This window comes from Oncorhynchus mykiss, chromosome 12 (assembly GCF_057628025.1).
Source record: "Oncorhynchus mykiss isolate SJ-2025 chromosome 12, ASM5762802v1, whole genome shotgun sequence".
NCBI classification, from domain to species: domain Eukaryota; kingdom Metazoa; phylum Chordata; class Actinopteri; order Salmoniformes; family Salmonidae; genus Oncorhynchus; species Oncorhynchus mykiss.
This window is the reverse complement of record NC_143033.1, coordinates 45,620,168-45,746,319: the sequence shown is the minus strand read 5'-3', so window position 1 is coordinate 45,746,319 and position 126,152 is coordinate 45,620,168. Positions and strand designations below refer to the sequence as shown.

At 41.9% G+C, this 126,152-nt stretch overlaps 2 protein-coding genes across 3 annotated transcripts; one reads left to right on the top strand and one right to left on the bottom strand.

Moving 5' to 3' along the window:
- The first annotated feature begins 22,978 nt into the window (after nt 1–22,978).
- LOC110537668 (unconventional myosin-VIIa) lies at nt 22,979–83,614 on the top strand. Of its 2 annotated transcripts, XM_090192566.1 has the most exons (47): nt 22,979–23,131; nt 24,708–24,725; nt 25,310–25,494; nt 25,787–25,908; nt 26,815–26,957; nt 27,098–27,211; nt 28,827–28,980; nt 30,360–30,436; nt 30,560–30,679; nt 30,881–31,023; nt 31,484–31,694; nt 32,198–32,333; nt 32,704–32,810; nt 36,911–37,048; nt 37,227–37,385; nt 37,637–37,729; nt 37,867–37,961; nt 38,322–38,406; nt 38,660–38,878; nt 41,437–41,634; nt 44,400–44,519; nt 45,463–45,666; nt 48,089–48,274; nt 55,180–55,278; nt 55,595–55,722; nt 56,887–57,013; nt 57,215–57,334; nt 59,208–59,381; nt 59,590–59,817; nt 60,566–60,736; nt 61,104–61,221; nt 61,376–61,502; nt 63,584–63,753; nt 64,045–64,238; nt 64,619–64,743; nt 64,828–64,985; nt 68,250–68,403; nt 68,561–68,716; nt 69,120–69,225; nt 69,428–69,541; nt 70,426–70,513; nt 71,535–71,641; nt 74,241–74,426; nt 79,013–79,129; nt 79,585–79,668; nt 79,817–79,936; nt 80,876–83,614. In XM_090192566.1, the coding sequence occupies exons 1-47, from the start codon at nt 23,021–23,023 to the stop codon at nt 80,966–80,968; spliced, it is 6,402 nt and encodes a 2,133-aa protein (XP_090048692.1). In that variant the 5' UTR covers nt 22,979–23,020; the 3' UTR covers nt 80,969–83,614. The 2 variants fall into 2 exon arrangements, with proteins under 2 accessions (XP_090048692.1, XP_090048691.1); XM_090192565.1 differs by lacking the exon at nt 24,708–24,725.
- A 2,388-nt stretch (nt 83,615–86,002) lies between these two features.
- Nucleotides 86,003–106,909, bottom strand: LOC110537666 (glycerophosphodiester phosphodiesterase 2). Its single transcript, XM_021623879.3, has 16 exons — nt 106,741–106,909; nt 95,341–95,612; nt 94,440–94,543; nt 93,994–94,087; nt 93,528–93,587; nt 93,087–93,185; nt 92,899–92,992; nt 92,373–92,518; nt 91,349–91,431; nt 90,800–90,950; nt 90,194–90,418; nt 89,352–89,509; nt 89,118–89,265; nt 88,685–88,767; nt 88,390–88,469; nt 86,003–87,785 (listed from the first exon to the last, which is right to left on the bottom strand). Exons 2-16 carry the CDS (start codon nt 95,521–95,523, stop codon nt 87,706–87,708), a joined length of 1,788 nt encoding a protein of 595 aa, XP_021479554.2. The 5' UTR covers nt 95,524–95,612; nt 106,741–106,909; the 3' UTR covers nt 86,003–87,705.
- Nucleotides 106,910–126,152: the final 19,243 nt, after the last annotated feature.

The following is a 126,152-nucleotide window of genomic DNA, read 5'->3' as shown; positions in this document are numbered from 1 at the left end:
CTCTTTCTGTGCGTGTGTGTGTGGTGGTTGGGAGTGTGTATGTTGCCAGAATGTGTGTTCAAGTGGATTTGTACTTTTTTTATTAAATCATGTTGGTAAAATATGATTAAATGACCCTAGTAAAGAATAAACTGGTAGGATTGTGAGTGAGAATGAGAAAAGGTGTTTGACGTTGGTGCTTAGAGGTATCTAAATTCTAGAATTCCTTGTGCATGTTGTTTTTTAACCTCTACAGATCTGTGTCTCTAAACCGGGACAGTTGTTGCTAATGTGCACCAATGTGACTAGAATAACGTTGTAAACAACAGCCAACTTTCCGGGACATAGACATGTCTTATATGGGCAGAAAGCTTAAATGATTTTTTATCTAACTGCAGTGTCCAATTTACAGTAGCTATTACAGTGAAAACATACCATGCTATTGTTTGAGGAGAGTGCACAACAACAAAACACTTATCACAGATACTGGTTTGATACATTCACCTCTGAATGTCAATAATGTACTTGTATTCAGTAATCTTGCTCTTATTTGTCATCCTGAGGGTCCCAGAGATAAATTGTAGCATAGTTTTGTTTGATGAAATCAATTTTATATTCAAATGTAGGAACTTGGTTCTACAGTTTGAACCACTTTTTGTTTGTAATATATTTTACCAGATCTGTGTTAAATTCTTCTACATTAATTTCACATTTCCACAAACTTCAGTGTTTACTTTCAAATGGTATCAAAAATGGAAAAAATGGAAACATCCTTATTAAGGAGGACATCGGCCATTGATCAGGGAACTTTTTTTTTGTAACATCTTTGAAATGCAAGAGAAAGGCCATAATGTATTATTCCAGCCCAGGCGCAATTTAGATGTTGGCCAATAGATGGCAGCAGTGTATGTGCAAAGTTTTAGACTGATCCAATCAACCATTGCATATCTGTTCAAACAACAGCATGGTATTCTTTCACTGTAATAGCTACTGTAAATTGGACATTAGCCTACATTAGCTCAACCGTCCCGCGGGGGGGACACCGATCCCAGTGTTTAAAGAAGGATTCTTAACTTCTTGCGACTAACAAACCCGTATCCGAGAGCGTAATCATAGCCTCAAATGCATTAGCATAACGCAACTTTTCCTATTCATGAAAATCGCAAATGAAATGAAATAAATATATTCAAACACAAGCTTAGCCTTTTGTTAACAACACTGTCATCTCAGATTTTCAAAATATGCGTTACAGCCAACGCTAGACAAGCATTTGTGTAAGTTTAGCATTGCATAATGCTATGCTAGGCTCTGCTGGCAGCAGGCAACATTTTCACGAAAATAAGAAAAGCAACCAAATTAAATAATTTACCTTTGAAGAACTTCAGATGCTTTCACTCAGGAGACTCCCAGTTAAATAGCAAATGTTCCTTTTTTCCAAAAATATTATTTTTGTAGGCGAAATAGCTCCCGTTTGTTCATCAGTTTTGGCTGAGAAATCGACCGAAAAATACTTAAACTATAACGCCAAACTTTTTTCAAAATGTCCTCCATAATATCGACAGAAACACGGCAAACGTTGTTTAGGATCCATCCTCAAGGTGTTTTTAACATATATATTCAATAATATATCCGTCAAGGCAATTGTTTTCTCATAAGAAGTGAAAAATGGCTACCTCATTATTTTACGCAAGATTTTCTCCGGGAGACACCATGTGACCACTCGCCAAATATGGTCCCTTACAGCCATTCTCCAATGGAAATGCCTAAAAAGATGTCACAATGCTGTAGACAGCTTGGGGAATGCGTGGAAAACGTAAGCTCATTCATAGCTCATGCACAGCCATATAAGGAGTCATTGGCATGAGGCGGTTTCAAAAAATGCGTCACTTCCTGATTGGATTTTTATCTGGGTTTCGCCTGTAACATCAGTTCTGTGGCACAGACAATATCTTTGCAGTTTTGGAAACGTCAGAGTGTTTTCTTTCCAAAGCTGTCAATTATATGCATAGTCGAGCATCTTTTCGTGACAAAATATCTGTTGTTTAAAACGGGAACGTTTTTCATCCAAAAATTAAAATAGCGCCCCCTATATTCAACTGGTTAAGCCTTGAGACAATTGGATTGTGTTTGTGTACTATTCAGATGTTGAATGGGCAAGACAAAATATTTTAGTGCCATTGAATGGGGTATGGTAGTAGGTGCCAGGTGCACCGGTTTGAGTGTGTGAAGAACTGCAACGCTGCTGGGTTTTTCACGCTTGACAGTTTACCGTGTGTGTCAAGAATGGTCCGCCATCCAGTTTCAGACCCCACTGTACAGTGTCTTCAGAAAGTATTCATACCACTTGAATTATTCCATATTTTGTTGTGTTACAGCCTGAATTCAAAATGGATTAACTCGATTTTCTCTCTCACCCATCTTCACACAATACCCCACAATGACAAAGTGAAAACAAATTTCTAGAAATGTTGGCAAATGTATTACAAATGAAATACAGAAATATTTCATTTACACCCCCCTGTAGCCTAGTGGTTAGAGCGTTGGACTAGTAACCGGAAGGTTGCAAGTTCAAACCCCCGAGCTGACAAGGTACAAATCTGTCGATCTGCCCCTGAACAGGCAGTTAACAGGCAGAAAATAAGAATTTGTTCTTAACTGACTTGCCTAGTTAAATAAAGGTTTTAAAAAAAATACATGTTAGAATAACCTTTGGTAGAGATTACAGCTGTGCGTCTTACTGGGTAAGTCTCTAAGAGCTTTGCACACCTGGATTGTACAATATTTGCTTTAAAAATATTCAAGAGCTGTCAAGTTGATTGTTGATCATTGCTAAACAGCCATTTTCAAGTCTTTCCATATATTTTCAAGCCGATTTAAGTAAAAACTGTAACTAGGCCACTCAGGGACATACAATGTCATCTTGGTAAGCAACTCCAGTGTTTATGTCCTGCTGAAAGATTATTTTGTCTCCCAGTGTCTGGTGAAAAGCTGACTGAACCAGGTTTTCCTTAAGGGTTTTGCCTGTGCTAAGCCTTATTTCATTTATTTTTATCCTAAAAAGCTCCCCAGTCCGTGCCGATGACAAGCATACCCATAACATGATGCAGCTAACACTATGCTTGAAAATATGAAGAATGGTACTTAGTGATGTGTTGTATTTGTCCCAAACATAACACTTTGTATTTAGAACATAAAGTGAATTTCTTTGCCACATTTTAAAAAAGTTTTACTTTAGTGCCTTATTGCAGATGCATGTTTTGGAATATTTGTATTCTATACAGGCTTCCTTCTTTTCACTCTGTCATTTAGGTTAGTATTGCAGAGTAATGTTGTTGATCCATCTTTGTTTTTCTCCTATCACAGCCATTAAGCTCTATAACTGTTTTAAAGTCACCATTGGCCTCATGGTGAAATGCCTGAGCAGTTTCCTTCCTCTCCGGCAACTGAGTAAGGAAGGACGCCTGTATCTATGTAGTAACTGGGTGTATTGATACACAATCCAAAGTGTAATTAGTAACTTCACAATGCTAAAGGGATATTCAATGTGTGCTTTTATTAAACAAATCTACCAATAGGTGCCCTTATTTGCGAGGCATTGGAAAGTCTCCCTGGTCTTTGTGGTTGAATTCGTGTTTGACATTCACTGCTAGACTGAGGGACCTTACAGATAATTGTATGTGTGGAGTACAGAGACGAGGTAGTCATTCAAAAATCATGGTAAACACTATTATTGCACACAGAGTCCATGCAACTTATTATGTGACTTGTTAAGCAAATTTTTATTTAGACTTGCCATAACAAAGGAGTTGAATACTTATTGACTCAAGACATTTCATCTTTAAAATGTTATTTAATAAGCAATCATTTCTAAAAACATAATTCCACTTTGACATTATGAGGTATTGTGTGTAGGGCATTGATGCAAAATCTCAATTGAATCCATTTTAATTTCAGGCTGTAACATAACAACATTTTTGAAAAAGCCAAGAGGTGTGAATACTTGCTGGAGGCACTGTACAACAATGCTGGGCAGACCATTATTTTGGCCATTATTTTTGCTAACATGGCTATGCCCCCATAGGATGACAAGGCCCCCATCCATAGGGCACTAGTGGTTACTGAATGGTTTGATGAGCATGAAAAGATGTAAACCATACGACATGGCAGTCTCAGTCACCAGATCTCAACTCAATTCAATTCTTATGGAAGATTCTGGAGTGGCCCCCAAGAAACACCAAATGATGGAATTTCTCGTGGAAGAATGGTATCGCAACCCTCCAATAGAGTTCCAGACACTTGTAGAATCTATACCAAGGTGCATTGAAGCTTTTCTGGCTCATGGTGGCCCTACTCGCTATTAAGACCTGTTCGTGTTTCCTTTATTTTGGGATTATGTGCCTGAAAAATGTACTGAGATGTCTAATTTGACAGAACTTTGTTAGTGTGGGTGGGACAGGTTTTAAGGTCCTGCTCTCTGGTTCTTCCAATGATTTCATGTTCGATTAGGATCAATGCTCCCTCTATTTCAGGAATGCTGAGCGCAAACTTCAACATTGCTAAAAATCTGTGCAACTTCCAGCACGCATTAACTGAGGCGATACGTGAACTGAGGCGATAAGTAAAACATTAACTGAGGCGATAAGTAACATTTTTAACAGTGACCAAGTAAGCTACTGTGGCTATTCGATCATAATGTAAGCCTACCAGAGTGCCCTACCATCAAAAACAATGGAGAAAATGCATCCCATAACATTTTAACATGCTGTTCTATCATTCAGCCTACAGTAGCAACCAATGTGTGGTGTTCAGTGTAGGCCTGCATGACACTGGCCCCTGGATAAAGAACTAAGATGGCAATGTAAATCAGTCAACTACACCAGGGCTTTCCTCCTATTCATGGACTAGAGGGTTACTGAGGTTGGAACCAGGCCTCTTTGACTCACAACATTACAACATAAATCAAAACAAAACCAGAGTCTACTTTTAACATTTTGTGATCCTTCCTTCCTCGATAGATTCAGGACAGATCCAGTGAGTTTAAAACAGCTATTTTAAACAATTTGAAACAGCTAGCTTGGTCTTAGGTCCGTAAGATTCAGCAGTTTCACTGAACAATGTGGGCTAAATCAACAAAGCCACATTTGTTCCACTTAGTCATAATCATTTAGCTTTTTCAACGTGATCCCAGTTTGGTTAGTTTTCATGTACTCTGACATGGGAAGGACATTCTGCCCAACTACCGTCACTGAGTGTGTCCAAAATTAGTTTAAGAGCTAGGTTGGAACAAAAGCCTTCATAACCACATCCATAGTCCTCCAGAACCAGGGTTGGTGGCCACTGGGTTAATAAATATGGCAGAAAAAACATCCGTCCTCCAAGAAGAATAGATTGAGTTCCTATTGCTGATGGCTATTGAATTATTTAATATCGGCAAGGGTAGAGGTTAGGCTACTGCATTGACTAAGCGTTTTTTGTCTCACATAATTGGCACGACCAAAACAAAACAAGTTGTGAATACCGTAGATTTGTGCAAAAATATATTTGTAAGTAAATGCTGCTACAATTGTGGTTTTATTCAAAAAAGCATCTCAGAGTTCCAGTGACGCAACTTAGGAAATGGCTGCCAAGTTTTTCGTACTGCACATCGGTTGGGTATTTCCCCCCCTAAATTCAAGTATTTACTCTGAGCATTATAATAACTTACGCAAAATGGAAAAGGGTAAAATAGGGAAAGGTCACGGAGCAACAACAACAGCCTGTAACAAAACAGCAAAATAACCCTCATTTCGTGAGGTGATAAAGGAGGAATTGCGCGAGGCGCTCAAGGCTTACAAGAGGAACTTCGAGAAGATGTAAGAAAGGAACTAAATGAGTTCAAGAAGGACATTAACCATAAACTGAAAGAAAGCAAATTAGAACTTCACAGCATATCTACAAGAATGGGGGACGCAGAACACTGCATTGGGGAAACGGACACATGGAACTCCGCAGTCAATACTTGAACAGTCACTGAAAAGCCAACTCACACTACAGGCAAAAGTGACAGAACTTGAAGGTTTCTCACGTCGAAACAACATTAGACTTTATAACGTAGTAGAGGGCGCAGAAAAAACTCTATGCCCAACTTCGTGGAGGGTCTATTCAAGGGCATACTTGAAGACGACACTGACCTGGGAATCGAGAGAGCACACCGAGCTCTGGCCTCAACACCCCCCAGCGGCGCCCCACCAAGATCCATAGTAGTACGGTTCCTAAAATTCTCAGTCAAAGAGAAAGTCTTACATGCAACCTGGAAAAAGCCTGTTAACTTCCAAGGCCAACAAGTGTTCTTTGATCATGACTACGCGGGAGAGAGACTGAAAAGAAGGAAAGAATAGACCCCCATTAAGAAAGCACTTAAAGAGAAGGGTATTTGCTTCCAAACACCAGACCCGGCAAAAATGCGGGTATTTCTGGAAAATGGCCCGGTTACATACGAGCATGCAGACGACTGAGGACCTGAAGTCAAGGGGCTTCCCAGTGGAGTGTACCGCCAGGAGAAAGGCGACATCACCAGCGGAAATACTCGAGCAGGCTCTCCTCATGGATTATTGTTGACAAGCAGGGTCATGGAGAAAGAGGGAAACCATCTCGACGAGAGGACGTTCACATCCGAGAGAGACTCAGGCATTTCCAACGGGAAGATGTAAGACACTGAATCGGATTTAACAGAATTAATAGTTACCGCGAGCTGTTAAGACTAGGTTGTTACGGTTGACATTGCAATAGGTAAAATGTTTACCCTATTTTCCCCCTATGCTGAACAAGGGTGAGTTGCCAAAAGCATGTGTTCTTCATGTAACGGATGTGAAACAGCTAGCTTAGTTAGCGGTGGTGCGCGCTAAATAGCGTTTCAATCGGTTACGTCACTTGCTCTGAGACCTTGAAGTAGTAGTTCCCCTTGCTCTGCAAGGGCCATGGCTTTTGTGGAGCGTCGGGTAACGATGCTTCGTGGGTGTCAGTTGTTGATGTGTGCAGAGGGTCCCTAGTTCGCGCCCGGGTATAGGCGAGGGGACGGTCTAAAGTTATACTGTTACATTTACAAACACACTAAGTAGCGTCACGTTAATAACATATATATTAGCTAAGGATTAATGACACATTGACAACGGGGCGACAGAAGGGCATATCAAGGGGAGGAATCATGATATGCACGCATGACCGATATAGTTTTCACTTGTAATTAACCGATGTGTATAAGCGATGAAATAGGCGCCCTTATTATTTTCGGTTCCACCAGGTCTTGTTTGTGACTACGTCACGCATTTTCATATCTGAGCGAGGGGCCCATCCTGCGGACTGGCTCATCCCCTCAAACTCCAGAGGCAAGAGACAGTTCTCTGACATGGGAGTCCAAATACCGAAGTATTTTCCCACTTTGGTTTACTTTAATATCGCTCTTGATTTTTCGTTCATTTTTAGGTTCATGATAAGCAGGCAGATATGGTGCACAGGGTTTTTTATTTATATCAATGCATCATCGGGAATTTAAGGTCATTAGTCTCAATGTAAAAGGACTGGGGAGTGCCATCAAGAGAAGTAAGGTCATAGCAAAGATGAAATGGGAGAGAGTTGACATACTATTCTGTCAGGAAACTCACTTATCCACACCTGAACACGAGAAACTCAAGAAAATGGGATACAGGAACACTTTTTTTTTCTTCTTACAAAATGGGTAGAAGGGGAGTTGCAATCTTGATCCGAAATGCAGTTAATTTTGAGTTGATGTCAGAAATAAAAGACAAGGAGGGTAGATTTATACTTGTTAAATGTAAACTGGATAACAAGGAAGTTACATTATTTAATGTCTACGCACCCCCAGGGAGTGATATGGTCTTCTACGGGAAGGTGTTTCATTTAATTGCCACAGAAACCACTGGCACTTATCTGTGGAGGGGACTTTAACACTATTCTAAACTCAAAATTGGACAGCACAAACCAAAATAGAAAAATAGTTGCCAAAAAGATAAATAGGATACTGCAGGATCTATGACTGCTCGATGTATGGCGTGACACCCACAAGACCAATAAGGAATATACTTTTTACTCAGCCCGCCACACCGAATACTCCAGGTTAGACTACTTTTTTATGTACAGTGCAGATAGACACAGGCATAAGGATTGTAGGATCGGGCAGAGCGACTTATCAGATCATAATAGAGTTTACCTAACTCTACACCTTGATAGTAAACCAATAAATACTATATGGAGACTTAATACAAACATGCTGAATCATCCAGCATTTAAGGAATCAATAAAGACATAATTGAACATTATCTGGAGAATAATGATAATGGGGAAGTATCTCCTGCTATATTGTGGGATGCAGCTAAGGCGGTTATTAGAGGGAAGATCATAGCCACATCATCTCTCAAGAAAAAGATGAAAGCACAGAAACTGCTGAAATTACAGGAAACCCTAAGAAACTTAGAATGATCTCATAGTCAATACAAAGACCCTTCCTATATTACGAGAGATTCAAAAGGTAAAACAGGAAATTGACCAGATTTATAGAGAAGAAGTAGAGAAAAAGCTCAGGTTCCTGAAACAACGATATTATGAAGCAGGCTCAAAGGCAACCAAATTACTAGCATGGAGACTCAGGAAACAACAAGCACAGAATACCATTTTAAAAATAAAAGACCCCAAAACAATAAAGATCACATGCAAATTAGATGAAATACAGAATGCATTTGAATCATATCACACAAATCTGTACAAGCAACCAGAGAAGGCAGATGCACAGACAATAGATCACTTTTTCAACTCACTTGATCTCCCCTCAATTGTAACAGAGCAAAATGATAGACTAACTTTAGAAATATCCACAGAAGAAATTAATAAAGGAATATCTCAACAAAAAGTCAACAAGTCTCCGGGCACTGATGGCTTCCCTTCAGAATGGTTCAAGACCTTCAGAGAACAATTAGCACCCCTACTTATGGCCTGTTTTAACTGGACTCTGATGGAAGGGGGTCTCCCACCGTCATGGAGAGAGGCCTTCATATCAGTAATCCCAAAAGAGGGTATATATGAAAGAATGCAGTTCATATAGACCTATCACAATTCTTAACACAGATTATAAACTATATGCATCAATAATAGCCAAAAGAATGGAGAACATAATCCCAGAATTGATTGACGGAGATCAAACTGGTTTCATACAAAATTGGCAGACACAGGACAATATAAGGAGAACACTACATGTCATGGACCACATTACTCAGAATAAGACAAGTGCAATATTAATCAGCCTGGATGCAGAAAAAGCATTTGATTCAGTGGGATGGGATTACCTATTCCAAGTTATGGAAAGGTTTGGTTTCAACAAAGAAGTGATACAGTGCATCAAAACACCTGTATTCATGTCTGACCACTAGAATAAAGATAAATGGACATTTGACACGAACAATAAAATTAGAGCGAGGGGCAAGACCAGGCTGTCATCTTTTACCCACGCTCTTCTCCTTGTACCTCGAACCATTAGCACAGGCAATAAGACAGGACCCAACCTTAGAGGGAATAACAATAAGAGGCAGTGAACATAAGATATGCATGTATGCTGATGACATTCTGTTATTCCTTAAAGACCCAGGCTCAAGTGTACCTAGACTGATGGATGTTTTACAAACATTTGGAACATATTCAGGGTATGTGCTTAACGTACACAAGACCCAAACCCTAGTATATAATTACACCCCACAGGAAGAGCTGAAGAGGAGATATAACTTCACCTGGACCTCTTCATCCATTAAATATCTTGGAGTAAACCTACCAAAAGATATACCCAAACTTCATTGCATGAATTATGATCACATTAACAAGAACATATATGATGACCTAGAGAGGTGGAATTCACTTCCCTTAGATCTTAGTAGTAGATTTGAAACAATCAAAATGAACACCCTGCCAAGGTTACTTTATTTGTTCCAATCACTGCCCATAGAAATCCCTCCTAAACAGTTTAGGGAATGGGATAAACTGATATCAAGGTTAATCTGGAACAGTAAGAGACCAAGAATTAGATATACAACATTACAGTTACCAAAAAACTGTGGGGGTATGGTCTTACCAAACCTAAAATATTATTATGTGTCAGCCCAATTGAGACCTCTGGTGTGTTGGTGCAATTCAGAATACGAATCCAAATGGAAAGACATCGAGGCTACTCTGACAGAGATACCCATACAGTCAGTTTTGGGGAAATAAGGACATGGTAAAATAAATATACAATAGACAAAACACATCACATCATTCAGTACAATTATAAGGAATGGGAACCTAGATAACTTCCAGGACCTAAGTAAAAAAAACATGGCTTGGATAAACAAGATTTCTACAGATACCTACAAGTTCGACACTGTTTCTTAAGGGAGATAAAAGTGACTGACTCCCTAGCACCTCCAAAATTAATCCAAGTATTCACTAACGCATACAACTTGGGGAGTGACAAAAAAACTATTTAAAATCTCTACTTGGGTATTCAATCCTCAAAGAAACGTTCTACAAACTATATTAAAAAGAAATGTGGGAACTTAACATTGAAATAACTGATGAAACATGGTTGAACATATTAGAGACTCAACATAGCACCACCAACTCAAGGTCATGGGGAGAATTCTGTTGGAAGAATGTTATACGTTTCTTCATAACACCTAAACTGAAATCAAAACAGACGGGCTCACTACACCCTTGTTGGAGAGAATGCGGTCTATTGTGGGCGGACCACTCTCATATCTTTTGGACTTGCCCCACAATCGAAACTTACTGGGGAGAAATAAGATCTAACATCGGAAAAATAATGGCATTTGACATAGAACAAACATTCATTTCTTTGTACATGGGTGAAATGCCTGATAACTTACACAATAGAGAAAACTACCTCTTGAAGGTCCTACTGGCAGCCAGTAAAAAGTCTATCACTAGGAAATGGTTACAAAAAGACCCTCCCACAGTGACACAATGGATAGACTTTGTAGAAGAAATACACCACATGGAGCGTATGACCTTTGCTTTAAGAAATGGGTTTCGTACTTGGTAAAGGTCTAATTCAAAGATGTCAATGTAACTAATATGATGATATGATGATGAAGGTATGAAGTGCACTGTAACTGACAGATCTTTTTTGAATTTTATTTGACTTTATTTGTACTTTCTTTGTGTTCCTACAATAAAAACAAAGTATAAAAAAAAGCATCTCAGAGTAAGAGTGCTGATCTCTGATAAGAGAGGATTTGTTTTGCCATGTTGATAATAATGAATAAGATTATATGGACAGATCCTAGATCAGCATTCCTACTCTGAGATGCTTTGAGGAAACCAGCACTGATCCTAGATCAGCACTTCTACACTGTGACACTTCATGAATCTGGGCCCAGATGTTACATTGCAAATAGGAAAGGAAGAGTTTATTGACACCCAGCAGCTGTCTGTGCCTGACCCTGTTATTGGGATGGATGAAAGCTTCACATTTGGGCCACGTGCTGGAATGGGTTGCCAGATTGAGTTGTGGTGCTGGATAAGAGGCTCTGTCTTGGCATGAGTGTGGTGTGAGGAGCAGTACTTCGATCCAGACTATAAAGCTGGTGATACACAAATGGACTATATATACTACTGTTCAAAAGTTTGGGGTCACTTAGACATTTCCTTGTTTTGTCCATTAAAATATCAGCAAATTGATCAGAAATACAGTGTAGACATTGTTAATGTTGTAAATGACAATTGTAGCTGAAAACGGTAGATTTTTTATGGAATATCTACCTAGCCCCATTATTAGCAAACATCACTCCGGTGTTCCAATGGCATGTTGTGTTAGCTAATCCAAGTTTAGCATTTTAAAAGGCTACTTGATCATTAGAAAACCCTTTTGCAATTATGTTAGCACAGCTAAACACTGTTGTCCTGATTTAAAGAAGCAATAAAACTGTCCTTGTTTAGACTAGTTGAGTATCTGGAGCATCAAATGATTGCATCGCCTGGTTCACCAACTAATTCTCTGATAGAGTTTAGTGTGTCAAATCGGAGGGCCTGTTGTCCGGACCTCTGGCAGTCTCTATGGGGGTGCTACAGGGTTAAATTCTGAGTCCGACTGTCTTCTCTGTTTACATCAATGATGTCGCTCTTGCTGCTGGTGATTCTCTGATCCACCTCTACGCAGGCGACAACATTCTGTATACATCTGGCCCCTCTTTGGACACTGTGTTAATTTGAACTAACCTCCAGACGAGCTTCAATGCCATACAACTCTCCTTCCGTGGCCTCCAACTGCTCTTAAATGCAAGTAAAACTAAATGCATGCTATTCAATCGATCACTGCCCGCCCCTGCCCACCCTCCAGCATCACTACTCTGGACGGCTCCGACTTAGAATACGTGGACAACTACAAATACCTAGGTGTCTGGTCAGACTGTAAACTCTCATTCCAGACTCACATTAAGCATCTCCAATCCAAAATTAAATCTAGAATCAGCTTCCTATATCACAACAAAGCATCCTTAACTCATGCTGCCAAACATACCCTCGTAAAACTGACCATTCTACCGATCCTCGACTTCGGCGATGTCATCTATAAAATAGCCTCCAATACTCTACTCAACTAATTGGATGCAGTCTATCACAGTGCCATCCATTTTGTCACCAAAGACCCATACACTACCCAGCACTGCGACCTGTATGCTCTCGTTGGTTGGTCCTCGCTTCATACTCGTCGCCAAACCCACTGGTTACAGGTTATCTACAAGTCTCTGCTAGGTAAAGCCCCGCCTTATCTCAGCTCACTGGTCACCATAGCAGCACCCACTCGTAGCACGCGCTCCAGCAGGCATATCTCACTGGTCACCCCCAAAGCCAATTCCTCCTTTGTTCACCTTTCCTTCCAGTTCTCTGCTGCCAATGACTGGAACGAACTGCAAAAATCACTGAAGCTGGAGACTCATATCTCCCTCACTAGCTTTAAGCACCAGCTGTCAGAGCAGCTCAAAGATCACTGCACCTGTACATAGCCCATCTGTAAACAGCCCATCTATCTACCTCATCCCCATACTGTATTTATTTATTTTATCTTGCTCCTTTGCACCCCAGTGTCTCTACTTGCACATTCATCTTCTGCACATCTATCATTCCAGTGTTTAATTGCTATATTGTAATTACTTCGCCACCATGGCCTATTTATTGCCTTAACTCCCTTATCTTACCTCATTTGCAGTCACTGTATATAGACTTTGTCTTGTTTATTCCATGTGTAACTCGGTGTTGTTGTATGTGTCAAATTGCTATGCTTTATCTTGGCCAGGTTGCAGTTGTAAATGAGAACTTGTTCTCAACTAGCCTACCTGGTTAAATAAAGGTGAAATAAAAAAATATATATAAAAAAAAGTGGGTTCGGTTACAGGCTCAAAATGGCCAGAAACAAAGCCCTTTCTTCTGAAACTCGTCAGTCTATTCTTGTTCTGAGAAATGAAGGCTATTCCATGCGAAAAATTGCCAAGAAGCTGAAGATCTCATACAACTCTGTGTACTACTCCCTTCACAGAACAGCGCAAACTGGCTCTAACCAGAATAGAAAGAGGAGTGGGAGGCCCTGGTGCACAACTGAGCAAGAAGACAAGTACATTAGAGTGCCTAGTTTGAGAAACAGACAAGTCCTCAACTGGCAGCTTCATTAAATAGTACCCGCAAAATACCAGTCTCAACGTCAACAGTGAAGAGGCGACTCCGGGATGCTGGCCTTCTAGGCAGAGTTCCTCTGTCCAGTGTCTGTGTTCTTTTGCACGTCTTAATCTTTTATTTTTATTGGCCAGTCTGAGATATGCCAACACAACATGCCATTGGAACACAGGAGTGATGGTTACTGATAAATGGCCTCTGTATGCCTATGTAGATATTCCATTAAAAATCAGCCGTTTCCAGCTACAATAGTCATTTACAACATTAACAATGTCTACACTGTATTTCTGCTCAATTTTATGTTATTTTAATGAACAAAAAATGTGCTTTTCTTTCAAAAACAAGAACATTTCTAAGTGACCCCACACTTTTGAAAATTAGTGTTTATATATAGGTCGACCGATTAAGATTAAGATTTTTGGAGGACCAAAAAAAGCCAATACCGATTAATCGGCTGATTTATTATTATTTTTTTTTGTAATAATGACAATTACAACAATACTGAAAGAACACTTATTTGAACTTATATAATACATAAATAAAATCAATTTAGCCTCAAATAAATAATGAAACATGTTCAATTTGGTTGCCTCTTATCCAGCACCACAAGGGACCAATCTGGCAACCCATTCAGCATGTGCCCAAATGTGAAGCTTTCACCCACCCCAACAACAGGGTCAGCTTTCACCCACCCCAACAACAGCGTCTGGGTGTCACAAAGCACTTCCTCTCCTATTTGTAAAATAATATCTGAGCCCATATTCATTCAGATTATCTCTTTCACTTATCTCGTCCTTCACATTCCGTAGAAATCAAAAAGGGTATTGCCTAGGGAAAGGAGCAAGGTACTGAAATGGACCCAGGCCATGCCGCCTATGCCCACTGTAGGTGGCTATGGAGCCAAAATGGCTACCATAAATACAGACGTAAAACAAAGGCTTTGATCCCAAGGCAGCCTATGATTCAGCAGTCAATATTAAATGATTGTTTGTATAAGCGCTGAGATTAGCCCCAGGAATCTGATTAATCCCTTAAAGGCCTGACCCTACCCCAACCTCTAGACTTCTTACCTCCTCCTCGTTTCATAACCTCTTTTCCTCATGCCCTCGCTCCCCTGACTACGTTACCAGCTGAGCCACATGGCTAAGGCATGACACTGTGCTTAACCCAGATGCAACTGTGACACTAATAACAAGCATAAAGATGTCCAATGAAATTGTTCCCTGTATGAGGACAATTATTTGCACTGGTATTACACAAGAGCAAGATGTGACATTCTTGTATATAAGTACCTGTATAGACTTCCTTAGCATTTCCCATTTATTTGTATTATTTTTATTTTTTATTTCACCTTTATTTAACCAGGTAGGCTAGTTGAGAACAAGTTCTCATTTACAACTGCGACCTGGCCAAGATAAAGCAAAGCAGTGCGACACAAACAACAACAGAGTTGTTGGAATAAACAAACATACAGTCAATAATACAATAGGAAAAAAAGTCTACATACAGTGTGTGCAAATGAGGTAGGATAAGGGAGGTAAGGCAATAAATAGGCCATAGTGGCAAAATAATTACAATATAACAATTAAACACCTGTCCCATACCTGTACAGGTCATGGTAATTACACGTACAGTTGAAGTCTGATGTTTACATACACCTTAGCCAAACACATTTAAACTCAGTTTTTCACAATTTCTGACATTTAATCAGAGTAAAAAATCCCTGTCTTAGGTAAGTTAAGATCACCACTTTATTTTAAGAATGTGAAATGTCAGAATAATAGTAGAGAGAATGATTCATTTCAGCTTTTATTACTTTCATCACATTCCCAGTGGGTCAGAAGTTTACATACACTCAATTAGTATTTGGTAGCATTGTCTTTAAATGGTTTAACTTGTGTCAAACGTTTTGGGTAGCCTTCCACAAGCTTCCCACAATAAGTTGGGTGAACGTTGGCCCATTCCTCCTGACAGAGCTGATGTAACCGAATCATGTTTGTAGGCCTCCTTGCTCGCACACTCTTTTTCAGTTCTGCCCAATTTTTTTTATAGGATTGAGGTCAGGGCTTTGTGGTTGCCACTCCAATACCTTGACTTTGTTGTCCTTAAGCCATTTTGCCACAACTTTGGAAGTATGCTTGGGGTCATTGTCCATTTGGAAGACCCATTTGCGACCAAGCTTTTTTTTTTTTTTTTTTTTTTTTTTTTCTTACCCCTTTTTCTCCCCAATTTCGTGGTATCCAATTGTTGTAGTAGCTACTATCTTGTCTCATCGCTACAACTCCCGTACGGGCTCGGGAGAGACGAAGGTTGAAAGTCATGCGTCCTCCGATACACAACCAAGCCGCACTGCTTCTTAACACAGCACGCATCCGGTTGGGATGGTGTTCTTCGGCTTGCAAGCATCCCTCTTTTCCTCCAAATATAACGATGGTCATTATGGCCAAACGGTTCTATTTCTGTTTCATCAGACCAGAGGCCATTTCTCCAAAAAGTAAGATATTTGTCCTCATGTGCAGTTGCAAACCGTAGCCTGGCTTTTTTATGGCGGCTTCTTCTTTGCTGAGCTGCCTTTCAGGTTATGTTGATATAGGACTCGTTTTACTGTGAATATAGATACTTTTGTACCTGTTTTCTCCAGCATCTTCACAAGGTCTTTTGCTGTTGTTCTGGGAATGATTTGCACTTTTCGCACCAAAGTACGTTCACCTCTAGGAGACAGAACGCGTCTCCTTCCTGAGCGGTATGACGGCTGCGTGGTCCCATGGTGTTTATACTTGCATACTATTGTTTGTACAGATGAACGTGGTACCTTCAGGCATTTAAAAATTGCTCCCAAGGATGAACTAAACTTGTGGAGGTCTACCATTTCTTTTCTGAGGTCTTGGCTGATTTCTTTAGATTTTCCCATGATGTCAAGCAAAGAGACACTGAGTTTGAAGGTAGGCCTTGAAAAACATCCACAGGTACACCTCCAAATGACTCAAATTATGTCAATTAGCCTATCAGAAGCTTCTAAAGCCATGACATAATTTTCTGGAATTTTCCAAGCTGTTTAAAGGCACAGTCAACTTTGTGTATGCAAACTTCTTACCCACTGGAATTGTGATACAGTGAATTATAAGTGAAATAATCTGTCTGTAAACAATTGTTGGAAAAATGACTTGTGTCATGCACAAAGTAGATGTCCTAACCGACTTGCCAAAACTATAGTTTGTTAACAAGAAATTTGTGGAGTGGTTGAAAAACAAGTTTAAATGACTCCAACCTAAGTGCATGTAAACGTCCGACTTCAACTGCATGTGAATGGTGCCTGACGGCACAGTTGCTTCAATGCAATTTTAGACACACATACTTCATGTATCTTTAATGTAAATGTTTTAATGTATTTTAAAGGGGGTTTCATTATGAGCTATATAGATAGACACCAACCTGGTCTCCCGAACTGCAGCAACTGACACTTGAAATGACATGACCAGAATGCCCAGGGTCCAAAGTTGAAGCGTCTCAGAGTAGGTGTGATGATCTGGTACAGGGTCTGTATCTACAAAGCATCTTAGAGTAAAAGTGCTGATCTAAGATCAGTTTAGCATTTTATATCATCACAAATAATATTATATGTACAGATCCTAGATAGCCACTCCTACTCTGAGAACCTTTATGAATACAGGCCCAAAGCTACTGTGCTGTCTGACAGCCAAATACAGTCATCTCACTCTGTCTCTTTATTCATGAGCCTTTTGAGTGTCGATGTGTCTCTAGCCTGGTCCCAGATCTGTTTGTGCTTGCCATGCCAACACACATTAGGACTAAGGCTAATGTGTCTCTACATTGAATACTAAAGTAAACACTTGCATTCAGCTGCCTCCTATTTATTTATACCTATTTGCATTGACTATACAGTGAAGGACAGGTTTTAAATTGTGATTGTTTGAAATGTATCCCTTTTTGGACAATCCACTGCATGTAGATTGGCGCGTTTGTTAATTATTTCTTAGTGGGTGCGTCACTCCTTCTTTGTTAGAACCATAATAACCACAATTGGAGGAAGTCCGTACTACTACTAGGGTCTTTGAAAGGTTAACGTCAACGTCTTTGGTGTGTGTGTGTTAGTCAGGTGACAGGTCGGAGTTATGCTCACTGGGATCAGAGAGAGAGGGAGTCTTTTCATTCAGACAACTAACTGTAGTCATGGAGATCTGAAATAATAGCTGCCTGATTAAGCTTTCTCAGCCAGAGCCTAATTTCATTAGACGGTTTACTTGTGGATTACAATCATGGTGTGTGTTTGTTTGGCTGTGCGTGTGTGAGATCAGGGAACTGGTTTTCGTTCCGATTCTCTTGCCTTCTCCATGATGTGCACTTGTTCACTCGTCCACATGGACTTAAAGGTCACAGGTGTAAGATATATGGTGGAAACTCCCTTGTGCCCGTGGAAGCAACAGTGTAGAATTCTAGCAACCAGGAAACGGCAAAGTGATTTCCACTAGATAACATAGCCACAAAGTAAGAACAGCTTTCCCATTTTGAAAACAGATGCCGCTCTGGCAGGAGAAGTCAATAGGCAAATATCACAGCCAATCACAACACTGGTGGGTAAATACTACTGTGAAACACTGTCATTCCACTGTTACTGCATATATGTTATGGATATTTTCTGAAATGACATTGCAAAAAAATAAAACAATTCCTATGTGTTGCACATTTAAACAATACTAGTTATAGGCTATGTGTTATGACATTTTTTATCTTGGCTGTGACTTGGTCACAGCCACGATGCGAAGCCATGATAAAAATGTCATAACACATGGAGTGAGTGTATTACTTGAGTGTATTATTGCTTTTATACAATGGGTTACCAGCATTTAAAAGAAAGATTATTTCCTAAACCATACATAAAAAAAAAAAAATGTGATGCTACTTTCAAACACTGGTTGTCAAGTGCAATTTCAGATGTTCTATGGTCGTTAGTTCTATTCGTCTTGACTGCCATGTAAAGCAAAACTATCCAAGCGCTGTGGTTGATCGTTCCAGTGCTTTGCAGGTTGCTATGACAAACAAAATGGATGCTATGGAGGCTCTTCCCATCTTGCTTGCTAGCCAACTACACAGCTAACACAATCACTTCAGACGGATGCTGGAAAGACAGCAAACTAGCTGCATTTCATTTGACCTGTTTTTCCATTGACATTTCTTTGTATATATCCGTACAAATTATGCTGATTCATGATTTCGACTGGCTAAGAAAAGCTGCCTGTCTGTCTCGTCCTGACTTCCGACACGTTCATTATAATGGGACACAATGTTGCAAATGTCAGAGATAATGTCTAGATGCTTTTTACAGTGGAGATCAAGTTTACAAATTGGCAGATGAGACAGTGGATCTGTAAAAGTAGTAGCAGTAGTAGTGTGTTGCTAGGTAACGATGTAAACAATGCCACTTTTTATGTGGCCATGTGTATGTTGTGTAGTATATCATGGACAGGATAGACTAACAATTTAATTCCTAACCACCCGTTGTATGAAATGCTTTTAAATCCCTAATAAGGAGCGAACGAGTGCACATTTAAAAGAAGGGAAGTGAATTGGACCAGATCACAGGTCAGAAAGCCCCTGTGCAATGGATGATCAGTCCAGAAGAAAACTGCAGAAGTCATAGCCTGAAATGGCACCCTATTCCCTATTTAGTGCACTACCTCAATGGCTATGGCTATAAGTAATTCACTATATCGGGAATATGGTGCCATACAATTTCAGACAGCCACACCACCCGAGCCACGGCTTGTTCACCCTGTTACCATCCAGAAGGCTAGGTCAGCACAGATGCATCAAAGCTAGGACCGAGAGACTGAAAAACAGCTTCTATCTCAAGGCCATCAGACTGTTAAATAGCCATCACTAGCCGGCTACCACCCGGTTACTCATTCCTGCACCTTAGAGGCTACTGCTCTACAGTGTATACATAGACATGGAATCACTGGTCACTTTAATAATGGAACACTAGTCACTTTAGTAATGTTTACATACTGCTTTACTCATTTTCATATGTATGTACTGTATTCTATTCTACTGTATTTTAGTAAATGCCACTCCGACATTGCCGTCCTAATATTTATATATTTCTTAACTCCATTCTTTTACTTTAGATTTGTGTGTATTGTTGTGAATTGTTAGATACTACTGCACTGTTGGAGCTAGGAACACAAGCATTTCGCTACATGCGCAACAACATCTGATAAACATGGTTATGTGACCAATACGGGTTGATTTGATAGCCATACTACACATTACATCCAATAACAACTGCTTTGGGGACATTTTAATTTATGTAGAGTCATGTCTTTAATCTTGCAATGTAATGGAGGGTCTGACAACAAGCATATATGTGTACCCTCGCTCTCCGTGGGCAGAAAGGTTTATCGTTTTATACACATTAATTCCAATTGATTAAAGTGGTATTCCTCTAACCATAGACAATGTGGGGTCTGGTCCACCAATCACCACAGGACAATAGACTCTAGCCATCTATCCCGTGAGAACCACAGTATAGAGAGAACCTTGTGGTGAATCTTTACCATTAGTTAGACTGTGCCAGTGGTCAACACAACTGCGTATGGACTACATATGCCCCCCAGCAGTGGTAGTTCAAATCCCCTCTGGGACAGTTTCTACGTGTGCATATGTCCTGTAGGTCTGATATGCATGTCTATAATCTTTTCCCTTCTATTCCAGGAGCCTCACATGGTGACTTCTAATGTCCTGGAATAAACCGGAAGCTGAACCATGGTCATTCTGCAACAGGTACAGAGTAGAATTCCTTATTTCTCACTCGTTCTCTCTTTCAAACACACGCACACTCACACACACACACACACACCCACCCTGTGGACGACCTTTGCAGGTGAGACTTCATTTAAATGCTAAAAGGATAGGGGCTATGTTGTGTTATCAGCTGGCCCACCAGAGGACACAGTGATATCTGTTGTGACACGTTAAAATACCAAACATAGCATGAGCTAACAGGCACCCTCAGTCTCCCATCATTAGTCAGACAGGGTTTGTGGAACTTTAAACATCACTTTATCCAGGTTTTTTAAAGGGATAGTTCATTGATTACATTTTTTGTTTGACAAAAATAAAGTTGAACAAAAATAAAGTGTGGATTGCTGTCACTTGTTGTCCATAGACTGCTTTCAAGGTAAGGATACAAATATTAAAATATGTCAAATCTCTGAACTATCCCGAGTAGGCTACCTCAATGTCAAGAGCCTAGCCATGAATCATGCATCTCATGCCCTCAGTAAGACATCTGTGATGTCCAGACAGAGGGATGGTGACATGGGACGTTTCACCTCAATTTGCTTTTGCAATGCAATATTTTATGTTTTTTTTAGTGCTAACGGCATCTTTTTCTAGCAAAGCTGGTAACCAGGGTTTGGGGAGTCAAAGTAATTCTTAAACCAATGCACATTTGGTTTCATTTACTCCATGAAACTTTGTTTGCAATGATAGAAAAAAAACTTGACTCAATACGAGTATAGACATGTTTTGGTGTAGAGCAAAACCAATATTTTTGACAAAATGAATGGTGCTTTCTTGATTGATTTGGTACTAAATGTGTTGTTGTTTTCCGGTTCATTGGATCTACACGTGGTTGGGTGGTTTGTGAGAGATGGAATAACAGCACGGTCAGTGTGTGTCCAGCAAGTTAAAACAGAACAACAGTAAATAAAGTCGTCACCCACCCACAATGCCTCCTTGGCCCAATTGAGATATTGCGTGTGACTAACACATTTCTGTTAATTACTATAGCTCCCGCCTTGGGCCAATCAGGGTTATTTTGTAAATGTCAGATCTCTATGGTATCATTCGCCCAAGTTTTGTCAAAATCAGGCCGGTGCTGTCTGAGATACCATATGTCACTAACGTACTAACGGAGGGAGACAGATCCACAGTCCCCTCTTCGATTTCAATGTGGGGGACAATAAAAACAACATGGCAGCTTAACACTAAAATGTGACCAAACCCATTCTCTGACTGGGGCTGATTTCCTAATCTCACCTTGATCGACAGCAGGGATTTATAGTAGGCTGCTCAACCTAGCCCTCTTATATGGTTCTGTTTATCTGTTTACTGTGCCTCCCAAACATTGAAGTAATCACTGATTTGGCATGGGAGGTTTGTGGCATAGGCCTTGCTTTCACCAATCATAATTTAGAGTTGTGATAATAAGGACTGAAGGAGGGAAGGATGCATTTTCAAAATATTCAAACCTTCTCGAAACAGCCCCACCTCCTCCTAGCAACAAGTGATATGTTACATCACTTCCTATAAAGTCTGCATTTGGACGAGGCTAAGCCTACATCAACCTAATTTCCCTTATTGGAAATTGGCAGTCTTCAAATTAGCCAACGTATTTCATGCAGAACAATACGCAAGACTAAAACATACTTTATTTTATTTGGATTGAATGCCTTGGTTATTTTAGGAAGTGCACAGAAAATAGCTTTGATGTAATAAAAATAATATTGTGTCAGGAGGGATTATGAGGTGCATTGACTCTGTACCGGTACCCCCCCTGTATATAGTCTCACTATTGTTATTTTACTGCTGCTCTTTAATTACTTGTTACTACTATTTCTTATTCTTATCCATATTTTTTTTTAAGCTGCATTGTTGGTTAGGGGGCTCGTAAAACAAATCTCTGTATGGGACTGTGTGGGACTGCAGCTCTCGAAAAGATCTAGCAGATTCAATTGCTGAATGAGTTTTCTGAGAATTCCTTCCTGATCACTGGTTGTATTTGTGGTTGCGTTCCAGGGAGACTATGTCTGGTTGGACCTCAAGACAGGCCGGGAGTTCGTCGTTCCGGTGGGAGCTGTGGTCAAGCTCTGTGACTCGGGACAGATCCAGGTTCTGGACGACGAGGGGAGGGTGAGTCCACACAAAAGTTGACAATGACAAGACATGATGAGACATTGACAAGACGTTACAAGACGGTGACAATACTTTGACAAAACATTGACGCGACGTTGATGAAACAAGACTTTGGCCTTGTTCGAATACTCCTGAAATACATCTCATTCCTCCTTTCCTTGAAATTATCATACCACGACAAAATTGAAAGTAATGCCATGGAAAGCTTGCTTACACCTATCCAGTCATGTTATATCAGTGATTACTCCAATGAAGGAAGGATTCAACAGGGTCTTTACTTGATCTAACAAACTGATATAGACACACAGTAGCCTATGACACCATAGTTCCTCAATGGCTGTGACTGTTCCCCCATCAGGAGCACTGGATCTTGCCCCAGAATGCCACCAACATTAAGCCCATGCATCCCACTTCCATCCACGGGGTGGAGGACATGATCCGCCTGGGGGACCTCAACGAGGCCGGGATCCTGCGCAATCTGCTCATACGCTACAACGAGTGTGTCATCTATGTGAGTCACCCCTGCAACACTGTCTGCTCGCTTTTGGTACCACTACAGGACCACCATTTTATATTGTATGAGTCCTTCAAACAACAAGGAAGTGTGGTATAGAACGTATTCTATAAAACATAGTGACCTTGTTTAGTGACGTGTAGCTCATGTTGTTGATGTATGTTAAACTGTTATAGGATTTGTCTGCTTGGTTATTTGACTTACTTTCTTAAATGGTTATGCTAGCATATTGGTTATGTTCTTCCACTCTTCCCCTGGCCACAACCCCCCACTGGTTCCTTAGCTTACCTACCTGGTTGTGTCTCAACAGTTTGAAACAATTTCCTCTCCTCATGTTCTTTCCTCCAGTATCACTGCTCTGGCAGGACACATGATGAAAACGTGTCCAGTCCATTGTGGTACTGGGGGTTCTTGGAACTCCCTCTCCCGGATCCGGGAGAATTGTCATGAACTGACACTAATTAGCATAACGCAACGGACACAAAACATTACTAGAAAATATGAATATTCATGAAATCACAAGTGAAATATATTGAAACACAGCTTAGCCTTTTGTTAATCACCCTGAAATTATGCTTTACAGCCAAAGCAAGACAAGCATTTGTGTAAGTTTATCGATAGCCTAGCATAGCATTATGCCTAGCTAGCAGCAGGCAGCTTGGTCACGAAAATCAGAAAAGCAATCAAATTAAATCGTTTACCTTTGATGAGCTTTGGATGTTTTCACTCACGAGACTCCCGGTTAGACAGCAAATGTTCATTTTGTCCCATAAAGATTATTTTTATAGCCGAAATACCTCCGTTTGTACTTCACGTTTGGTTGAGAAATCCACCGGAAACTGCGGTCACGACAACGCCGAAAAAATATTCAAAATTAGATCCATAATATTCCCAGAAACATGGCAAACGTTTTTTATAATCAATCCTCAAGGTGTTTTTCAAATATCTATTCGCTAATATATCAACCGGTACAGGTGGCTTCTTAGTAGGAAAGAGAGAAACAATGGTCACATTTGTCTATTACGCACAAATCACTCTGAGAGCCTCCAGCTGACCACTGACGCAATGTTGTCGTTCACGCTCATTTTTCAAAATAAAAGCCTGAAACTATGTATTGTGACACTAGACACATTAGGGAAGCCATAAAGGAATCTGGTTGATATCCCATTCACTGCTCAATAGGGACGCATAGGAACGCAGAGCTTTCTAAATAAGAGTCCCTTCCTGATTGGATTTTTCTCAGGCTTTCGCTTGCAATATCAGTTCTGTTATACTCACAGACAATATTTTTACAGTTTTGGAAACTTTAGAGTGTTTTCTATCCTAAGCTGTCCTAAGCAATTATATGCATATTCTAGCATCTTGTCCTGACAAAATAGCCCGTTTACTTTGGGAACGTTATTTTTCCAAAAATGAAAATAGTGCCCCCTAGTTCCAAGAGGTTTTTAAGGAAGCTGTTATAGATTATTGAGACCCAGCCCCTGTGTGTGTGTCCCAGTCGGTCCCTCATCAACTATTATGGTTCTTTCCTCTCACTCTTCCTCTTCATCTCCCTCCCTATTTCTCTACATAGACAAATTGTGGGGGAAGGGTAAGTACAAACTACAGAAAACTTTTTTTTTTATTTAAGCAACATAGCACTTCTGCTAGCATCAATGAATGGCTATAATCTCTGCTGGGCTGAAGGCTGGCCTCTGCTTCAGGCTTAACCTTTGATCCAGCTTGTTAAGTGTGCTTTGACCACTGAAGCGTAAATGTCAAACACACATGAGCCTTTAGGGCCTTTAGAACGCAACAGAGCTTTGGCCTGGGCTTGGAGGTGCAACAAATCATGGGCTATTATGACTGATTATTATGTCTACATTATGCACATTAAGGTGATTTTCAGCCTAAATTCAGTTCAAGAACTTAACTTCCAATGATTTTGTAGCTCTAATTTAACGATCAGTTGTCATCAGGCTTACAACACACTATCTCAGTGATCAAAATCCTAGTGACTACCCTAATCACAATCACAGTGAAAGAAAGCGATAAATCATGGCATCGCTAGCAACAAATCGTACTATCACTAGCAACAAATCAAGCGATCACTAAAGCCTCACGGATGACATCGTTGCCCTGATCTTGGCATGACCCTTGACCATTTCACATTTTGACTTTGACCTTTGCCTGCAGACTTACACAGGGTCAATTCTGGTGGCAGTAAACCCTTACCAGCTGCTGCCCATCTACACACCGGACCATATCCGCCTGTACACCAATAAGAAGATTGGGGAGATGCCACCTCACATCTTTGCCATTGCAGACAACTGCTACTTCAACATGCAAAGGAACAACAAGGACCAGTGCTGTATCATCAGGTTAGTGTATTGTATTGATGTGTGTGTGTTGTGTTCCTCTATTTAAGTGTATGTGTGTTTGAGTTTCTGTGTGTGTGTGTGTGTGTGTGTGTGTGTGTGTGTGTGTGTGTGTGTGTGTGTGTGTGTGTGTGTGTGTGTGTGTGTGTGTGTGTGTGTGTGTGTGTGTGTGTGTGTGTGTGTGTGTGTGTGCGCGCGCGCGCGAGCACCTGCGTGCCTGCATGGGTGTTTGCCTGTCTGTCTGCTTGTCTGCCTCTGTACAGAAAAATATTGTATCTCCTCCTGTGTTCCTCAGTGGTGAGTCTGGGGCCGGTAAGACAGAGAGCACCAAGTTGATCCTGCAGTTCCTGGCAGCAATCAGTGGACAACACTCCTGGATAGAGCAACAGGTCCTGGAGGCCAACCCCATACTGGAAGGTCAGACTCAACATAGAGATGAGACACTAGAATGGGCTATTAATGGCAGCCATCTTGGTCAAATTACAAACCAGTCGAATTGAGAGAGAAAAAACAGACCAAGATTGCTGTCTTGTAGTTGTCTTTCTTGGATGACAATGTCCATTCTAGTGTTCTATTGAATTCCGTGAGACTCACTACATGCACTGACATTTAATAGCTAGGGTGCTTGCTGTCTGTCTCTGCCTAGGCCAACTTGTCCTAGTGCTACATGACAAGGTAAATGTTGTGTAGAATGTAGAGATACACTCGCTCCAAACTGCCCCAGAGGCAGTTTTAGGGTTTGTTTATAGTTTGTAACAAGGCTAGAATCACAGAAGCTGTGTAGGAAAAGCTGAACTTGGAATGCGTTCTTCAAAGACAGCTAGACAGAGGTAGGATGTGCGTGCCTTCCCCTGGAACTAGTACAGGGGTGAAGTAAACACCTTCCAGTCCATGAGTAGTGATCCTACAGTTTGGTGTACAGCTTAAGCCACGCAGGGCATTAATTCACCTTTCTATGACATCTAGTGTGACCCAGAATTAACACAACAACTGGGCCTCTTATCCAGGTCTAATGTCCCATTTGCACCTTCTAAAGTTTCTATCTGGGTACTCTACATGTGGACTGGGAAAAGGATGCATCGCCCTACAGTATACATCCAGTCTATATCTCTCTTAGCTAATGTGACTGACCAGGGTTCGAAACCCGGGTATACTGCATGCCACAATACTGTTAGCACTGTGTGCTAAAGCCCTAGGCATTCGCTTGGGGTCCCGCCAACACAAGTCTTCAGGGTCTCAGGCAAGGTTATTTATCACGCGAGCATGGTTCACTGAACTGCATCTGGTACGCTAACTCAAACCTTTATTCTTTCATCCATGCAGCATTCGGGAACGCTAAGACTATTCGGAACGACAACTCCAGTCGCTTTGGGAAATACATCGACATTCACTTTAACAAGAGAGGGGCCATCGAGGGGGCCAAGATAGAACAGTACCTTCTGGAGAAGTCCAGAGTCTGCAGACAGGTATGGGTCCAGGGGGAGGGGATATATAGGGGCCAGAATATAACAGTACATAATGGAGACGTCTCAAGTTTGCAGACAGATTTCCATTTTCTTCAACTTTGTACCCAATGAACATGACCCTGCTGTTACTTTTCCCACAGGCTGCGGATGAGAGGAACTACCATATTTTCTACTGTATGCTGCGGGGCATGTCCCCAGAGCTGAAGAAAAAGCTTGGCCTGGGACTCGCCACTGACTACCCCTACCTCACCATGGTGAGTAGTGGGTGTGTGAGCGTGTGTGTGAGCGCGTGTGTGAGCGTGCGTGTGCTACAGTATGTGCGTGCACACATCGTTGTGTGTGTGTGTGTGTGTGTGTGTCAAATCAAGTTTTAATTGTCACATTCTTTAAAAAAAACAGGTGTAGATGAACAATGAAATGCTTACATACGGGCCCTTCCAAACAATGCAGAATAGGGAAAATGATAATATAAAAAAAGATATAGAAAAAAAATTGTAATATGAGGAAAAAATACACAATGAGCAATGATAGCTTGGCTATATACATGGGGTAACAGTACTGGGTCTATGTGCAGGGGGAAGAGGAAATTGAGGTAGATATGTACATATAGGTAGGGGTCATGTGACTAGGCAACAGGATAGATAATCATCAGTAGCAGCAGCGTATGTGATGAGTGTGGAAGTGTGCCAGTATGTGTGTGGCGAATGTGTGCCTGCGTGTATGTGCTGTGTGTGTGTGTTGGAGTGTCAGTGTAACTATGTGTGAATGTGTGGTTAGAGTCCAGCGTGTGCATGGAGTCAAAAAGAGCAAAAAGGGTCAATGTAGATAGTCCGGGTACCTATTTGGTTAACTGTCTTATTGCTTGAGGGACTTAGCGCTCAGGTACAGCTTGCCATGCAGTAGTAGAGAGAACAATCTATGACTTGGGTGGCTGGAGCCTTTGACAATGTTTAGGGCCTTCCTCTGACACCTCCTGGTACTGTATCGAGGTCCTGTGTGCATGTCTATAACTCCCAGTGTACATGTGTATACACTCTGTGTGTACGCAAGTTTGTGTGCATCTAGGGCTGTGGTGGTCATGACATTTTGTCAGCCGGTTATTGTCATGCAAACGACTGCTGGTCTCAAGGTAATTTACCCTAATTAACATAATCCTGTTTAGCATCTCCAGGCCTCCACAAATACAAGCTGCTGATGCAGTCCTTTGAAACATCTACATTTAAACACATCTGATAAATCCATTTAATATACACCATCACAACCAATCCATTATTTAAGGTCTAAAGAAACATATATTTATGTTATTTATTTAATGTATTATTTAATGTATTATTTTTATACATGCGGTAGGTTTTGTATTGTATAACTACACAATCATTATATTAATTCAGTTTTTTTCAGGCTTGGGCTCATACAGTATATAGGCCTATGCATATGTATAAGCCCTAATATTCATATGTGTGTTTTGAATTAATTATCGTTACCTTAGAAAGCGCTGTCCATTTCATTGTGTTAGGCTTTGAAACGACATCCACAACGACCATGTTTTCCACGCAGTTTCAACCTGCTGTTGAACTTCTTTTTCAAATTGGTCAATTACAGTGAGGTGATGCTAAGTGTTGGATGTGATTTTCGATTGCATTTGCATTGATATCAGAGTGGTTAGTGACAATTGAGCCCCGAGTACCAGGCCTTTAGCGACCTGATGGTCGTTAAGCGAGTTGGGCACCACCAAGCATGTCCAGAGTGCATACGAGGAGATTACCTGACTCAACGGTCGTGTGGAATTTTACTGGAGTCGTGACTGCTATTGTGGCAGTAAAATGGTCACCGCAACAGCCCTATGCTTATGTGTCTGTCCCTATCCAGGGGAACTGTACGAAGTGTGACAGCCGTGACGACCTGAAGGAGTACTCAAGCATCCTGTCGGCCATGAAGGTGCTGATGTTCACAGAGACAGAGAACTGGGAGATATCCAAACTACTGGCGGCCATCCTGCACATGGGCAAATTGCGTTACGAGGGTGAGCTGAGGCGGCCATTTTGTAAAGAGAGTGTTGTTGCACAATACAATGACTTTTAATTTGGCACAGGAGCTAGACAGAGAAGACCAACTGTAGGGGAAAAAAGGATTATGTTCATGCACTGTTTGCTGCTCCCACAAGCAGGACCCTAAAGTGTGACTAATTTGGTCGCATATGCAACAAAATATTTTGCTTGTTAGGCCAGGAGTTTTATTTTGGGGGCGTTGTGCAATTATGAAAACAATCAGGAGATCAACGATCATAGCAATGAATGAATGACAGATCTCTTGTATATTGTCATCACAAACCTGACGTTTTTAAAGAGACAGTGTACAATTTTAAATGTAATGCATCTCAATAGGAAAATTGTGTTTTTACACAATGTAAAAACCTAATATTCCACAAATTACTTTGTAATTTCAATGACAGGTATTCGTATCAACATTTTTACTTTTATAATAAGCTAATGTATTTATAGTGTTACATATTAGGTTCTAGAGCACAGCATGTGCTTCAAAAGTAGCAATAATTAATTTAGGCCCAAAATATGCTGTATCTCAATGAATTCCAAAAATCTCATTTTCTTGTGCTCATATATTTGATATGGTGATCCTAGCTTTTTATACTTGGGAGCGCCAGTGCCACCAATTACAAATGTTAATTTGGAGCCCTGCCCACAAGTGATTTAAAAAATATATACCTAAAAGTGTTATTGATGATTACTTGTGGGAGAAGCAAACAGTGAGGCGATATTACCGCTGAGTAACCAACACTGGCATGAACACACACTACATAGATCAGGGAAGGGCCTTTGATGTGGGTGGGAGCCACAAAAAATGTGAACTCAGTTGATCTGCGTACCTACGTGTGTACACCTCAACTTTTAGAGTTAATTTCGTTCCATTCTACACATTTTGCCATGGGGCAGAGAGGAACGTTTTCTGTTTTACAGCTAATTTCCTGCAATTCTACAGATTTTGCCATGTTGTGTAGAGAAAATGTTGAAATTGCACCTAGTGTATTTTACTATTCTAACTTGAAACAGTAAGTTGAGACCCCGACTAATTCTTGTTTTTTTAATGGATCTGAAGGCGTCCGGGGGCCGCCAGTTGCCAATCCCTGACATTGATAGTACAGTGTCTAGCTAGAGAAGTGATGCCAAAGAGTCATTGAAATGTTTGTGTTAGTTGTTAAGCCCTGTCTTGTTCTCACCTAGTGAATTTTGCGAGAGGTTTATTGAGGGGTAGTCTTCCTAAACTGGCACCTGACTACACGTTAGCTATTGAGTTAGAAGTTATAAATGCACTTGGCAAAATTTCTTGGCTAATTGACTTGCTTTCCCCCTTTCATCCTCCTTTATAACACATACACTCCAACAGCCCGTTGCTATGACAACCTGGATGCCTGCGTGGTAGTGCGATCTCCAGACCTGTCCACTGCCGCATCTCTGATGGAGGTGGGTAGTAGATTCTTACCTGTACATGATCTCTATGTTGGGCTTGTACTGTAGACTGTATGGTGTTTGTGTATTGTGTTGTTGTTGTACTCTACTACAGTATGTTGTTGTGTTGTTGTTGAGGTGGACATTAAGGACGTGATGTCATGTCTAACCACTCGTACCCTGATCACCCGGGGCGAAAATGTGTCCACCCCCCTCAGCATGGAACAGGGCCTGGATGTCAGGGACGCCTTCGTCAAGGTCAGGACCCTCACATACATACATACATACATACATGCGTGTGAACACGGACACCTTTTATTATCAAAGTGAGGACACACACACACACTCCTAAATCGGATTCCTCACAGAAGGTCCCTTCTGTCTAATGAAAACTGTTCCTCCGAGAGCATCTACGACACCCACTCATGGTGTAAATGAACGTTGTCCCTCCTGTCCCAGGGTATCTATGGGAGGCTGTTTGTGTGGATTGTGGACAAGATCAACGCGGCCATCTTCAGACCTCCGTCCTGTGAGAGTAAGATCATAAGGAGGTCCATTGGCCTGCTCGACATCTTTGGCTTCGAGAACTTCATTGTCAACAGGTGAGTCCTCTGACTGACCCAAGCTTTGGGGATGTTGTAGCCATTTGGTTCAAATTCAAAGGTCTAAAAGCTTTGTTTTCTGTTTAGGGGACGTTGTATGTGGAACATGAAATTACATAATTGTTATGATTTCCATTCTCTATTGGAAAATTGGATGACAATGGTATGTGCCCGACTAAAGTCAGACAATAGAGACAGCCTCTTTCGTTGATTTGTGCGGTTGACATGCTCACTGAAGGGCTTTATACTCTAACGGCTGTCTAGGGACTGGCTCTCGCTGCATTTCTTCCCTGTTGATTTGAGCAGCTGTCCATACATTTTGCCAGCGAGAATCACAGACATACACACAAATAACCACACACACACACACCTGGACAAATTTGACCATCAAAGTAAGGATAGCCACACCCCTAAATTGATTGGCTGTTGAGTAACCGACTATGTTTCTTCTTCCCTGAAGCTTTGAGCAGCTGTGCATAAACTTTGCCAATGAGAACCTGCAGCAGTTCTTTGTGAGGCATGTGTTCAAGCTGGAGCAGGAGGAGTACAACCTAGAGGACATCAACTGGCAGCACATCGAGTTCACTGACAACCAGGATGCCCTGGACATGATCGGCAATAAACCCATGAACATCATATCTCTCATAGACGAGGAGAGCAAGTTCCCCAAGGTACAGTACCAATTTGGCAATTTAACATTTTATGTAAATCAATATGCATATTTGTGTTTTGTGAGAGGGGATGGACAGTTGGAGGAACTGAATGTTTGTTATTTAGAACTCTGTACCGAGGGACCGTTTTTTTGTGACAAATTATCTAAGAGACATGCAGAGAGGATCCCCGTATTGCACACCAATACCATGGCGCAACAACTATGCCTTTGCCCCTGAGTGGGTTAAAAAAGTGCCATAGAATTGTTTTTGGTCCAAATTAGCACCCTAATCCTATGCCCCTTTATTATAATACTGTATATGCCATTTAGCAGCTGCTTTTACCCAAAGTAACTTAGTCATGCATGCATACAATTTATGTACTGGTGGTCCCGGGAATTGAACCCACTATCTCACCGTTGCAAGCGCCATGCTCTACCAACTAAGCTACAGCGGACCATATAGTGAATAGGGTATAATTTCAGACACAGCCTAAATGTTTTTTCTCTGTTTGTGTCTCACAGGGAACAGAGTCCACCATGCTGTATAAACTCAACTCCCAGCACAAACTCAACACCAACTACCACCCCCCTAAGAACACCTACGAGACCCAGTTTGGCATCCAGCACTTTGCTGGGGTGGTCCACTATGAGACTAGAGGTAGGCCTATTGTAAGGCATTGGCTTCACACTCAACCCAATTCATTGCAATCACATAATAAAGTCCCTGATGCTCCATGTAGTAGGACTTGGTTGGATTCTATAGGTAGGTTCATGGTCAGAAGACCAGGTATCGAACTCCAGCAAGTCTATTAGTTGTTCATATGCTCCATATCAAATCAACTCCTAGCCCCTACACCCTAGGCACTTGTGAAGATCAGAGAGGATATGCCATGTGTAAGCAATGTGGTAATGGCTCCACCTTGCCCTCTGATGACTTACATCTATCATATCTCCACAAGTGCATAGTGAAGGGGCCGGGGCTAGGGGTTTGTTTGGGATTGGACGTGGCTGACTCCTGTGTGTTTCAGGCTTCCTGGAGAAGAATCGTGACAGCCTCCACACTGACATTATCCAGCTGGTCCACTCCTCCAAGAACAAGTTCATCAAGCAGATCTTCCAGGCTGACGTCACCATGGTGAGAGATGACGTGTCTGGTGGTCACATAGTGAGGATGTTACGATGACACCTTGAATGTATTTTCCCTACTCACTCCACCAGGCTGTGTCCACTAAGCATAAGGACGAAAGGCTTAGAGTAGGTCACGATGGTGGAGTTCCAGAGAGGGTTTAGACTATATAAATACAATAACTAGAACGTGCCTCCCCATTCAAGTCAACAGGTCTGTAATGGGTGAACCGATAGCCATTTTAAAAGTGTACCCACTTATTTTTCTATGGTTATGACATCTTTTGTGACCTATAGTCCGAAGTTTTCTGTCTCCCAGTGATGATGTCACCAAGCGATCACTCTCAATTCGTACTTTTCTTTACTATTCCTACTACTATTTTGTCCCTTAGCATTAGGGGAGCGGTGGTGTTAGCCATGCCTATCTTCATCTCTTTCTCTCATTTTGGTTGTGTTCTCTCTCTTGTTCTGTCTGACCCCAGTTTCTGTGTGGCTATCTGCCTCCCACCACTCCTTCTCCGAAGGTAAACAACAGCCATTCCTTCTGTGGTAAAACAATTCTGTATATAAACCCTGGATTGCTGATGCTATGCATTGGCCATTGATAGGCTTTGAAGCAACCGGTTGGCCATATTGGCACTCCCAAGAAATAGCAGTCCTCCATTGGAACGGATGGAATTATATTGCATTTCAATGAAATGTTTCAAGAACAAAATAACATGTATTTAAATCTTTTTTCTGTTGTAGTGGGGACAGTAACATTAGTAGTCATCCTCAAAAAAAATATATATATATATTTTTAGCTCGCATATAATTTAAAAATATGCATTAAAGTGTCTGTAACAGAATAAGTGCCAAAACCGAATGTAGACATTAATAAATGCATTTACAGTGGGGAGAACAAGTATTTGATACACTGCCGATTTGACAGGTTTTCCTACTTACAAAGCATGTAGAGGTCTGTAATTTGTATCATAGGTACACTTCCAAATATTAAGTTCTGCTTTTCTGATTAATTTGCAATACAATGCAAATTAATTACTTAAAAATCATACAATGTGATTTTCTGGATTTTTGTTTTAGATTCTGTCTCTCACAGTTGAAGTGTACCTATGATAAAACATTACAGACCTCTACATGCTTTGTAAGTAGGGAAACCTTTAAAATCGGCAGTGTATCAAATACTTGTTCTCCCCACTGTATATTGCTTCCAAAAACTTTTTTTTGCTATGGAAGAGGAGTACCAAGATGGCTACGCACCCTGTCAGTCATCCAGGGTTTATTCACATCCCTGGGTAAACCCAGATCTCACTGCTACCAACACACCTTGTGTATCTTGTGTTTCTCCCAAAACTCCTCTCTATCCATCCATCCATCCTCTGGAACTCAAACCTGTTTCTGTCCCTCTTTCTTTTCAGTCTTCACCCCAGTGGTACTAATATTAAAACAGTGATTCTCAAATATGTTTTTTTTAATCTGACCACGTCATTTGTCACTGCGACCTTGCAGGAACTGGCTACAACCCAGCAGGGGGTCCGAACCCACTATTTGAGAAATACTGTGATTTAGAGTTGTGTTTAGAGTTTACACCAGGGGTCTTCAACCTTTTCTTGCCCAGTGACCCCCGTCCCAGTTAAACCCGGCAACCCAGGGACCCCCATCATATGTTATCAAAAAACGAAATGTGCATGTCTTGTCTTATCAGATAATGGCAATGAGATCAAGCCGTCCTTCATGAACTGACCCCTGTAAAATGGTATAGAATCAGCTTGGACCTTCTTTTTAAAAATATTTTCAGTGGTATTGTTAACAAACACACCCCCATTAAGAAAATGAGAATTAAAAAACAGGTTCAGTCCCTGGTTCGACCGTGATCTGGCAGAGTTACTCCACCTCAAGAATCCCATTTTGCGAAAAGCTCGGCGCATGCATACTCAGACTGACTGGCTCTCGTTCAGGCAAAATGAGAAATGAGTGCACTCAAGCTATCCGGAAGTCGATGTCCGTCCAACATTTCCTCATCTCCCACCCCTTCTAATGCGACTAGTCCCGATGCTCCTCCCTCTTTTTCACTTCTCCCTTCAGGCAGTCACTGAGTCAGAGGTGCTAAAGGAGCTCCTTAAATTTGACCCCAAAAACATCTGGGTCAGATGGTTTAGATCATTTCTTCTTTAAGGTTGCAGCCCCTATCATTGTCAAGCCTATCTCTGACCTTTTCAACCTGTCTCTCCTATCTGGGGAGGTTCCTATTGCTTGGAGGGCAGCCACTGTGGATTCTTTATATAAAGGGGAAGATCAAGGTGATCTTAACTGTTATAGGCACATTTTTATTTTGCCCTGTTTATCAAAAGTGTTGGAAAAACAAATAAATGATCAACTGACTGGCTTTCTTGATGTCTATAGTATTCTCTCTCTCTGGTATGAAATCTGGTTTCCGCTCAGTTTATGGATGTGTCACTGCAACCTTAAAGGTCCTAAATGATGTCACCATTGCCCTTGATTCTAAGCAATGTTGTGCTGCTATTCTTATTGACTTGACCAAAGCTTTTGATACGGTAGACCATTCCATTCTTGTGGGCCGGCAAAGGAGTATTGGTGTCTCTGAGGGGTCTCTGGCCTGGTTTGCTAACTACCTATCTCAAAGAGTGCAGTGTATAAAGTCAGAACATCTGCTGTCTTAGCCACTGCCTGTAACCAAGGGATTACCCTAGGCCACACGCGCTTCTCAATTTACATCAACAACATAGCTCAGGCAGTAGAAATCTCTCTCATCCATTTATATACAGATGATAGTCTTATAGTCAAGTGGGCTCCTCCCTATATTTTCTGTTAAATGCTCTCTTAGTGTCCAACAAGCTTTCTCTGCCCTTAACCTTGTTCTGAACACCTCCAAAACAAAGGTCATGTGGTTTGGTAAGAAAAATGCCCTCTGAGGGTTTAGAGCTTGAGGTAGTCAGCTCATACAAGTACTTGGGAGTATGGCTAGAGGGTGTACTGTCCTTCTTTCAAAACATATCAAAGCTGCAGGCTAAGGTTAAATCTAGACTTGGTTTCCTATATCGTAATCACTCCTCTTTCACCCCAGCTGCCAAACTAACCCTGATTCAGATGACCATCCTACCCATGCTAGATTACGGAGACATCATTTATAGATTGGTAGGTAAGGGTGCTCTAGAGCGGCTAGATGTTCTTTACCATTCGGCCATCAGATTTGCCACCAATGCTCCTTATAGGACACATCACTGCACTCTATACTCGTCTGTAAACTGGTCATCTTTGTATACCCATCGCAATACCCACTGGTTGATTTATAAAACCCTCTTAGGTCTCATTCCCCCTATCTGAGATACCTACTGCAGCCCTTATCCTCCACATACAACACCCGTTCTGCCTGTCACATTCTGTTAAAGGTCCCCAAAGCACACACATCTCTTCAGTCAAAGACTCAATGATGGACACTCTTACTGACAGTTGTGGCAGCTTCGCGTGATGTATTGTTGTCTCTACCTTCTTGCCTTTTCTTTGCCCAATAATGTTTGTACCATGTTTTGTGCTGCTACCATGTTGTTGTCATGTGGTGTTGCTACCATGCCTTGTTGTCATGTGTTGCTGCTATTCTATGTTGTCATCTTAGGTGTCTCTTTATGCAGTGTTGTGGTGTCTCTCTTGTCGTGATGTGTGTTTTGTCCTATATTTTACATTTTTAAGTCCCTTTCCCCGCAGGAGTCCTTTTGCCTTTTGGTAGGCCGTCATTGTGAATGATAATTTGTTCTTAACTGACTTGCCTGGTTAAATAAAAGTTCAAAAATAAAATCAAAGGTTAGCATGTTTTGGAAAAAATGTATGTCCAAGTCAAAAAAGCTTACCAGCAGCCAGTGGCCCTTGCCGCACTGGTAGCCAATTTGCGTGTGCTGTTGTTCAATTGTCATTGTCATTCAATTTGTGGTATACATATTGATTCTTGAAGAATATGATACATGGCAATGTAATAATTTTAGAGTGGTTGAATTTTCCCAGCCCCATCCCTCAGATTAGCAAACAAAGTGTCAGGGTCAGGTTGTTAAAATTACAAATACATTGCTCTGTGTGTGTGTGTGTGTGTGTTGCCAGGGTATGGAGACCAGGAAGCGATCCCCTACTCTGAGTAGCCAGTTCAAGCTTTCTCTGGAGCTGCTGATGAGAACCCTCAATGTATGTCAGCCTTTCTTTGTCCGCTGCATCAAACCCAACGAGCTCAAGAAACCCATGGTGAGTTCAACCTGACAAACACACTAGTATAAAAGAGTGTGGGTGGGGGTGTATTTGCCTGTGTGTGCGTGCGATTGTGTGTGTGATTGCGTGCGTGCCTGTGTGTGTGTCACGATGTTCGTTTACCATTCCCTTACAGCTGTTCTCTTTAACTCTGTCTGTGTGTCTGTCCATCTAGCTGTTTGACAGGGAGCTGTGTGTGCGTCAGCTGAGGTACTCTGGGATGATGGAGACCATTCGTATCAGACGCGCCGGTTACCCCATCAGATACACCTTCGGAGAGTTCGTAGACCGCTACCGTGTCCTCATGCCCGGAGTCAAACCTGCCAACAGACAGGTTAGCAGAGCTGGGCCCTGTCCATTAGGCACCAAACAATAAAAAAAAACTGAATGAAACAAGGGCCTCCTGGACTTTTCCAATAAGAAACGCTTGTTTTCTGTTCCAAAACGTTTTAGAACATCTGTTTTCTGTCCTAATGAACACAACCCTGCTGTCACTTTCGATTATATTACTATGTTCTGTTACTCTACTTCAGGATGGCTATTAGTTCATTTAGGTGTCATTCATTCCCTGGTGTTTTCTCATAGGATGACCTGAGAGGGACGTGTCAGAAGATAGTGGAGGCTGTTCTTGGACGAGATGACGACTGGGAGATTGGGAAGACCAAGATCTTTCTTAAGGTGACTAGATTTCATTGATTGCAAATCGACATATCATATTTTCACCTACATTGTTACACATATTACGATAAAATAAACCGTGCACTCTCTCTCTCTCTTTTGCTCCCTCCTCCCACCGCTCTCCCTCTCCGTCTCAGGACCACCATGACATGCAGCTGGAGATAGACAGGGACAAGGCCATCACTGACAAGGCCATCCTCATCCAAAAGGCTGTACGAGGAATGAAGGCGAGGTGAGGAAGGAGGGAGTAGAGGGGAGGGTGAGGCTGGAAGGGACAGAGAAAGAGGGAGAGGAAAGAGGAGGGGCACGAGGGAGGGTGAGAAGGGAGGGAAAGGGGACATGTGGTGTTGGTGGGGTGGGGATTCCTTGAAGGATCCTCTTTAAGTTACGATCTTTATTTCGTTAATCCATATTGTACTTAGGGACAACGTTTAACTTGTTCCTCATAGATCGAATTCAGATACTACCGTTGAATTGTCTGGACATTTCAATTCACAAATGTTGTGGTTGAGAGCTTCAGTATTATATAATATGTTTCCATATGCACCTCTCCCCACCCCTCCCTCCCTCCCTCTCCCTGTGTATTTTCCAGGACTAACTTCCTGAGGGTGAGGAGGTCAGTGACACTCATTCAGAAGATGTGGCGCGGCTATCGGTGCAGGAAGGACTACAGTGTGGTGAGTTCTTCTATATCCATGATTACTGACATTTCACAACCGTCCATTTCCTGGATGGTTCACTTGGACATATCCCTGGGCAGGAATGACATTTAGTCCCTTAATGAACACACCTTAAAAGACCGTCCCACAGTTATTGAATTATGGGTTGTAGTTATGTTGCTATAACGTTATAGTTGTGTTATATTGGTGTAGTTCTTTTGTTAGAATGTTATATTGGTGTTTGAGAGTTTTGTTGGTGTCTCCTCTCCAGATGAGGGTCGGCTTCCTGCGCCTACAAGCCCTCTATAGATCAAGAAAACTCTTTGTTGCCTACCAATTGGCCAGGACTTGCATCACTCAAATACAGGCCCGTTGCCGTGGTTTCATGGTGAGGCAGTCTTTTTGGAGGCAGCTGCATGCGGTGATCACCATCCAGGCATACGCCCGGGGCATGATCGCAAGGAGGGTTACCCAGAGACTCAGGGCAGAGGTAAGATGCTACACTACTCATAGGCATATGCATACACACAGAGATAGACACTAAGCAAGGCAACAGGGCTAAAGTAAGGCAATTTAAATCTGATCAAATCAAACTTTATTTGTCACACGTGCTGAATACAACAAGTGTAGACCTTACTGTGAAATGCTTACTTACAAGCCCTTATCCAACAGTGCAGTTCAAGAAGAGTTAAGAAAATATTACCAAATAAACTAAAGTAAAAAATAATAAAAATTAACAAAATAACATAACTATAACGAGGCTATAAACAGGGGGTACCGGTACAGAGTCAGTGTGCGGGGATACAGGTTAGTTGAAGTCATTTGTACATGTAGGTAGGGGTGAGTGACTGCACAGATAAACAGTAAGTAGCAGCAGTGTACAAAACAAATGGGGGGGTGTCAATATAAATAGTCCGTTGGCCATTTTATTAATTGTTCAGCAGTCTTATGGCTTGGGGGTAGAAGCAGTTAAGGAGCCTTTTGGTCCTAGACTTGGCACCCCGGTGCCGCTTGCTGTGCGGTAGCAGAGAAAACAGTCTATGACTTGAGTGACTGGAGTCTCTGACAATTTTATGGGCTTTCCGCCTATAAAGGTACTATATATAGGTACTGGATGGCAGGAAGCTTGGCCCACGTGATGTACTGGGCCGTACACACTACCCTCTGCAGGACCTTACGGTCAGATGCTGAGCAGTTGCCATACCAGGCGGTGATGCAACAGGTCAGGATGCTCTCGATGGTGCAGCTGTATAACATTTTGAAGGTCTGGGGACCCATGCCAAATGTTTTCAGTCTCCTGAGGGGTTTTGTCGTGCCCTCTTCACGAGTGTCTTGGTTTGTTTGGACCATGATGGTTTGCTGGTGATGTAGACACCAAGGAACTTGAAACTCTCGACCCGCTGCTCTCGGCCCACTCTTTCCTGTAGTCCACGATCAGCTCCTTTGTCTTGCTCACATTGAGGGAGAGGTTGTTGTCCTGGCACCAGACTGCCAGTTCTCTGACATCCTCTCTTTAGGCTGTCTCATCGTTGTCGGTGATCAGACCAACCACTGTTGTGTCGTCAGCAAACTTAATGATGGTGTTGGAGTCGTGTTTGGCCACGCAGTCGTGGGTGAACAGGGAGTACAGGAAGGGACTAAGTACAAACCCATGAGGGGCCCCAGTGTTGAAGATCAGCGTGGCAGACGTGTTGTTGCCTACCCTTAACACCTGGGGGCGACCCGTCAGGAAGTTCAGGATCCAGTTGCGGAGGGAGGTGTTTAGTCCCAGGGTCCTTTGCTTAGTGATGCACTTCGTGGGCACTATGGTGTTGAACGCTGAGCTGTAGTCAATGAACAACATTCTCACATAGGTGTTCCTTTTTTCCAGATGGGAAAGGGCATTGTGGAGTGCGATTGAGATTGCGTCATCTGTGGATCTTTTGGGGCGGTATGCAATCCGTCTGGCCCTGCAGCTTTAAGAATGTTGACCTGTTTAAAGGTCTTGCTCACATCGGCTACCGAGAGCGTTACCACACAGTCACCCAGAACAGCTGGTGCTCTCGTGCATGCTTCGGTGTTGCTTGCCTCGAAGCGAGCGTAAAAGGCATTTCGCTCGTCTGGTAGGCTCACGTCACTGGGCAGCTCGCGTCTGGGTTTCCCTTTGTAGTCCGTAATAGTTTTCAAGCCCTGCCCCATCCGACGGGCGTCAGAGCCGGTGTAGTAGGATTCAATCTTAATCCTGTATTGATGCTTTGCTTGTTTGATGGTTCGTCTGAGGGCATAGCGGGATTTCTTCTAAGCATCCGGATTAGTGTCCCGCTCCTTGAAAGCGACAGTTCTAGCCTTTAGCTCGATGTGGATGTTGCATGTAATCCATGGCTTCTGGTTTGGATATGTACATACAGTCACTGGGGAGGCGACATCGTCGATGCCCTTATTGATGAAGCTGATGACTATTCTCCTCAATGCCATTGGATGAATCCCGGAACATATTCCAGTTTGTGCTAGCAAAACAGTTCTGTAGCGTAGCATCCGTGTCATCTGACCACTTCCGTATTGAGCGAGTCTCTGGTACTTCCTGCTTTAGTTTTTGATTGTAAGCAGGAATCAGGAGAATATAATTATGGTCAGATTTGCCAAATGGAGGTCGGAGGAGAGCTTTGTATACATCTCTGTGTGTGGAGTGAAGGTGGTCTAGAGTTTTTTTCCCCTCTGGTTGCACATGTGACATGCTGGTAAAAATTTGGTAAAACTTATTTAAGTTTGCCTGCATTAAAGTCCCCGGCCACTAGGAGCGCCACTTCTGGATAAGCCTTTTCTTGTTTGCTTATGGCCTTATATAGTTGGTTGAGTGTGGCGTTAGTGCCAGCATCGGTTTGTGGTGGTAAATAGACGGCTACGGATAATATAGATGATAATTCTCTAGGTAGATAGGGTGGTCTACAGCTTATCATAAGGTACTCTCCCTCAGGTGAGCAATACCTTGTCTTACCAGCTTCTAGTAACATTGAAGAACATTTATGAGAATTTGTAAGTGATTAAACAACTCTCTCCCCCATTTCTTAGAACCGGCGGCGCCAAAAGGCAGAAGGCCAGCGTCTGGTCGAGGAGGAGCGCCTGAGGAACCAGATGACGGTGCGACGGGCGAGGGCCGAGGCCGAGAGGAGTCACAAGGAGCGCCTGGCCGAGCTGACCCGTCAGGAGGAGGAGAGGGAGAAGGAGGCACGGGAGGAGACACGACGAAAGAAGGAGATGGTGGAACAGGTTCCTGAAGCACCTAATGGTTTACTTAGGGGCAAATCTTAACTTCCACTTTAGTCAAATTTTCACTTAGTCATGAATTGATGTTAAGTCACAAATTTGACTTAAATGTAAGTTATGATTTGTTCCATAAAGAGGTTATGTGGAGGTTTTGAAAGATTTCAACCAGAAGTAGAGCTCACAAGCTAAAATAGCCTATTAATTTATTTGGGACTGGGGTGCAGTATTGAGTAGTTTGGATAATTAGATGCCTAGAGTAAACTGCCTGCTACTCAGGCTCAAAAGCTAGAATATGCATTTAATTAGTATATTTGGATAGAGGATACTCTGAAGTTTCTAAAATTGTTTGAAGGATGTCTGTGAGTATAACAGAACTCATATGGCAGGCAAAAACCAGAGAAAAAATCCAACCAGGAAGTGGGAAATCTGAGGTTTGTAGTTTTCAAGTCATTGCATATGGGGTCTTATTGCACTTCCTAAGGCTTCCACTAAATGTCAACAGTCTTTAGAACCTTGTTTGAGGCTTCTACTGTGAAGGGGGGAAGAATGAGAGCTGTTTCAACCAGGTGTCTGGCAGAGTGCCATGAGCTCTGTCAGCTAACCTGTGAGAGTTAGCTGCGTTCCATTACATTTCTAAAGACAAAGGAATTGTCTGGTTGAAACATTGAAGATTTATGATAAAAACATCCTAAAGATTGATTATATACATCGTTTGAAATGTTTCTACGAACTGTAAAATAACTTTTTGGACTTTTCGTCTGAACTTCCGCCTGGATTTGCCCGCACCTCGTGAGTTTGGATTTGTGAACTAAATGCGCCAACAAAAAGGAGGTATTTGGACATAAATGATGGACTTTATCGAACAAAATAAACATTTATTGTGGAACTGGGATTCCTGGGAGTGCATTCTGATGAAGATCATCAAAGGTAAGTGAATATTTATAATACTATTTCTGACTTTTGTGACACCTCTCCTTCTTTGGAAAATGGCTGTCTGTTTTTCTGTGGCTAGGTGCTGACCTAACATAATCTCAATGTATGCTTTTGCCATAAAGCCTTTTTGAAATCTGACACAGCGGTTGCATTAAGGAGAAGTTTATCTACATTTCCATGCATAATTTGGACATAAATTATGGACTTTATCGAACAAAACAAACATTTATTGTGGAATTGGGATTCCTGTGAGTGCATTCTGATAAAGATCATCAAAGGTAAGTGAATATTTATAATGCTATTTCTGACTTCTGTTGACTCCACAACACTGCGGGTACCTGTATGGCTTGTTTTTGTTGCGGTTGCATTAAGGAGAAGTTTATCTAAATTTCCATGTAAAACACTTGTACCTTTTATCAATGTTTATTATGAGTATTTCTGTAATTTGATGTGGCTCTCTACACTTTCACCAGATGTTTGTTTGAGACAATGCATTTCTGAACATAAAACATCAATTTTAAGCAGGGATGTTTTGGAGCTGTTGCTGGGCAACACAGACTTTCAACTCCCTCCAAAGATTTTCTATGGGATTGAGATCTGGAGACTGGCTAGGCCACTCCAGGACCTTGAAATGCTTCTTACGAAGCCACTCCTTCGTTGCCCGGGCGGTGTGTTTGGGATCATTGTCATGCTGAAAGACCCAGCCACGTTTCATCTTCAATGCCCTTGCTGATGGAAGGAGGTTTTCACTCAAAATCTCACGATACATGGCCCCATTCATTCTTTCCTTTACACGGATCAGTCGTCCTGTTCCCTTTGCAGAAAAACAGCCCCAAAGCATGATGTTTCCTCCCCCTTGCTTCACAGTAGGTATGGTGTTCTTTGGATGCAACTCAGCATTCTTTGTCCTCCAAACACGATGAGATGAGTTTTTACCAAAAAGTTCTATTTTGGTTTCATCTGACCATATGACATTCTCCCAATCTTCTTCTGGATCATCCAAATGCTCTCTAGCAAACTTCAGACAGGCCTGGACATGTACTGGCTTAAGCAGGGGGACACGTCTGGCACTGCAGGATTTGAGTCCCTGGCGGCGTAGTGTGTTACTGATGGTAGGCTTTGTTACTTTGGTCGCAGCTCTCTGCAGGTCATTCACTAGGTCCCCCCGTGTGGTTCTGGGATTTTTGCTCACCGTTCTTGTGATCATTTTGACCCCACGGGGTGAGATCTTGCGTGGAGCCCCAGATCGAGGGAGATTATCAGTGGTCTTGTATGTCTTCCATTTCCTAATAATTGCTCCCACAGTTGATTTCTTCAAACCAAGCTGCTTACCTATTGCAGATTCAGTCTTCCCAGCCTGGTGCAGGTCTACAATTTTGTTTCTGGTGTCCTTTGACAGCTCTTTGGTCTTGGCCATAGTGGAGTTTGGAGTGTGAATGTTTGAGGTTGTGGACAGGTGTATTTTATACTGATAACAAGTTCAAACAGGTGCCATTAATACAGGTAACAAGTGGAGGACAGAGGAGCCTCTTAAAGAATAAGTTACAGGTCTGTGAGAGCCAGAAATCTTGCTTGCTTGTAGGTGACCAAATACTTATTTTACACCATAATTTGCAAATAAATTCATAAAAAATCCTACAATGTGATTTTCTGGATCTCATTTCGTCTGTCATAGTTGAAGTGTACCTATGATGAAAATTACAGGCCTCTCTCATCTTTTTAAGTGGGAGAACATGCACAATTGGTGGCTGACTAAATACTTTTTTGCCCCACTGTATATGTTTGATGTTGTCCTGTTTGTACTCTGTGCCTATAACTCAACCTCAACCCAACAGGTGGAGCGGGAGAGGGAGCAGCCGGTGGACCACTCAGACATGGTGGACCAGATGTTTGGCTTCCTGGGGAACACAGGGGCACTGCCCAACCTGGAGGGACAGGGGCCGGCCGGCTTCGAGGTGAGATGGGGCGTTAGGGGTGGTGGTGGGGAGTAGGGCAGTAGATACTGTCTGTGTAGCTACAGTGGAGTATGTGCAAGGGGTAGGGGTTTAGATGTAGGATGTGTGTGTCTGTGTGCCTTGATGTATATGTCTGTCTGTGTGCGTGGGTGGGTTGGGGGATGCACCTGCCTGTATCCCTGCCTCCATGTGTGCCTCACTGGCTCACTGGCACACACACCCGCAGCCTCCGCAAGGACCCCCCTCCCCCAAACAGCTCTCATCAGGGTCAACTACACCCTTATTCATGTCCTCATTACATGTAGTGCCACAAGACCTCTGTTCTGCTACATATGTTTAAACAATGGAAGTATTTCTAGAAAAAAATCTAGAAAAAAATGCTGGAGCTCTTAATAGTGCTATAAACCAAAACAAAAATAAGTTTTGAGATTTGTACTACAGATTGGTTCAAATTAAACAGCAAAGGCCTTTAAACACTTGTTGGAGAATAATTGTAAAAATGAAATGCATTATGGTGTCTGGCAGAGTTGACATAAATCCAGTTAGTTGCACTTTACGATTTAAAAAAAGTATAATTAGGAGGCTGATACTTTGGTCTATCAAAATATATATTTAAAATGTTGTCCATATTTTTGTGGAAAATGTTAAGATTGTCTCATCTTTCCAGAATTACTGAGCTCTAAAACAGCAACATTTTCTCTCCACCTCACGGCACAATATGTAAAATAACATTCCCTCCAGCTATAAAATGTACATTTCTCTCCCCCATGGCAAAACAAGATCCCTTTCTCAGACCTCAAAAAACGGTATCAGTGTAAAACTGCACTATGCCACTGGTGTGCCTGTGTGTGTGTGTGCGCACATGTGCCTCTTTGCATGCCTGCGACCCTCCTTCTGTGCATGTCTCTGTGTCTCTGGGTCTGTTTACATGGGTGTGTTGTAGGACCTGGAAGTGGCTCTGCGGGCCGAGGAGGAGGAGGACTTAGACGAAGCTCTCCCTCTGCCTGACGACGAGGAAGAGGACCTGTCGGAGTACAAGTTCTCCAAGTTCGCCACCATGTACTTCCAGGGCACCACCACACACAAATACGTGCGGCGACCGCTCAAGCAGCCTCTGCTCTTCCATGAGGATGAGGGTGACCAGCTGGTGAGTTGACCTCTGACTTTTGACCTTTTACCAATCGTGTGTGTGTTCGCCATTGTGGTCCTACAGCTTTGCAAATGAGCCCTGAGTCATGAGTGTCTAACTGAATATTACCTTAACCCCACTAAGGCTACCCCCCACACACACAATCAATTTCAGATCATTTGGGCACGAAATTAAGAACATGCTAATACCTAACTGAACTTTTGTGTGTGGAGGAGGGGGGGCAAACATACTAAAGTTAACATTTGGTGACTGCAGCCAGTTAAACCAAACCAAAGATGGCTGTCTGTCCAAATACTGCTTACTGGGTCAGGAAACCAATACAGACAGTGCCTTACAAAATTATTCAGACCTCTTGTTCCCCAATGCTGGAAGGAGGGCCCGAGTGGAAAAAGTTTGGGAACCCCTGTATTAAACTACCAATACACATCAAAGATGAATTGAGCTGCAGGACAGGAATGAAACTGCTCAGGGATGGCCATTGGTGATTTAAAAATGGCTACAGAGTTCAATGGCTGTAATGGGAGAAAACTGAGGACGGATCAACAACATTGTAGTGTCTCCACAATAATGACCTAACGGAGTGAAAACAAAAAAACAAATATACAGAATACAAATATTTGAAAACATGCATTTTGTATGCAACAAGGCACTAACTGCTTCCTTATTTTCAAGCATGGTGGTGTCTGCATCATGGTATGGGTATGCTTGACATCAGCAGATACTGGGTTGTCAGGATGAAAAGAAACGGGATGGAGCTAAGCACAGGCAAAAAATCCTAGAGGAAAATCTGCTTCAGTCGGCTTTACACCAGAGACTGGGAGAGGAATTCACCTTTCAGCATGACAATAACCTACAACACAAGGCCAAACTTACACTGGAGTTGCTTAACAAGAAGACAGTGAATGTTCCTGAGGGGCCAATTTACACCTTTTACTTAAATCTGCTTGAATATCTATGGCAAGTCTTGAAAATTGCTATCCATGATCAAAAATCTATCCATGATCACCAACATCTGACAGAGCTTGAAGAATTTTGAAAATAATAATGGGCAAATATTGCACAATGCAGGTGTGCAAAGTTCTTGTAGACTTACCCAAGAAGACTCAACAGCTGTAATCGATGCCAAAGTTGTTACTAGTATGTATTGACTCAGGGAGCAAAATACTGTACTTATGCAATGACTATATTTTAGTTATTTAATTTGTGCTAATCTTTTTATATATATGTGTGTATGTGTATAATATATATATGTATGTATGTGTGTAATATATTTGGTCACCTACAAACAAGCAAGATAGGTTTTTAGATTTTTTTGCAAATATATACAAAAATAAAAAATGAGTATAAGTATTCAGACCCTTTACTCAGTACTTTGTTAAAGCATCTTTGGCAGCGATTACAGCCTCAAGTCTTCTTGGGTATGAAGCTGCAAGCCTGGCACACTTGCTTTTGGAGAATTTCTCCCATTCTTCTCAACAGATCCTTTCTGTCAGGTTGGATGGGGAGCGTAGCTGCACAGTTATTTTCAGGTCTCTTTACAGATGTTCGATAAGGTTCAAGTCCGAGCTCTGGCTGGGCCACTCAAGGACAATAGGAGACTTGTCCAGATGCCACTCCTGCATTGTCTTGGGTTTGTGCTTAGGGTCATTGTTTTGTTGGAAGGTAATCCTTCCCTCCAGTCTGTGATCTTGAGCGCTTTGGGGCAGGTTTTCATCAAGGATCTCTCTGTACTTTGCTCCGTTCATCTTTCCCTCGATCCTGACTAGTCTCCCAGTCCCTGCAGCTGAAAAACATCCCCACAGCATAATGCTGCCACTACCATCGCTTCAAATATGGAGGCCACTGTGTTCTTGGGGACCTTCGAAGTTGCAGAAATGTTTTGGTACCCTTCCCAAGATCTGAGGCTAGACGCAATCCTGTCTCTGAGCTCTACGGACAATTCATTCGACCTCATGGCTTGTTTTTTTCTCTGACATACACTGTCAACTGTGGGACCTTGTATAGACAGATGTGTGCCTTTCCAAATCACGTCCAATCAATTGAATTTACCACAGGTGGACTCCAATCAATTTGTAGAAACATCTCAAGGATGATCAATGGAAACAGGATGCACCTGAACTAAAATGCTAGTTTCATAGCAAAGTGTCTGAATACTTATGTAAATAAATAAAAAATATTTCTGTTTAAAAAATATCAACATTTATCAAAAATGTCAGAAACTGTTTTCTCTTTGTTATTATAGGGTATTGTGTGTAGAGTGATGAGCAAAAACATTAATTTAATCAATTTTAGAATAAGGCAGTAACGTAACAAAATGTGTAAAAAGGGAAGGGGTCTAAATACTTTCCGAATGCACTATAATTGAGCAATTTGGCCAAACAATCTCTTGAAAACCAATCCCATTCCCCCTATCCCCCAGGCAGCCCTGGCGGTGTGGATCACAGTACTAAGGTTCATGGGGGACCTGCCTGAACCGAAGTACCACACCGCCATCAGTGACGGCTCAGAGAAGATCCCCGTCATGACCAAGATCTACGAGACGCTGAGCAAGAGGACATACAAGAGAGAGCTGCAGGAGCTCCAGACTGTGGAGGGAGAGTTGAGGGTGAGCTCCGAAGTGAAACCTCCCCTAGGTACAGATTCAGGATCAGCTTCCCCTCTCCTAAACATAGTTGAGACAGGGGATAGAATGTGGGTGGGAAGAGTGGGGGAGGGGTAAAGGGAAGATAAATGAGTGAGAAGAGGAGAGAGAGTGGGGTGGGGTGGGTAGAGAAGGGATGAAAGGGAGGACGTGAGAGAATGTGGGGTTGAGGAGTCGGGGGAGATGTGCAAAAAGGTGTTTGATTATTTTTTTGCCCAAATTTGAATGTTGTGAAAAGTCTGTGCAACTTCCAGCGCACGTTTACTGTGAACACTAAGGTTGTACTCACTTTAAGTTACAGTTTTAACAGTGGTCAAGTAGACTACTGTGGCTATTTGATCATACTGCAGGCCTACCAGAGTGGCCTTCCATCAGAAACAATGGAGAAAATGCAGCCCATTAAATTTGAACATGGAAATAGCTGTTCTATCATTCAGCCTACAGTAGCATCCAAAGTGTGATTTTCAATATAGGCCTACATTCCATGAGGCCTGTATTGAACACAGGGCGTGACATTAACCTGTTTATCCACTTGTCCTTCAGACAAGGAGGTAACTGAAAATGTTGTTCAAATCATATGTTATTTGTCACATGCGCCGAATACAGGTGTAGATCTCACCATGAAATGCTTACTTACAAGTCCTTAACCAACAATGCAGTTCAAGAAATAGAGTTGAGAAAATATTTCTTAAATAAACTAAAGTAAAAAATAAGATAAAAAGTAACACAATAAAATAACAATAACGAGGCTATATATGGGGGGTACCGGTACCGAGTCAATGTGCGGGGGTACAGGTTAGTCGAGATAATTTGTACATATAGGTAGGGGTAGAATGATTAGCAGTCTTAGAAGTGGTGGTAGAAGCTGTTAAGAAGCCTTTTGGGACCTAGACTTGGCACTCCGGTACCGCTTGCTGTGCAGTAGCAGAGAGAACAGTATATGACTTGGGTGACTGCAATCTTTTAACATGTTTTGAGCTTTCCTCTGATACCGCCTAGTATGTAGCTCCTGGATGGCAAGAAGCTTGGCCCAAGTGATGTACTGGGCCATACGCACTACCCTCTGTAGCGCCTTACGGTCGGATGCCGAGCAGTTGCCATACCAGGCGGTGATGCAACAGGTCAGGATGCTCTCAATGGTTCCATTGTAGAACTTTTTGAGGATATGGGGACCCATGTCAAATCTTTTCAATCTGCTGAGGGGGAAACGGTGTTGTCGTGCCCTCTTCACGACTGTGTTGGTGTGTTTGGACCATGATAGTTTGTTGGTGATGTGGACACCAAGGAACTTTAAACTCTCGACCCGCTCCGCTGTTGGGTTATTTGATCCAAGAAACCACTTTGCAAAATAAAATGCATTATTATTCCCATACCATTATTACAGAGAATCAGACAAATTATGCTACTCTCTGCCTATTGGCTACTTAGCTGATTCAAGTCTGTCTCAAAATACAACACTGCCACCTTTAAGAATAAATAAATATCTATACCTGACTTGCTTTTCAAAGATGTCTAGAAATGTACACGTTTTGTGCTCTTGTAGGAAGCAATCACTCCCCTATTTCTGACTACAAATGATCTATAACTGGGCTAATAACTCACTAACTAACAAAGTATATGAACAAAATGTGCATATTGGCCTACTGCAGCTCTGATTGTTTATGCCGCACTGGTCTGTATAGAGTACGTGCTGAGTAGTGCGTGTCAATACAATAGAATCCTACTCCGATGCTTTCTGCCTACAACAAATCTCTTGCCTACAGTAGTTTGTTTTGTTTCTGTATGTTGCATTGAAAGTGGTTAATATTGCGTTGATTCGATCACAATTGCCACAGTAGAGGGAAAAGTTGATAGTCTTAACAGGGAAAACTCTAGAACAGTGGTCACAAACCTTTTGAGTCAAAAAAACTTTGAGTCAAAGTGCAAGACGAGATCTACCACTCAGATTTTTTTTATAACATGACTTAAAAAACATACGCCAAATGCAGCATTAACCAATTAAAAACAGTACTGTAGCAATGATGTTTGTAAAGTAGGCTATAGGCCCAAATCATTATTACCGCATATTGGTTTTGCTTGAATTGCCCTGCCAATAAATTGTTGTTCAGGATAAAAAAAAATATATATTTCCAAATTTGAGGTAGGCTATATGATCACACAGGTAATAGATCAGTTGTTGTATTACTTGTGAACAGTGGCACCTGTCATATTTTTAAGTGGGAGAACTTGCACAATTGGTGGCTGACTAAATACTTTTTTTGCCCCACTGTATGTATCCACCACTTTTCAGTTTTTAGAAAGTTTTTCACTTCACCAATTTGGACTATTTTGTGTATGTCCACTACATAAAATCCAAATAAAAATCAATTTAAATTACAGGTTGCAATGCAATGAAATAGGAAAAATGCCAAGGGGGCACTGTATATGTCATATTTCAGTATTTTATTTTTATACATTTGCAAATATTTCTAAAAACCTGTTTTTGCTTTGTCATTATGGAGTATTGTGTGTAGATTGATGAGGGGGGTAAAAACAACTAAACCCATTTTTAGAATGAGGCTGTAACATAACAAAATGTGGAAAAAGTCAAGGGGTCTGATACTTTCCGAATGCACTGTAATAGCAGAACACTGCTTGTACAATATTATGTGATGGATGGTTTATTCTATATCACACTGTTACACTCTGTTTGGAATATCTACAGAAGTTCAGCAATTGCAATCTTCTTATATTACTCTGTATGCTACTCAGTTTGAGAAGAGGATCCTCCTGCATCTCACATCTGATTGTATTTATTGAACTCTGCCTGCTGGACCCATAAGGCAAAAACTCTGTCACATCCAGGATGGAGTGTCATGTACTCCACCCGTTTTGCCACCTGACTGCACATGTCCATAACATTCAGTGGTGATTTTAGCATGTAAATCTTGCAGGGGCTAACTAAACATATCTTTTTTTTATGCAATCCGCTACACAACATTAAACAATACATTCATTGCACTATAATGTGACAAATGGTGCCCACAAACTGAAGGGGCCTACATAAAGCTATCCCAACAGCAGGGATATTACATAATTTATGCAGCAGCATACATTACATTTTTGGACTCACCTTGTTGTGCTGTGTTCACCTGAATAGGAAAGTGGCGCGACGGTCCTTCTGGTGAGCTCTAGATAGAGGCCCAAATTCCAAGTTGGATGACAGTTCAAAATTATTTTCCGTATTTACCCAGTTCCCAGTTGTCTTGAACTCACTGAAGTCTTAGGTTTCCGAGTTCCGAGTTTTCAGTTGTTTTGAACGTGGCAGAAGTCATGCTGGATTGACAGCATGACCAATGTATTAAAACCTTTCTGGCTCATGGCGTTATCCACTTTTTGGTTGTTACGATCTTGTCTCATCGCTGCAACTCCCTCACGGACTCGGCGAAGGTCGAGAGCCAAGCCACACTGCTTTTTGACACACTGCTCGCTTATCCCGGAAGCCAGCCTCACCAATGTGTCGGAGGACACTGTCGAACTGACGACCGGAGTCAGCTTGCAGCCGCCCGGCCCACCACAAGGAGTCGCTAGAGCACGATGAAACAAGGACATCCAAACCCTCCCCTAGCCCGGAGGATGCTGGGCCAATTGTGCACCGCCTCATGGGTCACCCGGTCACAGCAGGCTGGGATCGAACCCGGGCTGCAGTGGCGCCTTTGTTGTGTAATGTTTATGTCCAAGTTTTAATAAGGATCCGCCCCTTTCCCCCCCCAATTTTCTCCTAAAATGACATACACAAATCTAACTGCCTGTAGCTTAGGCCCTGAAGCAAGGATATGCATATTATTGGTACCATTGGAAAGGAAACACTTTGAGGTTTGTGGAAATGTGAAAGGAATGTAGGAGAATATAACACATTAGATCTGGTAAAAGATAATACAAAGAAAAAAAATCAACCGTATTGTATTTTTTTGTACCATCATCTTTGAAATGCAAGAGAAAGGCCATAATGTACTATTCCACCCAGGTGCAATCTATATTTTGGCCATTAGATAGCAGCAGCATATGTGCAAAGTTATATATTAGTCCAATGAACCATTATATTTCTGTTCAAAATGTTGTATAAAGACTGCTCAAATGTGCCTAATTTGTTTATTAATAACTTTTCATGTTCAAAATTATGCACTCTCCTCAAACAGTAGCATGGTATTATTTCACTGTAATAACTACTGTAAATTGGACAGTGCAGTTAGATTAATTTAAGCTTTCTGCCAATATCAGATATGTCTATGTCCTTGGAAATGTTCTTGTTACTTACAAACTCATGCTAATTGCATTAGCCTACATTAGCTCAACCGTCCTGTGGAAGAGACAACAATCCCAAAGAAGTTTTTATGATTATATATTTTTTACATTGTTTGTAAACTGATATGTGACACATATTAATGCCAAAATAACATGCAAAACAGGTGGGGCTCTGCCCCTGAATGACGTTTCACCACTGAATACATGATATAGACAGAAGGGACATATTCACCCACTGAAGACAGAACCTCGCCCAGAGAGCTGTGCATGTAAATGTGTTAGACAGCCAAATCCTTAGATTAGGGCAAATAGAAATACAAATGCATTCCAGTTCTGGTTAGACAGCTGAAGTTGTACTCTACACAAAGCTGATTTTGATTTGTTTAGTAAAGTGGAGGCATACTGTCTTTATAAGCACATCAATATGACATCTACAGCAAAAAAAATATTTAGTCTTTGTAACCCAACTAAAAAAAATGGTTGATGTATCAACACTCAAGGTGGGAGACGTTTGTGCCATGTCCACATGCAGTTTACACCTGTAGGGATATTAGTTTGATCTATCAGCGGACTTGAGACGAGACACAACGAGCCAGCTATAGAATATTATGTTGTAGAACAGCTGAGCTGACTGAAGACCGAAGTCATTCAACTCACACTAGTTTATATCGTTTCCACGGTAACATACACTCACAGTGGCCAGTTTATTAGGTACACCATCCCGTTCACGAGAATAGATTGCTCCTACAGTCAGTGAGTCACGTGGCTGTGGCTTGCTATATAAAGCAGGTAGACATTCAGTTACTGTTCGATTTAACGTTAGAATGGGAAAAATGAGTGACCTAAGCAACTTTGAGCGTCGGGATCCATTATCTAAGAAACGGCCGGCCCTCCTGGGCTTTTAATGCATAATGATTTCTAGAGTTTACCGCGAATGGCGCGACAAACAAAAAACATCCAATCAGCGGCAGTCCTGAGGGGGCGAAAACAGCTTGTTGATGAGAGAGGTGGAAGGAGAATGGCAAGAATCGTGCACAACTCGTTGATCCTTGTCATGAATGGGTTATTGCAGCAGACGACCACACCAGGTTCCACTCCTATCAGCTAAAAATAACAAGAAGCTGCTGCTACAGTGGGCATGCGATCACAAACACTGGACCATTGAGGAGTGGAAAAACATTGCTTGGTCCGTCGAATCACAGTTCCTGTTGCTTCATGCTGATGGCAGAGTCAGGATTTGGTGTAAGCCCATGGTCCCGTCCTGCCTGGTGTCAACAGTACAGGCTGATGGCCGTGGTGTACTGGTGTGGGGAATGTTTTCCTGTCACACGTTAGATCCCTTAATACCAATTGAGCAAAGATTGAACGCCACAGTATATTTGAACATTGTTGCTGACCAAACCCAATAGAACATCTTTGGGATAAGATGGAACGAGCTGTTCACAGCATGAATGTACCTCTGTCCAATCTGCAGCAACTGTGTGATGCCATCGCGTCAGCATGGACCAACACCCCTGTGGAACGTTTCTGTCACCTTGTAGAATCCATGCTCACAAAAAATGCAGGCTTTTCTGGAGGCAAAGGGGGTCCAACCCGGTACTATACTGAACAAAAATATAAATGCAATAATTTAGAGTTCATATAAGGAAATCAGTCAATTGAAATGAATTAATTAGGCCTTAGTCAATGGGTTTCACATGACTGGGCAGGGTGCAGCCATGGGTGGGCGCCAATCAGACAGAAATACTCCTGTGTAATGATCATGCTGTTTAATCAGCTTCTTGATATACCACATCTCTCAGGTGGCTGGATTATCTTGGCAAAGGAGAAATGCTCACTAATAGGGATGTAAGCAAATTCATGCACAACATTTTGAGAGAAATACGCTTTTTGTGTGTATGGAACATTTCTGGGATCTTTTATTTCAGCTCAGGAAACATGGGATCAATACTTTACATGTTGTGCTTATATTTACATTACGTGTACATTTACAGTACGTGTATATTTACATGACGTGATGAAACGTTGAAACTAAGTTGCAAGCTACTTTCGTAGCAAGGTGCTGTAGAATGAGTTACTTATGAAACACATTCCAGGCTCTTGCTATCTTGCCATAACTGATTTGGCAGAGATATGATATGATATGATAGCCAGCTGCAGCTATCTACAAGCTATGCTAGCTAGCTGCTGTCAGTTTGGCTAAACACAAGGTCAGGCTTTAGCAAACACATAGAACTAAATTAGCTGACCATGTTGAGATGGTGTGTCAGTCAGGAGGGGAGAAGTCCTCAACTTCAAATCTTTGTTCTATCCATAGCAACGCTAGCATAGCTTACCTCGCTGTACTCATTACTGCACTTGTTTGTTGTAATTGAATGGCAAAGACCCACATCAAACCCCACCCCCAAGACGACTCTTGTTTGCCTTCAGTCATTGGCCGCTAGTATTTCATAATGAGTATTGAGGAGATGAGAAGGAGGACGTTGGTAGAATGGGTTGATTTGTTTTGTGTATGTCATCCAGGACACAGACAGTCTTACAGACAACATAAAGCTCAACTACGCCCCTCTCTCTCCCTCTTACAGAACAGCTCGAATGAAGGTGGTGGTGGGCAAAAGAAGAACAGTGTGAGACACAAGCTGGTCTCTCTCACACTGAAGAGGAAGTCCAAGATCACTGAGGAGGTTTGTGTCTCATTATAGCTTTCATAATAATAATAATAGTAAAAAACATAATAATGATAGTATATGCCAGTTAGCATTACCGTGCTCTTACCAACTGAGCCACACAATCCCAAAAATAGTGGGTTGGACCAACATTCTTGTTGCTGTTTATGGATATTCCCATGTTAATATTTGACAGATTATAAGGGTACTCTGATTTGTTATGGGGGTGTTCAGCATCTGTGGGTACCCCTGTAATCCAAACCCCCCGTTGCCAACTCAGCATTTACCAATACCAATGTTCCCTGTTGGCACCGCCTCCTCTTCTCCCCTATAGGTGACCCGGCGTTTGATGGACGGTGATTACAGCCTACAGGGAAACAGCATGTTGGAGGACCGGCCCACCTCCAACCTGGAGAAGCTGCACTTCATCATCGGCAACGGCATCCTAAGGCCCGTCCTCAGGTGACCTACGACCCTTTGACTTATTCTACCAATTACTCAGAAATACTTTTTCTCTGCATTCTTAATCTGTTCTTTCCATGCCTCCTCTCCTTCATTGATGATCTGAGCTTCCACCATAGTGTTTGGATGTTGGTCGCCACCTTAAGTGCAACCTCGACAAAATGGAGCTGCTCTTCTTCCCGGGGAACGCCTGCCCGCTCTGAGACCTTTCCATCACAGTTGATAACTCCACGGTGCCCCTTGGCGTGACCCTGGACAACACCCTGTCGTTCTCTTCAAATCAAATCAAATCAAATCAAATCAAATACATCAAAGCAGATACTCACTCCTGCAGGTTCATGCTCTACAACATCCGTAAAGTATGACCTTTCCTCACACAGGAAGCGGCCAGGTCCTAATCCATGCACTTGTCATCTCCCATCTAGACTAATGCAACTCTCTGTTGGCTCACCGCTTGTGCCATAAAACCGCTGCAACTTATCTAGAATGCCGCATCCCACCTGTTCAACCCATGTCACCTGGCTCCTCCCCACACTCCACTGGCTTCGATTCGAAGCTCGCATCATCTTCAAGACCCTGGTGCTTGCCAACGGCCCAACAAGAGAACTGCCCATCCCTACCTTCAGGCTATGCTCAAACCCTACACCCCAACCCGAACACTCCGTTCTGCCACCTCTGGTCACTTGGCCCTCCCACCGCTACAGGAAGGCAGCTCCCACTCAGCCCAGTCAAAGCTCTTCTCTGTTCTGGTACCCCAATGTTCAGGACAGCGTCAGGACAGCGTCAGGACAGCGGAGTCCCTGCCCATCTTCCAAAAATGTCTGAAACACTACCTCTTTAAAGAGTACACTATCTTAAATAACTCCCACCTAGTTTTTGGCTAGTATCACAGACTTAGCTGATAAATACTTTGTTGAGGGAAAATGTACAACAATTGTCATATGTTATTGTCTCACCTAGCTACAGTATTTTAAGATGAATGCACTAATTGTTAGTCGCACTGGATAAGAGCATCTGCTAAATTACGTAAATGTAATTGTTTGCACCTGTCACAAAGAAATGATTAAGTAATATATTGGACGTGTATTCTAAGTGGTATGCTAGTTTGAATATGGGGACCCCTAACCATCACTGTTATTGGCTGTCTGTTGTGTCTATTACCAGGGATGAGATCTACTGTCAGATCTGTAAGCAGCTGACCCAGAACCCATCTAAGAGTAGCCATGCACGTGGCTGGATCCTGCTCTCTCTCTGCGCTGGCTGCTTCGCTCCCTCTGAGAAGTTTGTCAAAGTAAGACCCTCGTGTTTTTGCTAACACACACACAGCGTATATACACACGTATGCATATATGGGTGCGAACACACACACACCAACACCTCTCGTTTGTCTTGGTCTACTCCGGATGAATTGAAAGTGGATCCACTGAATGTGCCCCAGGATGTCTCATTGGTCTTTAACCCCTGAGACCCCCCCCCCTTCTCCCTCCGTCAGTATTTGCGCACGTTCATGATCAGTGGTCCGCCAGGCTACGCTCCATACTGCGAGGAGAGGTTGAGGAGGACCTTTGTGAACTGCACCAGGACCCAGCCACCATCTTGGCTCGAGCTGCAGGTACGCACAGATCTAGGATCAGTGAATCATGGGGGAAGTTCTGAACCATATTAGGTGGAAAATGCTAAATTGAGATCAGTGTCCAATTGTCATACTAAAAGTAAAGATACCTTCATATAAAATTACTCAAGTAAAAGTGAACGTTAGCCAGTAAAATACTACTTGAGTAAAAAAGTATTTGTTTTTCAAAAGTAAATGTTATTGCTAAAATATACTTAAGTATCCAAAGTAGAAGTATAAATCATTTCAAATACCTTATATTAAGCAAACCAGACGGCACGATGTTCTTGTTTTTAAAATTTACGGATAGCCAGGAGCACACTCCAACACTCAGACATCATTTACAAACAAAGCATTTGTGTTTATTGAGTCCGCCAGACCAGATGCAGTAAGGATGACCAGGGATTTTCTCTTTAAGTGCTTGAATTAGACCATTTTCCTGTCCTGCTAAGGATTCAAAATGTAATGAGTACTTTTGGGTGTCAGGGAAAATGTATGGAGTAGAAAGTACATTGTTTGCTTTAGGAATGTAGTAGAGTAAAAGTAATCAAAAATATAAATAGTAAAGTACAGATACCCCCCCAAAATACTTAATTAGTACGTTCAAGTATTTTTACTTAAGTACTTTACACCACTGCAAATATATTGCCACCCTTGCACTTAAATGATTTCCTATTTCTTCAAAAATGTGTTGAAATTTAAATTAAACTTTTGGTCACCACACCTTGTTATGGAATTTTCTGCATTGCAGAACCAATACAATTTTTGTAACCTAAGTATAGCATTTTAATTGAGAAAATAAAGACAAATGGCATAGATTACATTATTTGCACCCCGGAGCTAGGACTTGGTTGCACAGCCTTTGGCCAAGTGTGCTGCTGACAAACACCGACTTTTCAGCAGCAGACTGCTCTAATTCTTCAATGTTGGAGGGGTGCCCTCCGCCAACTGCTGTGCTCAGATCTCTCCATAGGTTTTAGATATGATTCAGATCTGGACTCTACGCTGGCCATTCCAGAACAGTTCAGCATCGCTTCTTGAACCATTCCTGGGTGCTTTTTGATGTGCTGCTGGAAGACACACAACATTCAATGGAGACCCAGTTTTTGGATGCTGGGTTGAACATTTGACACCTGATAATCTTCTGATTTCATGATGCCTTGCACGTGTTCAAGGCCCCCAGTACCAGAGGCAGCAAATCAATCTCACAGCATTCTCAAACCTCCCACGTCTTTGATTGTAGGGAGGGTGTTATTATCATTCGGTTTGCTGCTGAAGAGTGGGAATTATTGTCAGTAGTAACGTGCAGTAAGCTTATTGATAGCTACAAGAAGCATTTGTTGGCAGTTATATTGGCCAAATGCGGTGCAACTAAGTACTAGCTCCGGGGTGAAAATCAATTTGTCTATGCCGTTTGTCTTTATTTTCTACATGAAAATGGTAAACTTAAGTTAACAAATATATAATTGGTTTTGCAATGTTGAAAAGTGACGCAGCGTTTTAAGGCACTGCGTCTCAGTGCTAGAGCCGTCACTACAGACACTACAGTTTGAATCCAGGCTGTATCACAACCGGTCGTGATTGGGAGTCCCATAGGGCGGCACATAATTGGCTCAGCGTCGTCTGGGTTTGACCGGTGTAGGCCGTCATTGTAAATAACAATTTGTTCTTAACTGACTTGCCTAGTTAAATAAAGGTTAAATTCAATAAAACATCATATCAATTTAAACCAAATTATGTAAAAATGTTGAATTATTTAAGAAAAGTGCAAGGGTGCCCATATTTTTACTGTCTGGTTTTAGACATTCAAGCGTAGCCTGGAGTTCTTTTTTTAATCAAAAATAATCACCCCCCCCCCCCCCCCCCCCCCCAGGCTACTAAGTCGAAGAAACCCATCATGTTGCCAGTGACCTTCATGGATGGCACCACTAAGACCCTGCTGACTGACTCAGCCACCACAGCCAACGAGCTGTGTAATTCCCTGGCCGACAAGATCAGCCTCCAAGACCGCTTCGGTTTCTCCCTCTTCATCGCCCTGTTTGACAAGGTACTGGACTGGACCTCACTCGCTTCATCTGAGCGAGAGACTTGTGTAGATGTGCACACACACACGCATGTATACAAGCAGGGACCCACTCACTCTTGCTTACTCAATAACTCACTCAAGCTTACGGTCTCACAAACTTGTTTGAGAAGCTATCGAGTCCAGGTTAATTAACAATGTTGAATGTCCATTCTTCCCCCTCTCCCCCCAGGTATCCTCATTGGGCAGCGGCAGCGACCATGTGATGGATGCCGTGTCGCAGTGCGAGCAATATGCCAAGGAGCAGGGTGCCCAGGAGAGGAATGCTCCCTGGCGCCTTTTCTTCAGGAAGGAGATCTTCACGCCCTGGCACAATCCTGGCGACGACAGTGTGGCCACCAACCTCATCTACCAGCAGACTGTCCGGGGAGTCAAGTTCGGCGAGTACCGCTGCGAGAGGGTGAGTGGGGAATGAGGGCAGAGGGATGAAGGCATGTATGAGGAGGGAGGTTAGAGGTGAGAGATTTGGGGAATTGCTCTTTGATTGTGTCTTTTCCACTCTTCTTCTTTGCTCTTTTACAGGTTAATGAATGATATGAGATGGCGTTTTTATGTTGAATTTAGTTCATGCTGATGTTCATTGAACAAAAATGTCTAAACGTCTAAAGTGTTGGTCCCATGTTTCATGAGCTGAAATAAAAGATCCCAGAGATGTTCCATATGCACAAAAAAACGTATATTTCCCTTAATTCTGTGTACAAATTTGTTTTCATCCCTGTTAGTGAGCATTTCTCATTTGCCAAGATAATCGATCCACCTGAGGTGTGGCATATCAAGAAGCTGATTTAAACAGCATGATCATTACACAGGTGCACCTTGTGCTGGGGACAATAAAAGGCCATACTAAAATGTGCAGTTTTGTAACACGACACACTACTTTTTTAAGGTGTCTGTGACCAACATATCAATTTCTGTATTCCCAGTCATGTGAAATCCACAGATTAGGGCCTAATGAATTTATTTCAATTGACTAATTTCCTTATATGAACTGCATCTTTGAAATTGTGCATGCTATCTTTTTATTTTTGTTCAGTGTATATGTGAATGCACATTCATGCCTAATGTTTTTTTTGTAAAATATGAAAGTGTTAAAGCTTCCCCTTATCTCTCACTCCATCTATCCACTCTCAATCCTCTCTCTTGCTCAGGACGAGGATCTGGCGGAGCTGGCGTCTCAGCAATACTACGTAGAATATGGCTCAGAGATCCTCCAAGAGCGCCTCCTCAACCTCATCCCCTCCTACATCCCTGACCGTGAAATCAGCTCAGCCAAGACCACTGACAAGTGGGCCCAGCTAGTTGTCTCTTCCCACAAAAAGGTAGATGTCCCCCAAGGATCAGTCTCAGTGCCCTTCACTTTCTGACCCCAAATCTGTTTCTTGTGCTCTTACAACAGGATTTGTCCTTTGAACTATTTGTCACTATAATCAGGGATGTCGTGGGTAAACACATGTAAGCACTTTTTCCACTGCTTATGCTTTAGTGAATAGCGTTTAAGCGTCTACTACGCCAAATTATTGTTTTCTGAATTAGCATTTGTTAATCGTTGCCGTCATATCAATCAGCGTTCAGTGTTTATCCACATTTGTTTTTACCGCTATAACTTGACTATATTGTCCTATGAACAGTATATACGTTCACACACCCAGTTTTCAAACAGTCTCTCTAACCCCTCCTCTGCCTCAGGGAGTTTACACCCAGAAGAGGTTGGACCCTCAGAAGGTGAAAGAGGACGTGGTTGACTTTGCTCGTTTCAAGTGGCCTTTACTCTTCTCACGCTTCTACGAGGCCTTCAAGTTTTCAGGTAAGTCTACTGTTGATATTTATGGGAGTTTTGGCCAATTTAATACAAGGAATGTTACACTAATGATATTTCTGAGAAAGACCTGTATCGTATCCATGATATCATGACTAAACGTAGGTTGAAATGACCTCTAAGTAAACTTTGAACCCCTCAGGACCCAGCCTGCCTAAGAATGATGTCATTGTAGCAGTGAACTGGACCGGGGTCTACTTTGTGGATGAGCAGGAGCAGGTCCTTTTGGAACTCTCTTTCCCAGAGATCACTGCTGTGTCCAGTAGCAGGTAATGCTGCTACTATTCCTGTCTTTCAATAGACTGTAGTCATTATTCGTCAATGATAATTAGATATGTTTTCATTCAGTTGGTTGGGGGGAGGTGTAATGCAAATAGTCTGGGTAGCCATTTGACTAGATGTTCAGGAGTCTTATGGCTTGGGGAAAGAAGCAGTTTAGAAGCTTCTTGGACCTAGACTTGGTGCTCCGGTACCGCTTGACGTGTGGTAGCAGAGAGAACAGGTTATGACTAGGGTGGCTTTTAGGGCTTTCCTCTGATACCACCTGGTATAGAAGTCCTGGATGGCAGGAAGCTTGGCCCCAGTGATGTACTGGGCTGTTCGCACTACCCTCTGAGGTGCCTTACGGTCGAAGGCTGAGCAGTTGCCATACCAGGCAGTGATGCAACCAGTCAGGATGCTCTCGATGGTGCAGCTGTAGAACCTTTTGAGGATCTGAGGACCCATGCCAAATCATTTCAGTCTCCTGAGGGGGAATAGGTTTTGTCGTGCCCGCTTCACGACTGTCATGGTGTGCTTGGACCATGTTAGATTGTTGGTGATGTAGACACCAAGGAACCTGAAGCTCTCAACCTGCTCCACTCAGCTCCGTCGATGAGAATGGGGGTGTGCACGGTCCTCTTTTTCCTGTAGTCCACAATCATCTCCTTTGTCTTGATCACGTTGAGGGAGAGGTTGTTATCCTGGCACCACACTGCCAGGTCTCTGACCTCCTCCCCGTAGGCTGTCTCGTTGTTGTCGGTGATCAGGCCTACCACTGTTGTGTCATTGGCAAATTTAATGAGGGTGTTGGAGTCGTGCCTGGACGTGCAGTCATGAGTGAACAGGGAGTACAGGAGAGGGCTGAGCACACAACCCTGAGGGACCCTGTGTTGAGGATCAGGGTGGCGGATGTGTTGTTACCTACCCTGCCCGTCAGGAATTCCAGGATCCAGTTGCAGAGGGAGGTGTTTAGTCCCAGGGTCCTTAGCTTATTGATGAGCTTTGAGGGCACTATGGTGTTGAACGCTGAGCTGTAGTCAATGAATAGCATTCTCACATACAGTGCCTTGCGAAAGTATTCGGCCCCCTTGAACTTTGCGACATATCCAGGCGACATATCCAGGTGTTAGAATGGCCAAGTCAAAGTCCAGACCTGAATCCAATTGAGAATCTGTGGAAAGAACTGAAAACTGCTGTTCACAAATGCTCTCCATCCAACCTCACTGAGCTCGAGCTGTTTTGCAAGGAGGAATGGGAAAAAATGTCAGTCTCTCGATGTGCAAAACTGATAGAGACATACCCCAAGCGACTTACAGCTGTAATCGCAGCAAAAGGTGGTGCTACAAAGTATTAACTTAAGGGGGCTGAATAATTTTGCATGCCCAATTTTTCAGTTTTTGATTTGTTAAAAAAGTTTGAAATATCCAATAAATGTCGTTCCACTTCATGATTGTGTCCCACTTGTTGTTGATTCTTCACAAAAAAATACAGTTTTATATCTTTATGTTTGAAGCCTGAAATGTGGCAAAAGGTCGCAAAGTTCAAGGGGGCCGAATACTTTCGCAAGGCACTGTAGGTGTTCCTTTTGTCCAGGTGGGAAAGTGCAGTGTGGACTGCATCATCTGTGGATCTGTTGGGGCGGTATGCAAATTGGAGTGGGTCTAGGGTTTCTGGGATGATGGTGTTGATGTGATCCATGACCAGCCATTCAAAGCGCTTCATGGCTACAGACGTGAGTGCTACGGGTCGGTAGTCATTTAGGCAGGTTACCTTAGGCAGAGGCACTATGGTCGTCTGCTTGAAACATGTTGATATTACAGACTCGTGCAGGGAGAGGTTGAAAATGTCAGTGAAGACACTTGCTAGTTGGTCAGCGCATGCTCGCAGTAATGATTGTAACGATAAGAAATATGTATTTTTTTCAGTTGTAATATACAAAGCTTGTGATTTTATACAACAAACTAAAATATGGAAAGATGAATGAAAAAAATAGTATTTTCACATGTTTAGACCCATATAAAATATAAGTACAACAGTATTATAATCTGTATCATTGTTTTGATATTGTAAGAATAATTTCCCTTGACAGAGGGGGTAAGCTCCAGGGCCAGAGCTTCTCGCTGGCCACCATCAAAGGAGACGAGTACACGTTCACCTCAAACAATGCAGAGGACATCTGTGAGCTTATTGTGACCTTTTTGGAAGGCCTCAGGAAGAGGTCAAAGTTTGTGGTGGCGCTGCTGGACTGCCCCAACCCCGGTAAGTAACCTACTATCAAAGGAGACGTTATTTGCCTGTACGTTATTTACTTATTAGGTTTATTACCCAGGGGCAATGCACATTGATCAACATTGGAAACACTTTTTAAGAACAAGTCATGATTGTCATCAAAGCAAACAAGGGAAAGTATGGTAAATGACTGTGGTTTTGTTGGTGTTTTCTTGTACAGAGGCATGTTTTTCAGCACCACCACACATGACTTTCCCTCACAGGGGACAATAAAGTTATTTGAATGGAATTTCCATTGTATTGAATGTTGTGTTCCCTTAGCGGGCGGCGAGGACTCCACCTTCCTCAGTTTTTCCAAGGGCGACCTGATCCTATTGGACGAGCACTGTGGCGAGCAGGTCATGACCTCGGGGTGGGCTCACGGGGTCAACGACAGGACCAAGCAGCGGGGGGACTTTCCGGCCGACTGCGTCTACGTCCTTCCCACCTTCACCCGGCCGCAGTATGACATCGTGGTGAGTGACCTTATGACTAGGGTTGCAAAATTTCCTGTCATTTTCCAAAGTTCCAGGAACTTCTAGAAACTGTACTCATGGGTCATTTTGGAAATCTATGGAAACTTGGGGGATTTATACCGCAATATGACGTTGTGGTGATTATGACCTCAGGAATTGCCAAGCTCCATACTGCCTTTACAGCTCCTATTCTGTAGTTTCTCTTTTACTGAAGTTTTTCTTTCTCTCTCTTTTCCTCTCTGCTCCCTTCCCTCTCCATCTCTCTCTTTCTTCTGCTCCCTCTCCTCTCCATTCTCGTCCCTTTTTTCTCCATCTCACTCTTCCTCTCTCTTTTGCTCCCTTCCCTCTGCATCTCTCTCCCCCCTCTCTCTCTTTGCTAGGCTCTGGTAACTATGACTCCAGACCAGAGAAGAGAGTCCATCAACCTGTCCCAGACGGCCCTGGCTGAGAGTGAGGACAAGGTCAAGCCTTACACCCTAGAGGAGTTCTCCTACGACTACTTCAGGTAGCCACACTCACATGCACACTCACACGCACATGCACACTCACTCACCTCTTACACACTCACTCTTCTCTTCCCCCCCTCTAGACCCCCTCCTAAGAGCACTCTGAGCAGGGTGATGATCACTAAGGGCCGGGGGAAGGAGCGTCTGTGGTGTTGCACCAGGGAGCCCCTCAAACAGCCTCTGCTAAAGAAGGTGCTGGCCCAGGAAGAGCTCTCCCAGGAGGCTCAACTGGCCTTCGTTGATATCCTTACTGCCTTGCAGCCATTGTGTATCGAATACTTTTTTATACTTCATACACAAATCATCTTAAAGTAACTTTATTGAGCTACACAAACAATTTTAAATACATGTTTATTTTATTTTTTATTTCACCTTTATTTAACCAGGTAGGCCAGTTGAGAACATGTTCTCATTTACAACTGTGACCTGGCCAAGATAAAGCAAAGATGTGCGACAAAAACAACAACACAGAGTTACACATAAACAAACATACAGTCAATAACACAGTAGAGATATCTATGTACTGTGTGTGCAAATGTAGAAGATTAGGGAGGTAAGGCAATAAATAGGCCATAGAGGCAAAATAATTACAATTTAGCATTAACACTGTAATGATAGATGTGCGGATTATGTGCAAGTAGAGATACTGGGGTCCAAAAGAGCAAGAGGATAAACAACAATATGGGGATGAGGTAGTTGGGTGTGCTATTTACAGATTGGCTGTGTACAGGTACAGTGATCAGTAAGCTGCTCTGACAGCTGATGCTTAAAGTTGGAGAGGGAGATATAAGACTCCAGCTCCAGTGATTTTTGCTTTTCGTTCCAGTCATTGGCAGCAGAGAACTGGAAGGAAAGGCGGCCAAAGGAGGTGTTGGATTTGGGGATGACCTGTGAAATATACCTGCAGGAGCCCGTGCTACGGGTGGGTGTTGCTATGGTGACCAGTGAGCTGAGATAAGGCGGCGCTTTATCGAGCAAAGACTTATAGATGACCTGAAGCCAGCGGGTTTGGCGACGAATATGTAGTGAGGGCCAGTCAACGAGAGCATACAGGTTGCAGTGGTGGGTAGTATATGGGGCTTTGGTGACAAAACGGATGGCACTATGATAGACTACAACCAGTTTGCTGAGTAGAGTGTTGAAGGCTATTTTGTAAATGACATCGCTGAAGTCAAGGATCAGTAGGATAGTCAGTTTTACGAGGGTATGTTTGGCAACATGAGTGAAGAAGGCTTTGTTGCGAAATAGGTAGCCAATTCGAGATTTAATTTTGGATTGGAGATGCTTAATGTTAGTCTGCAAGTAGAGTTTACAGTCTAACCAGACACTTAGGTATTTGTAGTTGTCCACATATTCTAGGTCAGAACCGTCAAGAGTAGTGATGCTAGTCGGGCGGGCGAGTGCGGGCAATAATTGGTTACACAGCATGCATTTAGTTTTACTAGCATTTAAAAGCAGTTAGAGGCCACGGAAGGAGAGTTGTATGGCATTGACGCTCGTTTGGAGGTTTGTTAACAGTGTCCAAAGAAGGGCCAGAAGTATACAGAATGGTGTCGTCTGTGTAGAGGTGGATCAGAGAATCACCAGCAGTAAGAGCGACATCATTGATATATACAGAGAAAAGAGTCAGCCCGAGAATTGAACCCTGTGGCACCCCCATAGAGGCTGCCAGAGGTCCGGACAACAGGCCCTCCAATTTGACACACTGAATTCTATCTGAGAAATAGTTGGTGAACCAGGCGAGGCAGTCATTTGAGTCTGTCGATAAGAATGCGGTGATTGACACAGTCGAAAGCTTTGGCCAAGTCGATGATGACGGCTGCACAGTACTGTCTTTTATCGATGGTGGTTATGATATAGTTTAGGACTTTGAGCCTGGCTGAGGTGCAGCCATGACCAGCTCGGAAACCAGATTGCATAGTGGAGAAGGTACGGTGGGATTCGAAATGGTCGGTGATCTGTTTGTTAACTTGGCTTTCGAAGATTTTAGAAAGGCAGGGCAGGATGGATATAGGTCTATAGCAGTTTGGGTCTAGAGTGTCTCACCCTTTGAAGAGGGGTTACATTACGTTTAACATATTGACGTGCATTGATTTTTGGATGCTAAACCGTTAGCATTTGGAGACAATGGCCAGCTATCTAACCTTGCCCATAGACTGCCTACTGGGTAATGAAACCAATCTGTAATTTGGGTGAACTATCCCTTTAAATGTGATGCAAACCTCAACAGGTCATGGTAGCAGGTAGCCTAGTGGTTAGAGCGTTGGACTAGTAACCGAAAGGTTGCAAGATCGAATCCCTGAGCTGATAAGGTAAAAATCTGTCGTTCTGCCCATGAACAAGGCAGTTAACCCACTGTTCCTAGGCCGTCATTGAAAATAAGAATTTGTTCTTAACAGACCTGCCTAGTTAAATAAAAGGTAAAATAAATTATGTACAGTGCCTTCGGAAAGTATTCTGACCCCTTAACTTTTTCCACATTTCTTTACGTTACAGCCTTATTCTAAAATGGATTAAATAAATAAAAATCCTCAGCAATCTATACAAAATACCCCATAATGACAAAGCAAAAACAAGTGTTTTGACATTTAAAACAGAGGTACCTTATTTACATAAGTATTCAGACACTTTGCCACGAGACTCGAAATTTAGCTCAGGTGCATCCTGTTTTCATTGATCATCCTTGAGATGTTTCTATACAGAGTCCTTCTGTGGTGAATTTAATTGATTGTATATTATTTGGAAAGGCACATACCTGTCTATACAAGGTCCCACAGTTGATAGTGCATGTCAGAGAAAAACCCAGCCTTGACATCGATGGAATTGTCTATAGAGCTCTGAGACAGGATTGTGTCGAGGCCATTCCTCAGTAAAAGGCATATGACAGCCTGCTTGGAGTTTGCCAAAAGTTACCTAAACAAGATTCTCTGGTATGATTAAACCAAGATTGAACTTTTCGTCCTGAATAGCCAAGCTTCACGTCTGGAGGAAGCTTGGCACCATCCCTGCAGTGAAACATGGTGGTGGCAGCACCATGCTAAGGGGATGTTTTTCAGTGGCAGGGACTGGGAGACTATTCAGGATGGAGGCACAGATGAACAGAGCAAAGTACAGAGAGATCCTTGATGAAAACCAGCTCCAGAGCACTCAGGACATCAGACTGGGGCGAAGGTTCACCTTCCAACAGGACAACGACCCAAAGCACACAGCCAAGACAGCGCAGGAGTGACATCGGGACAAGACTCTGAATGTCCTTGAGTCGCCCAGCCAGTTCCCAGACTTGAACCAGATCGAACAACTCTGGAGAGACCTTAAAATAGCTGTAAAGCATCACTCCCCATCCAACCTGACAGAGCTTGAGAGTATCTGCAGAGAAGAATGGGAGAAACTTCTCAAATACAGGTGTGCCAAGCTTGTAGTAATGCATCATGGTTTTATGTCTGTGTTTAGCGTGTGTGGCCTTGTGGTCAATGTTTTGTCATGGTCCTTGACCGCTCCCCTGCACCCCTGATGAAGTATATGGGTGACTACCCGTCCAAGCGAGCACGTTCGGTCAACGAGCTGACCGACCAGATCTTTGAGGGAGCGCTGAAGGCAGAGCCACTCAAAGACGAGATCTACTGTCAGATCCTCAAACAGATCACAGAGAACCACATCAAGTATGTCTGACTGTGCAGTCTACACACACATGTACTCTCTCAGGGATGTTGTGGTCATATGGGGATTGACCATGGTGCGTATGTGGCTGTGGCGTGTCTGCCTGCCTGCATGTGTTTGTCTGCCTGCCTGTGTGTGTGTGTGTGGGTGGGTGTGCAGGTACAGTGAGGAGAAGGGCTGGGAGCTGCTGTGGCTTTGTACAGGTCTGTTCCCCCCCAGTAACATTCTGCTACCCCACGTCCAGAAGTTCCTCCAGGCTAAGAAGCACCACCACCTCGCCCCCGACTGCATGCAGAGACTCCAGAAGGCCTTACGGTATATCTTACCCGCTTGTAAAGTATATTTGCTTTAAGTGTTTTGACATATACACACATTACAGGCTCAACCATTTTGGCAAAAGTATCATTTTATTTAATTGAGTTTCTCAGCTATGTAAACAGAGGAGAAAAAGACTGATGTATTTACGCAAGGGACAAATCCTAATTTGAGATCCATGCAAGATTTACAAAAACATTTGAGTTATGTGTGTGGATCTCAAGTAAGGATTCGGCTCTTAACTCGAGAGCCACTTAAGATCCATGCCATCTTACTCATATTCCTTCCTTTGTCTCTATTGTCTTCCTCTGGGTGAACTAACAGTCCAACAGTAATTGTATCATGATGTACTACAGTACCCATACTGCTCTGTACCCATAATGCTCTCTCTTTACTAATACAGTAATGGATCCAGGAAGTACCCGCCTCACCTGGTGGAGGTGGAGGCCATCCAGCACAAGACCACGCAGATCTTTCACAAAGTGTTCTTCCCCGATAACACAGATGAGGTGAGAGGTCAACCTCATCAATGTTGTTACAAAGTCGCAATGGCACAATGAAGCCCAAAACATGAAGTCAACATTGAGACAATGTTGTGTGTTTGCTGGGTAACAGAGACAAATACAGCACACATGCTGACTTATTCTAACCTGGAACGTATTGTGTGGTCAATTTTATTGCAAATAGTGTAAATGTAGCTTTTTTTTACAGGCTTTCAAGGTGGAGTCGAGCACCAAGGCCAAAGAGTTCTCTCTGAACATCTCAGGCAGACTGCTCCTCAAGTCTTCTGAGGGCTTCAGCCTGTTTGTCAAGATCACTGACAAGGTACACTACTAGTATACGACCGATATTACATCTGAAATCCACAGTGGTGAAACTGCCACGTCCATTTGTGATATTACAACAACACAGAAACTACTTCAAACAAAGAACACCGTTTTTTTTCTCCCTCGGACATCATTGCAGGTGTGATAAAACAGCAGAATATGTACTGGGACTTTTTTTTACAATGATGCTGGATGCGCCTCTCCTCCATTTCATCAACAAAACTAAAATAATAAAAAAAGGCGCTGGGGTGAACAGTGCGGCTGTTTCCCCTTTTACTGATAAAAACTGGTTGCAATGACGTCATTAGGACGTGTTTTTTAAAAACTTTGTGGTCAGGTTGTATACTGGTTGTAAAATGATGTTTTTTAAACATGACGTATTTAACTTGTTGTAATCTGTTTATATGACCAGATAACAACCAACATATTACATCTTTCCCTGACTTCTTGATGACTTCATGAAAAAAGACTTCTCCTGTTTGCAATCTGGTCATGTCTGGTTGTAATCCAATGTTTCCACAACTAGAGAACAACTTTACAACCAGAAAATTACGTCATTATGACCCATGCAAAAGTTTGCCCTCTGGATCAGTACAAGACTGAGTTCTTATAACATACAAAAATACACCCAAATAATATATATAATTTCATAATATTTATCCAAATTATATACAGTATATTACAGTATGAGTCACAGATCTTAATCATTCAAAACAGGGCTGTTTTGAAGGATTCTATACCTCTCTCTACCTCCACTAGGAGTTTACACCAATTTTATTTTTGTAAGATTTCACTACTGTCCGAATGTGAGGGTGATTCAAATTCTAGATAAACTGTATCAATATTTATGTTTGACCTTTGACCTTTGCTGGTTGTTTCCAGGTCATCAGTGTGCCTGAGGGGGATTTCTTCTTTGACTTTGTAAGGCATCTGACCGACTGGATCAAAAAAGCTAGACCCGCAAAGGACGGTAAAGACATGTCTTGACTGTAGAGGGCCCTAGATTCAGTAGAAAGGTAGCGTAGCCTAGTGGTTAGAGCGTAGCCTAGTGGTTAGAGCGTAGCCTAGTGGTTAGAGCGTAGCCTAGTGGTTAGAGCGTAGCCTAGTGGTTAGAGCGTAGCCTAGTGGTTAGAGCGTAGCCTAGTGGTTAGAGTGTTAGTGTTGAACTAGTAACCGAAAGGCAGCAAGTTCAAATCCCCTAGCTGACAAGGTACAAATCTGTTGTTCTGCCCCTGAACAAGGCAGTTAACCCACTGTTCCTTGAAAATAAGAATTTGTTCTTAACTGACTTGCCTAGTTAAGTAAAGGTAAAAAAATGTTTTATCCATGATTAGATCTGTTCTTTAATCATCTTTAAATCTCCAAGACAAAAATGTGCTTTATTCAATAACAACAAGATGTTTGGGGTATTTTCTTAGAGAAACAACCATATTTAATCTCAGATATGTGTCACTCTGATCAAAATATGAGTTCTCTAAAGCCTCAAAGAAGCTTCCTTTCAACCTTCCTGTAGGCATCTGACATTTGCTTGGTCCACAAGAAAGAAAGACAGAAAGTCAACCATCCTATTAATCCTAAGGATGAATTGATGATCCAACTTTCAGCACCCAGTGCGGCCTTCAGGGTTGGGCCACGTAAACATATCATCAAACATGGTGTGTCATGTCAACACGTTGTGGCAAGGGTTAATGCTAGGTGAAGGTTAAGCTTGGGTTTGGGAACTTTCTAGAAGAAAAAGAAACGCACACCTATTTAGGCGAGGTGCTGGCTAGCGGAGTAGAAAACTTGAAAATAAAGGAGAGCCGCACACTCTAGGAGCTCAGATGCAAAAATGTCATTTCCAACGTTTCGACAGTCAAGCTGTCTTCATCATACCCTACCCTCTAGCTCCTAGAGTGTGCGGCTCTCCTTTCTGGGTTTGGGAACTTGCCATCTATGTAGTATTAAAATGAGAAGTATGTCCTGAATCTCTCTCTCTCGTCCATCTGTAGGTATAGTGCCTTCACTGAGCTATCAGGTGTTCTTCATGAAGAAACTGTGGACCAATACCATGCCAGGGAAAGACTCCATGGCCGACTCCATCTTTCACTACTACCAGGTGTGTGTGTGTGTGTGTGTGTGTAGAGTCATTTAATTGGTCTAAATAAATAAATAATATTTTAATGTGGCATGAACACAACCAGTCAGGATATTTTCATCTGATTGTCAAACAAATCACTTCAAAAAAAGTTGTTTATCCACTCCAAAATAATTCCAGCATCCAAACTTCATGTATACTCGTGCCATTTGATGAATGTAAATATACATCTGTTACAAAACACCAGAAAGTGTGCCTAATGACATTCAGGGATTGCCAATGATTAGGCCTAGATTCATTGATGGTCTTGCTGACAAATTGACCTTTTTTGAAACATGGAAAGTCGGAACACTTGAAATGGGGCTGAAACTGTCCCAGGAAAAGTGGGATGGTCACCCTTCCACACACGGTCAACTTACTAGACTAGGCTATGTGTATTGCCATGAACTTCAAATAGTCCAGTGATGTAGGCCTAGTAGTAAAATAAAAAGGTGGGTAAACTCTGATTGGCGGTCACAGTAAAAAAAAGTAACGCTCCCATTTAATCTCAATGCATTTTTTCAAAAAAAGTGGGTAGTTCTGCCAATAGCATACCCTCTCAGCCAAGGTAGTTCTACACAATATGAACACATGAACACATGCAGAACAGGTAGCCTACATTCAATATAAAACATAACTTCAATCAAAACATGTTTTACTCCCTACAGTGGCTTGCGAAAGTATTCACCCCACTTGGCATTTTTTCTATTTTGTTGCCTTACAACCTGGAATTAAATAGATTTTTTTTGGGGGGGGGGGTTGTATAATTTGTTTTCCACAACATGCCACTTTGAAGATAAATACGACAAAAAAACTGAAAACTTGAGCGTGCATAACTATTCACCCCTCCCAAAGTCAATACTTTGTAGAGCCACCTTTTGCAGCAATTACAGCTGCAAGTCTCTTGGGGGTTGTCTCTATAAGCTTGGCACATCTAGCCACTGGGGTTTTGCCCATTCTTCAAGGCAAAACTGCTCCAGCTCCTTCAAGTTGGATGGGTTCTGCTGGTTCCACAGATTCTCAATTGGATTGAGGTCTGGGCTTTCCAAGATATTTAAATGGCCATTCCAAGACATTTAAATGTTTCCCCTTAAACCGCTCAAGTGTTGCTTTAGCAGTATGCTTAGGGCCGTTGTCCTGCTGGAAGGTGAACCTCCATCCCAGTCTCAAACCTCTGAGAGACTGAAACAGGTTTACCTCAAGAATGTCCCTGTATTTAGCGCCATCCATGATTCCTTCAATTCTGTCCAGTTTCCCAGTCCCTGCCGATGTAATAACATCCCCACAGCATTATGCTGCCACCACCATGCTTCACTGTGGGGATGGTGTTCTCAGGGTGATGAGAGGTTTTGGGTTTGCGCCAGACATAGCATTTTCCTTGATGTCCAAAATTCTCATTGTTAGTCTCATCTGACCAGAGTACCTTCTTCCATATGTTTGGGGAGTCTCCCACATGCCTTTTGGCGAACACCAAACGTGTTTGCTATTTTTTTTCTTTAAGCAATGGCTTTTTTTCTGGTCTCTCTTCCGTAAAGCCCAGCTCTGTGGAGTGTGTGGCTTAAAGTGGTCCTATGGACAGATACTCCAATCTCCGCTGTGGAGCTTTGCAGCTTCTTCAGGGTTATCTTTGGTCTCTTTGTTGCCTCTCTGGTTAATGCCCTCCTTGCCTGGTCTGTGAGTTTTGGTGGGTGGCCCTCTCTTGGCAGGTTTGTTGTGGTGCCATATTCTTTCCATTTTATAATAATGTATTTAATGGTGCTCTGTGGGATGTTTAAAGTTTGGGATATTTTTTTATAACCCAACCCTGGTCTATACTTCTCCACAACTTTGTACCTGACCTGTTTGGAGAGCTCCTTGGTCTTCATGGTGCCGCTTGCTTGGTGATGCCCCTTGCTTAGTGGTGTTGCAGACTCAGAACAGGTGTTTGTATATATATATATATACTGAGATCATGTGACAGATCATGTGACACTTAGATTGCACACAGGTGGACTTTATTTAACTAATGATGTGACTTCTGAAGGTAATTGGTTGCACCAGATCTTATTGAGGGGCTTCATACCTTTTTTGACACAAGTTATTTTTTAAATTTCACTTCACGAATTTGGACTATTTTGTGTATGTCCATTACATGAAATCCAAATAAAAATAATTTTAAATTACAGGTTGTAATGCAACAAAATAGGAAAAACGCCAAGGGGGATGAATACTTTTGCAAGGCACTGTAGTTCATGAGTTGTCCATAATTCATGAATTAATGCTTGAAGTCGTCACAGATCGTGTGACATAAAACACCTTTAAGTATCAAAAGTAAAATTCCTTCAACCAGACAGCATCATTTTTTAATTTATTTTTTATTTACGGATAGCCACGGGCACAGTCCAACACTCATTTGTGTTTAGTGAGTCTGCCAGATCAGAGTACAAATACCCCTAAAAAACGACTTAGTACTTTAAAATATGTTTACATAAGTACTTTACACCACAGTGCATGAGAGCATTCCTGTGTGTGTGCTCATATGTGCTTGACTGTCTGCATATTTGTTTAAGTGTATTGACCCTACTCACTGCTCTCTCTTCAGGAGCTTCCCAAATATCTCCGTGGTTACCACAAGTGTTCCCGAGAAGAGGTTTTCCAGCTGGGAGCTCTGATCTACAGGGTGAAGTTCGAGGAAGACAAATCCCAGTTTCCCAACGTTCCCAAGATGCTGAAGGAGCTGATCCCTCAGGACCAGATTAGACACCTCTCGCCTGAGGTCTGGAAACGGGTGAGTTGTAAAATCAGAATTCTTATAGGACTAGTTTATCTGGACTGCGTGACCTGACCGAGAAAAACTATACGAGTGCTGATCTAGGATCAGTTTTGCATTTTAGGTCATAAAGAATAAGAGGGGGACCCTGAATGTAGATCCCATTCTTTGTGAATACCTGTACCGCTTCTGGCAAACAGTTGTGGCAAATACAGTGCCTTGCGAAAGTATTCGGCCCCCTTGAACTTTGCGACCTTTTGCCACATTTCAGGCTTCAAACATAAACATATAAAACTGTATTTTTTTGTGAAGAATCAACAACAAGTGGGACACAATCATGAAGTGGAACGACATTTATTGGATATTTCAAACTTTTTTAACAAATCAAAATCTGAAAAATTGGGCGTGCAAAATTATTCAGCCCCCTTAAGTTAATACTTTGTAGCGCCACCTTTTGCTGCGATTACAGCTGTAAGTCGCTTGGGGTATGTCTCTATCAGTTTTGCACATCGAGAGACTGAAATGTTTTCCCATTCCTCCTTGCAAAACAGCTCGAGCTCAGTGAGGTTGGATGGAGAGCATTTGTGAACAGCAGTTTTCAGTTCTTTCCACATATTCTCGATTGGATTCAGGTCTGGACTTTGACTTGGCCATTCTAACACCTGGATATGTTTATTTTTGAACCATTCCATTGTAGATTTTGCTTTATGTTTTGGATCATTGTCTTGTTGGAAGACAAATCTCCGTCCCAGTCTCAGGTCTTTTGCAGACTCCATCAGGTTTTCTTCCAGAATGGTCCTGTATTTGGCTCCACCCATCTTCCCATCAATTTTAACCATCTTCCCTGTCCCTGTTGAAGAAAAGCAGGCCCAAACCATGATGCTGCCACCACCATGTTTGACAGTGGGGATGGTGTGGTCAGCTGTGTTGCTTTTACGCCAAACATAACGTTTTGCATTGTTGCCAAAAAGTTCAATTTTGGTTTCATCTGACCAGAGCACCTTCTTCCACATGTTTGGTGTGTCTCCCAGGTGGCTTGTGGCAAACTTTAAACAACACTTTTTATGGATATCTTTAAGAAATGGCTTTCTTCTTGCCACTCTTCCATAAAGGCCAGATTTGTGCAATATACGACTGATTGTTGTCCTATGGACAGAGTCTCCCACCTCAGCTGTAGATCTCTGCAGTTCATCCAGAGTGATCATGGGCCTCTTGGCTGCATCTCTGATCAGTCTTCTCCTTGTATGAGCTGAAAGTTTAGAGGGGTGGCCAGGTCTTGGTAGATTTGCAGTGGTCTGATACTCCTTCCATTTCAATATTATCGCTTGCACAGTGCTCCTTGGGATGTTTAAAGCTTGGGAAATCTTTTTGTATCCAAATCCGGCTTTAAACTTCTTCACAACAGTATCTCGGACCTGCCTGGTGTGTTCCTTGTTCTTCATGATGCTCTCTGCACTTTTGACGGACCTCTGAGACTATCACAGTGCAGGTGCATTTATACGGAGACTTGATTACACACAGGTGGATTGTATTTATCATCATTAGTCATTTAGGTCAACATTGGATCATTCAGAGATCCTCACTGAACTTCTGGAGAGAGTTTGCTGCACTGAAAGTAAAGGGGCTGAATAATTTTGCACACCCAATTTTTCAGTTTTTGATTTGTTAAAAAAGTTTGAAATATCCAATAAATGTCATTCCACTTCATGATTGTGTCCCACTTGTTGTTGATTCTTCACAAAAAAATACAGTTTTATATCTTTATGTTTGAAGCCTGAAATGTGGCAAAAGGTCGCAAAGTTCAAGGGGGCCGAATACTTTCGCAAGGCACTGTATTTGTCCAATTTGCCGCATATATGCAGCAAGCTCAAATTTCCACATGCAAATTGGTTTTGTGGCAAACTATTATGGCAAATATGCGGTGACTTGTGAACTTCTGGCAAACAATTCTAGGAAACATTCTACTGATTATGGAAATTAGATCAAGTTTTTGGTTACTTTATGTATTAAAAACGTTGAAATGTTTTATCTACATAAACCAAATCACATCATTTTAAATTAACTTGCTTCTCACAGAGAAAACAAAACTCAACATACAACATTTTGAAAATACACTAAACAACATGTATTCAATTTCTTAACAGATATAAATAAATCCAATACAACATGAAATCATCAGAATGCTAAATAAATATATTTAAAAAATATTTTTATGTAGTTACGACATTTACATGAGAGAAATGTGAACACTATAGGGATGTTGACTCATCTCCACGATTTGGACTTCTAACCCATTTTAAACATTGTGTGCCTGAGCTAGAGTGGTGTTTGTGAGGGTGGATCCCGAAGGGGTCCGGAGCCAGTTCTTCTCACAGAAACGTCTGTAAAGTCTGAACGGTTTGAGCTCATCTATGAAAAGCTGAGACTCTCACGAACATGTAATGCTGTTTTGCTCTGTGACGCTCATAAGCCACACATGAGTAGATAGAAGGTAAGGAGTTCTTCTACATAGAAGATCGCAGGAAATCCCAGGACATAGTGTCTATAATACTCTAATAAGCTCACATTGTTTCTGTCACAAACTACACGGTTGTCACTAACTAGTTGGATAATAATTTCCCGCTGAGCAAACAATTTCTGTACTTACTGAATTATTTTTTATCAGATTTTTGCTTGGTGAACATACTTTTTTTGTGTTCTGCTTTTAGCCCTGGTTGTCCTGAAAAGAAAATGGTAAAACACTTCATTATGAGGCAAAATATAAGGACTGGCCATGCAGATAAATGAAAGTAGTGAGAGAAAAAAATCAGATTTTTGCTGGAGTCTGGCGAACTGTTTGCCACTACTGGCAATAAGTATTATTATTGCGGCAGATTCACCACTGATGGCAAACATTTGCAAACTTCTGGCACTATTTATAGCTCCCAGACGAGCTTAATACATTCTATGCTCGTTTGGAGGCAGACAATACCGAGCCATTGGGGGAAGACTCTCGCTGCTCCGGACCAGGTGCTTTCACTCTCCGAGGCTGACGTGAGGAACTCTCAAAACAGTGAACAGTCATGAAGCTGCCAGCCCAGATAGCATTCCTGGCCTCGTCCTAAGAGGGTCTGCTGACCAGCTGGCGGGCGTCTTCTTGGACATCTTCAACCTGTCCCTGTCCCAGGCTGTAGTCCCCACCTGCTTCAAGGACACCACCATCGTCCCAGTGTCCAAGAAAAACAAAATTAATATCGCCCCGTCATCAAATAGTGCTTCGATAGGCTGGCCATGACCCACATCAAGGACAGCATGCTAGGCACACTCCAATTTGCTTACTGCTCTAACAGATCCACAGAAGATGCCATTACCATCGCTATTCACACGGCCAATTACACATCTGGACAAGAGGAACACTTATGTGAGAATGCTGTTCATTGACTACAGTTCAGCATTCAGCACTATTGTTCCCTCCAAGCTCGACACCTAGCTCAGAGCCCTGATCTGGACACCACTCTCTGCAACTGGATCCTGGACTTCCTGACGGGCAGCCCACTGGCTGTGAGGATTGGCAACAACACCTCCACACTGACTCTTAACACAGGGACCCCCCAGGGGTGTGTCCTCAGCCCTCTGCTGTACTCCCTGTTCCCCCACAACTGCATCAAATTTGCTGACAACACCATGGTTGTAGGCCTGATAACCAACAAGGCCCTCCAGCGGGTGGTGAAGACGGCCCAGTACATCACTGGGATCATGCTCCCACCCATCCAGAACATCTACTCAAAACTGTGCATGAGAAAAGCCTGCAACATCATCAAGAAGCCTACACACACCGGTATCGGAGCATGAGGTCTGATACCAACAGGCTCCGAGACAGTTTCTATCTACAATCATCAGACTGCTGAACACTGAACTGGACTGACCACCTGCTCTGATTCTCGTCACTTTAGCACACATGCGCACACACACACACACACACACACACACACACACACACACACACACACACACACACATCACAACTGCTGCTACCAGAATCGTATTATGATTGCTAAATATAGCACAATTTAAACACTTGCCCCCCAATACCCCTTCCCCAAAACACATGTAAATATTGGACTACAATTGTCCCTTTCTGTACTATAGATATGCTTAAAATGTTTATTTTATTCTACTGAGCCATTTACTTTATGTTCATATTCGTGTCTTGTATTATTTCTTATTGTTGTTGCATTGTCACGAAGGAACCTACAAGTAAGCATTTCGTTGGACGGTGTACATACGACTAATAAAACTTGAAACTTGATTTTGTTGCACACTATTTACTTGCGGGAAGTTTGCAGCAACAAATTAATTTTTGTATCGGGACCATGGTCCTAGTCATTGTGCCATCAAAAATATATAAACAACATGCTAATTAAATTGTCTGAGCAAGGATTTTGTGCTAATTTAGTAGTTTAGTGAACTATGCTTGCGTGAAGAGTAACCTTGCCCGAGACCTAAAGACTTGCTCTAGCTTCTCAAATAAATGCCTAAGCTTTAGGTCAGTGGGAGTGCATAAGAAACCAGGGTTTAAATCATATTTGGTCGCAAACTCTGCTGCTTGTTTTTCTGTCTCACAGTCTATACTGGCGTTGTTCAACAAGCAGTCGGGGAAAACTCGAGAGGAGGCCAAGCTGTCATTCCTCAAAGTCATCTTCAAGTGGCCTACATTTGGCTCCGCCTTCTTTGAAGTCAAGGTAAAGATGTGTAAAGGAATGCTGTGTAGATTTCTCTATGAATTCAGGTTATTGTGCAGAACCGGGGCAGAATGATCTTTGTTTGTGGGGTTATTCTTTAGTGCATTAGAGTTACCGTGTGCATTTGAGTGCTGTTTGGTACTTTAGGAGGTTTTTGTTCCAATGTTCAACTAACTTTTCTTGATCAATGGTCAGAAAACTCAACTCTATCTCAGGTCATGGACTATTGCTATTGACCTGCTCAGAGAGTTGCTGTGAATTCCTTGCTACTTTCTTTTGATGTATTGTTGTTTTCTTTATGTATTATCTTTGTCTGTGTATACAGTACATTTACCTATTGTCTGCCTCAATCACAGTATTTATTTATATGATTAATAAAAAAATTGTTCACAAACTCAAGTTGTTCGTTATAGATTTATAAGATACCACTTAACAGATGTTCTCCTATTCAACAGCAAACCACTGATCCAAACTTCCCAGAGACCCTCTTGATAGCAATAAACAAACATGGTGTCAGCCTGATCGACCCCAAGTCAAAGGTGTGTGTGTGTGTGTGTGTGTGTGTGTGTGTGTGTGTGTGTGTGTGTGTGTGTGTGTGTGTGTGTGTGTGTGTGTGTGTGTGTGTGTGATGGAAGTTATGTATGTGTGTGTTCTAAACGTGTATTTCTCCAATTCCCACCTGAACAGGACATCTTAACGACTCACCCGTTCACCAAGATCTCTAACTGGAGTAGTGGAAACACCTACTTCCACATCACCATAGGCAACATGGTCCGAGGCACCAAGCTGCTGTGTGAGACCTCACTGGTGAGCTACTGGACATTTCAACACTCACGATATGACATGACATGAGATGTCAATGGCTCTCAGGCAGTGTTGGTATACAGTATTTAGGGCTAGCCTATTTTAGATTCCTCACCCTCTACACAAACAGTGCCTTCGGAAAGTATTCAGACCCCTTGACTTTGTCCACAGTTTATGTTACAGCCTTATTCTAAAATGTATAACATTCTTTTTTAACCTCATCAATCTACACACAATAACCCATATTGACAAAGCGAAAAAATAAATAAAAAATAAATAAAAACAGAAATAGCTTATTTAGTAGCCCTTTGCTATGAGACTTGAACCTGAGCTCAGGTACATCCTGTTTCCATTGATTATCCTTGAGATGTTTCGACAACTTGTCCGCCTGTGGTAAATTCAATTGATTGGACATGATTTGGAAAGGCGCACACACCTGTCTATATCTGTTTGCCCCATAGTTGCACACGAATCGGCTTTGTTGCTAAACAACCAACCCGTCTATTAACCAAAGTCTTCTCAAGATGCTGAAGTGAAAAATAGGGTTTCATTTAAATCACACTTGACTAGACTGTAGGTGTCATGTGGCCAAAAATCATAGTAATTGTCTTAGCCTGAAATTGGCCTATATGCAGATAGAAAAGCCTTTTTATGGTATACATCTGAGGTTCTGTAGCTTTGTGGAACTTGAAATAATGAATGCATAGAAGACCTGGGTTTAAGTGCTGAGTGTTTGATAAGGCCGGCTTGGAGTGACAGTTGACCAGGTTTTCACTTTTGAGACTATTCTGTTGGCTCCATTGCGCCAGGCAAGCTCAATCAAGTGCATGCAATAGTATTTTACAGATACACCTATTTGAACACAGGTCTGATTCATAGGCAACCATGAAATATGGAAAAACATGAATGTACCTTTGACCTTGTTTGTCTGTGTGACCACAGGGCTACAAGATGGACGACCTCCTGACCTCTTACATCAGCCAGATGCTGACCACCATGACCAAACAGCGCGGTTCCCGTGGAAACATCAAGTGAGCTGTAAAGTGATTGATCCCGCTGTTGACCGTAGTAGGCTTCGGGGGCTCTCAGATCTATTACACATGTCTCATTAAAACAGAGAGGGATACATACAGTACAACCTTTCCGCCATAACATGTCAAATCAATGACATGCACACACACACATACACACATAGATTCACTTGACTGATTTTCTCCCAAATATTGTGGATGAAAGAGAGTGGGAAGTGCAAAAGCTTGGGAATCTCTGGTCTACGAGTCTGTTCTACTGATACTGCTCATCTCAGGACTACAGGCACAATGTTGCTACGTCGTCTGAATGCAATGTCTGAGACATTGAATGAATATACAGTGCCTTGCGAAAGTATTTGGCCCACTTGAACTTTGCGACCTTTTGCCACAGGCTTCAAACATAAAGATATAAAACTGTATTTTTTTGTGAAGAATCAACAACAAGTGGGACACAATCATGAAGTGGAACGACATTTATTGGATATTTCAAACTTTTTTAACAAATCAAAAACTGAAAAATTGGGCGTGCAAAATTATTCAGCCCCCTTAAGTTAATACTTTGTAGCGCCACCTTTTGCTGCGATTACAGCTGTAAGTCGCTTGGGGTATGTCTCTATCAGTTTTGCACATCGAGAGACTGAAATTTTTTCCCATTCCTCCTTGCAAAACAGCTCGAGCTCAGTGAGGTTGGATGGAGAGCATTTGTGAACAGCAGTTTTCAGTTCTTTCCACAGATTCTCGATTTGATTCAGGTCTGGACTTTGACTTGACCATTCTAACACCTGGATATGTTTATTTTTGAACCATTCCATTGTAGATTTTGCTTTATGTTTTGGATCATTGTCTTGTTGGAAGACAAATCTCCGTCCCAGTCTCAGGTCTTTTGCAGACTCCATCAGGTTTTCTTCCAGAATGGTCCTGTATTTGGCTCCATCCATCTTCCCATCAATTTTAACCATCTTCCCTGTCCCTGCTGAAGAAAAGCAGGCCCAAACCATGATGCTGCCACCACCATGTTTGACAGTGGGGATGGTGTGTTCAGGGTGATGAGCTGTGTTGCTTTTACGCCAAACATAACGTTTTGCATTGTTGCCAAAAAGTTCAATTTTGATTTCATCTGACCAGAGCACCTTCTTCCACATGTTTGGTGTGTCTCCCAGGTGGCTTGTGGCAAACTTTAAACAACACTTTTTATGGATATCTTTAAGAAATGGCTTTCTTCTTGCCACTCTTCCATAAAGGCCAGATTTGTGCAATATACGACTGATTGTTGTCCTATGGACAGAGTCTCCCACCTCAGCTGTAGATCTCTGCAGTTCATCCAGAGTGATCATGGGCCTCTTGGCTGCATCTCTGATCAGTCTTCTCCTTGTATGAGCTGAAAGTTTAGAAGGACGGCCAGGTCTTGGTAGATTTGCAGTGGTCTGATACTCCTTCCATTTCAATATTATCGCTTGCACAGTGCTCCTTGGGATGTTTAAAGCTTGGGAAATCTTTTTGTATCCAAATCCGGCTTTAAACTTCTTCACAACAGTATCTCGGACCTGCCTGGTGTGTTCCTTGTTCTTCATGATGCTCTCTGCGCTTTTAACGGACCTCTGAGACTATCACAGTGCAGGTGCATTGATACGGAGACTTGATTACACACAGGTGGATTGTATTTATCATCATTAGTCATTTAGGTCAACATTGGATCATTCAGAGATCCTCAATGAACTTCTGGAGAGAGTTTGCTGCACTGAAAGTAAAGGGGCTGAATAATTTTGCACGCCCAATTTTTCAGTTTTTGATTTGTTAAAAAAGTTTGAAATATCCAATAAATGTCGTTCCACTTCATGATTGTGTCCCACTTGTTGTTGATTCTTCACAAAAAAATACAGTTTTATATCTTTATGTTTGAAGCCTGAAATGTAGCAAAAGGTCGCAAAGTTCAAGGGGGCCGAATACTTTCGCAAGGCACTGTAATGCATCTCCACGCACTTGTGTTAAAGAAATGTACATGGATCGTTGGTTAAGGGGATGGAGGCAAGACAGCGGCGTTGTGACTAGAATTCTCTTTTTGTATTGTCAGTGGGAATTGTGACGATTGACGTTTTGGCCATGACAATGTTTTGGCTGATTGTCCGATGATGTTGTTTTATATCTTGGGTCCTGTCTTAATTAACAGTCACCAAATTGCCTTTAATTGACCTATACTCAAATGCACAACCAACAATTAAATTACAACTTGTAACATGGCAACTAATCAGGAGCTTTGTTTATAAAATGTCTAAGTCCAATTTTGAGATTACAACTAAGGCTTGTCCATACTATATATACTATAATCGCTATTCTATTTTGGTTTAGAGATTAATTCAAAATTTTCCCTTATTGTCATAGGCAGGCTAAATAGTTTCTTTCAATATCTATTCATACCTACAGTAATCAGTGTTATTAGTACACTTCATATACTGATGAAGTACATTTGATGAGTACAGTCAGATTGACCTCTGGACATTAGCTGTCTCTAGGACTTTGCATACACTGTGTATACCACATCACTGTAAAAACCTTATTTAATCGTGTGATATTTCTAACGAGCACAGATTTAGCTGTTTGCCTAATTAATTATTGAAGCAAATTTTTATTCTGTAAATAAATTCTGTATCATATGACTCTGCTTTTTATAATTGTGGAGCAGTCAATGATTTTTAAGTATTGAAGGTGAACGCCGGTAAATGACAAAATACAGTATCATATACATACAGATGTCAACAACAGAAATGTGTCAAGACTGCCAGTTTTGGCATATTAAAGTTATGTTAGTGTTGATGTCTGTAAGCAGGATGTCACCCCCACAGGCATCGCACACACTCCCGCGCATACGTCATAAGCCATAAAAATTTGTTTTTGAATTATACTGAACAAAAATATTAACGCAACATGCGTTAAAGCATTTCAAAGCTTTTCCTGAGTTACAGTTCATACAGAATTAGGAAATCCATCAATTGAAATGAATTATTAGTCCCTAATCAATGGATTTCACATGACTGGGCAGGGGTGCATCCATGGGTGGACCTGGGAGGGCATAGGCCCACCCATTTGGCAGTCAGGCCCAGCCAATCAGAATTAGTTTTTTCCACAAAAGGGCTTTATTACAGACAAAAATAAGCTTTTTGTGTGTGGTTAATATCTGGGATTTTTTTATTTCAGCTCATGAAACATGGGACCAACACACTACAAGTTGCATTTGTATTTTTGTTCAGTGTAGCTTTAAAATGGCTAAATTCTTTCTCAGCCTCATGGCAAAATGTGTAGAATATCAGGAAATTAGCTCAGGGATTGCTGACAGTCGGGACTATCCTTGCCCAGCAGGGAAACTTATTTTTTTTAATATTTGATTTTGTTGCATTATTTGAGCCAAAAAGATTTGTTTTAGAATTTTCGAAATACTTTCAATACAATGGCTCTATGCCCTTGTACGGAGCAAAGGATCCTAATTTCAAAACTCCCCAAAAAGATTTACAATTCTAAAAACAGGCAATAATGGATATTAACTGATACATTTTCTTATGTAGTTTCTTGCAATAGCCCTCTGTAACTTTAAAGAGTATTTCTCTCAAACCTGTGATTACCAGAAGATGTGTCCGGAGATTTGGTGAACTCAGGAGTCCAGGAGATTCAGGAATGAGCAGGGTCAACTACACCATAAGGTCCCCTTATTCATGTCCCCTTACTCATGTTCTCATTACATGTAGTGCAAAAAAAACATGGTCTTGTTGCACTACATGGTCTGCAAAGTTATGTTTTTGGGAAGGATTTTCAAATGAATTCTTTTTCATATTTTACAAATATTTGGATTGAACTTTTGGTTTTAGAGGCAAAAATATGTCTGTTTTGAGTATCTATTGTCAACTCCAACTCCAGTCTTTCAAGAATCCAAGAATCCCCTATATCAACAACAGCAACATTTTCTCTCAGCCTCATGGCAAAATGTGTAAAATAGCTTGAGATTAGCTATACAATTGCGAATTTATCTCTCTGCCCCATGGCAAAAATCCTAAGACAACATTCATTTTGGGTGATGGTCGGACCTTGCGGGTGAAAATGTGCTACGTCACTGGTCACCCCACTATGTATAGTGAAACATATTGCTTAGTCTACCTTTAAAAGTAATCTTAGACCTAGATTCAACCAGATCAAGTCTTAATGAGCGATAGCAGACTACCGCATAGCAGAGATTTTAGCGGTGTTGGAGGTGGAACTGCATTGGAGCCATCAAATCGGTGAGCAACTGCTCTTGCGACCTTTGTCACGGAGTCACACCCACCCCACTCGCATTAGAAGTTCAGAACGAGAAAGTAAAAGTGTAGGCTATATAGAAATTATTACGCTCAAATGTAAAAATCATTAAAAGAAAATTATGAGGATTTCTATCATCCTAATGGAGGTGTAGATTACATCTCACATTCCAGTGTTAGACCTTGTAAACAAGGCTGCATGGGATTTCTGTTAATGCGACTCCGTGCAGCCAATGGCAATGTCCACTTTAGGTATGATGCCACGAGCCGCTTGTGGATTTGACAGTTCTAATGCAGTTCCACCGGCAAAACAACTGCTATGCAGATGTGGGCTAAAGGAGATCTGATTGAATAGAGCCCACATTTACATTGTTGTGTGCCGTTCTGTATAGTGGATATTCAATTAGCTCAAACTGTTCTTGTTTTGTAAATGTTGGTCCATGTAATGTTGGTATCAATAAAGAAATTACAAATATTTCCTTTAATGCCTAATGTTCAGCACCCCAAAAGATTAATGAGCCTATTTCAGTATTATGCCATTTGATAAGAAAACAATCAAACCAACTTAAACGAAACAAAATGTTCAGTTCATTTCTGATCATGTTAACGCAAGAAGTCGCGTTCACCCCTCTCAATAACGCCATTGTTTAAAATGACTTCATAGTGAAATAGGCTCATACTAAATACAATGGCTCTCACTGCCAACTGAGAGTTTTCCTCTCAGCTTAATTTTGGACATTTGTTGCCGGTCTTCTAACTCTGGATTAGCAGGGCCTCTTTATTTTCTTACATGACAATTGTTAGGCACTTTGCAAATCTCACACTATGGAACACAAAAATGTCTATCACAGAATGGGAAATGAACAAAATGACAACAATGAAACGTTGAGACAATACAATTACAAATTGGCATGTTTGAAAATGGTCTTTTAACATGATATGTCATCCTGTTAAAATCCGAAGAGTAACTAAAACAACATACAGCTCTTAAATGTCTCTAAATCAGATAGAACGAAGACGATCTTACGACCAAGAGAACACTACAGGTGTCGTACGTAGATGACAAATCAGAATTGTACTGTAACTATACTGTGATTCTTTGGCAGAACATACTTTTCTTTTGTAGGTATTCCTAAGGCTTTGTACGGTGGCTTTTAGAAGCTACTTTGCCCTGTCGGACCACCGTAGCTTTGTGATGAGTTACTCATCAATATGTCGTCAGTCATAAAGGAATCTAACAGGTTCAATAGTAATTATTAGAAAAAACATTCTCTCAGCTACCAGAGCTGAAGTTGACATTATTCACATTGATTTGGCACAGCAAAGCTGAGGCAGAATCAACTATAGGGAGATGTAAGAGTTATACTATAATCTGGCCAAAAGGACTAAACATTGTATAACATTTATTTTTATCCTTGCCAGAAGGATTTTCATTTGTGTTGAAAAGACGAAACAAATGTGTTAAAAACAATGAACTCAATATGGACCATAGAAATACACATAGTCTAATTGTTCTCAGTAGGTCACTGTTATGTTGTTGCAGTGATTATACAGTATGTTGCAAGGTTCTCTGGGTGTCACCTCATTACGCCGCCTAATGCTCTAAAAGTGCTTATAAACGTAGACTACAATCAAACACATTAATTTATCTCCAGAAATAAACAGAATCATCGTGTCATATTCAAACCTGGGTTCTAATAGTATTCATTTTTCTTTGCAATACTTTGACCATTTGATTGGAGTGCCAGATTCCAGATGGGCAGAGTTTGCACTTTTGTGACTACTTCATTAGTTCCCTAAATGCCAGGAAAGCTCAATCAAGCACAGCATAAGTATTCGAAAGAAAACAAAACACGTACTAATTGAACTCCAGTCTGGTCATATACACACATCTTATCGACCACTACTCTCACACAGTAAGGAAATGGTAAAGTGTTTGTAATTCACGCAACTCAACACTGCAGTGGCTGCTGAAATGGAAAGGAACCCATGGAGGGCAAAATAAATTGAGAATATCTACAGCGGAAGGTCTCTTTTTTTCTGATATTAATGCAGTGAGTAATCCATTTCCATGGGCCTGGTTCAATAGTGGAGTCATCTCTTCCCAGCATCAGAGGGTGTCTGTCGTGTGAAGAGTTGGTTATGGTCCTTGAGGCTGTGTGAGCTTTAATCTGGGATTTACGGATTCATTTCAATGCAATGAAATCCTTTCTGCAAGTGACACAACATCAGCGCCACTTATAGCTCAGATAGGCCTCACATCATTGAACTATTTCTCATTCTCACTAAAAGTTACAGGGGTTGACAGGTTGAGCTCCGGGTTACCAGGTTGGGTCCTGGTGAGATGCCAGGTTGGGCCCAGGGGTGTTGTGAGAGTGAGGGGGAGGAATGGTTTGTTTGAACTGAGCCTCACAGAGGAGATTGGTTGGTTGGTTCTCAGTGCTCTGAAACGGTCGCCAGGTTAGGCTCCGTGGCTAGAGGGCTTCCATAAAGGCTCTCCCAGGATGTTGACACTGGAGACGGACCACACATCACTCATCTCTGTCAGGGGGATGAGGTTAGGGGTTGGCAATGGTCATTATCATTCATATGTATTAATGATTAAGTAATACATGTAATACATTGTCTTTTTCATTTCAACCCATCTCTGTTCTAAGCCTATATAGCAGGGTTCCCCAACTGGCGACCCGCAGGCGGGATTTGGCCCACGAGGGATTTTTATTTGTCCCCCTCCAAGTTTTCTGAGCAAAAATAATAATAGTATTTGATTTATTTTTATTGATGGACATAAAAGACTATAAAATCACCAGCAAATCAACCCCAAGTGATTTGAATTCCCACGGATAATAGAGCGATATAAGCTATGTGATCATATACAAATGTAAGCAAGGTTTAAAAGTATTATGTGTTATCATATATGTTTGCAAATTGACCGCAAGAAGCCCAGTCTACAAATGATTTGTAATTATGTTCCGGCCTCCTGACCATCCGCTCAAGACAAAAATCAGCCAGCGGCTGAATATAATTCATGTTCCCTGCTATATAGGGTTAGTGCCTGCGTGTGTGTGTACATGTATCTCATATGGTACCAAAGCTAGCCATGGAGCAAAGACTGGGTATCTCCTACCGACACCCTCTAACTCACCTGTCCTGAACTTGCTGTAGGTGCCGTGTTCTAGTGTGGGTTTGCTGCCCGAACAGAAAGCCAAGCCTCGTTCTCGCCACCTGTCAACCAACACAGTTACAGTCATCGCTATAAGCAGTGACACGACAGGAAGGAACACTACAGGAAGTGACATCACCGTTATATCCAAAACAGACCTACCTTCATCCGAAGCTTCAATTTCAATCACATAACCAATCTACGTTTTTTTATGTAGGCATATTAAAAGGCACCTTATGACCACCCTTGCTCTCTGTATTCTGGTGGGCTCACTCACCAGTGGAAGATGAAGATGATGAGGATGAGGATGAAGGACACCACATCGGTGAGGACCCACATCAGATTGTACTCATCTGGAGTCTGAGAGAGAAAGACAGACAACCATTGTCTCTAGGTGTATTACTTTCACCAATCCAAATCATTTTAGATCTGTGATACTTCAAGGAATGTAGGATATAGGCTGCATTTGGGCCCATTATCCCAATAATCAGTCCTTTCTCTCAAAGTGTGCACTTGTTCACTTCCCTTCATGGATATGAAAGAAAATTACCAGTATAAAATACCAGTATGATGGAAACTCCCTCTAGCTCATACCTACACCAAAATACAATGTTTTTACATTTGTGGAGAGTAGTGAACAAGTGCACACTTCTTGTGAAAAGATAGATTATTGGGATGCAGAAGTATTTGTCCCAGGTTGTTTTTCTCACCATGAGGAAAAGGGGTCTGGTGAGTTTGTAGAGGAGCTGTGGGGAATTGGTGGTGACAGACTGAGCCCCGGAGCACCAGGCCAGAGAGTAGAGCCACGGCTGGCTGATCACATACAGGTTGGTGCTGATGTTAGCTGCCGCATACTCACTGGGGGAGGCATCACACACAGACAGATAATGAACAAACACATAGCCAGTTAACGCACAGACATACACACACAAACACAGACACACCTGATCATCTCTGTTGACATGGAGCTGTAGTGCAGGTTGAGTTGGACGATGTGGTTCTGCTGCAGCTCCTCCACTGGACTCCAGGACCCAGAGGTCTGCTGGAGGTCAGGGTCCATCTTCTGGACCAGGCTCCGCAGGTCCGGGGGCAGCCACAGCACCTGACACACACACACACAGAGGTCTTTACGGATCCACCTGTACCCGAACACCTGAGACCCGATCCGAGACCCGAGCGGGATCAGATCTAGAATTAGAAAACATTTCACGGGTCTGGGTCAAATCTCCTGTGATTGTCCCAGGTCTCGAGTAGGTGTAGTTTTAACCGACTATCCCGGAAGGACCCATATAGATCAGAACGTGACTGCTGCAGTAGAGAGAGAGAAATTGTATAATTTATGCAACTGCTCTTTGCTTTTCACGAGAGTGCCGCTTGTAGCTTGTTGTTGGCCAATCATAAGTCATCAAAGAGGCAATAGGCTACAGTCATAGAGCCTCCGTGTGGGGCAAAAGTTATATAAAAGTCTATACGGAATGGTTCTAGTTGTCCTCGAGTTTGTTTGGACCGGGTCTCTATATTGTCAACATTTATTTATGCATATCGGGTCCAGATGGGAAAGCCCCAGGTCCATTTTGGAACGGGTCCAACTTTTTGGACCATGAAGGCCCCTAACACAGACACAAAGTGAATAAGTTTCCCCTAGGTGCAGATCTAGGATCAGCTTCCCATCCCCCAATCCTAACCTTAACCATTAGTGAGGAAAATGCAAAACTGACCCAAGATCAGCACCTAGGGGAAACTTCACCCTACTTCTCTTTATAACATCGTCCCACAGTGCCCTCACCTGGTGTGAGTGGATGGAGGACTCGTTCTGGATGACCTCGAGGGTGCGTGTGATCCAGGTGTCCCTGTAGGGGTGGCCCCGAGGGGGGCGGTAGAGGTCAAAGATCACCTGTTTGCCCCTCTGGGCTGCCAGTTCCAGGAAGTCCCTGAGGGTGCACACAGACTGGTTCTGTGCCTGCGCCCGGTCCTCGGGGCCCAGAGACCAGGCCGTGCCAAACGGGTCGCGCTGCAGAACCACCAGGGGGAGAGAGACAGTCTGTATACGGAATGCTTTGGCATCATGGCAAATCATATTTCATGGCGCAATGCAGGAGACAATGTAATATCACATTGTATTCCATAAAGTCTTTGGTTGTCCAATTGGAGTTGAGCAATCAATAACCTCCCGACCCCCATCAATAGTACTTTGGTGTAGTGACAAAATGTCTACCTTCACTATCCATCATCTTATTATATTGTCATAACTACTTCCATTGGTATCCCATCATACCATGTCCATGAAGCAAAATGATCATGATTTTTATTAAAAAGCAGTTCAAGACTAGGCTTATTTTACGTGACCCTGAGTCTTCCTGAGGTACTACCACAGCGGCGGTTGGTGACTCACATAGAGGAACCAGTCCCCGGCGTTGAGGGTCTCCAGCTCTCCCCAGGTGAACATGGCCGCAGGGGCATCCGTCCGGTTGGGGAACACATTCTGCACGTTGGTAGTCCTCCTCAGGGTGCGGTCGTGCATCAGGAAGGGCACCCCGTCGTAGCTATGACAACGAGAGGAGGACATGGCAGTTACTGAGTTGATGGTTATGGAGTTGACCATTGCAGAGTTGACAGTTACAGAGTTGACTGAAGTGCATCACGATAACTCCGTCAAAGACACCCAGGTACTTTATCAATCTATCTATAATTTATTCAGGTATGTCAGTCTCCTTCAATAAATGTTTTACTCCAATAAAAATGCCCAGGAAAAACATGGGAAAGAACCTGATGGCAATGGCTTGTTGATGATATGAGCTCACCAGCTACAAGTATGTTGAGTTAACCTTGCATAGCAAGCTTGTTTCATAATACCCACGACTGGTGAGATAGACGAATGTTGGGACATGCTTCGGTACACAAGATGGACAGGGTGTGAGGAGGGTTGACAACCACCACTGACCTGAGGGTGACGTCAGTCTCCAGACCTTCCCCACCAGCCTCCACTGCCTTCTCAAAGGACATGAGAGTGTTCTCTGGAGCAAGCTGAGATTTAATACACATAAACATGATTCTAACATAGTTATCCCAAACAGAGGCGCTACCAGCACAGATGATAAATAGCAGGCATAAACATCAGTTCAGCAAACTAGTGACCCGGTCACTCCCTGATATGGTCATAGCCACATTCAACATGGCCGCTTGTTAGCATGTTAGCCTTTGTAGTTTTAACGCTGATGCTAACTTGCCCTTACTGTCCATACTACTGTGTGTTATTATCTATAGCCTTAGGCCTACTAGCCCGTGGCCTGCTAACCTAGCATGCTAGCTCCCCCGTACATGTTGTATACTATGCTAGTCACAAATATCATCCTGTTGTATATTGCCTATGCTATTCTAGCCCTCACTACAGTATGCTACCATTTGTGCTATGTAGCCTGTTCGCCTGCATTACTGCTTTGTAGCATGTTAGCTTACTAACCCCTGTGTATTACTGTATATTTATTACCAGCCAATAATATTACCTTGCTACGCTACTACAACCATTACTATTGTGTGCTAACCCATTGCTATGCCATTGCTGATTTGTATATATTGCATCACTGCTATTACTATTGTATAGCCAACACTCTGTTGTAATGTATATTCGCTGTTCCTTCTGTCATACAGAAAACCACTATACACTATCATTACAGCTAGTCTCCTCTTCTTGCTTGCTGTGTGACTGTCCGTTCGGTGTGGCATTAAAGTGTGAGTTGTATCCCTGTCTCCGGCTAGGCATTATCAGTCCTCTTACCGGGACTCTGGGACAATTGCACCTATAATCGAAACCCGACACCTCTATTCAACTACTACTACCAATACAATGTCACTGCTATGTTGTTCGATGTTATGTAACTTGTATAAAAAGTCGTTTCCAGTCAGTTTTGAAAATAGTTGATAAGAATGGGTTGGCATTAATGTTATTGCTGACAAGGCCTACCCACCATGGGTGCCCCTCTGTGCCCGATGAGGGCTGGAGCGGGGCCCAGAGCACCCTCTTTTTTGAGGCAGGGTGAGTACATGCCCAGGGGCACTAAGTAGAGGGCACACAGAACCGCCAGGTACAGCCCCATGATGAGCGTCCGCCATACTGGAACACACACACACACACACACACACACACACACACACACACACACACACACACACACTATTATGGGATACAGATATCCATTTCTGGTTGATTCATTTCCTTAAGACCAAAGAAATTACACCAGACTACACATTTTGTAAAACAAATCATTCAAATCTGGAAGGAGCTATAGGTACCATTTCATTGATTCCATTCGAGCCATTACAATGAGCCTGTCCTCCTATAGCTCCTCCCAGCCTCCTCTGATTGAGATAGAAAACCTCCCTGAAGTTTCCGTCCTTGCCCTAGGTATGATGTCAGTATTTGCCTAATTCTACTCTGTAATTTGCATATTATTTATACAGCTGCTCAAACATGCCCCACCTACTCAGACTCACCTTTCTTATTGATGCGGAAGAAATGTAAGGCTATTGGCCAAGATAGCAGTGTCAGCAACAAGACTCCTCCCACATGCAAATATGGCGCCGTCACCTATTCAAAACATAAACAAATTGCAGAAGGTGGGGGAAAGACAGAGAATAAAGAGATAGTGATGACTATATAGATGAAAGAAGGGAGGCCCCACCTGGAAAGAGAGGAGGAGAGTGGTCCACTCTTTGCTCCATAGGTCAGACAGAACTGCTGTGGCCACAATGGAGAAGGCTAGAGTCACCAGGATGCCAATCTGGCAACACACCCAGAGTTAGAATAACATACAACCATTAGCACCATACCATACTCACACTACCGAACACTTCATTCACCTAACTTTGAACTGAGCTGAGCACAATTAATGTTCACTTCATTTTTCAGGATCTATCCATAAATGTGCAGCATTCAGCATTTATTTGAACTTTTCTTCTACAAGGCAGTCAGCAATTTCTTCTAGGTAAAATCATTAATTTAATCTTGTCACAGAAGAATGGATGGGATGATTATACAACTTATGGGCCATAAGGACAAAGTGATGGATAGGACACATGAGGTAGAGAAGTAGGCAGGAAGTTCAAAGGAGTGAGGACGTTACCTTGTGGCCCCAGTGTAGGTACAGCTTCTGTCCCTCTGACAGCAGACACACAGCCAACAGCTACAACTCAAACCACACACACCTCATATCAGATGCCAACCACCCCTCAAACATAAAACCACATAAATACACCCCTCAAACAAAAAAACACACAAATACACCCCTCAAACAAAAAAAACACACCCCTCAAACAAAAAAACACACCCCTCAAACAAAAAAACACACCCCTCAAACAAAAAAACACACAAATACACCCCTCAAATAAAAAAACACACCCCTCAAACAAAAAAAACACACAAACACACCCCTCAAACAAAAAAACACACCCCTCAAACAAAAAAACACACCCCTCAAACAAAAAAACACACCCCTCAAACAAAAAAACACACAAATACACCCCTCAAATAAAAAAAACCCCACACAAATATACCCCTCAAACATAAAAACACACAAATACACCCCTCACCAGCAGCAGAGTGACGTAGCTGAAAAAAGCGGCAGCAATGACCAGCAACACCACAGACCAGGGGAACCAGAATCCTAGGTTCCCAAAGTTAAACCTGGAAAGGTGAGAAAAGGGGAAGAAAGCAAGAGCGAGAGGGGGAGAAAGAGGATGACAAGAGTTGAGAGAGAAAATGTGTGTGTGTGTGTGTGTGTGTGTGTGTGTGTGTGTGTGTGACATGTGAGTGCGAGAGCAGGAGCCACACAGAAAGAAAGCAGAGAGTGCAGCAGTTAGAGAGCGAACAGTCAGCACCAGAGACACCAGTCGTGACTATACAGTATGGTAATGTTGTTAGTGTGTGTGTGTATAATGTCTGTGTGTGTGCCCTTGAGTATTTATATATTTGCGTGCTTGTTAATAAAGATACTTAGATGTGTGTACACATTACGAATACATTCTAGCACACCTACCAGTCAAAATCATTGTAGTCATTCTGAGCTTCACTCCAGAAGTAGAGGAAGACCAGCGTGAGACAGAAAGTCATGATGAGGAGAGCAAAGCTGACACACTCCAACTGCAGGATAGAGAAACACAATAAGTCCCACAGACTTCATATCAAATTCATAACCCATATATACTGTTGGCATGAAAATGTACAATACCAAGAAATTAACAGAGATTGGGATTGGACCGACAACATTTTGGTTGCAAGGCAGCGATTTAGGACAGAGCCAAAACCTCCTCCACACTGATCACTTCTCTTTGTATGTTTGACCCCAACACGAGGTAAACAACTCAAGTCTGGGCTACCATTATTCAATGATTAGAATGTCACACAGCAAGTTGTTGTTTTGCAGCATTGAATAATCTTACAAAATCTTGCCAGTCTTTCACGGGGCTGGGAAATTCAAAACGTGTGAATGTGCATTGGAAGGTATTCAGACCCCTTCAGATTTTTAAAAATGTAATCCATTTTAGAATAAGGATATAACGTAACAAAATGTGGAAGAAGGGAAGGGTTCTGAATACTTTCCGCACTCACTGCATGTATTTATACCCTAGAATGCTTTCCATACAGTTTACAGCGTGGTGTGCCCTTTGAACTCTGAGGAGAGGGAGGAATGTGAGGAAAAAGCTCCCCATTGGCTTAACAATGATTGTAAAACCATGACAGTACAAATGATGTAAGCAATGCTAGAGAGAGATATCGATAGGGAGATAAAGAAAGAGAGTGTGTGTTTGACTCACGTTGTGAGGCTGGGTGTGTGTGAGAGAGAGTACATTGTTATAATGTGTGTGTGTGAGTATAGTCTCTGCACTGTCAAGGTTATTTAACCATCCTGTAAAACCACAGTCCCTGACTTCTCTAACCTTGCTGCAGCAGCAGTCTCCCGGTGTGGCGCGGGTCCTCTGGTAGCGTCTCCATTGACAGCCGTAGAGGCCGGCCAGGCACGAGACATAGGGCTGGTGCTCGTAGCGCTGTAGCAGCCGCCGGCGCACCACACGCAGCTTCCCCAGCTTGAGCTTGGACAGGGTGGTCGGAGAGGGGCCCATGGCTCACACACACAGCGCCATCACACACCAGAGAGAGAGAGGAGGAGGAAGAGGTAGAAGAAGTGGATGGGTGAGAGGAGCGTAAGGAGCTTGGAATGGGAAGGGAGAGAGTAAATGGAGAAATAGTGTTAATATTGTAGTGGCCTTAACCCAAGCCCACATAGAGATTTTGTCGAAGGGTTAGGATTTCACAAGGTCCTGGGTTCAAGTCCCGGTTAGAACAATCGCATAACTTCATCACAAAGGTAAAGATAGTGGAGAAGGACAATAGGTAAAAGGAAGTCAAGTCTAACCTTAACCCTGGCCCCCAAACATTACACAACTGCTCTAGGCCTAGATAATGAATTATAAAAACTAACTAGATTTAGTAAATGTAAGGCTCCATTTCACTTCCATGTATTCAGAGTCTTTCTTATTATATCCATTAGTAATAGGGGCTAAGACACTACAGCGACAGTCTCTGAATATGGGATTTCTCTATTAGGGATTCCCTACTCGCTAACTTCTATCTTGATTGGTGGGCTAGTGGGCTTCTACAGGAAAGTATTCAGGCCCCTTGATTTTTCCACATTTTGTTACGTTACAGCCTTATTCTAAAAATGATTAAACTATTTTTTTTGCTCTCCTCATCAATCTACACACAATACCCCATAATGACAATGCAAAAACAGGTTTAGATTTTTTGCACATTTATTACAAATAAAAAAACAAATCACATTTACATAAGTATTCAGACCCCTTACTCAGTACTTTGTTGAAGCACCTTTGGCAGTGATTACAGCCTTGAGTCTTCTTGGGTATAACGCTACAAGCTTAGCACACCTGTATTTGGGGAGTTTCTCCCATTCTTCTCTGCAGATCCTCTCATGCTCTGTCAGGTTGGATGAGGAGCGTCGCTGCACAGCTATTTTCAGGTCTCTCCAGAGATATTCGATCGGGTTCAAGTCCGGGCTCTGGCTGGGCCACTCAAAGACATACAGAGACTTGTCCCGAAGCCCCACCTACATTGTCTTGGCTGTGTGCTTAGGGTTGTTGTCCTGTTGCAGTGTGAACCTTCACCCCAGTCTGAGGTCTTGAGCTCTTTTCATCAAGGACCTTTCTGTACTTTGCTCCGTTCATCTTTCCCTCAATCCTGAATAGTCTTCCAGTCCCTGCCGCTGAAAAACATCCTGACAGCATGATGCTGCCACCACCATACTTCACTGCAGGGATGGTGCCAGGTTTTCTCCAGACGTGGCGCTTGGCATTCAGGCCAAAGTGTTCAATCTTGGTTTCATCAGACCAGAGAATCTTGTTTCTCATGGTCTGAGAGTCTTTTAGGTGCCTTTTGGCAAACTCCAAGAATGCTGTCATGTGCCTTTTACTGAGGAGTGGCTTCCTTCTGGCCACTACCATAAAGGCCTGATTGGTGGAGTGCTGCAGAGATGGTGGTCCTTCTGGAAGGTTCTCCCATCTCCATAGAGGAACTCTGCAGCTCTACCAGAGTGACCATCAGGTCCTTGGTCACCTCCCTGAATGAGGCCCTTCTCTTCCGATTTTTCAGTTTGGCCAGGCAGCCAGCTCTAGGAAGAGTCTTGGTGGTTCCCAACTTCTTCCATTTAAGAATGATGAAGGCGACTGTATTGGGGACATTGGGGATATTCAATGCTGTAGAAACTTTTTGGAACCTTTCCCCAGATCTGTGCCTTGACACAATCATTCAACCTCATGGCTGGTTTTTGCTCTGACTGTGGGACCTTACATAGACAGGTGTGTGCTGTTTCAAATCATGTCCATTCAATTGAAGTTACCACAGGTGGACTCCAATCCATTTGTAGAAACATCGCAAGGATTATCAATGGAAACATGATGCACCTGAGCTCAATTTCGAGTCTCATACCAAACGGTCTGAATACTTGTGTAAATAAGGTATTTCTGTTTTTTATTTTTAGTACATTTTCAAAAATGTCTAAAAACCTGTTTTCACTTTGTCATTAATGGGGTATTGTGTGTCGATTCATGGGGAAAATTATATTATTTAATCCATTTTAGAATAAGGCTGTAATGTAACAAAATGTGGATAAAGTCAAGAGGTCTGAATACTTTCTCGAATGCACTGTATGCCTAGCCTACATAAGGTGATCATTATCTGACAACCAAAGACATTATACACTACGATGAAAATTACTGAACATTTTCTATGCTCTTTGCCTGTAGGCTGCAGCCGCCTTGATGTACAGTGCCTTCAGAAAGTATTCATACCCCTAGACTTATTCCACATTTTGTTGTGGTACAGCCTGAATGCAAAATGGATAAAATAGATTTTTTAAATGTTTAAATCTATTGAAAATTAAATACAGGAATATCTAATTCACATAACTACTCACACCCCTGAGCCAATACTTTGAAGAAGCACCATTGTCAGGGATTACAACAGTGAGTCTTTCCAGGCAAGTCTCCAAGAGCTCTCCACATCTGAATTTTGGAACATTTACCAACTATTCTATGAAAAATTATTCAAGCTCGGGGCTCCAAGTAGTGCACGGTCTTAGGCATTGCATTGCTTGAGGCATCACGACAGTTCGATCCCAGGCTGTGTCACAGCTGGCCGCGACCAGGAGATGCATGACGCGGGGCACAATTGGCCCAGCGTTGTCCGGGATAGGGGAGGGTTTGGCTAGCCGGGAGATCCTTGTCCCAGCTCTAGAGACTCTTAATGGCGGGCCGGGCGCATGCAATCTGACAACATTCGCCAACTATACAGTGTTTCCTCACACACATTGGTGCGGATGTCTTCCAGGTTAAGTAAGCAGTGCAGCTTGGCAGGGTCGTGTTTCGTAGGGGGCATGGTTCTCGACCTTCGCTTCTCCCAAGTCCATACAGGAGTTGCAGCGATGGGACAAGACTGTAACTACCAATTGGGGAGAAAATGGGGTAAAAAGTTCAATATTAAAAAAGATCTTCAAGCTCTGTCAAATTGGTTGTTGAACATTGCTAGTCAACCATTTCTGGGTCAGATTTTCAAGTAGATAAGGTAGTCATTCAAAAATAATGCTAAACACTATTATTGCACACAGTGTGACTTGTTAAGCACATTTTTACTCCTAAAGTTATTTAGGCATCCCATAACAAAGACGTTGAACAAAGACATTTCAGCTTTTCAATTTTTTATTAATTTGTAATCATTTCGAATGGGTTATTGTCTGTGGGCCAGTGACAAAAAAAATCTAAATTTAAGCTGTACGTAAGACAACATATTTTTAAAGTCAAGGGATGTGAATACTTTCTGAAGGCACCTATGTATAGCCAATGTATAGCCTGCCCTATAGCACAGATTTTACCTCAGGGAACAATAATGTTTACCTGATACAGTAAGATAGTCTACATGGACGGCTGTTCAAGTCCCTCAAAAAAGCACCTACAGTATAATACACCGAGGTAAAGTTGGTTTTATATTCACACATTTGGACATTCAACAGACATTCGCCAAACGACATTTAAAAATGTAAAAATCAATAACTAATTCACCGTTTGTCACAGAATCGTCAAACTAGATATGATTTATTCTATAAATGTCTAGAATACTTTTACAACCTTTGATTTGAGTAGAAATCCAAGTTTAACTTGATAGAAATACATCAAATCTATAAGATGCCATTTAAAGCGGAAAATCAATAACCAATTCACTGTTTGTCACAGAAATATCAAACTAGTTATGATTTATTCTATAAATGTCTAGCATAGTTTTAAAACCTTTGATTTGAGGAAAGATTCCAGTTAGAATTTTATCGAGGGCATGTAGTCCGTCCAGAGCACGGGTGGTCAAAGTTCTAACGAGTATGTTATACCTTGTTAGAAAGGGCCTGGCAGAAAATTCTGCATCTTCAGTCATATTAAATTAGATTACAGGAAAAAACTATGGGATGAAGGGGTCAGGCCTGACTAACATAGAAGACAGGTGGATGGATCAAGAGGACCAAGAGGATCAAGATAACCAAGAGGATCAATATTCCACAGTGAAGATTAGGAAAACTAAGAGTGAACCATAACACACAGTGTTGGCCAAATGTTTTGAGAATAACACAAATTAATTTACACAAAGTCTGCTGCCTCAGTTTGTATGATGGTAATTTTCATACACTCCAGAATGTTATGAAGAGTGATCAGGTGAATTGCAATTAATTGCAAAGTCCCTCTTTGCCATGCAAATGAACTGAATCCCCCCCAAACAATTCCACTGCATTTCAGCACTGCCACAAAAGGACCAGCTGACATCATGTCAGTGATTCTTTCGTTAACACAGGTGTGAGTGTTGACGAGGACAAGGCTGGAGATCACTCTGTCATGCTGATTGAGTCCGAATAACAGACTGGAAGCTTCAAAAGGAGGGAGGTGCTTGGAATCATTGTTCTTCTCTGTCAACCACGGTTACCTGTAAGGAAACACGTGCCGTCATCATTGCTTTGCACAAAAATGGCTTCACAGGAAAGGATATTGCTGCCAGTAAGATTGCACCTAAATCAACCATCAAGGAGAGCGGTTCAATTGTTGTGAAGAAGGCTTCAGGGCGCCCAAGAAAGTCCAGCAAGCGCCAGTACTGTCTCCTAAGGTTGATTCAGCTGCGGGATCGGGGCACCACCAGTACAGAGCTTGCTCAGGAATGGCAGCAGGCAGGTGTGAGTATAGCTGCACGCACAGTGAGGCAAAGACTTTTGGAGGATGGCCTGGTGTCAAGAAGGGCAGCAAAGAAGCCACTTCTCTCCAATAAAAACATCAGGGACAGACTGATATTCTGCAAAAAGGTACAGGGATTGGACTGCTGAGGACTGGGGTAAAGTCATTTTCTCTGATGAATCCCCTTTCCGATTGTTTGGGGCATCTGGAGAAAAGCTTGTCCAGAGAAGACAAGGTGAGCACTACCATCAGTCCTGTGTCATGCCAACAGTAAAGCATCCTGAGACCATTTATGTGTGGGGTTGCTTCTCAGCCAAGGGAGTTGGCTCACTCACAATTTTCCCTAAGAACACAGCCATGAATAAAGAACGGTACCAACACATCCTCCAAGAGCAACTTCTCCCAACCATCCAGGAAGAGTTTGGTGACGAACAATGCCTTTTCCAGCATGATGGAGCACCTTGTCAAAAGGCAAAAGTGATAACTAAGTAGATATATAAACATCGATATTTTGAGTCCATGGCCAGGAAACTCCCCAGACCTTAATCCCATTGAGAACTTGTGGTCAATCCTCAAGAGGTGGGTGGACAAACATAACCCCACAAATTCTGACAAACTCCAAGCATTGAATATGCAAGAATGGGCTGCCATCCGTCAGGATGTGGCCCAGAAGTTAATTGACAGCATGCCAGGGCGGATTGCAGAGGTCTTGAAAAAGAAGGGTCAACACTGCAAATATTGACTCTTTGCGTCAACTTAATATAATTGTCAATAAAAGCTTTTGACACTGATGAAATGCTTGTAATTATACTTCAGTATTCCATAGTAACATCTGACAAAAATATCTAAAGACACTGAAGCAGCAAACTTTGTGAAAATTAATATTTGTGTCATTCTCAACTTTTGGCCATGACTGTACACTACCGAAATCTCCTTGTTTTTGGAAGAAAAACACATTTTGTCCATTAAAATAACATCTAATTGATCAAAGATACAGTGTAGACATTGTTTATGTTGTAAATGACTATTGTAGCTGGAAACGGCATATTTTTTATGGAATATCTACATAGGCGTACAGAGGCCCATTATCAGAAACCATCACTCCTGTGTTCCAATTGCATGTTGTGTTAGCTAATCCAAGTTTATACTTTTTAAAGGCTAATTGATTCTTAGAAAACCCTTTTGCAATTATGTTAGCACAGCTGAAAACTGTTGTCCTGATTAAAGAAGCAATAAAAATGGCCTTCTTTAGACTAGTTGAGTATCTGGAACATCAGCATTTGTGGGTTCGATTACAGGCTCAAAATGGCCAAAAACAAAGAACTTTCTTCTGAAAATCGTCAGTCTATTCTTGTTCTGAGAAATGAAGGCTATTCCATTCGAAAAATTTCCAAGAAACTGAAGATCTCGTACAACGCTGTATAATACTCCCTTCATAGAACAACGCAAATTGGCTCTAACCAGAATAGAAAGAGGAGTGGGAGGCCCCGGTGCACAACTGAGCAAGAGGACAAGTACATTAGAGTGTCTAGTTTGGGAAACAGACGCCTCACAAGTCCTCAACTGGCAGCTTCATTAAATAGTACCGGCAAAACACCAGTCTCAAAGTCAACAGTGGAGACAACTCTGGGATGCTGGCCTTCTAGGCAGAGTTGCAAAGAAAACGCCAATGTCTGTGTTCTTTTGCTATCTTAATCTTTTATTTTTATTGGCCAGTCTGAGACATGGCTTTTCCTTTGCAACTCTGCTGAGAAGTCTAGTATTTATTCTCTAACATCTGCAAGCAGTGTCTGAACATTAGAAAGGATGGCATTGTCTCCCTCAATTCGTGCAATGGCACTGCTATAGGTTTCAGTAGTTTCAGGCTGCTTACCACTCTCTCCCAAAATACATCATCCAGGAGGATGCTCTTGATGGGGCTGTCCATATCAGCAGACTGTGATATGGCCATTTCTTGGAGAGATTCCTTCCCCTCCTGGAGACCCCAACGGGTGTTGCTGGGCAGCTTCAATATAGTGCTCTTATTCTTCTCACTTTGCTTGGTGAGGTAGATTGCTGGTACACTCAGTTTTTCACAATTCCTGACATTTAATCCTAGTAAAAATGTCAAGTCTTAGGTCAGTTAGGCTCACCACTTAATTTTCAGAATGTGACATTTCAGAGTCATAGTAGAGAATGATTTATTTCAGCTTTTATTTCTGTCATTCCATTCCCAGTTGGTCAGTAGTTTACATACACTCAATTAGTATTTGGTAGCATTGCCTTTAAATTGTTTAACTTGGGTCAAACGTTTTGGGTAGCCTTCCACAAGCTTCCCACAATAATTTGGGTGAATTTTGGCCCATTCGTACTGACAGAGCTGGTGTAACTGAGTCAGGTTTGTAGGCCTCCTTGCTCGCACACGCTTTTTCAGTTCTGCCCACACATTTTCTACAGGATTTAGGTTAAGGCTTTGTGATGGCCACTCCAATAACTTGACTTTTCTGTCCTTAAGCCATTTTTCCACAACTTTGGAAGTATGCTTGGGGTAACTGTCCATTTGGAAGACCCATTTGCGACCAAGCTTTAACTTCCTGACTGATGTCTTGAGATGTTGCTTCAATATATCCACATCATTTTCCTTCTCATGATGCCATCTATTTTGTGAAGTGCACCAGTCCCTGCTGCAGCAAAGCACCCCCACAACATGATGCTGCCACCCCCGGGCTTCATCGTTGGGATAGTGTTCTACGGCTTGCAAGCCTCCCACTTTTCCCTCCAAACATAACGATGGTCATTATGGCCAAACAGTTCTATTTTTGCTTCATCAGAGCAGAGGACATTTCTCCAAAAAGTACGATATTTGTCCCCATGTGTAGTTGCAAACCATAGCCTGGCTTTTTAATGGGGGTTTGGAGCACTGGATTCTTTGCTGAGCAAAGAAGCTTCTTTGTCGATATAGGACTTGTTTTACTGTGGATATAAATACTTTTGTACTTGTTTCCTCCAGCATCTTCACAAGGTCCTTTGCTGTTGTTCTGGGATTGATTTGCTCTTTTCGCATCAAAGTACATTCATCTCTAGGAGACAGAACACGTCTCCTTCCTGAGCGGTATGACGGCTGTGTGGTCCCATGGTGTTTATACTTGCGTACTATTGTTTGTACAGATGAACGTGGTACCTTCAGGTGTTTGGAAATTGCTCCCAAGGATGAACCAGACTTGTGGATGTCTACCATTTTTTTCTGAGGTCTTGGTTGATTTCTTTTTATTTTCCCATGATGCCAAGCAAAGAGGCACTGAGTTTGAAGGTAGGCCTTGAAATACATCCACAGGTACACCTCCAATTGACACAAATGATGTCAATTAGCCTATCAGAAGCTTCTAAAACCATGACATAATTGTCTGGAATTTTCCAAGCTGTTTAAAGACACAGTCAACTTAATGTATGTTAACTTCTGACCCACTGGAATTGTGATAGAAGTTAAATAATCTGTCTGTAAATAACTGTTGGAAAAATTACTTTTGACATGCACAAAGTAGATATCCTAACCGACTATAGTTTGTTAACAAGAATTTAGTGGAGTGGTTGAAAAACGAGTTTTAATGACTCCAACCTAAGTCTATGTAAACTTCTGACTTTAACTGTAGTTATTCGTGCCGCAAGGCAATCAAACAAGCAAAATACCGGTACAGGGACAAGGTGGAGTCGCAATTCAACGACTCAGACACGAGACGTATGTGGCAGGGTCTACAGAAAATCACGTACTAAGCCCCCCCTCTCCTTCTCAGTGGCTGACGTGAGTAAAACATTTAAACTTGTTAACCCTAGCAGGGCTGCTGTCCCAAACAGCATCCCTAGCCGTGCCCTCAGAGCTTGAGCAGACCAGCTGGCTGGTGTGTTTACAGACATATTTAATCGCTCCCTATCTCAGTCTGTTGTCCCCACATGCTTCAAGATGGCTACCATTGTTCCTGTACCCAAGAAGGCAAAGATAACTGAACTAAATGACTACCGCCCCATAGCACTCACTTCTGTCATCATGAAGTGCTTTGAGAGGCTAGTCAAAGGATCATATCACCACCACCTTACCGGCCACCCTAGAACCACTTCAGTTTGCATATCGCCCCAACAGGTCCACAAATTATGCAAATGCCATCACACTTCACACTGCCTTATCCCATCTGGACAAAAATAATACCTATGTAAGAATGCTGTTCATTGACTACAGCTCAGCATTCAACCCCATAGTACCCACCAGGCTCATCATCAAGCTGGAGTCCCTGGGTCTCAACCCTTTCCTGTGCAACTGGGTCCTGGACTTTCTGATGGGCCGTCCCCAGGTGGTGAAGGTAGGAAACAACATCTCCACTTCGCTGACCCTCAACACTGGGGCCCCACAAGGGTGTGTGCTCAGCCCTCTCGTGTACTCCCTGTTCACTCACGACTGCGTGGCCATGCACGCCTCTAACTCAATCATGAAGTTTGCAGATGACACAACAGTAGTGGGCTTGATCACCAACAACAACGAGACAGCCAACAGGGAGAAGGTGAGGGCACTCGGAGTGTGGTGTCAGGAAAACAACCTTTCACTCAACATCAATAAAACAAAGGAGGTGGACTTCAGGAAACAGCAGAGGGAGCACCTCCCTATTCACATCAAAGGGACAGTAGTGGAGAAGGTGGAAAGTTTTAAGTTCCTGGGCATACGCATCACAGACAAACTGAAGTGGTCCACCCACACAGACAGTGTGGCGAAGAAGGCGCAACAGCGCCTCTTCAACCTCAGGAGGCTGAAGGAATTTGGCCTGTCACCCAAAACCCTGACACACTTTTACAGATGCACAATGGAGAGCATCCTGTCGGGCTGTATCACAGCCTGGTATGGCAACTGCACCGCCCTCAACCGCAAGGCTCTTCAGGGGGTGGTGCTGTCTGCACAACTTATCACCGGGGGCAAACTACATGCCCTCCATGAAACCTATAGCACCCGATGTCACAGGAAGGCCAAAAAATATAATCAAGGACAACAACCACCCGAGCCACTGCCTGTTCACACTGCTACCATCCAGAAGGCGAGGTCAGTACAGGTGCATCAATGCTGGGACCGAGAGACTGAAAAACAGCTTCTATCTCAAGGCCATCAGAATGTTAAATAGCAATCACTAACTCAGTGAACCTGGTTCCTACACTGAGACCCAATCACTGGACACTTTAATAAATGGATCACTTTAATAATGTTACATATCTTACATTACTCATATCACATGTATATACTGCATTGAGACCCAATCACTGGACACTTTAATAAATTAATCCCTAGTCACGTTAAACAATGTCACTTTAAATAATGCTACTTTAATAATGTTTACATATCTTACATTACTCATATCACATGTATATACTGTAATTTATACCATCTACTGCACCCTGCCTATGCCGTTTGGCCATCGCTCATCAGAATACTTATATGTACATATTCTCATTCACCCCTTTAGATGTGTGTGTATTAGGTAGTTGTTGGGGAATTGTTAGATATTACTGCACTGTTGGAACTAGAAGCACATGCATTTCGCTACACTCGCATTAACATCTGCTAACCATGTGTTTGTGACCAATAAAATTTGATTTGATTTGTTGCACTAAAAATGCAAACATTGATTTAAAATACAATTTAAAATTGTAAACATTGTATAAATTTATGTAAACATTGTCTAACTTCATATAGAACAAATTGCACTTGAAAGTGACATTTCTTTAAAGATATTGCAAATAAATTAATATTTTCACTTTTTTTCTGAGACAATCACTGAATTAGATTTCTTCATCTTTAAAAGCAATATGAGATTTTATGTTTGTCTATCAAATCAAAACTGGAATTTCTACTCAAAGCAAAGGTTTTAAAAGTATACTAGACATTTATAGAATAAATCATACCTAGTTTGATGATTCTGTCATAATCAGTGAAAACGTTATTGATTTGTATAGCTTTAAATGGCATTTTATAATGTTATGCATTTCTATAAAATCAAAACTGGAATTTTTCCTCAAAACAAATGTTGTAAAAGTATGCTACCCATTTATAAAATAAATAATACCCTAGTTTGATATTTATGTGATAAACGGTTAATTATGTATTGATTTATACCGCTTTAAATGCATTTGATTGATATGTATGCATTTCAGAATACATGCAATGTATGCATTTCTATCAAGTCAGAGCTGGAACTTCTACTCAAAACAAACTGTGAATTAGTTATTGACTTTTACATTTTTTTATTGATTTTGGCGAATGTCTTGAATGTCTCCTGAATGTCCGAATGTGTGAATATAAAACCAATTTTACCTCGGTCTATAACACGCCAAGACTTGCAGAAAATCGGAAATCCTCTAACATATTGACGAATTGCACATTGTCTGTTCAAGGAACGAGCCAGAGATAACAGCGTGTATCCTATGTAACTGAAGTTCGTATGTTATGAAAGTCCATAGGTTATATTCAGTTCTCATAAAAGACACATGCATGCAGATATTATTCCCTATCTAAATCCTTTATCTGACACTGTATACGTTTAAATAGCCTACCCCAGCAAAGGGTTCCGTTTGATTTCCCCCAAATCCTTGGCTTGATTTTCACTCCCGGGGAAGCCGCAGTGCGCAGTTCCTCTTCGCGGTTAACGAACGCACACGACGAACACTTAGGATACCCTGTTTTGTCTAATAGTAATCGACTGCCAACTGTTGCCAATGGAGATATTATTTCGTGTACAGTCGAAGGCAATTCCTTTCTTCTGGACCTTCACGCTCACTGTCCTTCGATGTTGAATAATAATGGATACAATGACGGGTGTTGGATACAATATTGCAATTTCCCGACTCTGTACTCTTATCTCTTGACAGTGTGTCGAGTATTAGACTCTTAATTACGGACAATAATGCGAGTCTCAATATTAATTGACTATATTTCTTATGAAAAAAAACGTAGTGTGTGAGTGCGTTCAGGCTGTATTGGGGTGGCAGGGGTTATGGAATGAAATTGTAATCGAGCTTTTCAGTCTTGTCTTACATAAGGGTTACAGCTGCAAAGTTACAGCTTTACTCTATGGCATAATCAACTTTCAAAATAAGGGTCCCTAGGGAGTATTACAAACTCTGCAACATTAGGGAAAAGGTGGACACACACCACACCAAAAGCAGGTTTCAGTGCATCTTTTTGTTTATTGGCACTATCAATTCAGAACAATAGACTAGTTTACAAAATAAATTAAACCATGAAATTGTAGCCATTTCTGCTAATGACAGTATAGCCCGCATTGCAGGTCTCCACCATAGGCAGACTACACTGCTCAAACGGAGTGGATAATGTAACAAACCTTGCCTAACCTGTTACAATCCCCCCTAAAAAGGGTTAACCCAGGGTTTCCTCGGGACCCCAAGGGGTGCACGTTTTGGTTTTTGCCCTAGCACTACACAGCTCATTCAAGTAATCAACTAATCATCTAGCTTCGATAATTTGAATCAAAGCTGGCCTACCTAGGCAAGGTTCGTTACACTACAATAGGCCAAGCATGTCTACTGAAACATAATAACATTATTACACCTAATATTTAGGGCTGGATCTAATCTGTATTGCTGAAGTTTAGCGTTAAAGGGTGATTGAAATGTAAAGGCAATGTTGCAGTGTTAGTTGAGACTGCCTTCATGGGAAATGCTAAATATTTCAGCTCAGAAATCAGAAATTACCTTTACATTTCGATCTGTAGATGTGACGCTTGGAATTCGGGCCAAAGAGTTCAATCTTGGTTTCATCAGACCAGAGAATCTAGTTTATCATTGTCTGAGAGTACTTAGGTGCCTTTTGACAAACTCTAAGCGGGCTGTTGTGTGCCTTTTACTGAGGAGTGGCTTCTGTTTGGCCACTCTACTGTAAAAGCAGCATCAATGGTAGTGCTGCATCAATGGTAGTCCTTCTGGAAGGTTCTTCCATCTCTAAAGAGGAACTCTAGAGCTCTGTCAGAGTGACCATCGGGATCTTGGTCACCTCCCTGACCAAGGCCCTTCTCCCCAGATTGTTCAGTTTGGCCGGGCGGCCTGCTCTAGGAAAAGTCTTGGTGGTTCTTAACTTCTTCTATTTAAGAATGATGGAGGCCACTGTGTTCTTGGGGACCTTCAATGCTGCAGACATTTTGTGGCACCCTTCCCCAGATCTGTGCCTCGACACAATCCTTTCTCGAAGCTCTACGGACAATTCCTTCAACCTCATGGCTTGGTTTTCGCTCTGACATGCACTGTCAACTGTGGGACCTTGTATAGACAAGTGTGTGCCTTTCCAAATCCATGTCCAATCAATTGAATTTACCACCAATGGACTCATTTCAAGTTGTAGAAAAATCTCAAGGATTATCAATAGCAACAGGATGCACCTGAGCTCAATGTCGAGTCTCATAGCAAAGGGTCTGAATACTTAAGTAAATAAGGTATCTGTTTTTTATTTTCAATACATTTGCAAAAATGTCTAAAAAACTGATTTAATTTTGTAGTATTGTATGTAGATTGATGAGGAAAATGTTTTATTTAATCTATTTTAAAATAAGGTTGTAATGTAACAAAATGTGGATAAAGTCAAGGGGTCTGAATACTTTCCTAAGGCACTGTACATGAAAATATAAAGAGAGACGTGCTTTGAAAGATGCCATTTACTGGGCGGATTACCCAAATAATCCGAGATCATAGTCCATAATCTCATAACCGATTTCTCCATTGCAAAGCATATGCTGGGCATGTTTAATAGAGATTGGAAATAATGGTGATGGCAGCTATGCCAATAGTGAGATAAGAGTTGAAGATTCGACTCAGAGGTGTCATGTACCTAGTTCATTCAGTGGACACCAGGGTTGGGCTCAATTCAGAATTCAATTGAGAATGCCTCATGAATTCCAATTCAATTCTTAAATTTGAATTGAAGTAGTAAACATGATACGGAGTTACAATTCTAATTTGAATTAAAGGGAATAGAATGGAATTCAGTGAATTCAAATGCCTAGGGGTAGTCTATACAAATGTACAATACCAGTCAAAAGTTTGGACATACCTACTCATTCCAGGGGTTTTTCTTTATTGTTACCATTTTCTACATTGTAGAATAATAGTAAAGACATCAAAACTATGAAATAACACATATGGAATCATGTTGTAACCAAAAAAAATTTAAACAAATAAAAATGTGTTATATTTGAGATTCTTCAAAGTAGCCACCCTTTGCCTTGATGACAGCTTTGCACACTCTTGACATTCTCTCAACCAGCTTCATGAGGTAGTCACCTGGAATGCATTTCAATTAACAGGTTTACCTTGTTAAAAGTTCATTTGTGAAATGTCTGTCCTTCTTAATGCATTTGAGCCAATCAGTTGTGTTGTGACAAGGTAGAGGTAGTATACAGAAGATAGCCCTATTTGGTAAAAGACTAAGTCCATATTATGGCAAGAACAGCTCAAATAAGCAAAGAGAAACGACAGTCCATCATTACTTTAAGACATGAAGGTCAGTCAATACGGAACCTTTCAAGAACTTTGAGTTTCTTCAAGTGCAGTCGCAAAAACCATCAAGCACTATGATGAAACTGGCTCTCATGAGGACCGCCACAGGAAAGGAAAACCCAGAGTTACCTCTGCTGCAGAGGATAAGTTCATTAGAGTTACCAGCCTCAGAAATTGCAGCCCAAATAAATGCTTCACAGAGTTCAAGTAACAGACACATCTCAACATCAACTGCTCAGAGGAGACTGCGTGAATCAGGCCTTCATGGTCGAATTACTGCAAAGAAACCACTACTAAAGGACACCAATAATAATAATAATAAGAGACTTGCTTGGGCCAAGAAACACGAGCAATGGACATTAGACTGGTGGAAATCTGTCCTTTGGTCTGATGAGTCCAAATTTGAGATTTTGGAGGAGGAGGAGTGATGGTGCTTTTCTGGTGACACTGTCTATGATTTATTTAAATTTCAAGGCACACTTAGCCAGCATGGCTATTTTTGTTTCATCAGACCAGAGGGCATTTCTCCAAAAAGTACGATCTTTGTCCCCATGTGCAGTTGCAAACCGTAGTCTGGCTTTTTTATGGTAGTTTTGGAGCAGTGGCTTCTTCCTTGCTGAGCGGCCTTTCAGGTTATGTTGATATAGGACTTGTTTTACTGTGGATATAGATACTTTTGTACCGGTTTCCTCCAGCATCCTCACAAGGTCCTTTGCTGTTGTTCTGGGATTGATTTGCACTTTTCGCACCAAAGTATGTTCATCTCTAGGAGACAGAATGCGTCTCCTTCCTGAGTGGTATGACGGCTGCGTGGTACCATGGTGTTTATTCTTGCATACTATTGTTTGTACAGATGAACGTGGTACCTTCAGGTGTTTGGAAATTGCTCCCAAGGATGAATCAGATGTCTACAATTTTTTCTGAGGTCTTGGCTGATTTGTTTTGATTTTCCCATGATGTCAACAGGTACACCTCTAATTGGCTCGAATGATGTCAATAGGCCTATCAGAAGCTTCGAAAGTTATGACAACATTTTCTGGTATTTTCCAAGCTGTTTAAAGGCACAGTCAACTTAGTGTATGTAAACTTCTGACCCACTGGAATTGTGATACAGTGAATTGTAAGTGAAATAATCTGTCTGTAAACAATTGTTAGAGTACAGGGCCCATATTTTTCAAGTGTCTCAGAGTAGGAGTGCTGATCTAGGATCAGGCCCTCCCTGTCTGATCCTAGATCTGATTCATTATGATTCATTATGATGTATTAAGGAAAACTGATTAGAGATCAGCACTACTTTGAGACGCTTGATGAATATGAGCCCAGAACCATCCCCGGACACTACAGGGAGGAACGGAACCTCTCCCACTGTACTATATGTACCATGACAAAGGTCACAGACACTGGGAAGACTATTGAGAAACATTTTTGTCTCAACTCTCAATGGGTGTGGGCTGCACAGAGGCCAAGTCGGGACCACACTGAAATAGTAATGTGTTTGATCAACTCTTACAAGACAGTTTGTTCACTCAAAGAGTAGCCATCATCCCATGATTTTTTTTTTAGAGTTGATATGAACACATCAATAAGACCACTGCCAGGCTAGGAGCAATTACAATTACATTATGAGGAGAGCTCCATTCATGGGCATGAGGGACAGGCCTGAAGTAAGGACCCGACAAGGCAATTCATTAATTAACCGCTCGATCAAACAAAGATGTGTATGTGTGCGCACATGTAAAATCAACCACTTAAATGGATTTGGGCATGAATAAAGCATGCAAACACACGCTGACTTGCTGACAAACATGCACATTCTGTTTGAAGTTCAGCAAAATACATTTGCAAATTTAACATACACAGTGTACAAAACATTAGGAACACCTTCCCAATATTGAGTTGCACCCCCTTTTGCCCTCGGAACAGCCTCAATTCGTCAGGGCATGGACTCCAGGCACTTAAATCTTTTGTCTTGGCCATTTACCCTCTGAATGGCACACATACACAATCCATGTCACAGTTGAGTACTACAGTATGAGTCATAATACCCATAAAACCTAGTGGAGAAATGGTTCCAATCATTTTTCCACCATTCATTTTTCCCATGGGGGATTTTAGAAACATGCTGTGTTTAATGTAGGCTTACCCTGGCGTGACGTTTTGATAACTGTGTGAATCTCTCTAAGACAATGTGACTTTTCTCAATATGTTGACCTGTATTTACCCACAACAAATAAAATGCTAATTATCTACTAATGTGGCTATCATCAATAACTACAAATGCCATGATGATCTGGACGGGACTGACGAATCAAGGCAAAGGTAAGAATCAGTCAGTCACCTGTTCCATGTACATGGCCCATTTTATTCGCTTCGGGGTAAAACATTTCATATGTCCCATGTGGCTCAGTTGGTAGAGCGTAGCACTTGCAACACCAGGGTTGTGGGTTTGGTTACAATTTGGGGACCAGTGCAAAAATGCATGATTTCACTCCTGTAAATTGCTCTGGATAAGAGTGTCTGCGAAAATGTACATCTCTGGATTAATTATCTGAATCTAGTAAAGAATAAAATGTATTTAAATTGACAAGTTTGTGAACTGTCTTGTGCAAGTTTTTAATTGGCACAATACCTGTTAGCAAAGGTGTCAGCTAGAGATGATGTGCAGGAGCTTGCAGCGATTTGTAGTTTTGCATGATGTCTACTTTGATGCTTATAAGCATTTTCAAATCTAAGAGTAAATTAAGGTAAATATGTTGATAAAAGTCACCTTGTCCAAGAAAGATTTACATGGTTATAAAAATGTCACGCCAGTGTAAGTATACACAAAGCACAACCCTTATTTTAAGTGTTTCTAAAAATCTCCTATGGGAAAAATGTACTGTATGGTGGAAAAACAATTTGAACCATTTCCCTGTTTGACCTCTTTGTTTTATGGGTATTATGACACCTCCACTATTGTCTCAAGGCTTAAAAATCCTTCTTTAACCTGTCTCCCCTTCATCTACACTGATTGAAGTGGATTTAAGTGACATCAATAAACGATCAAAGCTTTCACCTGGTCAGTCTATTCAGGGAAAGAGCAGGTGTTCCTAATGTTTTGTACACTATGTATATGGTTTATTGTTGATTAGCCAATCATTGTTATTTACAGTGTCCTACCTAGCTGAAATGGATCCATTAGAAGGCTACATAATTATGTAGCCAACAGTGGTTAATTAAGACTAACAATGAAATATGTCCTTTTAGACAGTGACATAGGAGTCTACTGCCAAGTCTCACTGAAAACCCTGTTGGAAATCTGTCTGTTCTCTGCTAGTCTTTGAAGTATATGAGGTGCGTTTGAAGTTGTTTGAAGCTGCTCCAGAGGTAACCCAGTAAGACCTGTGTGACACCAGCAGGCACCTGTTCCATGTACATGGACCATTTGATTCTCAGCGGGGTGAAGTTTCCCCTCCCTCAATCCTAACCATTAGTGGGCAGAATGCTAATGATGTAAGAAATAACACACAAAAAAACAAAACGCTGCAACGTTGCTTAGTAGCTAGAAGCAGAGATGCCATGTCTGTCGGCGCCATCTTGACACTGGCCCAAGATCAGCATCTAGGGGCAACTTCTGCCTACTCCGTTTGATCCACAACAGCACACTACACCAACACCTGGATGCAGAGAAACATTAGAATTAAGAATAGTATACCTGATAGAAGTTTCATAACACAAGTCATAACCAACCTACAAATCACAGCAAATCAAAAGTGTGATTTAATACAGGTTATTGTGAAATGCTGCCTTTGTTCTAGGACATTGCACATTTGTTTCAAGTTTGTTTCAGTTTGTTGATTGTTTTGAGTTTGTTGCTCGTGTATGTGTCATGGGGGTCCATATGTGCAGTATACCGTAGGTTAAAGGTCACAGTACCTTTAGGATAATGAGCTATCTTTATTGTAACCACACACTCATAATACCCTTTTGACAAATGCTGCTTTGCAGAAACAGTTGAGCAACCAAATCTTTGTTACGTCCCAAATGTTACCCTACTCACTATATGGTGAACTACTATTCACCAGAGCCCTATGGGCCATAGTGCACTACTTTTGACCAGGGCTCATACCCAGAGCCCTATAGGGCCTAGTCAATAGCAATGCAGTATATAGGGCTTAGGGTGCCATTTGGAAAGCAACCTGTGTTTCCATTACAGCAATGTTAGCGACAAAAAAAATGAGGGGAGATATCGGTTAGTGTGTTTGTGTTAATGCAACATTTTTGTCACAAAACAGAGGACAGATACAGTGCATTTGGAAAGTATTCAGACCCCTTTACTTTTTCCACATTGTTATGTTACAGCCTTAATCAAAAATGGATTAAATAAAAAGAAATCCTCAGCAGTCTACACACAATACAAATGACAAAGTAAAAACAGGTTTTTAGAAATGTTAGCAAATGTATTAAAAAATAAACAGAAATACCTTATACCTTACATAAGTATTCAGACCCTTTGCTACGAGACTCGAAATTGAGCTCAGATGCATCCTGTTTCCATTGATCATCCTTGAGATGTTTCTACAACTTAATTGGAGTCCACCTGTAGTAAATTCAATTGATTGGACATTATATTATTTGATATAGAAGGTCCCGTAGTTGACAGTGCACGTCAGAGCAAAAACCAAGCCATGAGGTCGAAGGAATTATCTTTACTGTTCCGAGGCAGGATTGTGTCGAGGCACAGATCTGGGGAAGGGTGACAAAAAAATGTCTGCTGCATTGGAGGTCCCCAAGAATACAGTGGTCTCCATCATTCTTCAATGGAAGAAGTTTGGCACCACCAAGACTCTTCCTAGTGCAGGCCACCCGGCCAAATTGAGCAATCTGGGGAGAAGGGCCTTGGTCAGGGAGGTGACCAATAACCCGATGGTCACTATGACAGAGCTCTAGAATTCCTCTGTGGAGATGGGTGTCCTTCTGGAAGGTTTTCCCATCTCTGCAGCACTCCAGGCCTTTATGGTAGTGTGGCCCGACGGAAGCCACTCATCAGTAAAAGGCACATGACAGCCCATGATTAGCATTTTCAACAGTAACATCCGGTCAGAGTTAATAGTGGTGGTGCCCATGCAATGAATTGCTCCACAGGGTGGTTGAGGAACTCTTCTTCACAGGGAGTCTGACTGGGACACAAATGCTGCCTGCTCACAGCTCAGCCTGATACACAGTGTTGTGTCTTTACTATCATTAAACTGAAGACTTAGTTTTTATCAAAGATTCTCTGTAATTAGTTACTCGATTAAACTGAATAATCATGTAACTAATTAACTAGGAAGTTGGGGCACCAAGGAAAGTATTCAGATTACAAAGTTATATTTTCCCAATATAACCTTTCAGATATTTTCATATCTGATCAATAGTCTTCTGATTAATGATTTATTTAACCTCACGTTAGTCTCATTCCAAACATTGTAAATTGTTGGTTATTTGCACGAACCCAGTCTTCACTATGAGTCATCCATACATCAATGGTCTTAAATCATTTATTTATTACTAAGTAATTCACAGAAATGCATAAACAAACAGTAAATATGGTTACATGAAATTATAGAATGTGCCCTAGTGGGCTGACCCGGCATGGCGGCTTGTTTGACAAAAGGGGAGTGGGGGTTTTACCAAGAAGTCACTACAGAGTTAATTATAACAATTAAAATGCTAATCCTTTACACATGAACGCTCACTCATTCGGGAACAATTGCAATCAATATATATATTTACGCTCACTGTGTCGTCTTGATCGCTGGTGAAAAGTCTTTCTTCTGTATAATTGTCCGTCTCTCTCCCTCTCTCTGTCTTGGTTAGAGGGGATAGTTCAAAGTGACATTCGTTATAGAATGGATGTTTCGGTGGTTGTCGTTCTTCGCGTTAAATGATGCAGAATTCCTAGCTGCAGACTAGTAATCAATATCAAAGACTTGTTCTTACTCTGTCGGTATCGATAGTCTAAGAGTTTGACCACGTGGTATGGTTAAAACGATTCAGCAATGGTCTACACCTTTAGCCCTCTCGTAATTGAGGTAAGCTTGGTCTGCTGATAATTTCTCAAAGTTGGGTTTTATTCAGAATGGCAGAAGAGGGCTGTCCCAGGATGTCTGATCCTAACTGGGCTCAGGGGCGGTCCTCTGATTTAGTTCAAATCAAAAGGGAATTGTATTTTTCTTCATTCAACACTTCACATAATCAAATTACACAATTATACAAACAGTATCATACTCACTCATTCATCTTATGCAACAATTAGATGTAAACCTCATATCTGAGGCTATTATATAAACAGCGTTATGGTAATGTGTCCACACCGTCTCTCTTGAGCTTCCCAAGTTGTGCCAAACAGACCAGTTCATAGCTGGATTCTTCACTGATCTTTTACACTTTCTCTGGAACATGAAATTTGTTCATACCTCAACTTCTGTGAGGTGGAAGGATTTCCTATGTCTCTATGAAAAACTATTCTCTATAACTGTGTGTCCATGAGGTCTTCTCAGGAATTTACGACCTCTGACCACAGCAGTCTGGTTGTAGAAGCAGAGAGCGGGGGATGGTGCTCGCTGTACTCAAAGACGGCAACGTCATGAGAACAGTGACTGCAGGAACATCAAGTCCCTCACCAATGCTTTTCTCTGCTTTGTGTATTAGGCCTCTTGGTCAATTATGTTCAGTGACATTCTTCTGAGAGTGAGGAATCATTTGTGAAGGAGAGTTCTGGGAAAGTGTGTATGTGAGATACGAAAAATGCTCATGTGTAAATATGAAATGTCAGACTACAAATTGCAAGGATAGATCACTTTGGGGTCATATGTTAACAAAATGTGTAATTTATCCTAATAAACCAAAAATTTGTTTCAATTGAGAATTAGGCAGGTCTGATGCAGAAAAAGAAAGAAAATGATTGCCAACTTCACTCATTTGTTATTTTTTTAAAGTAGTGTGAATGCCAATGTCATCCTCCCCACTTTCATGTTGCCAATGCGGTCTGTCTCTCATACAGCCAGTGGCGACCCATCATTCAGGGAAAGGGGGATACCTAGTGTCGTAACGTTGGATGTGAGTAATGTGACGACTGCTGTTCATCGAATGGTTAACTGTTTATAATTACGTGATTAAATGAATCAGGTAATTATTAACTCAGTAACCTGGGGCACCATGAGAAAGTGTGGTTTTATTGAGTATCTATTTCCCAAATTAACTAAAAGAATATCAGAATATCGATTTTACTACCGTCGCTAATTAATAAATTCCCTCTACAGTCTCATTGTGAACGTCGCATAATCCAGGAATCTGCACAAACCCGAGTTTCACGATATAATGATGTAATTACGTGTCGAAGGTCTCCGATGGGGTATTTCCTCATGGACAGAGTTCCAACTTCTCCTTTGATGGTGACACTTTGTTGTTGCCGGGTGTAACGTTCTGATTGTCCACACAATGTCCGTGTCCTTTCTCTTAGCGTTCTGTTTCCTCGCAGCCATATAGGTGGTTCCAGCGTGGGATTGAAAGCAGTGTAGACACACAATTCCTTGGAGAGTGGTAACCGGGTGGTCCTGCCTGAATTCACCCTCTTAGACACAGCTACTTACTTATATAGCATAGATTGTTAAAAGGTTCCTTTGTCTTCTTCAACCTCATGTTGCGTTTTGGGGTTTACAACTAAATCGGACCTTGGCTGCAGCTCGTGGTCCCTAGTCATAATGTTTACTCTTAACTTAAATGTTTTATACTCTTGGGTCAGAAAAGTGCGTTTCCGCCTTTAGGGCAAGTTATCTGGGCATAGCTAGTTACGAGGCAAGGCTGGATTTGACTCAAATCCAATTTAGACAACTAACTTCACATTTCATCTTGACAAAAACATTCTCTTTGATCTGAACATTTTCCACACAACGTACATTACGCAAACATCAGGTACATATTGCGAAAAAGTTACGATGTTTTTGTTATAATGGTTGTCATTGAATTTTTAATAACATAACAAAAATGACATTCATTTTAATATTGCATCTATCGTCATTACTACCATTTTGGCTGACGAAACATATTGTCCCGAAGTCCATTTATTGCATGTTACTATTGTGAGGTAGGTTTGCCATAGGCCCATCATACATGCCATTCCTCCACAGTAAGAGGACAAAGGGATTTTTTCTGCTGCTTTAAGATTTACAATGGGTGTGATGTGTCATAAAAAGAGAGAAAGATATGTCTCTTGTAGGAGTGTGATCCACGGTAACCTGACCCAAACAGGCCAGTCATGACACAAGTCAGTTGTACAACTGAATGCATGAAATGTGTCTTCCGCATTTAACCCAACCCCTCTGAATCAGTGAGGGGGCTGCCTTAATTGACATCCACGTCTTCGGCACCCAGGGAACAGTGGGTTAACTGCCTTGCTCAGGGGCAGAACGTCAGATTTGACCTTGTCAGCTCAGGGAATCAATCCAGCAACCATTCGGTTACTGGCCCAACACTCTAACCACCAGGCTACCTGCCGGTATGTTTTTATATATGTTTTTTTTTTTGGGGGGGGGGGGGGGGGGTTTGCCTGTTTTCCATATTATTTTGGCACTAACACGTGTCACATACCAGTTTGCAAACAATGTAAAAAATGATTTAATAAAGCCTCTGTACAAACATGGCCTCTTTTTTGCTTTCTTGAGTAAGGCAGCTCCAAAATGTGGGGTTTTCAACCTAGCTCCGTGCTTTCTGTGGTGGTAGGGCAGCCAGAGGAAAAAACGGAGCATAGGGGTTGGTAATGTTCTCTAATTGTGCCGTGATTGGCTCAGTTTTCTGTTACTCATGTGGACACAAATAATAAATATTCAACATTGGCCATGCTATCAATCCAGCATGATTTCTGCCGCACTTCAAAACAACTGCTAACTCAGAACTGGGAAATCTGACTTCCGTGAGTTCAAGACAACTGGGAACTCAGAAAAAAAATGAGCTCCGAATGGGAAAATACGTTTTGAACGGTTGTCCACCTCGGAAATGTAAGTTCGGAACTCAAGCCTCTTTATTGAGCTACGACCTGAAGATCACTGGCGCCATCATGAATCAACTGGGAATATTCCGAGTTCCCAGTTGTCTTGAAAGCACCATCAAATCAGAGAATGCCAGACTTTGATGACATAGTTTGATGACAATTTGCACCTCCTTCCTGTTCAAGTGAGTACAGCACAACAAGGTGAGTCCAAACATTTATTGTATGCTGCTGCATAAATTATGTAATATGCTAGGGAGATATGTATACTGTCGCTAAAAAAGTAATAAGAAGTATATGTTGTGTAGTAAGCTGTTAGTAGCCCATGTGCCTCACCCTAATAATTTGGTCTATTTTCCCCCCTTAATTTAGCCTACTGTTCTGAATTGGTTTTAGAGAAATGTAATTATTGAAAATTACAAGGGCTATGTCCTGGGAATGTATTGTCTGCTTATATGCCCCCTTTATTTATGCTACGATTCTGACTTGGTGTACAGGGGGTTGTAAGTAACAAAATAAATTCCTAGGACATAGATATCTCTGATATGGGAAGAAAGCTTAAATTATTGTTCATCTAACTGCACTGTCCAATTTACAGTAGCTTTTACAGTGAAAGAATACCATGCTATTGTTTGAGGAGAGTGCACAATTAACTTAAATGTATTAATAAACCAATTAGGCACATTTGGGCAGTCTTGATACAACATTTTGAACAGACATGCAATGGTTCATTGGATCGGTCTAAAACTTTGCACATACACGGCTGCCATCTAGTGGCCAAAATCTAAATTACCCATCTGTGACTAAGCTTTAACTTCCTGACCGATGTCTTGAGATGTTGCTTCAATATATCCACACAATTTTCCTACCTCATGATGCCATCTATTTTGCAAAGTGCACCAGTCACTCCTGCAGCAAAGCACCCCCACAACATGATGCTGCCACCCCCACGCTTCACGGTTGGGATGGTGTCCTTCGGCTTGCAAGCATCCCCCTTGTTCCTCCAAACATAACGATGGTCATTATGGCCAAACAGTTCTATTTTTGTTTCATCAGACCAGAGGACATTTCTCCAAAAAGTATAATCTTTGTCCCCATGTGAAGTAGCAAACCGTAGTCAGTCTTTTTTATGGCGGTTTTGGACCAGTGGCTTCTTCCTTGCTGAGCAGCATTTCAGGTTATGTCGATCTAGGACTCGTTTTACTGTGGATATAAATACTTTTGTAACCATTTCCTCCAACATCTTCACAAGGTCTTTTGCTGTTGTTCTGGGATTGATTTGCACTTTTCACACCAAAGTACGTTCATCTCTAGGAGACAGAATGCGTCTCCATCCTGAGCGGTATGACGGCTGCGTGGTCCTGTGGTGTTCATATTTGCGTACTATTGTTTGTACAGATGAACGTGGTACCTTCAGGCATTTGGAAATTGCTCCCAAGGATGAACCAGACGTGTGGAGGTCTACAATTTTTTTCTGAGTTCTTGGCTAATTTCTTTTGATTTTCCCATGATGTCAAGCAAAGAGGCACAGAGTTTGAAGGTAGGCCTTGAAATACATCCACAGGTACACCTCCAATTGACCTAAATGATGTCAATTAGCTTATCAGAAGTTTCTAAAGTCATGACATCATTTTCTGGAATTTTCCAAACTGTTTAAAGGCACAGTCAACTTAGTGTATGTAAACTTCCAACCCACTGAACTTGTGACAGTGAATTATAAGTGAAATAATCTGTCTGTAAACAATGGTTGGAAAAATTACTTGTGTCATGCACAAAGTAGATGTCCTAACTGACTTGCCAAAACTATAGTTTGTTAACAAGAAATTTGTGGAGTGGTTGAAAAACGAGTTAATGACTTCAACTGTATATATTGAACTTCCATCCTCTGAGGCAAGAATACGTGCCAAAATTACAGTTAAAATCATTGGCCAGTATGAAGAATTAAGAAAAACCACATGTCCAAATCCCTAACGCCATCCATGGCTAATTTAGCTTGCTACAACATAACGAGATGCAACAATTAAAAAAAATTCTGTCAATGATGTTTGGTTTTGATGTGATGTGATTGGTGTGAAGCCAAATCCAAACTGGAATCCCTTGACACTTTCTTTGATGCGCCAGGACTATTTACAGTTTAGCTCGCTCAGTTTAGCTCAATGCTGATTGTTTTTTTTGTGTTTTTTATTTTTATGTATCAAGGGAGGCTAAATGCTCACTGGCTTCCTTTGCATTCAATGCTACTGGCGGCAACAATATCATTTTCTTTTTTACCGTGAAAAGATAAATGATTGTATATGTTTTTTTTGTTGGCAAATGTTTTGGGGAAGCCTGGCTTCCCTTGGCATCCATGAAAACACGTCACTAGTGGCGACGGGACCAACCGTTGTTTGTAGGGTAGGATGTTTGAAGCTTACACGAAGAAGCATTTACTCTGATCAGTTCGGCAAGGTGTCACCCATTCTTTGGAGACTGAAGCTCCACCTGTAACAAGAACAAATTGTTCCAATGATAACCAAGCAATCAAATCGAGGGAGGGGGGGGGGGGGGGGGGGGGTTGCTCGCACTACAGATGGCTATATCGGTCTGCTAATACGAGTCTAGTAAAGGCCCAGTACACTACTTTTGTGAAGAAATAAATAATGAAATATTTTTTTTATTTCTTATTATTCTGATTTTTCAGTGGGTGCTGCTTCACCCTTATCACCCCTACTTGCCTGTGACCTGCCCTGTCTGGAACTGCGAGGAACAGCATAGCCTACATTTTTACCATGACAAAGACCAAAGCCAGTGGGAGTACCGTTGAGGACAGTGGTGTCTCTCTATAACAGGTGAAGAATCTTTTAAATTAACAAAAATTGTTGGTTCAAATCATTCCCTAAGTTCTTGACCTCAGCTGAATCTGGTAATGAATGGTGTGGCTGTTGAACAAGTTCAAGAGACTAAACTACTTGGTGCTACCTTAGATTGTAAACTGTCATGGTCAAAACATATAGATTCAATGGTTGTAAAGATGGGGAGAGGTCTGTCAGGAATAAAGAGATGCTCTGCTTTCTTGACACCACATTCCAAAAAGCAAGTTCTGCAGGCTCTAGTTTCATCTTATCTTAATTATTGTCCAGTCAAATGGTCAAGTGCTGCAAAGAAACCTAGTTAAGCTACAGCTGGCCCAGAAAAGAGAGGCACATCTTGCTCTTCATTGGAATCAGAGAGCTAATATGAATACTATGCATGCCAGTCTCTCTTGGCTAAGAATTGAGGACAGACTGGCTGCATCACTTCTTGTTTTTATTAAAAAAAAACAATTTGTTTGAATAGTCAACTTACACACAGCACTGACACACACTTACCCCACCAGACATGCCACCAGGGATCTTTTCACACAAAAATTCAAGGGAATGTACAGTATTATACAGAGCCATGAGTGCATGGAATTCGCTTTCATCTTATATAGCACAAGTAAACAAAAAACACCTCAAGGCACAACGCTTCTCCCTCATGTGACCTACTTGTTGTGTGTATGTACTGAAATGTATGTGTAACTGATAGATGTGCACACACGCAAACGACATGTTGATGTTTGTAAATGTATGTAAAGTATTTTGTCTGTAATGTCTATTTCGTTTCGTGTCGGACCACAGCAAGACTTGCTGTCACCATTGGTGTCGACTCATGGGGATCCTAATAAATAAAATAAAAAATGTGTAGAGTCCAGTCCTATACAACCAAGTAGCTCTAAACAGCACTTAGCCTGTGAAGATCAGTGCACAGGAGTTCTCACGTCCGGCAGGGCAGAACCATTGATGACATGCCAGTGTTACATGACATTCCATACATTGAGCCACTACCAACAGCAGAGATGCTCCCCTTTCCCTATAGAGGATAGCTAAATTGCAAAATAATGTTTGACACAAGAAAATGTTGTTTAGCAAACAGCCACATTAAGGCTGGAATATCATTTTTTTTGGGCTGCCAGACCAAATTCACATAGAAATATGAGTTATAAATCTGTCATTCTCATTGAAAGCAAGTCTAAGAAGTGGTAGATCTGTTCTATGTGCACTATTTTTGGTTTTGCGTCTTTTACTTTCGGTTTTGAACACAAGCTTCAAAACAGATGAAAATACAATATTTTTGCATACTGAAGAGATACTTTACAGCGGTTTAGATGGTACAATGATTCTCTACAAATTGCTTGCTTTGTCACAAAATCAAATTTGGCATACTATTAGAATTTTAGCAACCAGGAAATGGCAGAGCAATTTCTGCATATTGCACCTTTAAGATATTTGTTGTAATGGTGTTGATATTTCCCGCCTTGACCGCAGAGGGCGCACTTGTTAATTGTAATGGCCTTTACTGTCGCTCCTTTGCTCCGAGTCCACTCATATCCAAACATATAGCTGTGAACAGCATGATGAGAAGGTCAGAGGTCCCTCTCCCCTCACCTTATTCAATGGGTTTTGAGAAGGAGGCGAGAGGACGTGAGGAATGAAGGAATGCAATTGTGATTCTCCCCTTGTTTCCTCACCTCCCTCTCAAAGCACATTGGGGGAGAAGAGGGAAGGTTCCACCCCTTCGGGCTCCAATGCACTTTCAAGGAGAGGCAAGGAGTGGAGGAAACAAGGACAGTGTAAGCAAGAATGTGACATAGTTTTCACACATAAACAGACCTGGCTACTAGGCATGACAAAGAAACATGCAGTGTCCATGTTTCATTTGACATTTTGAATGACGTGTAGATGTTTTGTTGTTGCTCAGAGTTATTGTCTCATTGTGCCTATCTAGACACTTATTCCTGTAACTTAACATGTGAAGCTGCAGGAAAACCATATCAAACCATTTTTAAAATGTGACTCTGGTGTCACACATTGGGTCCTTTATTTATAGAAAGACCCATGTAAGCCCTGATAGATTTGGATATCTCAGTGCACTTCCTTCAATATGCAATGTGACACAAGACAACATATTGTTTATCAGACTGTCCTAGTGGGTCTAAAAATGCCTCAGACTATTTGTAAACATGCATTTACAATGCTCCATCTGGATCTGATAGTTGAAGTGAATTAATTTATATTAACTTTGGATGAAGGCTAGACATGCGGCCAGCATGATGAGGGAATCAATATGCCGCCAGGGACGAGTGATACTTAAGTGGCAAACGTCAACTGGGCAAGGAGCCAACAGTCTTGTGCTTGACTAAGCTGGGAGATGAGCTATCCCCAGCAAATTGAAATGCAACAGACAGTGATGATTGGTCCGAGTATCCGGGGTCCACCCCTTGCATCGATTTGCGCAAATAATTCTACAGTTACCAGCTCAGCAACAATTAATTCTAAAATAAGCCATCGAAATGAACAACAATTCCCACACAGAAATGCGATGTGCCATGCTCATAGCCTGAAATTAACAGGGGTATGACATTCCTCACCCTTGCTAATAAGAACAGAGGAAGAGACGTGATGCTAAGCTGATGGCGTAACATTATGACACTACCCTATAAATACCTGCTATGCTGAAGAGTGAGATAGGAAGCGATGTGAATTATGAGTTGACAAAATGAATAAAAAGATCCATTCAGACCAGCCTTACAGATCAAATTTTCATAACTAGATTACACTATAAATGGGTCTAGTTTTAGCCCGTGGGTGATTTGATTTGGCCCCCCAAGTTCTGAGCAAAAAAAAACATGTTTTTATAAAAAACTTATTTTTTTATGGTTGTAAATAAAAGAATGTAAAAACACCAACAAATTAGCTCCAAGTGATTTTCATTTTGGAGATTTGTTCCAAACTATTCCCATGCATATTAGAGAGATATACAGTGCCTTGCAAAAGTATTCATCCCCTTGGGGGTTTCCTAATTTGTTGCATTACAACATGTGAAAAACGGATTTTTACTTCTATTTCAGTAAACTAAAAATACACAAAATAGTCCAAATTGGTGAAGTGAAATGAAAAAAATAACTGAACTGAAAAGTGGTGCGTGCATATTTTTTCACCCCCTTTGCTATGAAGCCCCTAAATAAGATCTGGTGCAACCAATTACCTTCAGAAGTCACATAATTAGTTAAATAAAGTCCACCTGTGTGCAATCTATTTTCTCACATGATCTGTCACATGATCTCAGGAAATATACACCTGTTCTGAAAGGCCCCAGAGTCTGCAACACCACTAAACAAAGGGTACCACCAAGCAAGCGGCACCAGGAAGACCAAGGTCGTCTCCAAACAGGTCAGAGACAAAGTTGTGTAGAAGTACAGATCAGGGTTGGGTTCTAAAAATAATATCAGAAACTTTGAACATCCCACGGAGCACCATTAAATCGTATATAAAAAATGGAAAGAATATGGCACCACAATAAACCTGCCAAGAAATGGCCGCCCACCAAAACTTACGGACCAGGCAAGGAGGGAATTAATCAGAGAGGCAACAAAGAGACCAAACATAACCCTGAAGGAGCTGAAAAGCTCCACAGCAGAGCTTGGAGTATCTGTCCATAGAACCACTTTAATCAGTACACTCCACAGAGCTGGGCTTTATGGGAGAGTGGCAGGAAAAAAGCAATTGCTTAAAGAAAAGAATAAGCAAACACGTTTGGTGTTCGCCAAAAGGCATGTGGGAGACTCCCCAAACATATCGAAGAAGGTACTCTGGTCAGATAAGACTAAAATGGAGCTTTTGGGCCATCAAGGAAAACGCTATGTCTGGCGCAAACCCAACACCTCTCATCACCCCGAGAACAACATCCCCACGGTGAAGCATGGTGGTGGCAGTATCATGCTGTGGGGATGTTTTTCATCGGCAGGGACTGGGAAACTGGTCAGAATTGAAGGAAGGATGGATGGTGCTAAATACAGGGAAATACTTGAGGGAAACCTGTTTCAGTCTTCCAGAGATTTGAGACTGGGACAGAGGTTCACCTTCCAGCAGGACGATGACCCTAAGCATACTGCTAAAGCAGCACTCGAGTGGTTTAAGGGGAAACATTTAAATGTCTTGGAATGGCCTAGTCAAAGCCTAGACCTCAATCCAATTGAGAATCTGTGGTATGACTTAAAGATCGCTGTACACCAGTGGAACCGATCCAACTTGAAGGAGCTGGAGAAGTTTTGCCTTGAAGAATGGGCAAAAATCCCAGTGGCTAGATGTGCCAAGATTATAGAGACATACCCCAAGAGACCTGCAGTTGTAATTGCTGCAAAAGGTGGCTTGGGGACTTGGGGAAGTGAATAGTTATGCACGCTAAATTTTTCTGTTTTTTTGTCTTATTTCTGGTTTGTTTCACAAGAAAAAATATTTTGCATCTTCAAAGCGGTGTACATCAAATGATACCAACCCCCCAAAAAATCTATTTTAATTCCAGGTTGTAAGGCAACAAAATAGGAAAAATGCCAAGGGGGATGAATACTTTCGCAAGCCACTGTATGTGATTGTATACAAATGTAAGCAAGGTT

Coding starts and splice junctions, on each gene's coding strand:
- LOC110537668 (XM_090192566.1), top strand. CDS start 23,021: ATGCATCCCACTTCCATCCACGGGGTGGAGGACATGATCCGCCTGGGG. Junction 57,335..59,207: donor CATCTTGGCTCGAGCTGCAG/GTACGCACAGAT, acceptor CCCCCCCCCCAG/GCTACTAAGTCGAAGAAACC. Junction 63,754..64,044: donor GCTGGACTGCCCCAACCCCG/GTAAGTAACCTA, acceptor GTGTTCCCTTAG/CGGGCGGCGAGGACTCCACC.
- LOC110537666 (XM_021623879.3), bottom strand. CDS start 95,523: ATGGGCCCCTCTCCGACCACCCTGTCCAAGCTCAAGCTGGGGAAGCTG. Junction 92,519..92,898: donor CTTCCGCATCAATAAGAAAG/GTGAGTCTGAGT, acceptor TGTGTGTTCCAG/TATGGCGGACGCTCATCATG. Junction 87,786..88,389: donor CTACAGCAAGTTCAGGACAG/GTGAGTTAGAGG, acceptor TCCCCCTGACAG/AGATGAGTGATGTGTGGTCC.